We start from the raw sequence: 105,580 nt of genomic DNA on the forward strand, positions 1-105,580 counted from the left end.
TATTCACAGAAGAACGGACGTTAGGCGGCACGGGCGGACATCGATAGCAGCGCCTCTATCGGTCACTAGGGAAAGCTGAGCTCGGTAGGCGACGAAATACCGGCTGAGTTGTCACACGTTGAATAGGTTTATAGACATCCGTCTTGTGAAAAAGTTGAACTTTTGCCTTCAATATTTCTACAGGCAATTTTAGAAGTGTCTTCACATAGATTACAAAACCGTTTAGATTATTGTATTCACTTCAAGCCTTCCCTATTGTTCTTGACGATGATGCGGCCGAACTATTTCTAATTAGTGTTTCTAGCTTAGTAAAAGAACATATTGTGCAAACGATGAAAAAAACAAATGGAAGATTTTAAATGCAATTTTCTCTAGCAATTAATGGTAAAGTATCTACAAATCAAGGAAAACGTGCATGCTAACTGATAATTTAAAATTATTGGGGCCAGTTGTTTTCTTCTTTTCTTACGTCGCCCCAATGGCGGCGAATACACTTGTGATAACGCCTATCGAAGATCCTTCGCACACACCGTTGCCATTACGGCACATATTTTCCGTTGCCCTCTTATGGGACGCGACTACTAATTACCAATAGCCAGGACACAACACGTTTCCCCTCTACAAAGAGTTCGCCACGTCCTGGCCCAGCACAGCTACAACATCGCCTTCACAACGCCACCTATGACAGTAGTACTCCCGTGATCTTTCTCGGGCCATGCAGTGGCGCCCTCTACTGACCATAGTTAGCGCATACCTATGGAGCGTGCTGTCGCGCTCGTAAAGATATTTACACACTGTAGTACGCTTCTACTGGCGAGTCAATACGAACACATTGCGCATATGCATGTTCCGATCTTTACAGGTTGAGCTTTACTACTTAGAACTTCTTACGGCAACCCCTTCCCAACCGAGGTTCTGATGTTGTCGGAGTGGCTGGACGCGGAGCAGAGAAAGATGGAACAGAGGAAGGAGAGTTGCCAGTCTGCTGCGGCAGTTCCGTCTGCTCGGGATACCAGACCTCCTCGTCGTCTGCCGTCTCCGTCTTCCTTCTGTCGGCGCCCTTAGCCGCCGCCAACCGGCGAGCATGCACCTTCTGCCCGTCCGATAGGAGGAAGGTTACTGGCCCCAGCTGGCCTGTAACGCGCAGTGGGGGTTTTAAACCGCCGTTTCCAGCCGAATGGAGCTTTGACCCGTACCAGGTCACCAGTGTTAACCGGCGCCCCGTAGGGCTATCGGCGGACCCTACCACCCGGAGGGGGGGGGGGGCGTTTCGGCCCCCCTAAGATCTCGGAAAGTTACCGGCCGATTTTCAAAATTCAAACGGCCTTTGATAGCCCCACCCGGGAACTACCTTGTGACCAAATTTCATTGACCAAGATCAAACAGATGACGACACAGGTCAGGTCAAAGGTCAGATTTTCACCGTTCACAGGCATTTCAAGAAATGTGTTGTGAAATCGAGTAAATTGGTAATTTTTTGAAAACCATCGATGATACATTGTTCGTCAAACACATACTTTGCTATCTGAGGTCACTGATACCAGGTCAGGTCACAGCGAGGTCAGGTCACCGGGGGTCACAATATGAAAGTGTCGTGTGATGCATGTTTTATGGTCCATTTTACATGATAAATGCGATTAGTTGGGTTAGGCAGCCTTTGGGGCCAGCCTACGTCACGTTTTGGTGAAGGTCAGGTCAAGTTCAGGTCAAATTAGGTCAAAGTTCATAGTTGATATTTTGCATAAAATGGGTATTGATTCGATGCAGCTCGTCACGGGGAGTCTAATGGTGCTCTTTGTTTTGCTCTACGAGGTCTAGAATTGCCAAAAAAATGAGTTTGAAAATTTGACGTCATCATTTTTGAACAGTTTTTTTCGCTGTAACTTGGCCAAAAAACGAGGTATCGATCTGAAATTTGGTATGTAGATAGAACACGGTACGTGCTACCACATATATTCCGGTTTTTTGAAACTCAAAAAACTGTTTGGATTTTTTGGCTAATATATCCAAAAAAAGGCTTTTTGATTTTTGGGGGTCAAAACTCACAAACTTCAAAAATCCCAGATGGCACTTTTGTAGCCCTGTTAATTCTACACCTTTCATGTCTTGATCATTTTTCTGTATCTTCAAAGCTGTAGGCCTGACAGGTCTTCTCGCGAAGATCTTTTTTCGGTCGAAAATGACAGAACATGACGTCATTCTGACGTCATTTGTGGCCAACCAATCATAGCCTCTGGAAAAATGTTTAGTCACAATGTGTAAAATTGATGCCCGGAGGGGTCCTGAAAGTTTGGTGGCGATATCTCCAGCCGTTTAGGAGATATCGACCGAAAAGGACAGGGGGGCCGTTTCGGCCCCCCTACGGAGCGCTGGTTAAACTTCACCTCTCCAGCCCGCTCATTGTATCTGGCCACATATTTGTCTTGGTAGGACTTGAAGTGGCTCCTGAGGGCGCTGTCTCGGGTTTGGTTCCCCTGTTCTCTCTCGCCGGCCCCGGCCGCACTCAGTTTTGTGCGCATGTCACGCCCTCGCATCAGGTGGAATGGTGACTGACCGGTAGCTGGGTGGACTGTCGCCCTGTAGGTTTGGAGGAATGCCCGTACGTACGGAGCTCGGGACTGTCCCTCGAGCCGGGCGGACTCCACTGCGTCTTTAACCGTGCGGTTAAAACGCTCCACCAGACCGCAGGTCTGCGGCGAGTACGGGGTGCTGTGGATCAGCTTGATCCCCTGGGAGGTACAGTACCCCTGGAACTGACTGGAGGTGAATACTGATCTGTTATCGCAGAGCAGCTCCTGAGGGATGCCCTCCCTTGCGAAGACTGCTTGGAGGAACTCGATTACTGCGGAGGAGGTTACCTCCGACATGAACGCTACCTCCGACCAGCGACTGAACGCATCTACCAACACCAGTCCGAATCGCTCGGAGCTAGGTCCTTTCAGTGGCCCGATGGCGTCTAAGACCAGCTTGGACCATGGACCCGATGGCATTAATACCGTTTGCAGGGGCGACCTGCACGGCTTGGCTGACTTACTGTGCACAGTGCAGAGAGCACAGTTCTGTAGCAGAGCCTGTACGGCGCCGTCCATTCCCGGCCACCAGTACCGCTCTCTGAGACGCTGTTTCGTGCGGACGACACCAGGGTGCGTCTCATGTGCCAGCTCCAGGAGCCGTCTGCGCAGGTCCGCTGGCGCCATGCACCTCTCACCCTTGAATAGAAGGTCATCCTGGCACGACAGCTCTGACCTGACCTGGTAAAAAGGTCGGGTCAAGGGGTCGGTTTTCACCTGCCCGCTCCAGTTCCCTGCCTTCAAGCACGCGCGCACACGAGTCAGCACGTCATCAGACGCAGAAGCCTGAAGCAGCTCGGCTTTAGTCACTGCCTCTGTCTGGTTGGGCAGGCTGGCAGCGATCTCTACCGCATCATCATCATCCCACTGGTCATCTGTGCTGGGCCAGGACGTGGCGAACTTTTTGTAGAGGGGGAACGTGTTGTGTCCTGGCTATTGGTAATTAGTAGTCGTGTCCCATAAGAGGGCAACGGAAAATATGTGCCGTAACGGCAACGGTGTGTGCGAAGGATCTTCCGTTCTTCTGTGAATACACGCGAACAAGCGCGGTTGTGTCTACGATTCTCACCGAGCACAACATGTGTATATCACGCGCACCGACGGGGGCGGATATCCGCCTGAGATTTTTCGCGAATAGCGGGAAAACCGCGGCGCGTAGCGCCACGAAATTTGGTACGACTATTCTCTCATCAATTTTACACATGGTGTGCGAGTTTGAACCTCCTAACTTTAACCCTCGCCCGCACATGCCATTTTCCCATCCTAGAACGCACATGGGGGGTGGGGTGGTTGCCACCCCCCGCGCCATTTCGTTCCTGTTGGAGATAGAGCTTAGCGGTAAAGACCAAAAAGATTTTTTGGGAAGAGACGAATCCAATGATACCCAGTTTTACCTTATCAGGTCAGTCATTGACCTTCCAGGTCAGGTCTAACTAAAAAATGTTGCTGTTTTGGGTCACCGTTGGATATCAAGTGCGCTGCTTATCATATACCGATGACGATGCCGTTTTCTGGTGCCAAGCCAGCTAGAACCTCTTTGTCACACTACCCGACCAGATTTTTGCTGCTGAGGTCATTTCAGGTCAAGCTAGGTCAAGGTCAATTATATGTGTTTGTATGTTTGTGTGTGTCTGTGTGTATACTGGATGTGTGCACCGATTGTTTATGTGTCCATATTACATGAAATCATGATCTGAGAAGCTTTTACCAAAAATACAGTCAAAAAACTTGACAAAAAGTAAATTCAGCTTCCCTAAAACGCAATTATCTTAGATGACCTAGGTTGACCTTGACCCTGACCTTGACAACTGTACATCGTCGAACAACATGTTCCATAATAGGTGGGAGGTAAGACTGGCAAAAAAGGCCGAAATCAAGGTGGGCCAAAAGCTCACAAGGCCCATAGCAAACGCAAGATGCTGAGAATTGGCCATTTGGGTCATGACATGACCTGAAAAACAAGGTCATATCTCCGAAACCAAAAATCCCAGAAACTTAAATTTTCAGTGGACATCAAGAAAGGATTGAGGAGCAGCTATACGAAAAATCAGCCCTCTAGCTCTAAAATGTCGAGTGCAGAGAAGTGCAGGTCACCAGGTCACTTTGAATGACCCAACCTCAAGTTACTTTTTTGCAACTTTGACACTGTGCCAGAGCTACAGTAGATGTCGGAGGCCTTTGAATGTCGCAGGATGTTATAAGGTCAATAGTAGCTACAATTTGTTTATCTCGGAATTTTGATATCGTTTGACCTAAGGTCAGGTCAATTTTTCGACCTCCCCAATATAAGTCAATAAGGGAAAAATCAACTCCCTGTTTTTACCACTAAAACGGGTCGGAATGGCCCCATAAACCATACATGACCTCATATACGATCAACCTTCACTACCTAGAGGTCTGTTTTGCTGTTGGGCAGCTATAAGGTCATGTGACGTCATCAAAGGTCACCAGCGGTTTTTTGACAATAACTCCGTACAGGAACAAGATACCGCCGCGCGGGTGGTCTCATTGTGTTCAGCTCATCAAGGCGCATCGAATGATATACATGATGACCTGAGGTCAACCTTTGACCTTGACCTTTCGAGGTCAACATATATATCATTCGATGCGGATTGACGAGAGGATCACGATGCTGCCCTTAGTTTGTTCCTATATTGACTAGTTCGAAAGTTATTCGAGAAAAACTCTCAATACCTAGCGCCGCCATTTTGACTTTCTTGACCCCTGTGACGTCATCTTTGACCTGACCTGAAAATGACCTTTGTAAAAATTGTAGACCTTGTTCGTGGGTATCCCTTGCCGTTTACCGCTTGTCGCTATCTTGCTTCGTTCTCGAGATCTCAAGGGGGCGGTCATCCGCCCCCCCGTCGGTACGAAGTTGGCGCAGACCCCCGTCGGTGCGCGGGATAAAACGCCCCACTGGGGGGAGGCTATTCGTAGCCCCCTCCTAACTCCGAAACTACTGGGCCGATCGTCAAAATTGAAACGGTATCTGATAGTCCCGGAAAAACTGTCGAGCGAAACCTAATTTCATTGACCTCGAGGTTACCGATGACGTCACAGGTCAGGTCAAAGTAAAAATTATCGATATTTGGCTTGTTCACTTTTTGGGTTCTGGCTGCCGTCTTACAAGTCAGATCAGGCTGATTTTTGTTTTTTACACTCGTGAACAGATGCTTAAGGTACCCTGAGGGTACCAAACTTGAACTTTGATTATAAGGTCAGGGTCAGGTCATCATAGGTCACGGAAATCTTAAGTCATAAGTCGGTCGTGTGACACATGTTTTATGGTGCATTTAGGCCATAGATTTTGAATTCGGTGTCGCCTGTGTCATTTGAGGCCATTTTCATCTTAATATAGCTGAGGTCAGGTCACTTTCAGGTCAAAAGATCTAGCTAGATGGCAGTTTGATTGCTGCGTGTGGGATTGCGTCAAAACTGCCGCAGCTATGATCGGCGGCGATAGCGACTGATCGATTGTTTACAATTGTTACAATTGTTCATTGACGGCTGTATTGTTTTCGTTTTGTCCGAGTTGTTGTGACTCCAATGAACGACTTGTTTGTGATGCCAATGAGCACTCGTACATAGTTTTCTGTTGGGCCTCACGATTCGCCCCCTCCCCCGTTAGATATGCACTGTCGGTGAGTTGTATTGCCTACACATGTGTTCAGAAGTTATGTGCCCTGCTTATTGTGTTTTTGTTTTCTCAGGAAACCGCTAAATACAGACTGAGAGCGGAATAGCAGCTGTGTTGGTGAGTCAACCGAGCATACAGGGCTTCAGATGTCACAATATGACATATCGAGTTTTCTTTTCTTTTTTATTCTAGACACTCTCAAACATCGAAATGTAGGTAAAATTGACACACTGAACTGGAAAATGGCAACTGTGACCCCTCGTTATGCCCCCGAGGTCATCTCAGGTCACGAACAGAATCTAGAGCGCTGAAAACGCTTTAGATGTGTTCGGCTCGACGTTGCGGATCGACTGATATGCAACATGACCTTTTCCGTTCAGGTCATGACCTTGACCTGAGGTCAAATTTTCAAGTTGACCTTTCAAGGTCAGATTATAGTTCATTCGACGCGTCTCAACGAGAGGAACACGATGCTGGCAAAAGTAATGTCATAGCTCTTTTGAGTCAAAAGTTATTGCCGAAAAAACGTTTTTCGTAAAAACGGCTATTTTTGGAGTTTTTGCCCTCTGGGTGCTAAACCGTTGACCTGAGTGTAGTGTTCGCTATGGCAGTAGTTTAGTGCTTTTTACAAGACCTCACGTGACTCCGCCATTTTGGGAAACATACAGTCTACGTTCCACCTGGCCATTGTATACAACAGCTAACAGTTCGGGTTCCATAACACTACATTTTGGCGACTAGCACGAGGTAAGTGCAGACTTTAGTGAAATCGCGTGTCGCGAGTTTCAGTGTAACCTTTTTTTGTGTTTCGGCCCGCGGTACGGCCATGAGCGGCGACAGTGAACCGCCCCTACCCGTGCCGTTTTTGCCCCATCCCGGGACGCCGGCCGTCCCGTGGAGGAACTGGGAACAAAAATTCGAACTTTATCTGTTGGCCAGGTGCGGCACGAGCCCCCTGCCCCCCGAGCAGCGGCGCACTCTGCTTCTGTGCGCGATCGATGACGAGGCGTACCGGGTGTTCGACACCCTGCCGCCGGTTGCGAAACGTGACGGCGAGGACGACTACGACGTGACCCTCCGCCAGCTCCGGGAGTTCTACACTCCCAGGACCAACGTAATCGTGGAACGATTCCGATTCCGACAGCGAGCCCAGGCCCCCACAGAGTCCACAGCAGACTTCGTCGCTGCTCTGCGCGGCCTGGCTCGCATCTGCCAGTTCGGCCCAATGGAGTCGGAACTCATCCGGGACGTGGTGGTGGAGAAGACCCCCCACCAGCGCCTGAGGGAGCGGCTCCTTCAGGACCGGGACCTCACTCTGGACAAGGTCCTGAGCGTCGCAGAGACCTACGAGGACTCCCTGCGTGAGGCTGCAGCCATCTCCCAACCAGTTGCAGCCCCACCCGTCTCATCCGTGGCAAAGGTTACGAGGAAGCCACAACAGAAGGGAAAGCAGCAGCAGCAGCAGAGCGCCAGCAGCGACTTCTGCACCAACTGCGGACGTGATGATCACGCACCCAGGGATGCTGCCTGTCCAGCCCGCAGAGTGACGTGCCACTCCTGCGGAAAGAAGGGCCACTTCGCCAGCTGGTGCAGGGGCGGCAGTGGAGCAACCCCAGCAAGGCCAGCTCAACGACAGCACCACAAAGCAGTGAAGGAGCTGAACGTGCTCTCCTGTGCTGCCACCACTGGGTCACGCCTCACCTGTACCGTCCAGGTGACTGCAGGTGACGTCACACAGGAGGTACCCCTCCAGGTGGACACGGGTGCCACCTGCTCACTCCTGAGTGTGAACCGTGCCAAGGAGCTGTTCAGAGGCGTGGCGTTCAGCCCCTCCAGCTCACGGCTCTACGGCTTCGGCCAGCAACCACTCCCAGTCCTGGGAACGCTGCCTACCACGGTGACCTACAATAATCAGGCTGTGCCAACAAACTTCTACCTGGTGGACACCAAGAAGACGGAGGCCATCATGGGTATGGACCTGCTGCAGGCCCTGGGAGTCACCCTCCACCCAGCCTCGCACAGCGTCTACACGTTGGCAGGCTCAGCCCCGTCAGAGCTACCTACCATCGAGGGCTACGTCCACCGAATCAAGCTGAAGCCGGACGCAGTACCAACTGCCTACAAGCTGCGCCGGCTGCCCCTCTCCGTGCGAGAGGAGGTCTCAGCAGAGCTGAACAGTCTGCTGGAAGCAGGAGTCATCGAGAGGATCGAGTCCTCCCAGTGGATCAGCCCGCTGACCGTCTCAAGGAAGAAGGACGGCAGGATCAGGGTCTGTGTAGACCTGCGTGGGCCGAACAGCCAAATCGTGCCAGAGGTCCACCCACTGCCCACGATCGACGAGCTGGAGTCCAAGCTCTGTGGCACCCTCTACAGCAGGATCGACTTGAAGTCGGCCTACCACCAGCTGCGTCTGCACGAGGACTCGCGTGACATCACCGCCTTCCTCACGCCAGACGGCCTGATGCGCTACACCAGGGTCCCGTTCGGCCTGGTGTCTAGCGGCAGCGCGTTCCAGAAGCTGCTCAGTCATCTACTGCAGGGTATCGACGGCTGTGGACACTATCTGGATGACATCCTGGTCACCTGCCGCGATCAGTCCGAGCACGACAGGCGCCTCCGCACCGTGCTGGACCGCCTCAAGCAGGCAAATGTCACCATCAACACATATAAGTCCTCCTTCAGCCAGCCAGAGGTGGAGTTCTGCGGTCATCAGCTCTCCAGACACCCCTGTCGGTACCCCTGTCTACCACCAAGGCCGTGGCCGAGGCCCCGCCTCCCACCAACGTAAAGGAGCTGCGCAGTCTCCTGGGCTCAACCGGCTGGTTCAGCAGGTTCGTGCCTCAGTACTCCGCTGTGGTGAGACCCCTCGCCATCATGCTGAAGAAGGACGCCACATTCCAGTGGACCAAGGAGGCCAACGACGCCTTCAACGAGGTGAAATGGCTCATCTCAGCCAGGCCGGTGATGAAGCCCTTCAGCGCCCGCCTCCGGACGATCGTGACGACCGACGCCAGCGACCGCGGCGCCGGTGCCATGCTCACTCAGATCCAGCCGGACGGCGAGGAGCGGCCAGTGGCGTACTGGTCCCGCTCCTTCACCGACGCCGAGTCGCGGTACTCCGTCTCCGAGAAGGAAGCCCTCAGCGCGGTCAATGCTGTCGAGCATTGGCGGACGTACCTGTGGGGCCGTTCATTCATCCTGCGGACGGACCACTCTGCGCTCACCACTCTGCTCACGCCGAAGACGTCCAACCGCGCCGGCGCGCGCATCGCCAGGTGGCAGTCCCGCCTGCTGCCGTACTCGTACACAGTGGAGTACCGGCCCGGGCGCAGCATCCCAGTGGCTGACGCCCTGTCGCGGCTGCCGCTGCCGGACACCGGCGCCGCCGAGACGGACGGACGGCACCGATGACGTCAGTGAAGTCATCACTGATGACGACGTAATAATTCGTAATAATTCGTAATAATTCGTTTATTAGGGCTGATCCACAGGTGGCTATTACGGCCCAGTCAGTACAAGCAATATGAGAGTACCTAAGTCACAAAAATCATCATAGTAAAAGACACAAAATGTACAATGGTACTAAAAGAAAAACACTCAGGTGGCGACATATCTCTATCGGAAGAACCGCATCAGCTGTGCCCTGGAGGCGGTCCCTGTCACCTCTCGCGGCAGCCCGTTGTGCTACGTCGGCCGTATGTGCTACGTATGTGCCGCGTCGGCAGCCGATCCAGTCATGGAGCAGCTGCGGTCTGTCATCCGCACCGGCTGGCCCGACGCCGCGCGCCAGTGCACGCCGGAGACGCGGGACTACTTCGCCGTGCGGAACGAGCTGCAAGTCCGCCAGGACGGAGTCGTGCTGCGCGGCCCGGACCGCGCCGTCGTCCCGGCCGCGCTCCGCTCAAAGTACCTCCAACTGGCGCACCGAGCGCACGACGGTGTCGTGCGAACAAGGCAGCTCCTGCGCGACCTCGCCTGGTGGCCTGGAATGTCAAAGGACGCCGCTGCACTGGTCGCCGACTGCCCGTCCTGCCACGCAAAGGACGCCGTGCTGACGCAGCAGGCGCGCCCCGCGCCGCTGCAACCGGTCGAGCTTCCAGACCGGCCCTGGTCTAAGCTCGGACTGGACATCGTGGGCCCGATCCCCGGCGCCCCACCGTCTGCAAAGTACGCCATTACTATGACGGATTACCATAGTAAGTGGCCAGAGGTCGCTCTGACGTCATCCATCGAAACTGATGACGTCATTCAGTTCCTGAGCCAGGCCTGGTCCAGAGAGGGACTGTGTGACGAGCTGGTGACCGACAACGGACCCCAGTTCACCAGCGACAGGTTCCGACAGTATCTGGCCCAGCGCGGAATCAGACACCACACGTCTGTCGTCTACTGGCCGCGCAGAAACGGAGCAGTGGATCAGCTCAACCGAGAGGTGAAGATGTGGCTCAAGGAGGCCACACAGCTGCAGTCGCGGACGGCCGCCAGCTTCAGCGGACACATGCGACAGCGCCTCGCTCTGTACCGAGCGACCCCGCACTGCACCGAGTCCCCTCCACTTGGACTAGTGTCTGTTGGTCTAGTATCGTTTGGGCTAGTTCATTTGGTCTAGTGCTTTATTTGGTCTAGTGCCACTTGAGCTAGCTTCATTTGAGCTAGTGTCATATTTGGTCTAGTTCATTTGTGCTAGTTCCCGAAATTTATTTGAAATATATAGTTCCCTGAGATGCTCGTTGTCGTATATATTTCGTTCGTTCGATTATGTATAACACACTTCAGATTTCAGATGTTCGGATGTTGGTGTACTTAGTTCAGATGCCCTTTTGCCGGAACAAACATATATAGAGTTTCTTCAAACCTTAACCCTCGCCCCGTTGGGGGGGCCATTTTGGCCCCCCCCCTGTGGTTTTTCCTGAATAGCAAGAAAACGGCGGCGCGCAGCGCCGCCAAATTTTCAGCACCTTCCCGGGCATCAATTTGACACCTTCACACCGAATTTCAAGTCTTAGGTCACCTTAGGTCAGGAGTTATTGAGGTCAAACTGAGGTCATGTTCGCGCAAAAATGAGCAAAAAACATGCAATCTTGAAACGCTCACTAAATCTACAGTTATCAAGCAATTTCAAAGTTCTTTATATGGTCTAGTAGACAAAAAGCGGCGCTACAAAATTGCTATCTCGGATTTTCAAAATTTTGGGATTTTGACCCTGAAAAATTAAAAAAATTGATTTTTTTAGAAAAACTAAAAAAATCAAAAATTTTTCCGAATTTCGAAAAAAAACGGAATATATGTGATAGTCCCTGCGCTCTTCTATATACATACCAAATTTCAGATCGATATCTCGTTTTTTGGCCAAGTTATAGCGAAAAAAACTGTTCAAAAATGATGACGTCAAATTTTTGAACTCAATTTTTAGCGATTCTAGACCACGTACGGCAAAACAAAGACCACCATTGAACTCCCCGTGACGAGCTGCATCGAGTCAATACCCATTTTATGCAAAAATATTAACTTTGAAATTTGACCTAATTTGACCTGACCTTGACCTTACCTTGACCTGACCTTGACCAAAACGTGACCTAAGCTGGCCCCAAAGGCTGCCTGACCCACATAATCGCATTCGTCATGTAAAATGGACCATAAAACATGTATCACACGACACTTTCATATTGTGACCCCCCCGTGACCTGACCTCTGTGACCTGACCTGGTATCAGTGACCTCAAATAGCAAAATATGTGTTTGAAGAACATTTCCCCATCGATGATTTTCAATGAAATGCATTTTACTCGATTTTACAACGCATTTCTTGAAATGCCTGTAAACGGTGAAAATTGGACATTTGACCTGACCTGTGACGTCATCGGTTTGGCCTAGGTCAATAAAATTGGGTCACAAGGTAGTTCCCTGACAGGGCTATCCAACACCGTTTGCCGCTTGTCGCTAGGTTGCGTGGTTCTCGAGATCTTAGGGGGGGGGGGCAAAATGCCCCCTCCCCAACGGGGCGCGTTGCTCGGCAGAGCCCAACGGGGCGCGGGTTAAAGGCAACCCGCCCAAATCTTGATGTTTCGGATTTAAACGTTCAGTGTGATAGCATATCCCACGCCACGAAGGAATTCCGCCCGCTCTATGGTGCCTTCCGCTAGTCTGGTTATAAGTGTTGTCAGGCGTTTATTCATATTTTTAACAGTTTTCTTGGATTTTTGAACGTCATGACCCGCCTTAAACCTGAAAAGATCGTTAACTTGTAAATTTTCTTCACGCTGGAGCGCTGCGAAGCAACGGAAGATGGAGGAATGGGGGGGAATCCAGCATGGCCTGTATCCCCCGATGCCATCCCTCAAGCTTGTTGGTTGTTCGGGGTATGCCAGATATGGTCCTTTCCTTAACCCGCGCCGGGCCGAGGGGGGGGGGGGGTGTTTGAACACCCCCCCTGCGGTTTTTCGCAGATATCTCAAAAACGGCGGCGCGGAGCGCCGCCGTTTTTGGCACACCTGTTTGTACATCTTTTCCGCACATGTTGTGAAAATTTCAGACCCAGGTCGCCTTAGGTCAGGTCACCAGGTCACGCCAAGTGACCTCACCTCAGAAAAAATAAGAATGCTCGTCATAGCTACACCGATTGATCGATTGCCTTGAAACTTTCACCAATTGATAAGAGCAACAGTATCTATAAAATGTATATCTCGGAATTTTGATATCGTTGACCTAAGGTCAGGTCAATTTTGCGGCCTCTCCATTATAAGTCAATGGGAGAAAATTGAAAAGCGTCTGTTTTGCACGAACGCCATTCTAGACACTCTCAAACATCGAGATGTAAGTAAAATTGACACACTGAACTAGAAAATGGCAACTGTGACCCCTCGTTATGTCCCCGAGGTAATCTCAGGTCACGAACAGAATCTAACAGTTTTTCGCTAATAACTTCTGATAGAGGCGTCCTAGAGCGCTGAAAACGCCTTAGATGTGTTCGGCTCGACGTTGCGGATCGACTGATATGCAACATGACCTTTTCCGGTCAGGTCATGACCTTGACCTGAGGTCAAATTTTCAAGTTGACCTTTCAAGGTCAACTTATAGTTCATTCGACGCGTCTCGACGAGAGGAACACGATGCTGGCAAAAGTAATGTCATGGCTCTTTTGAGTCAAAAGTTATCGCCGAAAAACCGATTTTCGTAAAAACGGCTATTTTTGGAGTTTTTGTCCTCTGGAGGCTAAACCGTTGACCTGAGGTCAAATCTGAGAGCATTACTCAGAAAGGCCTGTAAAAGGACTATCGAATGCGCTTTTCCGCGGCGCTGTAGCTCTATCGGTTCCCGAGATAGCCGTTGGCAGTTTCCAAAATGTTGAAATAGTCAACATTTTACCTTTAGTGACCTCTGGTGACCTGACCTTTGACCTGACCCAAAAAATGACCGAAGTGTTTTCGTCCTTATTTTGGACGTTCTTTCGATTGCCGCTTACCGCGTTTCGCTACGTGGCCCAGGAGCCGAGTTAGAAGGGGGGGGGGTGTTCAGACACCCCCCCCCCCCGGCCCGGCGCGGAATCTCAGAGCACCGGCCCGGCGCGGGTTAACATTCCACATTTCTTTTGGAATTTGGGGGTTTCGGCGAACCCCTCTGCGCCCTTGCCTTCCTATATATGTGTCCTCAAAGTAATCATAAAGGTCTGTTAATCCCTCGATGGCAATTTGCTCGACATATTCTTGAAGTTGTTCAAAAGCTTCGTTCACATTTTCAACGTCAAGGAAGGCAAGAGCGCAGAGGGATTTCACCGCTTCTCGAACTTCCGGTTGATTAATGTAATTTTCCGTTAGGCCAGCTCCCTGAACTTTCCGCCAAACCGCTTGAGTTAAATGAAAGAAACAGCCTGCTACATTCACTTGAGGAAATTCAGTTAAAGGAAATAGTTCACTTTTAACATGGGATTTTGAGCTGGAATAGCAGTTTCGTAGCTTGAGCTGAGACTAGCACAAATCAGGAGCTTTTACGGCTCAACGATCACCCTAGACGAAGATATTCCATTTCTCGTTCCGAAAAGAGTGCCTTGTAGAGGAATGCGTGCCTTGCACAGGAATGCAGCCACGTCATCGTCAGCCAATCAGCGTGCTGCTTACAGCCAATGCAGTATGCGTAGGTTTGAGCTACGCAATATGATTGGTCAATGCGTAATAAGCTTCCGCGTCAAACATTATTTTACATATAATATAGTTCGTCCTATATTAAAATATAGAAAATAATTGTTTTTACAAAAAGGTTTTATTTTATTTCATGATTATTTTGAGCATAAAAATCATAAATCAATAGCAAAATACTGATTTCAGGAAAGTGGACTGTTTCCTTTAACAAAGCGCGCTTACTAGCTAACTCAAAATCCATGATGCAAAGATGAGGCGCAAGATTTGGGCGAGCATCCTTTAAAATTTGGATTTGGAAATGAGTCTGCTGAAAGCTAGACGAAATTACGGCACTAGACCAAAGGCACTAGCTCAAATGAATGGCACTTTGGCACTAGCTCAAACGAAACTAGCCAAACTGGCGCTAGACCAGCTGAAGCACTAGACCAATTGCACTAGCTGCCAGTCACCCTCGGCGCTCCTGCACGGCCGGCGCATGCGTCTGCACCTGCCGGTCACCACAGAGACTCCGCCGCGCGACAGCTCGCTACAGCACCGAGTCGCCACCCAGCAGCAGCGCAACAGCCGCGGGTACGACTCGCGACAGGCCACCCGGCCGTCAGATCTCCAGCCTGGCGACACGGTGCGCGTGCGGCGACAGGGGCACGTGCCCAAGAACCAGAGTCGGTTCTCCAGCCCGCGCCGAATCGCCAGACAGCTCGGCCCGGCGACCTTCATCCTGTCCGACGGGACAAAGAGGAACGCTGCACACCTCGCCCGCATCCCAGACGGGGCGCCGACCGGCTCAGCACCTCCGAGCACCGACGGGCCGGAACCGCCGCCGCCGCCGCCGCCGCCGCCGCCGCCGGCCGACCCGGCTCCTCCGAGCTCCGGCGAGCCCCAGCCGCCATCGCCGCAGCCGACAGCGTCCACCGCGCCACCTACAGCGCCGACAGAGAGCGCCCGCCCGTCAGATGTCGCTGACGTCGCGCTGCCGGCCGCCACCGGCGCTGCTCGTGACCGGTCCCCCGGTAGAACGCGCCCGCCTCAGAGGGCGCCCGTCGGCGGCACCCCGAGCCGTGAGTTGCCGGCCTCCTCCCGAGGACGCCGCCGATTCTTGCCGCGCCGATTTACGTGATCGGCGAGAAGTGTATCTTAAAGGGCCGGCGGGTGTAGTGTTCGCTATGGCAGTAGTTTAGTGCTTTTTACAAGACCTCACGTGACTCCGCCATTTTGGAAAAAATACAGTCTACGTTCCACCTGGCCATTGTATACAACAGCTGACAGTTCGGGTTCCATAACACCATGGATTAGAGATAACTGGATGGGGCACTCCGGCGACTTTAGCGTCACACGGCCGTTATGCGCATGCGCGAGGAACGTACACGACCGCGACCTTGGCGCCTGTTGTAAACTCAATGGTGGAGTGCTTTGCGGCGATCGTTATTTTGCTTTTACGTGTGATTACGTGTGTTTAAAGAAGAAGTTGGGGCGGCATATTTTATATTTAAAGGTGAGGAATGCAGTGAAGGTAAAAGTTTGGTCCCAATAGCTATAATTGATGAAATAACGCCATGCTCTGAAAACAACACCTTTTTGGCAAGAAGCATAAATCGGTGAATATCTCTTTGATACGGTAGGCTAAGTAGATGTGAGGTAGTGGGTTTTATTCAGAATCGTTCCGAGAATCGATGGCATGTAGAATTAAATGAATATTCATGTGTGGTAATAGGAGAATGGCCTTTGAAGTGGTGACTACAAATATGGCGCACATTGTTCATCACAGATTACACTGCTTTAACATTGGTTTGGAATAGTTTGCCTTATTATAAGAATAATGCAAAATAAATACATTTTAAAGATACTGGAATGCATTCTTATTTAGCCCCACATTCATTTCAGACCTTAACTACAAGTTACAACACTATAATGACTTATAATGCTGCATATCAAAATAGGTACTTCCACAGCGCAAAGTATTATATGTTTAGCTTGAAGTGTTGTCTGGATTGAACAGTTTATTTGTAAACCTTTTTTCATTAACTAACAAGATTTATAATAAATATACTATTAAAATATGGTCACAGAATTATTATCTTCCACCTACCAATAATTTTTCGTTACGAATTTACGCTTCTTCAAGGAGTTCTTGATTGCAATCATTTTATCATAAATAGTTAATACCTTTTTTTAGGAAAAATGGAAATTTATGTCTAGTAAGAAGCTAAATTCCTCCTATAAAAATGAAATGATTAATATTTTATCAAATATACAAGGAAGTGCATTCGTATTTCTACCTATCTTGTATTCAGGAACATTCCGTTCTTATAATACTTTCTAATGATATAACTCAATTAATATTACTATTATTTTATAAATATGCATTGAAATTGAGTTGATTCTTCATAATATCCACCTATTATATCTAATCACATTTGTACCTTTTCCACTTTCCAGTTTGACGAGCTACCAGCCATTGGTTCTGGATCAGTCTGTTTATGAGCACTGGACTGGAAGGATGGGGATTGGGGCTGGGGCAAGATCATGATGGCAATGCTTGTGTGGTGCCTCAAGTGTTAAGCATGTATGTGTATTGGGTGTTGTATACAGTGCCTTCGTGTTAATGTTTGTAAATGCCAGTGTTTGCTTAATTTAACTGTTTGATTGATGCTTAGGGATGACATTGGGCAATTATGTATTGCTAGGATGTTTGATATTGAAAGTAGTTTTGTGTATCACTTATGTTTATAAAGACCAATGGACACCTGAACCCTGATGCGTTAAGGCGTGGAGATCTACTGGTCATGTTTGTATCGATACGTCTCCACTTCCCTACTTGCCCCTTGTTCCATCAATGGCCTCCGTTACTGGAGGGCAGTGGGCACTGATCAGTGTTTTTTAGATGTCTGTGAACTTGTCCGTCCTTGGGAGTTGTTTTTGATGGGCTGTTGTTTTGAAGAAAGCTAATGCTGAGCGCTGTAGATCGGTGAGTTTTTGTTGCAAATAGAATCGTCTCATTCAGCATTCTGTTTACTCATGGCATTTGCTAACTTAATGTGCGGGTGTGTCGGTTCCTGTATAGCTTCTGGTGTATTATAATTCTTTGGGGCGTTAAATAAGAGAATAGGGGCATACATACAGTGGGCCGATTCGACCGTCGACAGGCGGAGCTGAGCTTCAGGCGAGACCGGCATGTCTCGGTAATGCAAGCACTGGAGGGAAATGGTTCTCCTCGTACTGCCCTAGTGCCCTCACCAGTCGCCAAGGAGCCGGGTGGGGTGGCTGGCTATCAGCTCAGAACAAATATGGGTGATCAGTGATGAGGTGAGTTGGTTGTGAGGATGTAGAGGACGAACATGCGCAGAAACTGCGGGCGGAATCCGCGATTCGATCGTCGTTAAGCGGGCTAACGTATCCGAGCGACCACGACTTTTATGAAATCGAGCACATTGCACACGTGTAGCATCGTGCTGACTACCCGTTGACACCCACCCACCCATCCAAAGGCCCCAATAGCGCAGCTTGAAACGGCGAGGAGCGTAAGATACGGCCGCCGCTAATGCTCTCAGCCGGCCCGGGCGCCCGGCGGTCGTGTACGTTGTTAGTTCCGGGTTCCGCCACCAGGCGGCCGCCGGCCGCGGCGGTGTGACGCGTAGATCAAAGGATACCGCCGAGAGTGCCCCATCCAGGTATCTCTTATCCATGATAACACTACACTGAGGTCAAATCTGAGAACATTACTCAGAAAGGTCTGTAAAAGGGCTATCGAATGCGCTTTTCTGCGGCGCTGTAGCTCTATCGGTTCCCGAGATAGCCGTTGGCAGTTTCCAAAATGTTGAAATAGTGAACATTTGACCTTTGGTGACCTCTGGTGACCTGACCCAAAAAATGACCGAAGTGTTTTCGTCCTTATTTTGGACGTTCTTTCGATTGCCGCTTACCGCGTGTCGCTACGTGGCCCAGGAGCCGAGTTAGAAGGGGGGTGTTCAGACACCCCCCCGGCCCGGCGCGGAATCTCAGAGCACCGGCCCGGCGCGGGTTAACACCTTCAATACAATGTCATAACTCTACCTCGTCTGCTATATCAAAAGTAATAGTCGAAAAACTGATGTTGAGCTTTTTTAAAAGCCTTTTGACCTAGGCCGACCCTTTGAGTGGCCGCTGGCCATCAATTGCACGCTGTCCATCATATATGAGCAGAATGGTCGTGTTTCTGTAAATATGCTGTTGTTTTTTACGTGCCTCTTCAGGTCAAGAGCTGTTTGTCCTTTTCCCCGATTTGGCTGGCAATGATGACAATGATCTGACCATTCGTTGTTGGTAAGGGGCCCCCATTTGGTTTAGGGGGGCCCACGTTGCTGGGGGGCCCATCGCGAACGTCTCTCATCCCCGTCGCCAGAGTTCTGGCTGCGCCACTGACCGTGGGCTACGAAACACCAAGAGTCTCACCGGATCACGATCACATTTATTGGCAAAAAAAAAAAAAAAAAACATGCGGGCGGTTGCGACACGGTAAAACACCTGACCTCAGTCTGCCGGAGGATGCCGGCTCCGACTTCTACTAATAACGACGCCCACACTCACGGCAACAGAACAAAGCGTTGCCAGACGCTGGCCGGCCGACCGCCACCTGACCAGACCATATCACCCGATAGTACTAACCAGCAGTCTCGCCAGCGGCAGCCGTCCCGGCCAGGGTACAGTCGCAGCCAGACCAGAGAGGCAGCACTGGCCGGCCAGCAGCGCTGCAGCGAGCAGCGCGGCCGAAGGCCAGCCACCGCCGCTGCTAACCGCGTCACTGGAAGGTACTCCGCCCCGCGCTAGAGCGGCCTCCACAGCCGACCGCAGCCGGGCCGGCTCACCAAACAATGTCGTTGGACTATCACTTCCGTGCCCTGATCGGCCACCGCGGCAACACTGCGCTGCTAGGCGGCCAGGCGTGGTCACTTTTCGTTTTGCAGGGCGTTGATGAACTCTTCCAGCCGCTCCTGCACCTGGCGGACCCGTTTCAGCTCCTCGGCCAGCGAGACGCGCCGTCCAGTCAGCAGCGAGCGCTTTTTCTCCTCGTCCACGCTCCAGTCCTCGAGCACCTGGCCGGCACGGCGAGACCGGTTGGTCACGGCCCTCATGGCCCATTGTGCAGGGCACTATTGGTCTCAAGGTATGGACTCCAGCGACCAGCAATTTGGTGAATACCCTCGCCGTCGCCACCACTGCTGGGTATTTTTACACCATCCCACTACAGCTGGTCCGTGGAAACCTTATCTTGAGACCAATAGTACGTACGGTAACAGCGTGTGTACACAATATACAATTATGGCGGCATAAACGCATATCAAAGAGCCCGTATCGAGCCATCGCCCACTGCACACAGCACCGGACGTCAGTTCCACACAGGACAGAGGTACTGCGCGCCAGCGAGGAAGGGGGACCCCAACGGAAGAGACTCCGTCTACCCAGATCGTGACGGGGAGGGGAGGGGGGCTGCCGCGGCACCTGCTCACCTCTTTGACGCGCTTCTCGAGTCTGCGCGCCTCCCGGTTGACGATCTGCTGTCGCAGCGTGTTGGCGGTGGCGCGCATCATCTGCTGGATGCGCCAGAACAGCACCACGTCGTTACAGTCGCACTCGGACTCGGAGACCGCCTGGTGGTACAGCCAGAACGCCTTGCGGCAGTCGTAGGCGCGCGCCAGCGCCCGGCGCAGGAAGAAGCGCCGGTACACTGGGCGCCACGTGTCTCGGATCAGCTCGCTGTCCACCTCCAGGCCGCAGCTGGTCTTCACGTTGTTTCGAATGGCCATTATCTCGTCGTAGCCCAGCTGCGGAGGGTGGTCCTGCGAGTGAAGGGGAGGGGGAGGGGTTCAGGGCGACTGCGGTGTACACGCACACACACGGACAGAACCTCTCTAAAACTGGTCGCCGCTGAGGACGGCCTCCACTCACAGCCGTCTGGCGGGCGCTCCCTTGCCTCCCCTCAGACATTCGGCGGGTGCTCTCGTCCCTCTCCCGTCCGTCAAAGCTGTGCGGGGTGGTGCGGTCCCCTACACCCGTCCCTCCCCACGCAGCCTTTTCTCACGTGGTCGGCGTGCAGCGTCCTCTCGAGCTCTGCGCGGACGGCGGCGCGCCGCCGGTGCTCCGGTGTGGCCGAGCGCCAGTGCAGCCACCTCTCCCAGAGGCCGGGCCCCGCCATCTCCGCCAGCATCTCGTCCGTAGTCTGGGCGGGCAGGGGCAGCGTCAGCGGGGTAGGATCGAACAGGGCCACGGTCACGGCCGGCACCGCTCACACGTGGACCTGGGCAGACCGCTGCCGCTCTCTGCGCCGTGGATGGCTGACCGTATACCGCGTGGTACATCGACCGGTCTCGATCACCGCGCCGGGCCGGGCCCGGGACGCACCTGCATTTTGTCTTTGATGCTCTGCTCGAGGAATGCCACGGCCGCGTCCCACTGGCGCTTGTCGTGCACGGCCCGGTCCTCGAGTGTGTTCAGCTGGATGACGCGCAGCTGCTCGACGGCGCGCTGCTCCCAGTCGTGGTCGCGCAGCGCCTCCTCCACCGCCGCGTGCTTCACCGGGTCAAACAGCGGCTCGTGGTCCTTGCGCCGCTCCGAGCGAGACATGAACTTCCTGGCACAAGAGGCGGGGCAACGGGTCGAATTTAGAACACATCAACGGAATTCGAAATGAACGCTTCGGGGCAGGTTAGGACAGGTTAGGACAATATCGTCACGTTAGGACTGTAACGACTAACGACGACGCCCAGCCGTCCACGAACGCCGAGCGGATGCGACTCGCGCACCCGCCGGCAGCTAGCACTCGCTAAGAGGCCCAGTCGAGAACGGGGCTCGGAGCAACGGACTGCCCCAACGACTCCACTGTGCACGCACTCACGCTCTACGCATGACCCAGTGGATCTTAGCATCCTGTATGGCCGGCGGCATGGTGCACACGTACTTGAACTCCTCCTCGAGGGTCTCCCAGCCAATCTGCACGCAGCGGCGCGGCAGACTGTCGTCCGCCCACTGCTTCAGCTTGATGTCCACAGTGGTGTTGAAGGTGCCTGTCGGCGGCGGCAGTCCATTCAGCGGCTGTGGGGAGCCGGCGAACCACAGGAGACCGGCCGAACACGGGGGACCAAAGCCTTATAACCCCTCCCCCCGCCCCACTGACCTGCGCTGCCGCTTTGGGCCGCCGGCAGGTAAACTTTCTCGAACACGTATGTGGCCATTTTTTCCCAGAGTTTCCTGTTGAGCGCCTCCTCCCACTGTTTGGGCGACACCATGGAGAGGTTGACCACCTCGTCGAGTACCTCTCCGCGGGCCTTCTCAAATAGCTCGTCACGGTCCAGCTCCCGCTGGCTGCCGGCGCAGACAGACACACACATACTAACCGGTCAGACACACAAACAGACACAACTGCCGACCGGTCATAGACACACAGCAGCGGCGCACTGTGCGCAGGGAGCACGACGTACTCTGAACTACCGCTAACAGTTCAACACGCACACGCACACCCGCCGTGTCTCCCGTGGTCCGCGCGCCTCACCCGGGGAAGTTGTTTTTCCACTCTGTCTCCAGGTTGAAGCGGGTGGCCTTGAAGGCGTCCGCCTGCTGCTCGACCGTCTCGCGGACCATCTTCCAGAACCGGTCGGACACGGCCAGACTCAGGTTACGGGTGGTGCACTGGGCAGAGCTCATCACGCCCGACCTGCCGAGCCAGTTACATAGTCAGTGCACTGGGCAGAGCTCATCACGCCCGACCTGCCGAGCCAGTTACACAGTCAGTGCACTGGGCAGAGCTCATCACGCCCGACCTGCCGAGCCAGTTACACAGTCAGTGCACTGGGCAGAGCTCATCACGTCCGACCTGCCGAGCCAGTTACACAGTCAGCACGGGTCGGGGTCCGCTGACCAGAGCTGTCCGCGGCCCACTCGGCCCCGCCAAGCCGCACCGGAGTGGGTAGCTCCTGACTCACCGGAACAGTTTGGACTTCTGGAAGAACTGCTCTTCGTAGTTGCGGATCTCGTCGATGCTGTCGTCCTTGTTGCCCCGGCCCGTAACGACCGCGAAGTAGCCGAGTGCCTTCATCGGGAACAGCTTTCCCGAGAGAATCTTGCGGATCTGTCGACATACGATTACATAGACGGCGTCGGTGGGGCGCGGCAGTCTACTCCGACGGAGGGACATGGAGACCGAGGGCTGGAGCAGCTCAAAGCCAGGGTGGCAGTAGCCGACTCGGTGGCACACGGCACAAGATCGGACCACCCGCGGCACAGTGGCGCACAGAAAACAGCACAGTAGCGAACACGACACAGTAACATACCGCCAAACACAAACTCCAGCAGCGGCCGCATCGGGCCGTATCTCGGCAGGGGCGGGGCCGCGTCGGCACGGACCATACGGAAGGAGGAAGGGAGGGGCGGTGTGGTGTGCAGGGTTCAGTCACTCACCCTGTCCGGGTTGGCGAGGTTCTCCTCCGCCAGGTCCACCTTGGTCAGCACGAAAATGGTCCGCTTCCCCGTCGGGTCCATGCGGGACACCAGCTCTGTCGAACAGACAGACAAACGGCGATACATTCTGCTCAGCCGCGACAGCCAGCTAATCGGGGGGACTGCGGCCGACCTGTCCGCGCACCGCACACTGGACGGACATGCCATTCTAGCGCGACAGGGCCTGAGTCTTCGAACGGACCATCTCGTTTTTTCGCTAATAACCCGCGTAAAAAGCGGCCTATCGCAACAAAACTTTCAGTACCCTCGTGTTAATTACTTTTACCCCTACCCTGAAAATTTCATGACCCTGACACTAATGACCTTTGACCTGTGACCTTCTTTTCGAGACCATGTTCGGCCGGAATCGCGATTCAGCGTACGCCGGCTCGCATTAGCCGCGCGTTTGCAGTCTTTTCGTGGTTTCAAGCGTTCAAACATGGGATATGATGTTGCTTCCATGCATTAAGGGTGGGTGTCAAGGTCACCAGGAGGTCAGGTCAGGTCACTGACCTTTGATGACCTCGGTTTATTTTTTCGATTTTTACATGATTATAGGCCAGTTTTTGGAGCTGATTTCGAATTTTGCAACCATTTGAACATTTACGATGCAGCTTTGGTGCCTTCGTAACATGTTAAGAAGCTGTCAGAGGCGGTTGCCACCTACTACGAATACCCGGCAAACCCCCTACTGGTTGACCTGACCTGACCTGACCCGACCTGGCCTAAATGCATGAAGACAATCTATGATCATAGCTAACATGATATTCGTGATCAGCACAAAAAGAAAACATGGCAGCCACCCTTTACGACGTTCTAAAAAGTCCCCATGTTCCCGACTTTTGGGTCATTGGCCTGACATGGAGGTTCAACCGCTGACCTAGGACCTTAAAATTGGATATCATCGGCTTCCTCTCGTTACGGGCAACACGCTCGTCTTTTCCGCAAAACTCTAGCTCGATCAGGGACGAAACGGCAGGGGGAGGGGGAAGGGTTACAACGGATCCCCTGTTTACGTTGGCGGCTGGAAAAACACCACTACGGGCGAGTGTTAAGCCAAATCTGAGGGCTTATTTCAGAAAGACCGCTAAAAGAGCTATTGAATGCACTTTTCCGCGACGATGTAGCTCTATTGGTCCCCGAGGTAAGGGCCGGTGTTTCGAGAAATGTTGAAATATGCAGCATTTTACCTTTGATGACCTCTGGTGACGTGACCTTTGACTTGACCTAGAAATGGCCTGGAATCTAGCTGACCTGAACACTAGCTGGAATTTTGGGCGCTCTTTCGAATGCCACTTACTACGTGTCGCTGTGTGGCCCAGGAGCCGAGTTAGAAGGGGAGTGTTCAATCAACAACTCCCGGCCCGGCGCGTTTGGCGCCGAGCACCGGCCCACCGCGGGCTGATGTTTGGCTGCTACACCCAGAGTCGCAAAAAGTCGCAAGAAATGAATGTTGGATCTTCTAGTGCAATGACTCAATGACATGCAGCGAGATTTTCGAAGCGGTACTTTGCGGTACTTTTTTAAAAGCATTTGTGTGTGACGTCAATTATGTGAAATTATATTTTCGTCTTTAAATCTTTGCGGTGCAAATATATCATAACCAAGTAGGAGTTCGCCATTTTCATGTGGTTAGGTGTTTTTCAGGCCCGGAGCTATCGTTTGATGTATATAAATGTGGAATTCCTCCTCAAATTGTGATTGTTTTCGTGGATCAAAGATACGTTGTCAAAGAGTGCGGGGGACGAGTTCGGTCCAAACGATTCCGAAGTTCGTGTTTAGGCTGAGTTCTCGCCATGAAATAGCAATTGTGTTGGAAAACAAAGACCACAGCAATGTAGTATGATCATTTTTGAACAAAATGGTATAGGTTTCATTGCACTTCCACAAATTTCGATTTTTTGACCCATGTCGTGCTAGAACTGGCGATCCGCCCAGTATGCGCCGGCTGGGTAGGGGCAGTGTCGGACAGTCGGTCGGACTCGCTCACCGGTGACGTTGCTGCGCTCGGCATCGATGCTGCCGTCCTGAATACAGAGGATGATGGCGTTGGGGTTGGCCATGTGGCTCTCGGACATGGTGCTGATGGCGCGCCGCGTGTCGGCCGCCATCTCCACGGTCTCGGTGCTGATGACGCCCGGCAGGTCGACCAGCACCATGCGCGGCAGGCCGGGGCCGCGCACAGTCATCGATATCACCTCCTGGCTGACCGTCTTACCGCCGCGCACCGAGTTCAGCATCCGCAGCTCCACCTGCGGGCCGGACAGCAGTCGGACACACCGGGCAGCAGTCAGACACACCGGACAGCAGTCAGACACACCGGACAGCAGTCAGACACACCGGACAGCAGTCAGACACACCGGGCAGACGGACTCCTGCTCCCGGCCCAGTCAAGGTTCGTGCTACCCGGGGGCGGACGGGCCGTGATCCGGCCAGTCCCAGTCCCAGTCCACCCTCCTAGGGGGGTGTCCGACCCGTACCCCAGTCGTCCGCCCACGCCGTCCGGCCATGACGCTGCCGGCGGTCAGCCGTTCCCCGGACTGCGGCCGGCGGGCGCGGCGCTATCGCCACACTATTTATAGACGCTGCGTAAACAACCAGCATAGGGTCTAGACAGATCTAAATAGCAGCATGGTGAGTGAACATCATTTTCGCCTGATAGGGATGACAAAATATTGAAGTGAGTTGAAGTGAGGCGCAACTGTTGCGACGGTTGTTCCACGACACGAGTGTTAACTATTTATCAACCATTACCATAGAAAATACACAACTCGACAGATTTCATTCCCGTGGGCCAGCTCCCTGCTGGCCGACAAGTGCCGCTCCCGCGCGCGCTCACCTCCTTCCTTAGCTCCTTCAGGTCTGCCTCACTGCCCAGGTCGAACTCGCGGCTCGAATCCTTGAACTGGGCGATGTGGTAGGGACCCTCCGACAGAGTCACCTTGACCGGCGCACGGGTCATCATCTCGCCGGCACCGCTGAGAGCACACACAGTTGGTGTCAGCGGGGAGACACAAGACCACAAAGTGACTTCCTACGAAACAATTTTGATGACATTTTCGAAACCCTGTTTCGCTAGGAATCTATTTACAAACCTATTCTAATATCAAAAAGACTGACAATCGATTAAATACATATAACCACGCGTGAGCTATAGCTCATTCCTCGCCGTCATTCGCTTATTTGCATCCTCCGACAGCACAAAAGGGGCCCTGTTTCACCGGTGATAGCAGCACGCTGCTATCAAATTGCGCGAGCTGACGTAATGTGATGACGTTATACTGCTGACGTAAGGTGCAATTCTGGCGCACGATTGCCGCAATATTGTTTGACGTCATGAACTAAATGTTCGAGGTTAACGTCCATTTTTTTCCGAAATCTAACTTGTTTTAAATACATCATATTCAAAAATCATAATTGATTCATAAATATGCTATTTTGCCTGCGTCAACTCTTACTTTAAAGCTAATAACGTCACTTAATGTCGCGGCCAAGGTCGCGGCAATCGTACGCCAGAAATGCCCATTACGTCAACAGTATGGCGTCATGACATTACGTCAGCTCGCGAAACGTGATAGCAGCGTGCTGCTATCAGCGGTGAAACAGGGCCAGGGTTTGTGTTACCCTCTCGCGTTGGCCATCAATTGTGATTTTTTCTTCAGAAAATCTCAATGGGATTTTCTGCGTTTAGCAGAGCAATTTCATCATTTTCATCAAGCGTTTAGCAGAAAAAAACGACTGCCTTACTTCCCGCAAGGGGCGCCGAGTGATACCCAATTTTAATGTCAATTGATCACAAATCGAGCAAAGTTAGTGACAAAAAAATCACACATTATTTTTTTGCAATTACCTTTCCAAGAAACTGCCCAACTAGCCTGATGAATTTATATCATGTTTCATTATGTGCACCGATCGGTGTTGCCGTAGTTAATGTACACAAATAGGGCTATACAGCCTTTCAGCGACCCTAGTCACGCTGTGGCGATCACGAGTCCTTATCGCCGGGACAGGACGGCGCGCCGACCGCCCGGAGCCGGCGACCTCATGGCCGGACCGGCTCCAGGCCCAGGAACCCGTCACCGCCGGGTCTCCCCGACGCGCACAGCAGAAGGCCAGTCCCCGGAGCCCGGGACAGCCAGGGGACTTACCGCCACACACCGAAATCCCAACTGGACCTCCACAAGGCGCAGACGATGGCCCATGTTCAAAACAAAATAACAGATGACTCATTTTAACTCTAGTAGCACAAAACGACAATACAGCATCGATATAGGTAGTTATATTTACCGCGAATGACTGTGGGGATGGGGGGCTCTACAGAGCGCCCCTCCCGTTTCTTCTGCAATATCTTTTAAACCACTTGACGCAGGGCAAGGAGAGGTAACTTCGTGAAAAAATACAAATCTTCCTCCAGAGCCAACATTTTGCGTTGGTATGCGAAGGCTGAAGCATGTCGAGACCAGGAAAGTGACACACTGATGCCTGAAATTTCTTTCAGACGAACAGATTAATGGTTAATGTATCTTTTGGCAGGGAAGACATAATTATAAAACGTGTTAATGATATCACAATGACCTATCAAAGATTCGAAGTTTGGGGAACAGTGCTGTCACCTACAGGCAGACATGTATCACTATTAGTTCGAAACTCGCCATCAGAGGCAAATTGACTCGAAGGGTGCGGATATTATTGAATGCTGTCGCCAAACCAATTGAGTGATATTGCTGGTTTTAGCGGCATTGTGACGCCAACAGACCATGTTTCAAGCTCATATAAACTTTTCAGCCTAAACACAACGCAGCTTTCGATTATGCAGTGAGACGTCGATATTTCCACTTTATCCAAAAACTTCAAGGACGTTCAGGGGTCAATTTTTTTAAACGAATTTTTCATTTTTTTCTCGACGGAATCGGAATCAGCATGAAAAAAAGCATCAGAATCGAGGCTTGGAGCGGTGATTCCGTGTACTTTGCAAAAAATGGCCACCCTATTGTACATCGTCATCGTCCATAACCAGTTGTTACACCGCGCAGTTCGGCCGTCCCTGCCGGTCTGCTCACCCGCCCGCTATCGCGGCGGCGTCCGGCAGCGGCTGGCCGGAGGTACTGCGCCCGCCGTCCGGCGCGCAGTCGGCCGCAGCCGCCGGACCGCTCCAGTCTGCGGCCATGTCGGGCCGCCTGCCCAGCGTGACGTCCGCGCGGAAGCCGCTGCCGGCGCCGCGCGCCTCGGTGGCCCGCCGAGCCGCCGTCGCCGTGGTCGTGACGGCCGAGGTGGGCGAGCGGGGCGCGCCGGACGGAGCCGCGCCCGCCGACCGGTCTGAGCTGCTCGGTGTTCGGGTGTGCGTCAGCCGGCGCGCCAGCCCCAGCCCCGTGCGCAGCGGCCACGCCCAGACGGCGCCTCGCAGGTGTCTGAGCCACACGCCGAGCCCGCCGCGCCGGCCGCCGCCCGACCGCAGCGCAGACCAGCTTCACTGCCAGCTCCACTGTAGCCAGCTGAACCAGCAGCAGTGGCACCAGCAGGGCCCGACCCCCAGCACTCAGTGGTACGTGGACCCGTGGGACTCCGAAGGGACACCGCCAGCACCTCGCTGCCGCCGCCGGCCGGCACGGTCCGACGCTGGCACCGCCTCCACCAGCCGACCAGTGTCGGCCGCTGGCGCGGAGCCCGGTCCTGTCTGCGGGCCGCCGGCCAGCCGTGCCGGCCGACCGGCGCCGACCGCTACGGACGAGCCGCGGCTCAGCGAGCGCCTGTCGACGGCCTGCCGACGCTTCAACGTGGCGCCCGAGCCGGCCGTCGAGGCGATGATCTCGAGCGGCGTGCTGCCGCGCTCGGCCCGTGCCGTGGCGCAGCTGCTGCTCGAGCGCAGAGACCTGGACAAGCGGGCCATCGGCGCGTACCTGGCCGCGCCCGGCCAATTTCCCAGCGCCGTACTAGAGGCCTTCATGGCCAGTTTCGACTTCTGCGAGCTGCCGCTGCTGGCGGCGCTGCGTAAGGTACTCTCAACGTTCCTGTTACACGGCGAGAACCAGCGGATATACCACGTGCTGACCAAGTTCGCTGCAGAGTACGGCCGGCAAAACGACTGTGGCCAGACGGCACACGACTGGTTCACACTTGCCTACGCACTCTTCCTCCTCAGCCAGCTGCTGCACGACCCCAAGGCGCGCGCCGACCGGCCGTCGCCGGAGCGGTTCGTAGACATGGTGCGCGGCTGTGGCCCGGACACGCCGCCGCCCGACGAGCTGCTGCGCCTATACCGGCAGGTGAGCGCCGAGCCGCTGCCCGCGCCCGCCACCGACACCACCGGCGAGCTCAGATACGCGCTCAGCGAGCCGCAACACCGCGGCTGGCTCTGCAAGCAGGGCGGACGCGTCAAGACGTGGAAAGACCGCTACTTCATACTTAAAAACAACTGTCTGTACTATTTCGTGGATCCGGCCGCCGCGGGACTCAAGGGGATGCTCATCCTGGAGGACGTCACCGTGCGCGCCGTGCTGGAACTGGAGAGGTACAACTGCTTCGAGCTGGTGCGGCTACCGGAGGGCGACGCCCAGCCGGCCCACCTGAAGAGCTGGAAGCAGCTGGCCGGCGCGCTGGGCGGCGCGGGGATGGCCCCCGGCCGGCACACCAGCTTCCGGCTGTCGGCGGCCACACAGAGTGACATGGCTGAGTGGATGCGGGCCATCCGGCGCAGTATCGTGCTGCGTCCCCTGCACAGCACAGTACGGGCGCCGCACAGCCCGTCCGAGGCCAGCCGACGACGGCAGCAGACGGAGCCGCCCGGCCCGGACTGAATCCAACCAACGCTGGGCCTGTGGCTGCCTCTAGATGTCTGCCACGGAGAGATCGAGCTGATGGATGCCCTTCACCGTAGACAAGTGGGCGCGTGGGACGTGTCGTGGCTGTCGCTCACCGTGGGAAGATGCGCGCCCTGGCGATCATCTCGAGGACGGATGTTTTGCCGGAGCTCTGGTCGCCGACGACTACGACGCGTGGCAGGTGGTCGGCTGTGCTGTAGGACGAGTCGTAGTCACTGAGCTCGTCCAGCACCTCGCTGTACATGTCGATCAGCGACTTCTGTCGGCAGCGGTGGCCGGCGGCCCGCGTCAGATGCCACGCACAGGGACCGCCCCGCTCGTAGGCGGGCTTCACGGCACTAGATAGGCTATAACTGTCAATGTCAGAATAAATCAAACACAACATCCACTTTATCTCCTGCCGTATGGCGACACGTGCGCGGCGTCACTCGGTTCAGAGCCTGTAGGCCTTTTGGCAGCAAGCCTCAGGTCGGTGAGGTGGGGAGGGGTGGCCATTGACCGTATAACGGCATCCACAGCATCGTGGCATTAAAGCTGCAGTGTTCTGGAAGTGAAAAATCCGGTTGCAGAGCAACATAAAGTCATTACTGATACTTCACTTTTCTGTTTTTCTTCCAAAAATTTACCATGCCTTTTTGCCTTTTTGGTGAAATCAAAATAAACTTTCAATATTAAATTTGATCAGTCAACTTCTTCAGTAGGTATTTTATGTTCTGGAGGCAGTCTGCGGTCAGCCGACGCCCGACCGGCCCGTGCCGCTACGCCCGGAGGCCTGGTACCTTGATCTTGCGGTGCGCCACCGTCTCGGTGGCCCGCAGCAGCAGTCGCTTCCTGAGCTCCTTGTTGTCGCGCTCGACGCGCTCCAGCTCGCGCTGGTACTTGAGCTGCACCTCTGCCAGCTCCCTCTGCAGGGCGTCCAGCTTCTGGCGCAGCGCCTCTGCCGGTCAGCGCGGGGCGCCGGAGAGGTCAGCGCGGGGCGCCGGAGAGGCCACGCGTCCACGGACCGCCGAGCGGAGAGCCATCATAGCACCATCCTACCATCATCATAGCCGTGTGGACAGACAGACGGACAGACAGAGCCTGCAGCCAAATCCGGACCCGGGGGTTATTCAGCTGTGACCCGACCCCATTGAGTGATATCACATGGCGTACAGCACTGCACCCCGCCCGCGACCCGTGGCGGCGGTCCCAGAGGCTCGCGGCGCGCCCGGCGTACCGTTCTCCTGTTTGGTCTTGTCGGTGTCCTCGGCCGTCGACTGGGGTCGTGTGAACGCCAGCGCCACGGCCGGCGCCGCCCCCAGTGCCGAGGAGTCGTCACCGGGCTCTGCGGCACACCGGCACGGGGTCAGAGAGTGACAGCTCCCCGAGACGGCCTGCTGATTCCCCACACCGACACCCAGTCACCTGGCCGCCGATCCAGCGAGCGGCTAGATCGCCACTCGGTGACACACACGGCAGCGGAGCCGACACTAGTGCCCGGCCCACACTCAATGAACAACGCAGCTTAACCCGCGCCCGGCTGGGGGTCCTGGATTTCCACGCCCTGCTGGGGGGGGGGGGGGTGTGTGCGTTTGAACACCCCCCCCCCTTCTAACTCGGCTCCTGGGCCACGTAGCGATACGCGGAAGGCGGCGTTCGAAAGAGCGTCAAAAATAATGAGGAAATCACTTTGGTCAATTTTTGGTCAGGTCAAAGGTCAGGTCACCAGAGGTCATTGAAGGCAAAATTTCGCCGATTTCCAGGTCGAATGTCGACAATTTCCAAGAAGCCAACGCATAACTCGGGAACCAATAGAGCTACAGCGCCGCGGAAAAGCGCATTCGATAGCCCTATTAACGCCCTTTCTGAGTAATTTTCTCAAATTTGACCTAACGTCAACGGTTTTGCCTGCAGGGGGTAAAAACTGCAAAAATAGCCGATTTTTTCGGTAACAGTTTTTCTGCAATATCTTTTGACCCAAGCCTTGTACGAGCTTACTTTTACCGGCATCGTGTTCCTCTCATCAAGACGCATCGAATGAACTATAACTTGACCTTGAAAGGTCAACTTGAAAATTTGACCTCAGGTCAAGGTCATGACCTGACCGGAAAGGGTCATGTTGCATATCAGTCGATCCGTATCGTCGAGCTGAACACATCTAAGGCGTTTTCATCGCTCTAGCATGCCTCTATCAAAAGTTATTTGCGAAAAACTGTTAGATACCATTCGTGACCTAAGATGACCTCAGGGCATAAACAGGGGTCACGGACACCATTTTCATGTTCAGTGTGTCTAAACCACTTGTAATTCAGTGTTTGGGAGTGTTTATAATGTCTTTCGTCCAAAAGAGGCGCATTTCAATTTTCTCCCATCGACTTATCATGGGGAGGTCGCAAAATTGACCTGACCTTTGGTCATCGATATCAAAATTCTGAGATATACATTTTGTATATGCTATTGCTCTTAGCAATCGCTGAAAGTTTCAAAGCGATCGGTCACTCGGTGTAGCTATGACAGACATTGAAACTTTTTATGAGGTGAGGTCACTTCAAGTGACCTGGTGACCTGACCTTGAATGACCTTGGTCTGAAATTTTCACAACATGTGTAGAATTGATGTATGATAAGGTGTACCAAAAACGGCGGCGCGGAGCGCCGCCGTTTTTGAGATATTCGCGAAAAACCACAAGGGGGGGGGGGGTGTTCAAACACCCCCCCCCCCCAGCAGGGCGCGGGTTAATAAAGCGCGAAACCAAGGGAGATAGTGCAGAGCCTACAGAAAACTTGAGTCCCACGCACCTGCTTGGAAATGTCCCGGGCCAAGCAAAAGCAAACCTAAAAGCAAAACAAGAGAACATGGGGTGAGTTCAATCAATGAAACGAAACGACACATGCCAAATAGTCCAACTGAAAAAGCATTAAGATGTCGAAAACATTATTACATAATAAGTTAAAGCAAAATTACAGTTAGGCGAAGGAGTCAAGTTTTCTGATTAGCATGGCAAGAAGAGGTAAAACGCTAATGTGCGTTCACACTGACAAACTGAGCCCAAGATTCCCGCTATATCAAACGTCCCTCAGAGGTCAGGTGCGGATGTCGCCGAGCTTCCCTATCGGACAAGACGGCCGGAACGGGGCGCAGGTGTTAGCTGCACTCTGCTCATGTGCCTGTGATCCGGACTCAGGTGCACCTGGTTTTGCCGCGGGTCCGTGTCCGCACCGCCCGCCCGTCGTCGCTACTGAGCGCCCTGCGCCCGTGGACACAGCACCGGTACGCGGCTTTGACCGGGTCTGTCGGCCCGCCCCTGTCCCGTCATGTGTGAGCGGTGCCGTGGGCCGCAGCTATACCCCAGCCCGTGGCCCCGCGCTGCGCAGCCTGCCGACCGGCCCCGTCTCACCTGGGTCTCCGGGCGCGCGGCCCGCCTCTGAGGCTTTGATGGCGTCGTCGAGTCGCTGCTGAAACCACTCGCGGAACTCGCCCATTTTGTCGCCGTACAGCTCCTTGGTTTTGGCATCTGGCGGACACACAGCAACGGCTCAGTGGATACCCATGACTGGCCACCACGACGGCACTAACCACCCAACAGCGTTTCTATCCAGACTTAAAATGGAATGGAGCTGCGCATCAACAGGGTATCAATCAGGGTGTAACTGTACCTCGAAATATTTGACGTCGATACTGTGCACAAAAAAAAAAAACAGCGATCACAACAAGACGAGCCCGTGCCCTAAGCTGGTGACTGTCACAAGCACCGGCCCACAACCACCTTCTGACGACCACCAGCCGACCCACCGAACTCGAACGCTGAGAAAGAGTCGCGGAACTTGTCCTTGAACTTGATCATGTTTCCGCGGAAAGCGTCGACCGCCTCCGTGGAGGGCAGAATGCCGTGCAGCCAGCCAACGTCCGGCAGGCCCTTCTTGAAATCCTCGTACGACTGAGAGAGTGAAAACGCTCACCACCGAGAGTCACAGACAGGCACGGCACAGCCACAGCAACGTAACTGGCTCCAAGTTTGTCCAGGCAAAAATGATAAGAGTTCAACTCCAGTACGCATGAAATGTGTACTATTGGTCTCAAGATAAGGGCCGAGGCGACCTGTAGTTCGGATGCGGTGAATACCCTCACCCTCGCCACAAATCGAGTAGGGGTGGGGCTGGATGGAAAGAAGGGTGCACTCGGCCCGATCTGTGGCGAGAGTAAGGGTATTTACTGCATCAAAACTACAGGTCGCCTGGGCCCTTATCTTGAGACCAAAAGTACCACCAGTTCACGTCACAGCTAGGAAGATAATGGGTCGCAACATGCCTAGTAAAGAAGCCTTATCTGCTGCCCAGCATATGCTCTACATTTCAGTGGATTAGATCAGCGTTTGATACAGCACCTTTTGTATGGAGTAGCCACCGGCCAGTGTGCCCCCGATCAGCAGATAGCGGATCTTAAGTAAGCCGCGCACAATCCGCGCCACCAGCATACCGACGCCGCGCGTGCCGGCCGGCGCGGCCGTCACCGGGGACACGAGGAGCCACTGCTGCCTGGGGGGCGAACACCAAGACACCGTGTGACAAATGACGGGCGGTACCCACATCACTGACTGTCTGGCACAGTTGTTACAGTAGGTAACCACAGCACCGTCCGAGACAAAACGGTCCAAGGAGGTGGAGGCCAAGTTGCACGCTACTGCATCCCCGCCGTCCACTTTGTTCAAGTGCCAGAGACTGGCACCTTCTGCTAGTATGTAGTACATACTACAACTTGATGGCATACCAGACTCTATTGGCTGGGACTCACCTGTGCCTGGCGAGCATGTGGTACTTGCTCTCGGGGCGCGTCAGGGCTGGCGGCTGCCTGTGCACCAGCAGAAGGCCCGCACGCTGTGCCTGCACCCCCAGGTAGCCCCAGACATGGGGGCAGCGGGAGTGTACCCGGCGCAGCATGGTCGACGCCTCAGGCTTCCTGCAGTTCAGTAACAAGTCACGAACCAAGTAGGTAACCACAATGTGCCAGTACTGTTACCTCATTTGTCAGATTAAAACCTTTATTCCATGTTGCCAAAACAGTAGTTTCTTCACTCAGCTGAGACAGAATGCCCTACTTTTCGCTTTTTTTTTAAAGGCCAACGTATGAAAAGTGAGTGGCCTAAAACCATGAGAAAACTAGATTTGGGGTACCCTAGGTTGATCTCTATTATGGTTTAGCCTGAGCCCAGTTGGGGAAACTATGAGGAGCCAAACAAAAATTGGATTAGCCAATCAACGGCTGGAGTGGGCGGGGCGATGACCTTATATGGTGATAAAATCAGACTTCATCTTTTCAATGAATCCTAGCATTCAAATGAAAAAAATAAGGCATAAAAATGTTTTTTAACCACACAAGGCCTACACTCACTCGGTGCCAAGGTATATAAAAACACTCGGTGCATAATTAACTGGCAGCTCTAAATCGCATAGTTACATTACAAGGCAAGGGGTGAGGCTAAACCCAATATACCCCAACATACCCTACAATAAACCCAATATACCCACAAATGCTTACTTCGAAATCTAAGCTGCGTTGCGGCATTGGCGGTTATGTGCGGCGTGTATGCCGCATTATAAGTAAGCGGCGACTACTAAATTAAAGACTTAAACTCTCCGACCTGTTTTCGAATAACACTGCATATCAAAAATGCCAATCGCTCTCGTCATAAGATTTAAATAACTAAGTTATCAACATCATCATTTTGAACCAAATTAATATTTTCAACTGCATTTTTGATCCTAATGACTCACATATGAGAAGCCTGCCCTCGTATTCAATCTTCCTAAACTCGGGATATATCGAACACTGCTTATTAGTTGGGGCATTTTTTGACTGTTTAGTCGCATCGACTTTTCACAGAAAGATGTTTCATTACAACAGATATAAGCCAAACTTACCGTATCGACTTGCACGTGGTGCAGAAAAGGCAGACGCTTTGGCGCAGCACATTCAGCTGATTATAAGCAAGTTGTAGTGACATCTAGCGATGATTTCCTTGCGGTCGTGCGTAAATAGGAGCAGTGCGTTATTGGGTCACTTTCCCCTATGGGGGGGGGGGGGCGGCACCCGCCCCCCCCCCTTTGGCCGGCGAGGGTTAAGACGCGTTTAGTTTGGAAGTATCCGTCCAACAGTTAGATGCCAAGTTAGACGCCAACTTGAACGTCTGCTCAGTTAGACGCCAGTGAAAGTATGCTCAGTTAGACGCCAGTGGAAGTCTCCATTCATTGTGTCCGAAATGTTAGGTAGGTACTATTCTCAACATCGGTATGAATGTTTCCCCTAAATTACCCAATCGTAAGCACGTAAGGGGCTTAGGCCTGTGCCATAAATGTCAATCACACCCTTTCTTAGCGCACTGCGCAAGCTCCGGCTCCACCCGTCAATCCCTTCAAAACACTTGAATTAAATTTCTAATGAAAAATATGTAGCCTCATTGGCCCTCATTCCATCGCCATATCGCAGCATTTCCTGACACACGTTCTCAGGCAGCACAGGTCTGTGCCCCGCAATAGTAGGTATATACATACAGTGCGGACGTCACGTTCCGTGAGAAATAGCGGCCGAATGGTTCCGACGCTCGCTTTCCTGATAGTTGGTCAGACGCCAACAGCGCACCAGTGGTTGCTAGGGTCAGCGCACGATGTTTACAGACATGTTCAAGGCGTTAGCTGGATGGGCACCGGTCACGCAGAAGGGGCGCAGGTGGGCCGAGCCGGTCAGGTCGCTCAGTGGGGGACCTGCGGCCGGTCCCTGAGGGAGGCCCGGCGCCGCGCCCTCGTCTAGCTGCGACTGCGGCGTACCTCTGCGGCCGCGGACGGCTCGGAGCGGCGGCCGCAGCTGCAGCTCCTCTCGGACCGTCTCCAGCCCGACCGACCGGTCAGTGTCCGCCGGACGGGCCGACAGAGCCGCGCCACCGCGCCGGCTGACTCACATACGCCGCGCTCGACTCCCCAATATGCTGCAGCGCTCACACATTCGCACCGACCTTTACGTGTAGTTTGTAAGAATCGACAAGTCAGATAGCAGTAATTAAACATAACATAGTTACGTTGTTGCATAGAAATTTATATTTTTGTTACTTAAAGTGGTTTGAATGGATATTCTAAATGGCATGGCGGTACAGCGGATGCAATCCAGATCGAGCAGAATGAAACTGATCTTATTGGCATTACGATGTAGGTACCTTTTTAGTTAAAGAATCAAACTGTGTTGATGCGTGACCCCGCCCTGGTGTTCAGCAAAAAAATAAGAATAAGCGCTGAAGATGAAATGATGAACGGTATCAACCCGCGCACCGACGGGGGGGGGGGCGGTTATCCGCCTCCCCTCCCCCCTGAGGTTTTTCGCGAATAGCGGAAAAACCGCGGCGCGTAGCGCCACGAAATTTAGTATGACTATTTTCTCATCAATTTTACACATGGTGTGCAAGTTTGAACCTCCTAAATTTTAACCCTCGCCCGCACATGGGGGAGGGTGGTTGTCACCCCCTTCCCCCCTCCAGATAGTTTTCCTGCTCTGCACTCAACTCTTTTAGAGCTAGAAGCCTGATTTTCTGTGTATCTGCTCCGCTATCCTTTCTTGATGTCCACTTTTAATTTCAAGTTTCTGTCGTTTTTGGTTTCAGAGATATGACCTTGTTTTTCAGGTCATGTCATGACCCAAATGACCAATTCTCAACATCTTGCGTTGGCTATGGGCCTTGCGAGCTTTTGACACCTTGATTTCGGCCTTTTTTGCCAGTCTTACCACCCACCTATCATGGAAGATGCTGTTCGACGATGTACAGATGTCAAGGTCAGGGTCAAGGTCAACCTAGGTCATCTAAAATAATTGCGTTTTAGGCAAGCTGAATTTACTTTTCGTGAAGTTTTTTTGACTGCATTTTTTTGTAAAAGCTTGTCAGACCATGATTTCATGTAATATGGACACATAAACAACGGTGCACACATCAGTATAGGTACACACAGACACACAGAGACATACAAACACACATCATTGAACTTGACCTAGCTTGACCTGAAATGACCTCAGCAGCAAAAACCTGGTCGAGTGGTGTGACAGAGGTTCTAGCTGGCTTGACACCAGAAAACGACATCGTCATCTGTAGGTATATGCTAAGCAGCGCACTTGATATCCAGCGATGGCCCAAAACAGCAACATTTTTTAGTTTGACCTGACCTGGAAGGTCAATGACTGACCTGAGAAGGTAAAACTGGGTATCATTGGATTCGTCTCTTCCCAAAGAATGTTTTTGGTTTTTACCGCGAAGCTCTATCTCCAACAGGAACGAAATGGTGTGGGGGTGGCACCCCCCCCCCATGTGCGTTCTAGGATGGGAAATTGCATGTGTGGGCGAGGGTTAGGGTCAGGTCACCAGGTCACTTTGAATGACCCAACCTCAAGTCACTTTTTTGCAACTTTGTCGCCGTGCCAGAGCTACAGTAGATGTCGGAGGCCTTTAAAAGTCGCAGGATGTTTTAAGGTCATTAGTAGCTACAACTTGTATATCTCGGAATTTTGATATCGATGACCTAAGGTCAGGTCAATTTCTCGACCTCCGCATTATAAGTCAATGGGGGAAAAATCAACTCCCTGTTTTTACCACTAAAACGGGTCGGAATGGCCCCATAAACCATACATGACCTCATATACGATCAACCTTCACTACCTTGAGGTCTGTTTTGCTGTTGGGCAGCTGTAAGGTCATGTGACGTCATCAAAGGTCACAAGCGGTTTTTTGACAATAACTCCGTACAGGAACAAGATACAGCCGCGCAGATGGTCTCATTGTGTTCAGCTTTTCAAGACGCATCGAATGATATACATGATGACCTCGAGGTCACGTGACCTGAGGTCAACATTTGACCTTGACCTTTCGAGGTCAACATATATATCATTCGATGCGGATTGACGAGAGGATCACGATGCTGCCCTTAGTTTGTTTCTATATTGACTAGTTCGAAAGTTATTCGAGAAAAACTCTCCATACCAAGCGCCGCCATTTTGACTTTTTTGACCCCTGTGACGTCATCTTTGACCTGACCTGAAAATGACCTTTGTAAAAATTGTAGACCTTGTCCGTGCGTATCCCTTGCCGTTTACCGCTTGTCGCTATCTTGCTTCGTTCTTGAGATCTCATGGGGGGCGGTCATACGCCCCTCCCCCCCGTCGGTACGAAGTTGGCGCAGACCCCCGTCGGTGCGAGTGTTAACTTACCATAATCTTCAACCCTAGGACCCGTGTGTGGTCGCTAATGCCAAGATTGCTCTCAAACCGTGTAGTGTCTAACGCCCAAAAACCAAAATCTGATGTACGTCGCCCGCCAGCTGAAGAAACAAAAGACGCTCTGGGCGGCATACAGCACCAACGGCATCGTAAAGATAAAAAAGACGGAAGAGGAGGCAGCAAAGCCCATCAAGTGCCTGGCTGATCTGGTGGATATCGTGGGAGCCGACGCGCTGCGCGAGTTCCAGCCGCGCAGGGCCCCGAACCACGTGGCCGGGACCAGCGCCGCCGGAACCAGCGCCGCCGGCCGGCCCGCACAACGGGCAGCCGCCGACCCCTCGTGGCGGACGACGGAGGCCATCGACGCGTGGGTGACGGAGCGCCGCCGCGGATCAAAGCGCATAGGGAGCGCCGCGCCGCCCAGCTAAGCGGAAGGGCCCGTCCAACGACAATCAGCGGACCGCCGACAGGTAACCACTCTCAGACCACCCACATCCTCGGTGCGTACCCTGGCACTGTGGTGAAGGGTGGCTAAGCGGATTAGCACTATCAATCAATGTCAGGCCCGGAATGTGTCAGCCATGGAAATGCCGTTGATAACTGAGCGTTTTATGCCAATGGATCTCAATGAACGTAGTTTGGTGTTATCAAGGTATCGTGTTCGATGTACTCAATGTTTCATTTTGTTTGTCTCATACTATTGTGACTAACTGTATCACAACCGTAACTTAAGCTGTATCACCCGCCGCCAGCCGGAGCGCCTTCCCCATGTCTACACAAGCCGAAGCTAGTCGCGTTCTCCCTTATAAAAATATCAGCATATCTGCGATCAATATTAACTCTATCACAGCCCCTGTCCGCCTACAAGAGTTGCAAAACTTTGTTGATATGAATGAGATAAGCATTCTTGCCCTCTCCGAAACTAAACTCGATGAGGCAGTTCACCCAAGTCTCTATTCCCTGTCTGGTTTCCACACACCGGTGTTAAAAAACAGAACGAGAAAGGGCGGGGGAGTAGCGATCTACGTAAGAAACACGTTGCCATTTTCACAAATACAGAGCCTTGAGTGTGAAAGCTTTGAAGCCACTTGGGTAAAAGTAAGAGTAAACAAAAGAAACATATTGCTATGCTCGGCTTATCTCCCGCCTCACACATGCTCCACCGAACAAGACGAGTTCCTAGATTATCTATCCGACAGTGTTCTAGAAGCTCAAAAATTTTGTCCAGACCTCATAGCTTTCGTTGGTGACTTAAACGCGGGTAACTGCTGGCTGCCTCCCAATGCGCCAAACCACTCCCCTATTACCTCATTCGAGACGAAACTGAAAACCACAGCTGACGCACTAAATCTAACGCAAATTATTCATTCTGCAACGCGCGTGCAAAACAACACTCATAACATCAGAGATTTAGCCTTTGTAGATCAACCCTATCTAGTAAAAGAATCAGGTGTCGCGCCGGCCTTCTCCAATATAGACCATCTGCCTCTGATCATCACCCTTGCTATTCAGACAACGCTTGAAGATCAGCACCCAACAATCACTGTCTGGGACTATGCAAAAACGAACACCGATGAATTTATTACAGCACTTGCAAATACCGATTGGAAAGCTATTACGGACGAAAACATCGACGATGCAGTCGAGATACTGACATCGACCATCATCCATATTGCTAAATCACATATACCAACGAAAACAATCAAAATCCGTAACAACAAACCCTGGTTCTCGGCGGAGCTGAGACGCGAAATGCGTAAGCGTGACCGACTTTTTAAGCGGGCTCAATACACAAGAACAGAGAGAGATTGGGCCAAGTGGCGGTCCCAGCGTAACCTAGTCACCAGCCTCAACAGAAAACTAAAAAATAAAACTATAAAAACTAATGTCAATTTACTACTGGAAAGTAGGAAAAGTCCACATAAATATCATAAAATTCTTAAAAGTATCACGGGTTTCAAGCAAAAGACGTCACTGGCTCCTCTAATAGACGGAGATGAGATTCTTAGCGAAGATCACGAAAAAGCCGAAGCTCTAAATTCATACTTCTGCTCCCAAACAAAGATAAACGTCAAAGACCATCACCTGCAGTCACTTGGGACCTATAAATCGAGTCACACCAGAACAACACTGGAATTTCACTTCACTCCTATCACGCCCAGATCGGTTTTGCATATAATAAACAGTTTGGATTCATCTAAAGCCTGCGGATCTGATGGACTTCCCGTAAAACTAATTAAAATGACCGCCGCGTATACTGCCGAGCCATTAGCTAACATCTTTAACAAATCACTTCGCGAAGGAAAATTTCCAACGCAGTGGAAGTTGGCAACTGTCAAACCTATCTATAAGGGAAGGGGCTCTCCATCAGAAGCTGCATCGCATCGGCCAATCAGTTTACTACCTTGTCTCTCAAAAATCTTCGAAAAGCTCGTATTCGCCCAAATATACGATCACATTCAAAACAATGCCCTCATAACACAAAAACAAAGTGGTTACCGCCCAGGCCACAACACGGAACTCCAGCTAACATACCTCACCGACAAACTTTACAAATCCATGGACTCCGGAAATGATTACACCATCATATACTTGGACATATCAAGATATTTCGAAAAGATATGGCACGAAGGATTAGTTGCAAAATGTGACGCTGAGTTTGGAATACGAGGCACAAATCTCGATTGGCTTAAATCTTACCTTCATGATAGGAAACAATCAGTTCAGGTAGGGGAGGCCATATCCACCCAGCGCACACTATTCGCAGGAGTGCCGCAAGGATCTGTTCTCGGCCCGCTTCTGGCCATCCTGTATTTAAACGGACTTAGTAGCATCACCGACAATGAAATGCTGTTTTTTGCTGATGACAGCTCACTGTATGCCAGTCACAATGCCGACAACGTTAACGAAGTTCAACGATCACTGCAACGTGACTTGGAACGCATCAGTCACTACGGAGATAATTGGATTGTAACTTTTAACGCAACGAAAACTACTCAGCAGACTTTCACGAAAAATAACGGTAAAATTCCCACCCTGGTTTTTGGTGGCGTAGGAATTCCCGTTCGAGATTCCCATAAGCATCTTGGCGTAACGATTTCTACCGACCTAAGGTTCAAGTCACATGTAGATAATGTCCTGTTAAAATTCAATCGCACGCTGAGTCCTCTATTTCCAATCGCACCCTTGATTCCCAGACTGATATTGTTGAATATATATCAAATGTACGTGCGTCCTCACCTCGACTACTGTGATACCATATATGATTGTCATATAACAATATTTGACAAATCACGACTGGAGAAGGCGCAGAACAGGGCAGCACGCCTCATCACTGCCACTCACCGCCGGACACCCACCTCCGGACTAAGGACTGAGCTTGGCTGGAGCACCTTACAAGATAGGCGCCGCACCCACAGGCTGAAACTCTATCATAAGATTATCGTCGACGAACGAGTGCCCATTTACATAAAAGATATAATACCAGCAACAAGAAATACGGCGGTAACACGACAATTACGCTGTACGCAATACAACAAACGCACTATCCCAGCGGCTCGCTCCGCGTCGTATGCAAGGTCTCTCGTCCCAGCTACGACCAGAACATGGAACGAACTGCCTGACACCATGCGGACAGAACACAGCATCAGACAGTTCAAGACCTCGTTGCACGCATATATAGGAATCACGCCACCGCGTTTTTTCTTTAATGTAGGGTCCAAAATAGGAAACATGTTACATACACGAATCAGACTGAGGGCCTCTGATCTACACGAGGATCAACATAAATTTGGAAAAAACAATACAACAGCTTGTAGATGTGGAGGCGCTAAAGAAAACGTGGAACACTTCTTACTCGTATGCCCACTATTTAATGTAGAACGAATGACATTATACGACAATTTATCAGCAGTGCTTGGAAACAACTTCAGAAATATCCCGCGGGAAGCCCAAATTGAAATTCTAACGAAGGGTCCATCTAAAACAAATAGGGACTCTGAAACTAACGTTGCGCTGGCTGTCCAGCGCTTCATTCTCCAGACGAAGAGATTTTCTCACTAGAATAGACATTAGATAAGCTGACGATCGAAGGGAGAACTGACTAACAAAAACATGCGAAGAAACTACTCTCTGCGCTAGCCGAGGGGCAGGGGGACAGGCGCTTCGGCTACAGGTTTAGGGTCGGCCACTTTTGCGAATGTGACATATAGTAATATGTAACAATGTGTAATGTCCATTGTAGGTACATTATACTATGTACACTGTATTGTGCTTGCAATTAGTAGTAGTAGTAGTAGTAGTAGTAGTAGTAGTAGTAGTAGTAGTAGTAGTAGTAGTAGTAGTAGTAGTAGTAGTAGTAGTAGTAGTAGTAGTAGTAGAAGTAGTAGGAGTCGTAGAAGTTAGTTATCGTCGTTAATTTAGTGTGGTGCGTTTCATATATCGATGCTTTTATAAGTGGTGCAGAGTACAAGTGGCGCGCATCCACGTTTGAACATTTACTGAGGAACATATGCAAATGTGTTGTGTGTGAGTAGTGATGTGTGTGAGGACACAAGAGTGTTTTAGATGCTGTACAAAACTTTTTCTCGAACGGCGTCTCGTATTAAGCGCCTCGGGCGCTTTTACGCCAATCGTGTATGTTATCTTTTTAATTTGTGTACATAGATCCAATAAATTGTCTCTCTCTCTCTCTCTCTCTCTCTCTCTCTCTCTCTCTCTCTCTCTCTCTCTCTCTCTCTCTCTCTCTCTCTCTCTCTCTCTCTCACTGCCTTCGACTGGCCTGCCACCAATCGCAACCATACCGTCACTAGGGCGTAGCCGTCAGGATGCTCATAAACACCGAGCGTCCGTCACGCTTCGAGCTCGGACTTTTGTAACCGGGATACGTGGGCAGTACTGGGCACCCATTTTAGTGTTTTGGTTCCAACGTTCAATTGTCTCTGTAAAGCTCGTACGAGGTGAGCAGTCATTTTTTGTAGCTATTTTGAGCTGAAAAGAAGAACAATGAAAAGCTGAAAACGCAACATTTAATCATAATGGCTTATGATATGGTTTGGATGTGGTGTGAAATTGCATAAGTCTAAGTAAAAAAAAAAATCACTTAAGAGAAAATCGCCTTTTCACTCATCGCCAACAATGTTATGAATGATACGATGTCAGATGCAACGCTCGTCCTTGAACAAACACAACATCCATTATTCCATTCCCATGGGTCAGAATAGGGGTTTGTTTATGATGACCGTTGACAATAAAGTGAGCATATGTCGTCTTTCCGACTATCGGTCGCCGATCGGGGTAACTTTTTCAAACATTATCCTCCCATGCATGACTTCATATAGGGGAAAATAGGGTAAGACGGGCACCTTAACTTTGGAGCTATTTTTTGGCCGGTTAGAAACATCATAGAAACGGGAAACTGAGTGAAAATCTTTTTGAGACATTTTACTTCCATTTGCCAAAAGATGAGACTTAGACCTGATTCAACAATTATACCGCAGCTATTTTTTCAAAACCTTGCAAAAACCCGTCTTACCCCACCCCATGGGGTAAGACGGTCACATGGGTAGGGCAAGACGGCCATCTTCTTTCAACGACCAGCACAGCTCGCAACAAAGTCCCGAGATAAGCCACATTGATACAGTCGCTCGTTGGTCTCAAGTGCTTCGGAAATGGCAGTATACGATACGAGATTCGTCCAGAAGGCGTATGCTCGTATATAGGCCCTAGTTCGGAAGCCGTGTAGAACCGTTTTTCACATTCATTATTCGAGAATAAACTGTGCCGAAGGAATATTGCTAACAGTCTGTGAGTATCGGAATGGAACATATTCTTATTAGAAATGCTTCTTTTTTCCTAGAGCAACAAAAAAAAATTTCACCATTAACAGACCCATTGGATTCATAGTTGCCCGTCTTACCCCAACCTCTTCCTGACTGAATGATTCTTTACGTGAGAAAAGTCACTTTAACATTTTAAAAAAAGTTGTTGGTGTGTTTTGTTGAGTTACTACTTACTATCCACATGCCAGATCTATTAGGTATATAGTATACATCATGTCCAGACTCATTTTGGAAACTTAAATTTCATTTTTATGACCGACTTCTGTCAATGTAAATTGGACTGATTTGACCTTGTTTGACCTCCCTGTGACGTCACAGGTCAAATATCAAGGTCATCGATATCCTATCTTGTGCGTCTCGATGACCTCTTTCGAATGCCGTTCGAATTTTTCCGATCCGGCTATTGGTTCCGGATATACGACGGGGGGCCCCTTGCGCCCGCGGGTTAACGTGGGCCCTTCCCTTGCGCCTCCCCCCAAACAGGACGTGGAGCCTGCCAGACCTCAAGGGGGAGCGGGTTAACCCTCGCCGGCACAGAGAGGGTTGATGTAACCCCCCTAAGGTTTTTCGCGAATAACTCGCGTAAAAAGCGGCCCATTGCGACGAAACTTTTAGTACCCTCGCATTGATCAATTTTACACCCACCCTGAAAGTTTCATGACCCTGACCCAAATGACCTTTGACCTGTGACCTCTTTTCCGAGACCATGTTTGGCCGGAATCGCGATTCCGCGTGTGTCGGCTCGCATTAGTTTTGCAAGCGTTTGCAAGCTTTTCGTGGTTTCAAGCGTTCAAACATGTGATTTGATGTTGCTCCCATGCATTAGGGTGGGTGTCAAGGTCACCTGAAGGTCAAGTCAGGTCATTGACCTTTGGTGACCTCGCTTCACTTTTTCGAGTTTTACATGTTTCTGGGCTATTTTTTGGAGCTGAATTCGAATTTAGCAACCATTTGAACATTTACGAAGTAGTTTTGGTGCCTTTGTAACATGTTACGAAGCTGTCAGAGGCGGATGACAGGTACTACGAATACCCGTCACGACCCCTACCGGTTGACCTAACCTGACCTGACCCGACCTGGTCTAAACGCTTAACGACATCATCTGTGATCAAAACTAACACGATATTGTGAAAAGCGATAATGTGAACACATATATTGCACACATTATCGCTTTTCACAAACGTCAAACTGTCATACCACATAACACGATATTCGTGATCAGCACCCCGGAAAACCCATTAGCAGCCACACTACGACTTTCTATCAGGTCCCGATATTCCCGATTTTTGGGTCATTGGCCTGACCTGGAAGGTCAACCGATGACCTAGGACCTTATTGGGTAGCATTGGCTTCCTCTTGTGACGGGCAGCACGCTCATTTTTCTGCGAAGCTCTAGCTCCATCAGGGGCCAAACGCGAGGGGGGTCGTACCCCCCCCCCCCTTGTGCCGTCGAAGGACTCAAAATGGCCTGTGCAGGCGAGGGTTAAGTAACTCAATAGAAAACTAGCCTGTACTTATATACCTCGAGTAAATACACGGATTAAGGTAGAGCTTCTTTCCGTTCGGCACATTTTTATGTCATTTTAGATGCTGCACGTGTCAAACGGCAGTTCACTTCAAAGCCTATAACTCACCGCTCGGATCTCGGTCAGTGTGGTTTTTCTGATGGCGGAGAAGAAGGAGAACATCATCTGGACAATCCGGATGGCGGCTCCGGCGGACGGCTCGGCGCGTCCGCAGCCGGCACGGCCGGCCTGGAGCGGCTACCGCGAGCGGCCCGGCCCGCCGCCGCCGCCCGCCTCCGACGTCGTCACTCAGCTGAGCATCACCGGCGTGTCGCTCGTCTGTAATCCCGGTAAGCAATCGTCTGTAACCCTGGTAAATTGTACGTAACCCTGGTAAGCAGCCGTCTGTAACCACGGTGAACAGCCGTCTGGAACCCTGGTAAATTATTTTCTGTAACCCCGGTGAGCTGGAAAGCATTCGGCTGCAGCCCCAGGCACCATTGAGTCTGCCAGTAATATGGCGAATTCATTGCCTGTTACCCCGAGAACCAGCCGTATGTTTGTTTTTTGCCGAGCACTGTTCACATTGAACACGCAAAGTAGTTTCACTATGGTGGCATCGACCACTCTTCTGTATATAGTTCCGACGTTACTAGGCTGGCCCTTCGTGATGAACAGAGAGCATGCACTGAGGCTTGTATCGTTTTAGCACAGGACTGAGTCTTCGACCGGTAAGCATCGGACGATATTGGTGATGACGATTGCCACTCTGCCCCCAGGGGCCTTTTGGCTGCGCCGTGCCGCCTGGTTCCTGGTGATCGCCGGCCTACTCGTCTGGCTGTGCTTCCAGCTGAAGGAGTGCATCACTCGCGTGCAGGCCGGCGGGACCACGCGCCAGTGGTCCCGCCAGATGCTCGACAACATCCCCGTACCGGCCATCACCGTCTGCCATGGCAACGTGTTCAAAAAGAACCGCGTGCTGCGGTACACGAACGAGGGCGTGACATGGACAGAGTTTCGCCACCGCAGCTTCGCCGCGCTTAACTGGAGCAGCTTCGACGACATCGGCGAGTTCTACAGCGACGCCGTGTACAATTGGAGCGACATGATGTTCTGGTGCGAGGTGCAGGGCAGGCTGTGCTCAGAGGTCGGCTCACTCACGCCCGTCGCAACCCTGGCCAACGGCATGTGCACGACATTCAAGACCAACGCGACGGTGAAAAAGCGCTCTTCCACGGGGCAGGTGATTCTCGCCTTCAACGAGACACAGCAGCTCGACAGCTATGAACACTCTGGATGGTGGATTCACATTCACTCGCACCAGATTCCCTTTGACGAGATATCCATATTCACGGGACTCACGATGTGGCTCAGAGTCGCAGTCAACAAATGGTACAACATTCGACTGACGCACATCAGAAAGTCGCTGCTGCAGTCCACAGGTCAGTGCAACGCAGCTGAACAGGCCGAACTGCGCTACAACGAATGCATAGGGTTCTGTCTGATGACGAGGCTAAACATGACTGTGAGCTGCCGTGTTCCCTGGTTCGAGAACCACGCGTACCCGCCCGAGGTGCCGCCGTGCCGCTCGCTGGCCGAGCTGGCCAGGAACAGCCCGGCACACCACCACCTGGACGAGGACTCCTTCCTGCAGATGTCGTCCGGCTGCGAGTGCGTCCAGCCGTGCGCCTCCGAGCGGTACGAGGTCCAGCAGCAGACCGTTTGGCAACTGGAGGACACCGTCGTCTACCAGGACTACCCGTCCATGATCGGAAAGAACGCGTCGCGGGTGGACCTGTCGCTGCCGCCGCTGGTGCAAGTTATCAACGAGCGCGAGGCCTACTCGTTCCAGACGTTCATCTCGGAGGTGGGCGGCAGCCTGGGCCTGATGCTCGGAGGTTCGCTGCTCACCCTCGTCGAGATCATCGACTGTGTCGTGACCGCCTGCTGCGCCAGACGGGCCAAGCGGTGGTGACCGCCACAGCCCGACATGGCAAACACCTTTTAGAGCCTAAACTGTCGCACTTGTTGTAGTTAGGGGGGGGGGGGGTCGCATGAACCCAGCTCGTTTTTTTTGCAAATAATTCGCGCAAAAAGCGACCGATCGCGACGAAAAATTTAGTAACATCTGTCCCCTAAAATAGTGGACAAATTTTCAAAATGCGATAGCTTAAAGGTCATGTCGATGCCATATTTATTTACCAAAACTTGCCTGGAATATGCACTCGTGCATCCTCTACTTGCTCGTGCCTACATTAGCGCATCGGCGCCCTCCCGACCAACGCGACGGAGGTCTCCGCGCTCGTGCTCCAGCAGAGTGCCTTACCCACGATCCTCAGCAACGCCGCCTCCCGCAGGCGTCCACCGGAAAAGGGCGGCAAATGAGCGAAGTTTAACCTTCGCCCCAGTGGGGGGGAGGGCATATGTTACCACCCTGTCGCGTTTTTTGCGTGTAAATAGCGCCGCGCCGCTTGGGGTAGCTTTTTGTACATCAATTTTGGACAATGTGTGAAATTTTTGACCCCAGGTCATGTCAGGTCAGGTCACCAGGTCAAGTTAACTGACCAAGCCTAAAAACAGTTTGCAATCATGTCCAGCCTGCAGTGTTTGTCAGAAAGGTTTCAAACTTGGTGGATTGCATGATGTTATGGGCGCCTACAATTTGTATATCTCGGATTTTTATATCCGTGACCTAAGGTCAGATCAGTGGCGTGACCTTACCATTACAAGGCAATGGAGAAAAATGAAAATGCCTCTAGATCCGTGTGTACGCAAAGGAACAGTCCAAATATTTCAGAATCACAATGATCTGGACCACCCGTGACGACCAAGGTGCGTTTTTTGCTGATAGCCTCTAGAAAGGTCATCCGAGGTCATTTGAGGCTACAAACAGATTTTTGCCAATAACTCTCGATTGGAAAGAGATAGGACGCTGGGGATGGCCTCATTGTGTTTGTCTTGTTGAGACGCATCGAATGATATGCAACATGACCTTTTCCGGTCAGGTCATGACCTTGACCTGAGGTCAAATTTTCAAGTTGACCTTTCAAGGTCAAATTATAGTTCATTCGACGCGCCTCGTCGAGAGGAACACGATTCTGGCAATATAAACGTTGTGGCTTTTTTAAGTCAAAAGTTATTGTCGAAAAACACAATTCGCAAAAACAGCTATTTTTGGAGTTTTTTACCTCTGGGGGCTAAACCGTTGACCTGAGGTCAATTTTGATGAGAGCCTTATCAAAAGAAGAGTTCAAAAGCTATCGATTGCTTTTCCATGCGTTTTTCTAGCTATCATAGTTCCTGAGATATGTGCATGTTGTCTGAGAAATATAATGACATTTGGCAAATTTTGACCTTTGATGACCTCCAGTGACCCCAATATTGCTCTAAGATGAAAATGACCTGAATACTTTCAAACGTACGCATTGAGAGCTATCGACTGCTTTTTACTGCGTCTTTCTAGCCCTCTTAGTTTTTGAGTTAGAGGTGGGTGGTAAGATATGCCCCCCCCCCCCCACTAGGGCGAAGTTGGCTGAGACCGCCACTGGGGCGCGGGTTAAATTGCCATTCCAGATAGCAACGCCTGATTAGAATAAAATGTACTTTCTCATATTGCCCCGGTATGTCCCACCTTCCCCTATTATTGGAAATTTTTTATTCGCGGCGCTTTTCTGTGTGTTATATTCCGTCACATTGTAATCCTGCCGACGCCCCTTCTCACGCCACCTGGTGGTGACCTGACTGTGGCGCGCCGACTGGCCGTGGTCTAGTCAAAGTCGCTGTGACAGACTGTTCGATGTGCCGACCAATCACATTGCCTTGTTTTTTTTTTACGCCTTGTGTGTTGGTCCCGTTTTTACTGGCGCCGCGTAAGCTTTCACTGGCAGAGAAGTTTACGCGTAAGTAAGAGAAAAACACTACAAATGGACCTCACTTTCAAGGTCGCCTGTATTCCGCCCTCGTGTACGACTTTTGTGCGCAACGGAAAATAATAGTTTTGGTCAGTGGTCTCATTTGATAGCCTGATCAATTTTGTCTGTGTTGAAAACCTAAAAATAAATGCGCATAGCGGTCTAATACCCGTTTAAAAACAGGCCGCAATGCGCCCTCCCCATAGACCCTAATGCTTACCGTCGGGAGTTTCCGTAAGGATCTTGGGAGTATCTCACTGTAAGAATCTTGGAGTTTCCATCAATGATGCTTACCGAACGCTAGGTCGCAGGTCGATCGTCCGGAACGCTGCCCCAAGATTACTTGACTACTCCGCTGCCCATTATGTTGACCCTCGCCGGACCTATTTGTTTTCTAAAGACGCGCCGGCGGGTGCGTATCATTTAGACCAGGATTCATAATTTCCAGGGCACGATGTGTCCAGCGTTTGAAATAGCCAGGGCCTTGAATTGGCGAGTGTTCATATTGTTCAGAGATTAAATGGTCCAAAGGTGGCCAACTGGCTGCAGATAGGGTAAAATCAAAGAGGCCAGGGTTCACAATGTTCAGGGCCGATGTGTCCAGGGTTCGAAATGGCCAGGGTTCATAATGCCCAGGGCACGTTGGTCCCCCTCCCCCCCCCCATTGGTCCAGTGTTCAAAATTGCCAGTGCCTTGAATGAGCCAGACTTCATAGTGTCCAGGGATTACATAGTCTATTCTACCCAACCAAATCTTACCTAACCTCACCTAACCCGCGCTCCGTAGGGGAGGGGGCAAAACGGTCCCCTATCCATTTCCGTCAATATCTCCTAAACAGCTGCAGATATCGCCGCCAAACTTTCAGGACCCCTCCGGGCATCAATTTTACACATTGTGACAAAAAAATTCCAGAGGCTTTGATAGTTTGGCCACAAATGACGTCAGAATGACATGTTCTGCCATTTTCGCCGAAAAAAGAGCTTCGCGAGAAAAGCTTTCAGGCCTACAGCTTTGAAGGTACAAAAAATGATTAAGACATTAAAGGTGTAAAATTAACAGGGCTACAAAACTGCTATCTCTGATTTTTAAAATATTTGAATTTTGACCCTAAAAAATCAAAAAAGTAATTTTTTGGATATATTAGCAAAGAAATAAAAAAATCAGTTTCGAAAAAACGGAACAGGTATGATAGTCACTACCGTCTTCTATCTACATACCAAAATTCAGATCGATATCTCTTCTTTTTGGCCAAGTTATGGCGAAAAAAAAACGTTAAAAAATGATGACGTCAAATTTCTAAGCTCAATTTTCGGCAATTCTAGACCACGTAGGGCAAAACAAAGATCACCATTAGACTCCCAATGACGAGCTGCATCGAATCAATTACTCATTTTAGGCAAAAATATCAACTTTGAAATTTGACCTAATTTGACCTAAACTTGACCTGAACTTCACCAGAACGTAGCCTAAATGGCCCCAAAGGCTGCCTGACCCACATAATCGCATTTGTCATGTAAAATGGACCATGAAACATGTATCACATGACACTTTCATATTGGGACCCCCAGTGACCTGACCTCTGTGAACTGACCTGGTATCAGTGACCTCAGATAGCAAAGTATGCGTTTGACGAGCAATGTACCATCGATGGTGTTCAATAGTCATCGGTTTGACCTAGGTCAATGAAATTTGGTCACAAGGTAGTTCCTCGATGTGGCTATCGAACGCCGTTTGAATTTTGAAAATCGGCCGGTAAATTTCCGAGATCTTAGGGGGGCCGAAACGCCAACCCCCCTACGGGTTGTAGGGTCCGCCGATAGCCCTTATGACTGAAACAGACTCTTTCCGCAGTCAGGAAATCGCATGCCAGAGCCTATTCAAATACATGGAAGCACGCTCGCATCAATCGCACGCACCTCCCTGATGCGATTGATGCGGGAAGAATTATAAATGTATTTGAACTTCAAATACATTATGAATCGAGTTAACGACCAATTAACATTTTAACGGGAAACGGCGGGGTCTTTCGATTTGGCTCAAATTAGTATACAGGGCCTCCTCGATGCGCTGATTCCGAAAATGCACCTTTCTGGGGTGGCATTTTGCACCGTTAACGAGTTAACGACCAATTAATATTTTAACGGGAAATGGCGGGGTCTTTCGATATGGCTGAAAATCGGTATCCAGGGCCTCCTCGATGCGCTGATTCCGAAAATGTACCTGTTTGGGGTGGTATTTTGCACCGTTAACGAGTTAACGACCAATTAACATTTTAACGGGTAACGGCGGGGTCTTTCGATTTGGCTGAAAACCGGTATACAGGGCCTCCTCGATGCGCTGATTTCGAAAATGTGCCTCTTTGGGGTGGTATTTTGCACCGTTAACGAGTTAACGATCCGTTTATATTTCAGCAGCATATATCGATTTCAGCAGCAAATTTTCGGGGTCTTTCGATTTGGCTTAAAATCGGTGTACAGGGTCTCCCCGATGCGCTGATTCCGAAAATGTACCTCTTTGGGGTGGTATTTCGCACTGCTAACGAGTTAACGACCAATTAACATTTAAACGGGAAACGGCGAGGTCTTTCGATTTGGCTGAAAATCAGTATACAGGGCCTCCTCGATGCGCTTATTTCGAAAATGTATCTCTTTGGGGTGGGCAAATTTTCGGGGTCATTCGATTTGGCCTAAAATCGGTGTACAGGGTCTCCTCGATGCGCTGATTCCGAAAATGTACCTCTTTCGGATGGTATTTTGCACCGTGAACGAGATAACGACCAATTAACATTTTAACGGGAAACGGTGGGTTCTTTCGATTTGGCTGAAAACCGGTATACAGGGCCTCCTCGATGCGCTGATTCCGAAAATGTACCTCTTTGGGGTGGTAATTTGCACCGTTAACGAGTTAACGATCTGTTTACATTTCAACAGCATATATCGATTTCAGCAGCAAATTTTCGGGGTCTTTCGATTTGGCTTAAAATCGTTGTACAGGGTCTCCTCGATGCGCTGATTCCGAAAATGTACCTCTTTCGGGTGGTATTTTGCACCGTTAACCCTCGCCCGCACATGGGGGGGGGGTGGTTGCCACCCCCCCCAGGTAGTCGTTCTGCTCTGCACTCAACATTTTTAGAGCTAGAAGGCTGATTTTTCGTATAGCTGCTCCTCTATCCTTTCTTGATGTCCACTAAAATTTCAAGTTTCTGTGGTTTTTGGTTTCGGAGATATGACCTTGGTTTTCAGGTCATGTCATGACCCAAATGGCCAATTCTCAACATCTTGCGTTGGCTATGGGCCTTGTGAGCTTTTGACACCTTGATTTCGGCCTTTTTTGCCAGTCTTACCTCCCACCTATCATGGAACATGTTGTTCGACGATGTACAGATGTCAAGGTCAAGGTCAAGGTCAACCTAGGTCATCTAAGATAATTGCGTTTTAGGCAAGCGAAATTTACTTTTTGTGAAGTTTTTTGACTGCATTTTTGGTAAAAGCTTCTCAGATCATGATTTCATGTAATATGGACACATAAACAATCGGTGCACACATCAGTATACACACAGACACACACAGACATACAAACACATATAATTGACCTTGACCTAACTTGACCTGAAATGACCTCAGCAGCAAAAAGCTGGTCGGGTAGTGTGACAAAGAGGTTCTAGCTGGCTTGGCACCAGAAAACGGCATCGTCATCGGTATATGATAAGCAGCGCACTTGATATCCAACGTTGACCAAAAACAGCAACATTTTTTAGTTTGACCTGACCTGGAAGGTCAATGACTGACCTGAGAAGGTAAAACTGGGTATCATTGGATTCGTCTCTTCCCAAAGAATCTTTTTGGTCTTTACCGCTAAGCTCTATCTCCAACAGGAACGAAATGGCGCGGGGGGGGGGTGGCAACCACCCCCCCCCCCATGTGCGTTCTAGGATGTGAAAATGGCATGTGCGGGCGAGGGTTAACGAGTTAATGGCCAATTAACATTTTAACGGGAAACGGTGCGGTCTTTCGATTTGGCTGAAAACCAGTATACTTGGCCTCCTCGATGCGCTGATTTCGAAAATGTACCTCTTTGGGATGGTATTTTGCACCGTTAACGAGTTAGCGATCCGTTAACATTTCAACAGCATATAGGGTAAGGGCGCGTAAGAGGACGCAGGCGACAAGAGTACGCAGCAGCTGTTTCGGTTGCTTAGCAACGCCTCATCAGCGTCATCTCGAGTCCTAAGGAAGCTGTCAGTCACGCGGCTTCGATGGTGGAAGGTGGGCGCGCTACGGGTTCACTTGTCTTTTTTAGAGGCTTAGACGTGTTTTTCACATCGCTTTTAGACTTCTTGGGGTGCAGGAAAAGGTGTGACCTTCCTCAGGGAGCGGCAATAGAGTTTTCGTTTTTTCCTATCAAGATACCACGGGGAATCTGGTGTGTGTGTCAAGTCCCAGTTGTTTACGCGACGACTGTGGCGCCAGCTCTCAGCCCGCTTTGTGTCTACCGTATGTGTCGGCCATGAGTACGCATTGCCGTGGCGGACAAGAGTACGCAGTTTTCCGAGTGCGTGGTTGTGTTGCATTAATCAACTTAGTGCATCAGGCGCGCAACCCCTCAGCAGATTCACGGGATTGGCCAACAAGGTGGATGACACTCGGGGGGACGCCGAGCAGTTGGGGAAACCACGAAGAGCATCACTAACCCGGTTTACATAGCATATTTGACGAGGCTCTAGCTCGTTAATTTGGCGATAATTTCGATGCAGTGGTTTTCAAATATTTAGAGGGGATCATTTTGTAAATTGTTCAGCACCATTGGCATCTTTTGCAACATCACGGACGGAGATATAAGCTTGCAACAAACCCTATGTAAACGCGTCTACTGTTTCTGGTAGACCAGGGGGCATTTGCACGATCACAGCGGGGCGCCTCGACTCTGTTAAGAGTGACCGTTTTAGTGGCTGCGGCAATAAAGATAACAATAGTTTAATTACTTGCATGAATGCATTGATTCCAGCGAGTAGGAATGCATACACGTAGTGCGTACTCCACCCGCACGTAGTGCGTACTCCACCCGCACGAAGTGCGTACTCTTGTAATGCCTATCGGGCAAGAGTACGCAAATACAGGGTGTTAGAAAATTGCTTACGGTCACGCTTTAAATTGGACGTAGGCCGCTGTGGTCATGACAGTTTGTGGACAAATGATCAGGCTTTATCGGAATATAGGTACTGATCGTAGCCGTAAACCAAAACCGAACGGCGTGAGACGACAAAATGCATTAGGTGCGTAGGTACTCTTGTACGGTCCTCCCCTATCGATTTCACCAGCAAATTTTCGGGGTCTATCGATTTGGCTGAAAACCGGTATACAGGGCCTCCGCGATGCGCTGATTTGGAAAATGTAACTCTTGGGGGTGGTATTTTGGGACGACGGTGAAAACAGGGCGCCTGGGGCGATTTCATCAAGGTTCGTGAAATTCACACGTGACGTTTAGTACATAGAAGGCCCACGGAGGGGGAGAACCATAGATACATGGGGAGAAGCTCCAAATGTCACGTGTCTAATATGCCCTCCGGCGCCCTGTTTTCACCGGCGTCCGTATTTTGCACCGTTAAAGGGACCCTCCCACCTTCAAAAAAGTTAATGAATTGGCATGAAAGTGATGTCGCTCGGTTCAGGAAGAGCGAAAACGAATATCTACCAAATTTCATCGAAAAATATTCACCGGTTTTCAAGATATTAGACTTTTACTATTGTTTACTTTTTGGGATCTCCGCTGTTCCTAGCGACTTTATTTGAAAGTGCGGCATTTGTTGCGCGCAAAGCAGCATATACCACCGCGTGCTACCAAACGTTTAAGTAAAAGATTTAAAAATCGTTAGACCTCCGCTGACGTCACAAATTCTAAGGGGGCATACCAATGCATTAGCCCCTTAGAATCCGAAAACTGCAAGTTTGAAATTCCATATCTCCGAATTAAAGCATTTTTCGATGTTGTGAGTGCCCAAACCGGTATTTTCAGGCCATGGCCACCAATTTGGCTATCTCAACTCAAAACTAATGTTAAGGTGGGATGGTCACTTTAACGAGTTAACCCGGCAGTTGCTGGGGCATACACGCCGGCATACACGCCGCACATAACCGCTAATGCCGCAACGCAGCTTAGATTTCGAAGTAAGCATTTAGTCTCACCCCAAAAATGCTTGCTGTTCACGTTTCTCGAGGTCATTTTTACCCAGGATGCGTCAGCTTTGTGATATGGAGAAAAAAGGAAGAGTGTGCGTGATTAGGAACCGTGTTCTCAAAAAACGCACAGTGGCGCGTTCTTAAAGGCGCACAGTCTCCATAAGTCTCCAATCTGTGTTGCGTACAATTGATATCAGATTCGAATCCAGTCCCTACCTACATAAAAACACAAGCAAACCAACCAACCAGCCAACAAACAAATAGATAAATGACGGAAAGGCGTCGAGGTTATCGGAGGTCACTGAGCTGATCTCGAAATCGGTTCAATTTCTTTTTTATCAGAAAAATGTAGGGATCACGCTTCCTTTGCCTGACTTGATGGTACCTTGGGTACTTTTTTCTTTTTGCCCTTCTGAAAACTCCCCCACCCTGTTTCGGAAAGCCATGTCCGTCGTTCGTGACTCTGCCCCCCTCCCCCTATCCGCATCACGAGGCTCATATTTCTTTGATGGAGCGCTCTTTTTCTACATTGGACCGGGCCGGGAATGGAATAGGTGATAATTTTCGAGAAGAGTGGCTAAGAGTTTCGCACTGGCATAAGCAGGCTTGTCAGTTCAGACGGATCAGTAACGAATCGACTGTAAAATTATAAGCATGCATGCATGGATTCTAACAAAGTACGACACCAAAGACTGAACAAGACAAACATGCCTCTTTTCTTAACCATGAGTGAGTTTAGACGTTAATGACTGAACGTGCTATGAAAAGTTGATATTTTAGTGCACGCCGTATCGCTGCATATACATTGAAAAATGTGCGTAATAAAGGGCTCTTGCTGTGCGTTTTTAGGAAGCCTGTTCCCAATAACGCACAAATGCAGACCTTTTTTAAAACAGTCGTCATAGCCATACTAAAAGCCCATCGGCCATCATGGTTCCGTCTCTGGGATTATAGAGACAATTGATTGCCCAACATACTGGCGTGAACTGATTACACCCCTATCGGCGCAGCCATTTGGCCGTAATTGCGATTGGAACCTTACGTGTGCGTTATTGGGTCACTCTCCCCTAGGGTTTTTTTTTCGCGATAGCTTCGAACACGCTGGCGATAGAGAGATGACACTTGGCATACCTGATTTTTTATTCAAGCCGGATCTTTTGACACCAACCGCATTTTCCGGTCAGGTCAGGTCACTGACCTATGACGTCATAAGTGAACCTCTGCAACTTGTCGCAACCACTGACAACCAAAACGATTCTCTATTCCCTTTGATCATGGTGTGTCATGCTCCTATAACTCTGCCGTTTTCCTGGCGGAATGCCCTTAAGATACTCAAATGATTCCTCAAATGATTCCTTTTAACTTAAGCATATCAGGGGTTTTGGTTTAAAACAACACCCTGACGAACATACCCAAACTATACCCCTATTCTTTAAAGACCTCCCTTGAATTCTTCTAATATACCCAAGTGTACAGTCTCCGCCGCTACTGTCAGATACCGTACCTGTGCCGCTCGGCGCCTCCGGCGGTGACCGGTCGGCGGGCCGGGACTGGCCGGCCGGGCGGGCGGGGAGGACGGGCAGTCGCTCCCTGGACGTGTTGCTGACCACTAAAAAAGCACCAAACGCGGTGCCGTCTTCGCTGAGTGCGTGTGGGCGGTGCGACGACATAACAGGCAGCTATAAGCTTGTTTTGACGCGCGGTATGGGCAGCTATAACCAGTCGCGGCGCAAGTGCGTTTGAGCCAGGTGATTCGCAACCGCCACCCAATCAGCATACTGCAATCCAGTGCCGGCAGTGACGTACATGACACGTGATCAGACAGCTGGGCCGAAAGCGCGCCAATTTTCAAAGGGTTTGAGCACGCCAGTTGAGTTTGAGCGTGCAGTGGAGAAGGACGGTTGTGCTCAGCGCGGGTGATAGCGGGTGTGTAGTGTGTGCATTGATCATTCGAGCAAAGGACGTCGTGGAGGACATCGAAAGCACAGCTGTGGAACCCAGAAAAGACGAAACCTGCACGACAACGACTTTTCGGCATGCCGGAAACCGGAAAATTCACCCAAGAGACCCTTGGTGGGCGTGTTTGCCCGCACCCGGTGTAGATCTGCATGACTATTTTACGGTCAGCGCCCGGACCCAAGCAGTGCGCAGTATTTGGTCCTATTATCCCTTTTACAGGGTCCGGCATATAAGTTTTGTCTTGTAAAAATGTGTCGTGTAAGCTGCTAGGTGAAAGTCAGCAATTGTTACAGGATATGCAATGCTCTAATGACATCTCTTTGGTAATGAACAGTTATTTAAAGGTAGTGTGCCAGCTTTCCTGGACCGTATGGAGTTAATGGCCCAGATAAGGAGAACCGGATTTTTAGAACTTATCCATACCTTCAAAACTGATGGAAACGTCTTAAATTCTTCAAATTTTGAGTACCCCAGTGCGAAATTCGCCCCGACGGGTTGTCGGTCGTACCCCAACCACATTTCACACCACTATGAACAATAAATGCACACACTGAAATCGCTATTACCGATATGCTCATCCAATCAAGTTTCGATAAACCCGTTCATCATCATCTCCTGCGGTTTCGAACACGCCTGTTAGGTGGTGCGGTAGACCGCGCCCAAAGCCAGGGCCCCGGTAACGTGAGGTAGCCGAGTCGGGGCAGCGTGCGCTGACCCAAGCCGGGGCCGCGCGTCCTCCCGGTGTCATGTGATAGCCCGGGGCTGCCCGCGGGGATGCGGTAGACCGCGCCCAAAGCTGCGGCCCCGGCTTGGGTCAGCGCACGCTGCCCCGACTCGGCTACCTCACGTTACCGGGGCCCTGGCTTTGGGCGCGGCTTCTGCTCATACTTTGTGGTGCGGTGGTGGTGCGTCGGGCCGCGCGCTCTGACTTCGGCCAAGAAAACTGCGTCAGCTGATCATTGTCATTTCTGCCACTTGCGTGTGGTGAAATGGGGTCATAACTTAAGAGACGGCTTTTTCATATCAATTATTTTACATAAAATCATATTTCAAACCATAAATAATGTTCGACAGCCAAATAAAAGAAACAATACCAATACAGGCTTACAATTTAAGGCTCGACATTGTGTTGTCTACGATTAGACAGCTGATAACTCATTCCCGTACGTCGTAACTCTATAATGACCTTTGCTTATTGTCACATGTGCGCCGCATTCGCGATTGTTGCCGACGCCTGTTTGCAGGTCAGCCCACTACAGTTGTTATACATATCGAAAAACCGATAAACTTTTAGGCGAAAAAGGCACTATTCCAGGCCCATTTTTGATTTTCTTTGCGATATTAGGTAAAAACAGAAGCTTCTTATCCTAGGAAAAATAAAATGGGAAATCTTTCAAAGGTGGCACACTACCTTTAACATACACGCCATTTTTGCGTAGCTGAAACCACCGTTGATTTTCGTGTTTTATAACCGAAATAGATATTAAATATCCATTCATGATGATCTCAGATTTACTTATCCCAAGTTGCGTCTTATCGGAAGAGAAACGGTGAAGGGGTATAGTTTGGGTATGTTCGAAAGAAATGATCAGGGTGTTGTTTTACACCAAAACCCCTGATATGCTGTTGTCCATGCTGTTGTCACTAATGTAAAACATGAATAATAATAAAAGACCAAATGTCTGTGAGTTTTGGATGTGTTACGATATATAAAGGGAAATCGGACGAGGGAGCTGAGAGTAATGAGACAGTTTCTGAGCAAGTTCTACGACGAATATACCTAGGGCATTATTATTTTCCCTTATGGTGGGTTTATGTGGGTTCTAATGCAAGAATACATTGAGATTAGTGATGGAAATCACAGAATAATACGGGAGTGTTAAGTGGTGTAATGCGAGTATAGTTTGCAAAATATTCCCCTTATACGCTTAGAAGGAATACTAGAGGTTTCGATGTAAGGGTATTTTGGTAGGTTAAAAGGAGTGTACTGTGGGTATGGCAGGGAATAGAACAGGAATCATATTCCTTTCCTCTTCGGGACTTACTAGGGTATATTGGAAGAATTCAAGGGAGCTATTTAGAGAACAAGGGTATAGTTTGGGAATATTCGAAGAAATGATCAGGATTCAGGGTGTTGTTTTAGACCAAAACCCCTAATATGCTTAAAAGAAATCAAAAAGGTTTTCAGTGTAGGGTATATTAGGAGAATTTCAGAGCGATATTCAAAGAAAGTGTATTTGGGGTATATTCGGAGAAATGATCAGGGTGTTGTTTTAGACCAATTCCCCTAATATGCTTAAAAGGAATCAAAAAAGCTCTCAGTGACTTCGCAACGCCCTCACTGCCAGAGGAGCTTTCACAGGGAAATGAAACTTGCAGGATCTAATATTCATTACGAGTGTCACAACTTGTATGTCTCATATTCTTTTCTAAAGGTCATATGAGGTCAGGACCTCACTATTATAAGTCAATGGGGAAAAATGAAAACTACTATTCTGGCGCCGGGAACGATCTCCAACTATCTCAAGCACACAGAATCGTGATTTGATGCACTCCTTGCAAGGTGAGATGCGTCACTTTTGCAATGTTGACCTTCCGTGACGTCATTTATGACGTCATTAGGGTCATATTAGTTTTTCGTCAATAACTCCCGATCAAATTGAGCTAGCGAGTCGGGAAAGCCACCAATGGACCCAGGAAGACCTGCCGAATCGAATGATATGCGACATGACCTACTTCGACCAATTTGTGACCTGGGGGTGCAGACCTGACCGTGACCAGAGGTCAACACCCTAAGCTGACCTCACCCAAACAAAAAGTATATAATTCGACGCGCCTGAGCGAGGCCAACAAGATGCTGCCAAAATCGCGGCTCTGCGGCCGTTATTTGCAAAGTTATTCACCAAAAACTGAACCGTACCTTGGGGCACTTGACCTGACTTCAGAGGTCACCGGTTGACTTAGGACCTTAAAATCGGGTACCAATCTCTACGTCTCGTAACGGCGCACACGCTCGTTTTTTCCTCGACGCGCTAGCTCCACCAGGGGCGAAACGGCGAGGGGGGTCGTACCCGCACCCCTCCCCCCCCCCCTCGGCCGGCGCGTATGTAGAAAACCAGTAGGTCCGGCGAGGGCTAATACGCTTATCGCTTAGTCAGTCTGGCCGTGTTTGACTGGTAGATACACTCTGTCCATCCGATTGTTAGCGTTTTCGACCACCGTCTCTGGCTGCGTCTCGTTGTCCTCGGCAGTCCAGCTATGCCACGGGATGCCCAGAACCAGCGCGGGCTGGCGGCTCCTGGCGGCTACCCAGCACTGCAGTCCTGGCGATCCGGCTGCCGACGTTTCTTACCGACCACATTGTATATCCGACCGACAGAACTGTGTCTCAATCGTGAGTTTATCAGACTGGCTACTCAGCATTGCAGTCCTGGCGAATCGGCTGCCGACTTTTCCTACCGACCACACCATTTTCCGACCGAAAGAACTGCGCCTCAATCGTGAGTATCAGACTGGCTACCCAGCATTGAGTCGTGGCGAACCGACTGCTGATGTTCCCGATCGAACACATTGCGTACGACTGGCCGCACTGTGTGTCAATTAGTACCGTCAGCCTGTTGGGGTGGTGGCTGTCTTGCAAGCCGTTATGATCGACCGTAGACGGTCGTGTGTTGGCTCCTGTAACCGCATTTGGCTCAGACCTCCATCGTTCATCTTCCCGATGGACCGGCGGCACCACACTGCCAGCTTTCCATAATTCTGGTCGAACGGGGTGGTCCAGTCAGCTGCGCTGCAGTGACTGCGATAGATCGTGGCCCGTCCCCACATGCGGTAATCAGTAGAGCCGGTAGCGGCGACATCACTAAGATCAGTATGACACCGCAAGGCGTTCCGACCGCCTGCCCCTCACATACTTAACCCGCGCCCCAGTGGCGGTCTCAGCCAACTTCGCCCTAGTGGGGGGAGGGGGGGGGGGGCATATGTTACCACCCACCTCTAACTCAAAAACTAAGAGGGCTAGAAAGATGCAGTAAAAAGCAATCGATAGCTCTCAATGCGTACGTTTGAAAGTATTTAGGTCATTTTCATCTTAGAGCAATATTGGGGTCACTGGAGGTCATCAAAGGTCAAAATTTGCCATGTCATTATATTTCTCAGAAAACATGCATTTATCTCAGGAACTATGATAGCTAGAAAAACGCATAAAAAAGCAATCGATAACTTTTGAACTCTTCTTTTGATAGAGTCATCATCAAAATTGACCTCAGGTCAACGGTTTAGCCTCCAGAGGGCAAAAACTCCAAAAATAGCTGTTTTTACGAAATGTGTTTTTCGACAATAACTTTTGACTAAAAAAAACCACAACATTTCTATTGCCAGAATCGTGTTCCTCTCGACGAGACGCGTCGAATGAACTATAATTTGACCTTGAAAGGTCAACTTGAAAATTTGACTTCAGGTCAAGGTCATGACCTGACCGGAAAAGGTCATGCTGCATATCATCCGATGCGTCTCAACAAGACAAACACAATGAGGCCATCCCCAGCGTCATATCTCTTTCCAATCGAGAGTTATTGGCAAAAATCTGTTTGTAGCCTCAAATGACCTCGGATGACCTTTCTAGAGGCTATCAGCAAAAAATACACCTTGGTCGTCACGGGTGGTCCAAATCATTGTGATTCTGAAATATTTGGACTGTTCCTATGCGTACACACGGATTTAGAGGCATTTTCATTTTTCTCCACTGCCTTATAATGGTAAGGTCACGCCACTGACCTGACCTTAGGTCACGGATATAAAAAAAATCCGAGATATACAAATTATAGGCGCCCATAACATCATGCAATCCACCAAGTTTGAAACCTTTCTGACAAACACTGCAGGCTGGACATGATTGCAAACTTTTTTAGGCTTGGTCAGTTAACTTGACCTGATGACCTGACCTGACATGACCTGGGGTCAAAAATTTCACACATTGTCCAAAATTGATGTACAAAAAGCTACCCCAAGCGGCGCGGCGCTGCGCGCCGCGGTTTTTTATTTACACGCAAAAAAACGCGACAGGGTGGTAACATATGCCCCCCCCCCCCACTGGGGCGAAGGTCGCTCTCTAGTCTGGCTAGGGGGCATTCATTCTGGCTAAGGCTCATAATGTCTAGGGTACGGTATGCCCAGTGTCGAAATGGCCAGTGCCTTTAATGGGCCAGAGTTCATAATGTCCAGGGATTGCATGGTCCAAATGCGGCCAACTGGCTGCAGATAGGGTATTTTCAAAGAGGCCAGGGTTCATAATGTCCAGGGCACTATGTGTCCAGTGCTCGAAATGGCCAGGGTTCATAATGTCCGGGTCACGATGTGTTCAGTGTTCGAAATGGCCGGGGCTCATAATGTCCAGGGCACGATGTGTCCAGTGCTCAAAATGGCCAGTGCCTTGAATGGGCCAGAGTTCATAGTGTCCAGGAATTACACAGTCACTGAAAATGACGTCTTTATTTATTTGTATTTTTTGTATTTATTCAACAGACCGTCAACAGGCACTTGACCCACTAAAAGAGAGTCACAAGATTAAAAACAATAAATATGGCACACACAGGCAGCATACACACGCCCGGATAAAAAACGCAGATACACATGTAAATAAACTAGAAAACAATGAACAATACAAGGAAGTAGGCGATGAAGCGAAAATATAAAGAAAAACAATGTAAACGACCATGAGCAAGAGTTTTAAAATCCCATGTAAGGTGGGAAAGAAATCATGATACAAGGTAAACCAGAATAACTGAACAAACAGTGTATATGAACACTGAGAGACAAACGATGTGTAGGTACTTTAAAAACACGTAAAAATGTATAAAGTGAAATGAAAAATATAAGAAAACATTAAATAGACATATTTAAAATCATAAAAAAAAAATCAATAAGAATCACTACCAACAGTGACTAGCATGGGCGCGGGAACCGGGGGGGGGGGGCAGTGGGGGCAGCTTGCCCCCCTAACTTTAGGGCCGTGGGGGCGGTGCCCCCACAACTTTAAGACGGAATACCGCACTTTTTTGCAAATGTTTTCTTTTTTGTTGAAAAAGCCAAGGGATGAAAAATAAGTGGCCTAAAACCGGCGAGAAAACTAAATTTGGGGGTACCCTAGGTTGATCTCTATCATGATGTGCCCCCCTAGTCTGAAAGTAGTTCTTGCGCCCCTGGTGACTAGTAAGTAGTAGCCCGAAGGTGGTGGTAAGTTCGTAACGTATTTGATGACATAAGCTTTGTACGCAAAAAAGCTGGTCGTGAAAAAGTCGTCTTTGAAATGAGCGAGGAATGAGTTTGTCTCTCTCGCGACACGACAAACCAACCCGTTCTGGACCGTGCTGATTCGGGCGCGACTCTCAGCAAACAGTGTTGCAGTGCGCGTCGGTCGGATAGGCACGCGTAAGGGGAATCGGGATAGTAGTATCTCAGAGTTCAGTTTCTCAGAGAACAGGCCCTTTAGGAACAGGAGGTCGTGTTGGGCTCTTCAAGAGGAAAGGAACGGGACACGGAAATGCTTGGATAAGTCTGGATAGGTAAGTGACGGGCAAGCATTGTTGGAGTGGTGGTTTAACCAGAGGAGAAACTTGTGCTGAATCTGATCGACGCGAACTGTGTGGGAAATGGGAATTATGTAAAAGACACGGAACCAGCTCAATGTGAAGCAGTGCAGTGCCGAAGGCAATGCCTTAGGAGAGATTACAGGCAATAGTAAATCAAATATTTTTAGGTTAAGGTTAAGTATCTGGCTTTCGTTAACAGCAGGTCACTTGGTGCTTCTTTGTTTGGTGTACTTATCCATGGGTCAGGTCAAATGAGGTCAACTGAGGTCAAATAACGTTTTTGCCAATAACTTGGCACACAATGACGCTAGAGCTTAAAACTCGCCCGCACATGGGGGAGGTTGCCACCCCCCCCCCCAGGTAGTCTTTCTGCTCTGCACTCAACATTTTTAGAGCTGGAAGGCTGATTTTTCGTATAGCTGCTCCTCTATCCTTTCTTGATGTCCACTGAAAATTTCAAGTTTCTGTGATTTTTTTGTTTCGGAAATATGACCTTGTTTTTCAGTTCATGTCATGACCCAAATGACCAATTCTCAACATCTTGCGTTGGCTATGGGCCTAGTGAGCTTTTGACACCTTGTTTTCGGCCTTTTTTGCCAGTCTAACCTCCCACCTATCATGGAACATGTTGTTCGACGATGTGCAGATGTCAAGGTCAAGGTCAAGGTCAACCTAGGTCATGTAAAGTAATTGCATTTTAGGCAAGCTGAATTTACTTTTCGTGAAGTTTTTTGACTGCATTTTTGGTAAAGGCTTCTCAGATCATGATTTCATGTAGCATGGACACATAAACAATCAGTGCACACATCAGTATACATGTTACAGGCAAAGTGAAAACTCGGGCATTTTGCAAAATGCCTAGGCAATTTGCAAAATGCCTGACCCGCCAGGCATTTTGCAAAATGCCCAGGCAGTTTGCAAACTGCCTGACCCACCAGGCATTTTGCAAACTACCTAGGCATTTTACAAAATGCCTGACCTACCAGGCATTTTGCAAAATGCCTGGGTTTCCATATATTCCACCGTTTTTGTTGACTACAGGCACCGTTGGATATCAAGTGCGCTGCTTATCATATACCGATGACGATGCCGTTTTCTGGTGCAAAGCCAGCTAGAACCTCTTTGTCACACTACCCGACCAGGTTTTTGCTACTGAGGTCATTTCAGGTCAAGTTAGGTCAAGGTCAAATATATGTGTTTGTATGTCTGTGTGTGTCTGTGTGTATACTGATGTGTGCACCGATTGTTTATGTGTCTATATTACATGAAATCATGATCTGAGAAGCTTTTACCAAAAATGCAGGCAAAAAACTTCACAAAAAGTAAATTCTGCTTGCCTGAAACTCAATTATCTTAGATGACCTTGGATGACCTTTACCTTGACCTTGACATCTGTACATCGTCGAACAACATGTTCCATGATAGGTGGGAGGGAAGGCTGGCAAAAAAGGCCGAAATCAAGGTGTCAAAAGCTCACAAGGCCCATAGCCAACGCAAGATGTTGAGAATTGGCCATTTGGGTCATGACATGACCTGAAAAACAAGGTCATATCTCCGAAACCAAAAACCACAGAAACTTGAAATTTTCAGTGGACATCAAGAAAGGATAGAGGAGCACTATACGACAAATCAGCCTTCTAGCTCTAAAAATGTTGAGGAGAGAGCAGAAGGACTACCTGGGGGGGGGGGGAGGTGGCAACCTCCCCCCATGTGCTGGCGAGGGGTAATAGCCGTTTTCACGACGGGCTATCCGGCGAGTGCACCTAATTTGACCAAATCTGCACCTAACCTCTTTTACAGCAAATATCTTTATCTTATGAATTTATTTCAGTGTTTTAACCGATGATGCTCTCTGATAATATGGCAAAGGAGGCATATAAGCAATTAGTACAACCCTAGCTGATGGTTACTAATAGAGATGTCAATCGGATTCCAACTTTTGGTATACCGATACCAAACCAATACCAACTCGGTATTTGGTATTTCAATCCTAATGTGTTTGGTATTTTGTTGGTATCATGAACCCTCGCTAATGTTTAAGTTAATGTTAAGTTAATGTTAAGAGTCTAAGAAATCGGTGAAAAGTTGGTATATTCCTCATGTTCCCAAGTTGGTTTGGTTTCGGCATAGGCGCGGGAGCCGGGGGGGCAGTGGGGGCAGCTTGCCCCCCCAACTCTGGGGCCGTGGGGGCGGTGCCCCCACAGCTTTGAGACGGAATACCACACTTTTTTTGCAAATGTTTTCTTTTTTGTTGAAAAGGCCGAGGGATGGAAAACAAGTGGCCTAAAACCGGTGAGAAAACTAGATTTGGGGGTACCCTAGGTTGATCTCTATTATGGTGTGCCCCCCCAGTCGGAAAGTAGTTCCCGCGCCCCTGGGTTTCGGTATTTCTCCACGGTTTTGGTTGGTATTTGGTTTGGTATCGGTATTCCGATTTTCCGTAATTGACATCACTAGTTACTAAGAGACACACTGAACCTAATTTGACCAAATATGCACCTAATCTGCACCAGATGTGAACCAAATGTGTACCAGATGGCCGTCGTGAAAACGGCTTATATCGCCTCACGGCCTCATCATTGAAAAGTCTGATACTCTAGTCCTGAATGGTCTAGATTTGGTTGGTTTTGTCGAAATCCAGCTGCATCACTTATGGATGACGGTAAGTCAGGGTTGCAGCCTGAGGTTGAGCGGCTTCAGCTTCAGGGTAAAATCTTCAGATATCGGGGGATGGCCGATTTAGATGCCGAGTGCCCTGGTCCAGATGCCCTGGTGCCGGACCCGTTCAAATTACATCCATTCAGCACTCAGGAGGGACATGGAGGGACAAGACCGCGTCAACCGCGCATCAAGTTCGTGACACTCTGTGTACCTACGTCTTGCGTCAATTCTGTCGAGATGGAGCCAACGCTGAATGGACTTGAGCCACCGTCTCCGTACCTTTCGTATATACGGAGTTGTAGCCGTGTGTATAAAAGCTGCGATGTCCAGTATTCTGCCCTGGTGGGCAACTGTTCCGGCAGAGACGATTGATAATGTACCTAAACGTGTAACAATCAAATTTTCGTAAATTGGAAGAGTATTCTTTTCTGATAAATATCTACCTATAGTATTTTCAAAAAGCCACCAAGAGCTCCTAAAAACAGTACAATCATTGTACCGAGCGCATGTTTACCCACGAAACCACGCCCGGTGCTCGGCACCCGACGGACGCTGGGGCTCAGTGACCTGAACTCGGCGGCGCTACCCGGAGAACGCAGTGTCCCCTCACTTGGTGCGCATTGACAGCGATTAACTTTTGTAAGCGGCAGTTACAAATGATGCTTACCTATACATCGTCGCTAGTGCGAGTTTGATGTCAGGCATTTTGCAAAATGCCTAGGAAAATCAATCTTATCAAAATCTTATCAAAAGAAGAGTTCAAAAGCTATCGATTGCCGTTCCATGCGTTTTTCTAGCTACCATAGTTCCTGAGATAATGGCATGTTTTCTGAAAAATATAATGACCATTGGCAAATTTTGACCTTTGATGACCTCTGGTGACCCCAATATTGCTCTAAGATGAAAAATGACTGAACTACTTTCAAACGTACGCATTGAGAACTATCGACTGCTTTTTACCGCGTCTTTCTATCCCTCTTAGTTTTTGCGTTAGAGGTGGGTGGTAACATAGGCCCCCCCCCCCACTAGGGCGAAGTTGGCTGAGACCGCCACTGGGGCGTGGGTTAATTAACCCGCGCCCCAGTGGCGAAAAGAAAAGAAGAGTTCAAAAGCTATCGATTGCTTTTCCACGGGTTAATTAACGGGTTAATTAGCCCGCGCCCCAGTGGTGGTCTCAGCCAACTTCGCCCTAGTGGGGGGGGGGGGGGCATAGGGGAGGACCGTACAAGAGTACGCACCTTATGCATTTTGTCGTCTCACGCCGTTCGGTTTTGGTTTACGGCTACGATCAGTATATTCCGATAAAGCCTGATCATTTGTCCACAAACTGTCATGACCACAGCGGCCTACGTCCAATTTAAAGCGTGACCGTAAGCAATTTTCTAACACCCTGCATTTGCGTACTCTTGCCCGATAGGCAGTAAAAGAGTACGCACTTCGTGCGGGTGGAGTACGCACTACGTGTATGCATTCCTACTCGCTGGAATCAATGCATTCATGCAAGTAATTAAACTATTGTTATCTTTATTGCCGCAGCCACTAAAACGGTCACTCTTAACAGAGTCGAGGCGCCCCGCTGTGGTCGTGCAAATGCCCCCTGGTCTACCAGAAACAGTGATGCTCTTCGTGGTTTCCCCAACTGCTCGGCGTCCCCCCGAGTGTCATCCACCTTGTTGGCCAATCCCGTGAATCTGCTGAGGGGTTGCGCGCCTGATGCACTAAGTTGATTAATGCAACACAACCACGCACTCGGAAAACTGCGTACTCTTGTCCGCCACGGCAATGCGTACTCATGGCCGACACATACGGTAGACACAAAGCGGGCTGAGAGCTGGCGCCACAGTCGTCGCGTAAACGATTGGGACTTGACACACACACCAGATTCCCCGTGGTATCTTGATAGGAAAAAATGAAAATTCTATTGCCGCTCCCTGAGGAAGGTCACACCTTTTCCTGCACCCCAAAAGTCTAAAAGCGATGTGAAAAACACGTCTAATCCTCTAAAAAGACAAATGAACCCGTAGCGCGCCCACCTTGCACCATCGAAGCCGCGTGAGAGACAGCTTCCTTAGGACTCGAGATGACGCTGATGAGGCGTTGCTAAGCAACCGAAACAGCTGCTGCGTACTCTTGTCGCCTGCGTCCTCTTACCCGCCCTTACCCTACCTACCTACCAAATTTGGTGTTTAGGTGCCATAGGAGCCAATCGCGAAGGGGGGGGTGCATCAACCCCCTCCCCCTGCCAGAATGTGTTATGAAAAATGCCCTGCCAGGGCGAGGGTTAAAAAAACTGGCTTACACCTCAGCGATGACCAGCTGTCTTCGTGGCTTAGTAGTTAGTGTGCCAAGTGTACCGACCTCGTAATCTATACCTCATCATAACCAAGTTTATTTAACAAAAATACGGGCTGAATTTGTACAAAATATAAGACAGGCGCAAAGGCAAAAGCTTAACTCAAAGCGCCTTGTCTGAATGACATAGGTACATAAACAAATGTAAACACGGCTGCGGCCGCCGCCACGGCACAGCTCACCAGCAGGTGAGCTGTGCCACCTAGGTCGGTGGCTCGCGGCCGGTCAGGACGAAATGTTTTAACCCTCGCCCGCACATGCCTTTTTCCATCCTAGAACGCACATGGGGGGGGGGGGGGTTGCCACCCCCCTCGCCATTTCGTTCCTGTTGGAGATAGAGCTTAGCGGAAGAGACCAAAAAGATTCTTTGGGAAGAGACGAATCCAATGATACCCAGTTTTATCTTCTCAGGTCAGTCATCGACCTTCCAGGTCAGGTCAAACTAAAAAATGTTGCTGTTTTGGGTCACCGTTGGATATCAAGTGCGCTGCTTATATCATATACCGATGACGATGCTGTTTTCTGGTGCCAAGCCAGCTAGAACCTCTTTTACCGGGGTTACATGAGCAGGGGCGTCGCCACGGGTCCCCAACTTGTACGGACACATTCTGTCAGCCGTAATACTCGTCAGATGCGTTAACCCACGCGGACCCAGGGAGGGTGTTTTTCGTCCTCCCCCATACACACAAACACACACACCTCGGACGAATAGTTGCGATAGCCCCCGAATGCCTAGTGGTTTTGGGGAAAAAAATACAAACACATTTTTGATACCAACCTACATTAGGTCAAAGGGTTAGCGACATTAGGTCAAAGGTTAGGTTAGCGACCCCGAGCTGCGGCTTTTTTTGCAGATTTCTTCACCAAAAAAGGTCCTAGGCCTGGAGACAGCCTAAGAAACAAGACAGCCTGAGGTTTTCCTTTTGATGAAGATATCGCCAGCTTTCATAAGATTTAGAAATGCCTGGAACATTCCAGCTACTGGGTTTTCAAGAAGTGGGTTTGATGTGGACAGACGCCGTGTATGTGCTCACATACAGTTGGGCGGTCCTGGTGCCGGGTGTCCCCTTATTCACCTCCCGCTGGACAAACATCCTTAAGATCTCTATGAAATCAGGATGACAATTGACAACCATTTCCAAGTCGTAGCCCGTTAGTCCAGAACGATAAGAGCTTCTCCCGGCGTCACTTCTCATTCTCCTATACGGACTTAAATGTAGCGCTCCAGCCTGCACGAAGGCAGCGTGGCTTGAATCAAAATCAATGCGCTTTTAGAAATCGAGCCCTCCCGTGCCGTCCGGTTGAGCGGCTCCAATTATTTGTTTGCCAGGATGCTGCTTCGGTAATACTCGTCACTGAAGGTGGTCTTCTGTGACACAATGCACAGCTGGAACATCGCGCATAAGCTGAACATGTCCCAGATCTGGATCTTGGCCGGATGTTTGACGCCGGTGACGGCCGGCACGTTTGAGTTATTAGCAGCCAACACAAGGCCGCTTTGACGGTTCAAAGGACAATACAGCGCGAATAGCTGCCCACTCCACCAAACGCTCATGTCTTCCTTCGACCAGTGCAGTGGATGTGTCTTGGCGTGAGGCCAAAGGTGGTGCACTAGCTATTTTCCCGTCCATTGCGTTGTCTTTTTCAGTTTGATAGGCAGAAGAACCAAGTTAAGGGGTGGATAGTGTTGGCCTGGTGGGTCATGATGTGGGCCTTCTTATTATCTGCCTTGCCAAGAATAAAAGTCAATCTGCAGATTGATTGTTGTCGTATCCTTGTCGCCATCTTGACAACGCTCCTAACCACTTGGCAAAGCGCGGCTTTAGCGGTCGCGGCCGGGCTGAGTTCTAATAAATAAAAAAATAGATGTCCGAATAATTTCGTTGCACCCTATATACCTACTCTTGCGTGACATTGACTTTGGGGCGGCCTTCGATCGTAACTTTAACCACAAATAGGGGCCTGATAAACTTTAACCTGCTTCAAACATGTGCGAAGACTGCATTTGCGGTCGACGAAACTTGTACGGACATTCCGTACAAGTTTCCGGGCCTTCCAAAACTTGTACGGACACTGTCCGTAGTGTCCGTAGTGGTGGCGACGCCCATGTACATGAGCGATCCGTTCCAAATACATACTACGGTAATGCGCATCAGCTCCCCAAAAACGTATCTACGGCACCGGTTACATGAGACTAATTCGTTTTATCTACGTCAAACGGATCTTGTTTGGCTCACCCGGGCTCACTCCTCGACGGTCGGTTATTCGCATCACAAACGGAATAGGATTAGCGTACAGTCATGGCGCAGTTGCGGCATTTACCGGGACGACTGAACTAAATTTTGAATATTTATATCATTTGATAGGCTCAAAAACATTTAAAACTAACATGAAATAAAAAATGAAAACAAAGTGTTCTTGTTTTAAGTCACTGGGCACTGATTCGCCATGCAGCGACAGCAGGGTGGTCAGAAAAAATTATCTATCAAAATATTTCATTCATTTTATTTTTGATCGTTATCAAATTCACCTTCAAAGACCAAACCAAAATACCAACATTTTTTTTGCTATTTTCTACGAGGCAGCCAATAAAAAAATGCTTAGTATTTTGCATTTTGACGCTTCCATTCAGCAAAGAATAGTACTTGTGAAATACGGCCCGAATCGTGTGCCTCGGTTACATGAGCGATCCGTTCCAAATACGTACCTACTACGCTAATTCGCATCAGTTCCCCAAGAACGCATTCAGTGCACCGACTAGGTACATGAGCAAATTCGTATCAGTGACGTCAAACGGATCTAGTTTGGCTCTCGGCCTGACGGAAGGTAATGGGTAATGCGCACTACAAACGGAATAGCATACAAATGTGGCGCATTTCCGTAGCAATAGAGGTGACTGAATTAAAAACTTAATATCTTATGTCTTTTTTGCATTTAATCTGCTCAGAACATTCTCAATTAACTTAACAAAAAAAGTTAAACATAAAGTTGTCTTGCTTTGACTCATTGAGCACTTGCCTCTTTTGATTCGTCTGTAGTGCTGTCAGAAAAATGTTTCAACTGAAAGTACTTTGATATTTTCTTTTTGGTTTTCACTATATTTATTTTTGAAAATTTGACAAAATACCGACATGTTTTTTTAATTATTATTTCAAAAGAAGCAAATGAAAAAAATACTTATTATTTTGCATTTTAATGTTTCTTTTCGGAAAGAAATAGTTCCTGTAATACGTATCTTGGTCCTATTCGCTTCTAAACCTCCTTTCCCAGCGGATTTTGTTCGGACCGCCGATTCGTATTAGCAGGTGGATACATGAGTCGGCAGTACGCTCCTGATTCGCATTAGCGGTAAATCCGATCGTGATACGTATTTGCTTTGCTCATGTAACCGCGGATCGGATCGCCGATTCGTACTAGCAGGTGGCTACATGAGTCGGTAATGCGTTCCTAATTTGAATTAGCGGCTATACGTATTTACTGTGCTCATGTAACCCCGATAATTGTCACACTACCCGACCAGATTTTTGCTGCTGAGGTCAATTCAGGTCAAGTTAGGTCAAGGTCAATTATATGTGTTTGTATGCCTGTGTGTGTCTGTGTGTATACTGATGTGTGCACCGATTGTTTTTGTGTCCATATTACATGAAATCATGATCTGAGAAGCTTTTACCAAAAATGCATTCAAAAAACTTCACAAAAATTAAACTTCAGCTTGCCTAAAACGCAATTATCTTAGATGACCTAGGTTGACCTTGACCCTGACCTTGACACCTGTACATCGTCGAACAACATGTTCCATGATAGGTGGGAGGTAAGACTGGCAAAATAGACCGAATCAAGGTGTCAAAAGCTCACAAGGCCCATGGCAAACGCAAGATGTTGAGAATTGGCCATTTGGGTCATGACATGACCTGAAAAACAAGGTCATATCTCCGAAATAAAAAAATCACAGAAACTTGAAATTTTCAGTGGGCATCAAGAAAGGATAGAGGAGCAGCTATACGAAAAATCAGCCTTCTAGCTCTAAAAATGTTGAGTGCAGAGCAGAAAGACTACCTGGGGGGGGGGGTGGCAACCACCCCCCATTTGCGGGCGAGGGTTAACACGCATTTGTTTTTTGAGTAGCATCTGGTCACCCAGCAACTGTCGTAAGGGCTAATGTTCTAATTAGCATTTGGCCAGCCGGCAACTACCGTGAGGGCTATACATATTTACGCGTGTTAGATTAGGTCAGGTCAGGTCAGGTTAGGTTTCCTTTTGTTTTCAGGTAGAAAGAAGCATCTCCGGGTAGCGCCTCTCCTTGGTTACTGAAACGAAACGCGCGAGTGCCAGATATTACGAGTGCGTCTAGCGGCTGGTAGGGACAATTATGAGTCAGTGGTTGCGCGCTATATACAAACTGAATTATCGCAAGGCTACTAAATCAAATTGTATTTACGCATTGGTATCTTCGGTCTTTGTTATTGTTTGGGCTGGCTGGCTGCCAACAGGTGTGCGTTTGTTATTTATTTTTGTTTTCGACCGGAAGAGACAACTCACAATTGCGAAGATATTACCTTTTTGACATTGACACACTCAGGAGATTGGTGGAAAATGTGATGAGATTGAGATATTTAAAGATTGAGATGAGGAATGAGTGACCGTTGGTTTTTTATTGTTTGTTTTCATCAGAAGATGGATTGAAATGTGTGATAAATAGGTATTCCAGAGATGATTGTACCTAAATGAAGATCCGAGTTGAAATGGAAAAAAGCAAGAGAAAACAGGGATTATTATTGCTACAGTAGTTTGGTTATGATTCCGCAAGCACCTTTGTCATAACCACAAGTACTTATTGGGTTTGCCAAGCAGTTTATCAAGGTGTTCATGGATAGGCTTATTTTCAAAGAATAACAGTAGACTCCTGATACGTGTGGTATCATGTGTTTGACGAGCTGATGTTATCTGTTCTGTCATGTGCATTGATAGTAAATACGTGCATGCTTGGACCCTGGCAAGATGAATAAAAGCATTCATATTTCGTAATAATGAATAATGTTGCTCTCTTTTCATGACTCATGATATGATATGGAAGTGTAATGGGGTCTGAATGAAGTCAACCATAGCTCATTTTGTCTTTGAAATGCATTTCCTGCTGGCTGGAAGATGCACACAGCACATGTAAAACTGAGATTCATTCATTGGTTTTGGCATAAAAATAACGAAGATTATGACAATCAAGTTTTGGAGCCTGGAAGGAGTGTTCAGTGTTAGAATTCACTAGTGCTGATAATGGTCTTCCAGAGTCTCAATTCCAATTCCTATTCTGGTTGCAATGCACAAACTCTGATCCACCTTGACACATTCTCACAGACAACTTTCAGTTCTCACAGATATATTGAAACACTGCACCATTTTCAATGCATGACAGGCAAGTAGGCACTATCATTGATTGAAGCAGGGCCTTCCACAGCAGACATTAGACCAGGAACTACAAGCTAGCCCCTTCATATTGATATTCAATTATGGTACACCTCACAAACATCAGAAGATAGGTCACTATGTTTTTTGCTTTAATCCTAGAATATTGACATTAAATATTGATATTGAATAATAATATTTCACTTCCATTTTAGATGACGTTTCATTGGCTAAATATTGATATAGAAATAAATTATCATTATGAGCGTGGGCACAACATCAGACTTGGTGCCCAAAGCAGAAAGCTCGCCACTCAGCATGCAAGTCAAACTTTAATTTCTGATTAATCCAACAAAACACATGGTTGCAAATATCAATAACATGTTACACTGAAGATGAACCAGTTACATATACTGTATTATTATGTGAACATAACTAAATTAGAACATGGTAAATCCAGCATGAATCTGATTCAATCAAACACAGTCTACAATGATCCATCTGGGAGTTGGGAAACCAATAAACCACCAATAAACTCAGTTGGTATTCAATCATTGGCGATATGATTTATATAGATGCACTTCCATACCTATCTATTTCAATTTATACTTGCGACAACAACCTCTTGCTACTTGACTTTCACTTCATCTTTGAATATTTTCGTCTCGTCACATTTTCAATCAATCTTCTGAGCGTGACAATAGCAAAAAAGTAATCTCTTCGAAATTATGAGATGTCTCTTCCTGCCGAAAACAAAAATAAATAACAACCGCGACAGCAGCCAGCCAGCCCAAACAATAACAAAGACCGAAGATACTAATGCGCAAATACAATTTGATTTAGTAGCCTTGCGATAATTCAGTTTGTATAAAGCGCGCAAGGACTGTCTCATAATTGTCCCTACCAGCCGCTAGACGCACTCGATATTACGAAGTCCAAAAGACAGTTACGCAGACGTCGGCCCATTCCGGATTTTTTATTTGATGTAGCTAATGTATAGGAGAATAAAATATGTAAAAATCAGCAAAATTGAAGGTTACCCATTTTTCAGAAATTCAAAATTATTATTTGTTTAGCTTTAATTAAGTTCACTAATTAGTAAATGACGCCAATATTGTTATCCTCAAATAAAAGCCTGATCGATTCCCTCTATTTCAAACTTTGTCGCGTGGTGATATGTACATAACTGCAAAAGTTATGACGGTATAAAAAAAAACAAACTGTATAGGTAACTTTGTATACCAGTAAAACGCCTTTTGGGCGAAGAACGAGCGAGCGAGATAGTGGGCCCTGCACGTGCGCAAGGGCGAGAGGGTACTTCCAACGGGCTTGTGCAAAGCACCCTTCTAACCGGTCGCTAGCGGTGTGCCAAATTTGAACGCAATCGGCCCAGCCATTCCTGAGATCTGGAAGCGGCATTCTGCACGTGCGCACGTGCAAGCGGGGTCCAAACTGACTTTTGCACGGCACCCTACTAACTGGTCCCCAACCATGTACCAAATTTGAGCGCAATCGGCCCAGCCGTTCTCGAGATCTGGGAGCGCCCCTGCACGTGCGCACGTGCTGTAGCACCCCAACCTTAACACATGCAGATGAATTATCTGATGGAGACCTAACTGTGTACCGAGTTTCAATTCAATCGGCCCAACCGTTGTGCCGTTATTGAGGTTGCAATTTTGGGGGTTCTTAAAAAAATGTCCAACTTTACCACGCGCCACGTGCGGTGGTTGGCAAGAACGCATGGTGGCCATCACACCACAGAACTTTTACGTCCAAGTGACATTCAGTAAAGAAGACCGCTTGTCAATCGGATGTCCCGTTCCTAAGATATTAGCTTTTGAAGAGCGTCCCCACGACCGGCCGGCCGGCCGGCCGCTCATACTCAGGATTTTCCCTTAATTCAGTAGGAACTCGCTCGCTCGGTACGCTCGCTCGCTCGTAAAAACTGCAAAGGTTATGACGGTTTAACCCGCGAGCTGGTGGGGGGGGGGGCTATTTTTTGCCCCCCTCCAGACTTTTCAATATATCTCCAGAACCGCCGCGCCGATCGTCACCAAAGTTTCAGTGCCCTCCCGCACATCAATTTTACACATTGTGACTAAAAATTTTTCCAAAGACTATAATGGGTTGGCCGGAAATGACGTCAGAGTGACGTCATGTTCTGCCGTTTTCGACCCAAAAAAGGGTTCCACGGGAAGAGCTGTCAGGCCTATAGCTTTGCAAATACAGAAAAATGATAAATACATAAAAGCTGTAGAATTAACAGGGCTACAAAACTGCTATCTTAGATTTTTGAAATTTTTGGATTTTGACCCCCAAAAATCAAAAATAATTTTTTTGGATATAATAATCGAAAAATCCAAAAAGTTTTTTGAATTTCGCAAAAAACGGAATATATGTGATAGTCCTTACCGCCTTGCATCCACATACAAAATTTAAGATTGATACCTCTGTTTTTGGCGAAGTTATAGCGAGAAAACTGTTCAAAATTGATGACGTCAAATTTTCAAACTCAATTTTTAGCAATTCTAAACCACGTAGCGCAAAACAAAGACCACCATTCGACTCCCCGTGACGAGCTGCATCGAATCAATACCCATTTTATGCAAAACTATCAACTTTAAGATTTGACCTTTTTTGGCCTGACCTTGACCTGACCTTGACCTGACCTGCACCAGAAAGTGACCTAAGCCGTACCTGATAGTCTTATAACCAACACCATTGAGTTGGAAATAAAAAATTGGCCATAAAACATGCAAACATAAAACATCACACCACCTTAGTAAAGTTGGGCTCATGTGACCTGACCTGTGACCCTTAGTGACCTGACCTGTGACCTGACCTGGTATTGTCAGTGACGTCTAATAGCAATATATCTACTAGGCAACTGACGCCCATGTGCCTAGCATAAGTCAATGTTTGATGATGTGTATCTTGGATTTTGGAAACGTGACGTTATATCTTGACAAAAAATGTCTCCTTTCTTTTCACATAGGTACCTACTACCTATATATGAGTAGTTTCACAAAGTTTCGCAAAAATCGGAGGAGGTGAGGTTCAAAATGGTCATTGTTTGTCCCACTTGACGTGGAATGCCCCAGAAAGGAAAAAAGGACTTAAAAATTAAGTGAAATATTTACAAAGCCAGTCGGGCTCACCGTCATATTTTAGGCCACCAGACCACCGGGCCACTAGGTATGTACCCCACCGCGCCTCCGAAGGTAAAGCTCGGCCGGCAATGCCGCCACCAGCGGGATTTGCCCGCGGCAGGGGGCGGGGGCGGGGTGGGAAGTACAGACAGCGGTCCGGCCGCCGCCGGCGGAGCCGAGCTCGGCGCGGCCGGCACGGCGGGAGGAGGGGCGAGACGCGCAGCAGCTGACTGCGGGCCACGTCAGCTGAGAGCGGCCGCGCCGGGAGGCCAGACTGCGCCGCCGCCGCCGCCGCCGCCGCCTTTCACCTGCGGACCGGGCCGTTCCGGACCGGCGGCGGGCGCGGCGGGCAGTGCGCGCGGAATGGCGGCCGGCCGCGGAGCGCCGACAGCTGCCATGCTGCGAGTCGCTGCCGTCTGGTGTGTGGTGGCTCTCGTCAGTGGACAGGGGCAGCAGCAGCAGCAGCCCCCGGCGCAGCAACAACAGCCCCCAGTGCAACAACAACCCCCAGTGCAACAACAACCCCCAGTGCAACAACAACCCCCAGTGCAACAACAACCCCCAGTGCAACAACAACCCCCAGTGCAACAGCAGCCCCCAATGCAACAGCAGCCCCCAGTGCAACAGCAGCCTCCGGTGCAGCAACAACCCCCGGTGCAACAGCAGCCCCCAGTGCAACAGCAGCCCCCAGTGCAACAGCAGCCCCCAGTGCAACAGCAGCAGCCCCCTCCCGCTCCTCCACCACAGCAGCTGCAGGGTCAGCAGCAGCTCACGCCGGAGCAGCACGCCCAACTCCTGCATCAGCAGCAGCAGCAGCATGCCCAGATGCAGGCCCAGCAACACGCCCAGATGCAGGCGCAGCACCATGCCCAGATGCAGGCGCAGCAGCAGCTGAGCCCGCAGCAGCAGGCGCAGATGCAGGCTCAGATGCAGGCTCAGATGCAGGCTCAGATGCAGGCCGGGCAGCGAATGCCGCCGGGCGTGCCACCGCCGCAGCAGCACATGGCGCCGCCGCCGCCCGGCGGCCAGGGCCAGCGGCTGCCGCCGGCACCGGCGCCCGGCCAGCCGCAGCCCACGCTGCCCGGCGGCGCCAAGCTGCCCGTCGCACACCACCAGCCCATGGGTGAGTGCAGTGGCGGCGCGCGGCACCCGAGCCGACCTGCCGCGGATGTGCAGCCGGCCCGTCCACTGTTTAGTGTCCGCTTCTATAGGAGCTGACCCACCCCAGCTGCGGTTCACTACCAACCGACCCGTTCCAGGCCAGGTCACAGGGTCGGGGATGGGGGTGGTCCCGAAAGTTGTCTTGGGGTGGTCAGCGATCACCTCATTCCACCCTCAGTCGTGGGTACGCCTAACGGCCCGACCGCTACTAGCCCGAGCTGCCAGCTCTGAGGTCAGAGGCTCGGCCAGTCCTGCAGAGTAGTGCGCCATGTGCGCGGCACGAGCTTCTCCAGTGATGACGTCACGCACTCTCTCTCCCTGTGCGGCCCGCGCCCTGGACGCCGGTGAAAACAGGGCACCGGAGGGCATATTTGGTCACGTGGCTATTACGGAGTTCCCCCCTCTCAACGCCTTCAACACGGTGGTTGTCACGTGGTTTGTGCGAGTGAATTTCAAGAGCCTTGATCAAATCGCCCCAGGCGCCCTGTTTTCACCGTCGTCCCGTGCCCTGCGGTCAACCCTGTCCTGTTGGCTATGGGTCTGTTCCAGTCGCACTTCTTAAGGGTGCGTTAACTTCGGAGGTGGCTCCGCTCAGCGTTGGTGTCCGAGCACTACTACTCCGATTCTCAGCCAGTAGATGTCACCAGGGTAGAGCGCTTTTTTCCCACGTTAATGACCTTCTCCCCCTCCTCATTTCACGGCCCTTACGATAACGACGTTTGGTTACTGCGCCGGCGCGGCGGGCGGCGCCGACTGAGGGAGATCATGGTGTGTAAACACCGCGCGGAAGGAACACGTTTCTCGACAAGCCTTCCCGGCGCCGTCCTTAGCCTGGTGTAGGTACGTCCTACCCAGTTAGAACGAAACTGATTATTTGATATGGATACATGTTATCGAATATTGAGTCTGCCGCAGCTCTAGTCACAAGAATGCGTTTGATATCCTCACATGATTGACCTGACGGCATTGTTTTAGTGAAATGCAGTGCTAGATTCACATTGCTACACAGTATACATACTACCAGTAAAACGCCTTACCTATAGGACGACAAACGGAGCGAGCGAGAGGGTGGGCCTTGCACGTGGGAAATTGTGAGGGGGTACCTCCAACTGACTTGTGCACGGTACCCTACTAACCGGTCTCTAGCAATGTGCCATATTTGACCGCTGTGCCGCAGCAGCTTTAGCCTTCCAGTCCGGCAGCCAGATGCACATCGATGTTTTCAAACAAAAATATCAAAAAAGTCCAACAAAGATCATGAAAAAATATGTCAATGTCGCTCAAAAGAAACGTCTCCAACGTCCCAACGATCCGGCCAAAAGGGTTAGCAGATACGTCCGGCGTTCTCTCGCGGGGACAGATGGGGACTACGGACCCGGCTGTGCAGCACCCGACTTAGAGGACCGCGATATTCAGCAATATTAGCTCAAAACAAAGGAGTTCTTAGACAGCCTTGGAAGCACTGCTGTGGAGCGTGCCCAAATCGCTGAGAACACTGCTGAGTGCTGATGACAAGGAAGAGTGGCACCGCGAGCGACGCAAACGCGTCACTGCGACAACCTTTCACCAAATAGCGAATATGCGAGACTCAACGTCAAACAAAAACATCATGAACAGACTTCTTTACGATACAACAACAGATTTAGACACACCTGCTCTGCAGTATGGCCGCGTCAACGAGGAGCTAGCTATACAAGCATATGAAAAGCAAACAAACACTGAAGTGAAAAGATCAGTTGGGCTGGTAGTGCACCCGAAGCATCCATTTTTGGCCGCCACTCCTGATGGAATCGTTTCTGATGACATCATAGTAGAAGTGAAATGTCCCAAAAGTGCAGAGAACACTTCACTGGAAAGACTGGCTGCGTCTTCTAGTGGACTAACTAGTTTTTTTCTTGACGACAAACTTGAGCTAAAAAAGAGTCACCAATATTACACCAAGTTCAGTGCCAGTTGGCTTGCACTGGTGCAAAGTTCTGTGACTTTTTTGTCTGGACACCAAACGAAACGTCATGTCAGCGCATAGCTGCTGACGAAACGTTCATCGCAAACAGACTGGAAAAAGTGAAGGCATTTTATGATGAGTGCATCGTGCCTGAAATGATAGATCCCCGCAAAGCACGACACATGCCGTTCCGTGAGCGGTCAAGGTATAGGGAGCCCAAGGGCAAAGACGTGAAGAAAAAAAAGCATACAGGATGAGGCGACTAGCCCTGCCTGCCACACATCTAACAAGCTGAAACTTTTTTTTGTCGCTCATCCCATCATGGCAAAAAGGGTAAAAAAGGGAGCGACTCACAACAGTGAATGAGACTTCGATGTAACATATCATTGGCTCAGATGTCGACCACGCATCAGCTAAGGTAATTTCAGCAATCGTGTCAAAACTGAAGCATTCGCTCAGCATCATGCCGATCTCATTTTGTGCTCCCTGTTCTGTGTCAGTTTCGTGTCATGTACGAATGCAATATGTCAATGCATGCCATGGATGCAATATTATGTACCGGTTATTACGAGCGAGCGAGCGAGCGCAGCGAGCGAAGCGAAGTCTTTTCAATATAAGGGGAAAATCTCAGTATGAGCGGCCCGGCCCGGCCCGGCCCGGCCTGTAACGCTTTTGAGAGGCTTATATCTCAGCAACCGCTGGACCGATTGGCCTGTGGTCTTTTTTGCTGGGTAGCCCCATCCCTTCTACCCCGTAATTGACTACTTTTGATACACCTCAGTGACCGTCGTGGCACGTGTCACGTGAAAAGCCAAGGGTGTTGAAGCTGTTTTGCAAAAGTAGTGATTTTGATAGGCTCATATCTCAGCAGCCGCTTGGGCGATTGACTTGCGGTAATTTTTGTAGGGTAGCAGCATCCCTTATACCAAAAATAGGATACTCTCGATGCATGTGGGTCACCCCCAGTGCACGTGCAAAATACAACAATAAGAGGTGTCAAATTTGTTCCCATTTTAATAACTCGGTAAGTACTGGGGCGATTTCGCTGAAACTTGGCATACAGGTAGGCACCCACCAGGCAATGCATTCCCATGTGTTGCGGTTAAGGTGCTACTGCACGTGCGCACGTGCATGGGGCGCTTCCAGATCTCGAGAACGGCTGGGCCGATTGCGCTCAAATTTGGTACACGGTTGTTGACCAGTTAGTAGGGTGCCGTGCAAAAGTCAGTTTGGACCCCGTTTGCACGTGCGCACGTGCAGAGGCCGCTTCCAGATCTCAGGAACGGCTGGGCCGATTGCGTTCAAATTTGGTACACCGCTAGCGACCGGTTAGAAGGGTGCTTTGCGCTAGCCCGTTGAAAGTACCCTCTCGCCCTTCCGCACGTGCAGGGCTCACTATCTCGCTCGCTCGTTCTTCGCCTAAAAGACGTTTTACTGGTACTGGTATGTTTTCATTGGCTTCGCCTCTGCACTGTGTCAGCAGAGCAGACGCCATACTGGGGATTTATGTGTGATGCATCGCTGATATATAACTACTGATGCACTGTTTTATTACTTTCCGTGAGTATTACAATACATAGTAGTACTGGTTCTTCCTTCTTGGTCTTGAGCTTCACCATGTGGTTGCTATATACCGATACCACATTATTTGCCGACGTGTTGTGAATTGTGATCGCTATACAAATGCAGCTTCAGAGTAGGTACTATCGATTGTAATATTACTGACGTATAGACAGACTGGCCACAATCAAATTCAAGCATGCCATCACAGTTCACATGCAATACCCATGTTTATTTAGGGGAGAAGGTAAAGTATAGGCGCCAAGGTTGGTAGTTGGTAACCTGTGTATCGATATACTACTTATATAAAATCCACTAATCTCATTCAACCCACCCACCATCCGTATTTTCCTCCGACAACCCCGAGTTCGCTTCTGTTCCGGCAGAGTTTCACGGCCACCGGCACACGCGGGAACCCCAGACCGTAAGTCACCGTGTGTTGACAGTCCCTCCCCGCTGGTCGGCGCGACTCGCGGGTTTTATTACATGGGGGAACGGCAGGGACCGAGGCGGAGACCCATGCGACATCTAGCGGCACTCCCTTGAACCAACAAAACCGTCAAAAAGTGGATATGAATCGGGCTTAATTCCAGTCACAGTTCAGATATTTCTGAAAAGTAAACTTCATTTTCGTGTGAAGAAGTGTTCTGTGCACATTTCTATGTAGCCGGTTTTTTATTTTATGCCTCACACAAAAATGAAAGATGAGCAAAGTTTTACTTTCATTTTTTGCAACATTGCAAAAAGAAAATGGAAAATCGGAGTACATAGAATTGTTGTCCACTTTGAGGAGATGCGGGTGCCATTCATTTTTTGCGCCTAGTTTGAATGACATTCAATGAATTTCGGCTCAAACTTTTCAACTTTTCCACCTTTATCGTGCAATATCAACGTGAATATTGCACGGAATCAAACAACTTGTCCAAAGTAGGCTTTGTATACCCATGGAGCAGGTACATGCCAAATTTGAGGCTAATATCTCCATCGGTTTTCAAGATATTGCGGTTTTTCACCTCCCATTGACTTAACATTAACATCGCACCCTTAACACCTCTAAACTCCTCCAAGATTGCTTTCCTGTTACAGTGGCAGCTCTAGCCCCTACAAAGCCAAGGAGGGCCCTGCTCCAACCTCCTCTATCTTGCTCTTGGAGGAGTTTAGAGGTGTTAAGAAGTGCGACTGGAACAGACCCTATGAGAGTCAAGTCCAAGAGTAGACAGGCCTCCAATATCAGTGGGGGAAACTGTGGTCAAATCTTCCATTTTTGGAAGCCTTTCATTTTTGGAAGGACCTTTCATAAATGGGTATGCATTTTCCAAAAATGGAAGGCTTCCAAAATTGGAAGGCCTAATCTCAGTGTTCCCAGCTGTGATTCCCATCCTTTGATTTAAGTTCGGCCTTTTTAAATGTGAACATTAACCCGCGAGTTCCTGGTGGGGGGGGGGGCGTTAAACGCCCCCACTTTTTTCGCCGGGCCATAGCACATAAAAACGGCGAGCCGCAGGCTCGCCAAATTTTGGGTACATGTAGGAAATTGATTGAAGTTTATTGTGACAAAGTTTCAAAAAATCGATCGGAAAATTTTTAAGATATCGAGGTTTTAGTGACGTCATGATTTTTGAGTTTTCGACCAAAAACGGCATATGTTAAAAAAATCATATAAAATCACAGAATAGACATACAGACATGCCGTAAACGCCATTAGACTGCCAATACCATGAACAATCAAATGGCTATCTTCGATTATTGATTATCGTTCCGCATTTTCCAAAATCTTGAACTGAATTTCGGCAATTTCTCGTGACTACTTCACGACCATGATACATGCATTTCTTAAATTGAACTTTTTGAGCCAAACACGTACACATATGATAAAATGAATGTCACCATCGTGTTCTACGCCCCAAATTACCCATAAAACATGTGTCACAGGCTGCGAATATCAGTTTTGATTTTCCGGGATATGTGCCTACCCGGTTGACCTGACCTTGACCCTGACCTATGCTTGACTGACCCCTACATGGAGCTGACACTCTTGTAGGCCTTATATGATGGATTGTGCACCGTTTTGACAGAGTTTATGACGAGAGGCGCCCATTGCGAAGTCCTGAAGTCCATGCTACTGAAAGCCCGATTTCAGGTGTTTGACCTGACCTTGATCCGACCTCTGACCTCAAAATTCAACTTTAACCCGCGCCCGGCTGGGGGTCCTGGATTTCCACGCCCTGCTGGGGGGGTGTTTGAACACCCCCCCCCTTCTAACTCGGCTCCTGGGCCACGTAGCGATACGCGGAAGGCGGCGTTCGAAAGAGCGTCAAAAATAATGAGGAAATCATTTTGGTCAATTTTTTGGTCAGGTCAAAGGTCAGGTCACCAGAGGTCATTGAAGGCAAAATTTCGCCGATTTCCAGGTCGAATGTCGACAATTTCCAAGAAGCCAACACATAACTCGGGAACCAATAGAGCTACAGCGCCGCGGAAAAGCGCATTCCATAGCCCTATTAACGCCCTTTCTGAGTAATTCTCTCAGATTTGACCTAACGTCAACGGTTTTGCCTGCAGGGGGCAAAAACTGCAAAAATAGCCGTTTTTTTTCGGAAACAGTTTTTTTGCAATAAATTTTGACCCAAGCCTTGTACGAGCTTACTTTTACCGGCATCGTGTTCCTCTCGTCAAGACGGGTCAACTTGAAAATTTGACCTCAGGTCAAGGTCATGACCTGACCGGAAAGGGTCATGTTGCATATCAGTCGATCCGTATCGTCGAGCTGAACACATCTAAGGCGTTTTCATCGCTCTAGCATGCCTGTATCAAAAGTTATTTGCGAAAAACTGTTAGATACCATTCGTGACCTAAGATGACCTCAGGGCATAAACAGGGGTCACGGACACCATTTTCATGTTCAGTGTGTCTAAACCACTTGTAATTCAGTGTTTGGGAGTGTTTGTAATGTCTTTCGTCCAAAAGAGGCGCATTTCAATTTTCTCCCATTGACTTATTAATGGGGAGGTCGCAAAATTGACCTGACCTTAGGTCATCGATATCAAAATTCTGAGATATACATTTTGTACATGCTATTGCTCTTAGCAATCGCTGAAAGTTTCAAAGCGATCGGTCACTCGGTGTAGCTATGACAGACGTTGAAACTTTTTATGAGGTGAAGTCACTTCAAGTGACCTGGTGACCTGACCTTGAATGACCTTGGTCTGAAATTTTAACATGTGTAGAATTGATGTATGATAAGGTGTACCAAAAACGGCGGCGCTCCGCGCCGCCGTTTTTGAGATATTCGCGAAAAACCACAAGGGGGATGTTCAAACACCCCCCAGCAGGGCGCGGGTTAAAGTACTCATCTGAAGCGTCTCGTCGCGTTCTTTCGTTTCCCGCCTCGTGCGTTTCGCTGCGCCTATTGGTTCTCGAGTTATCGGCTGGGGGCGTTTAACGCCCCCCCCCCCCAGCAAACGGTGGGTAGCGAAATACCCCAGCAACTGCCGGGCTAACCCGCGCCCTGGTGGGGGGGGGGGGCTATTTTTTGCCCCCCCCTCCAGACTTTTCGATATATCTCCAGAACCGCTGCGCCGATCGTCACCAAACTTTTAGTACCCTCCTGGACATCAATTTTACACATTGTGACCAAAACTTTTTCCAAAGGCTATGATAGGTTGGCCAGAAATGACGTCAGAGTGACGTCATGTTCTGCCGTTTTTGACCCAAAAAAGGGTTTCGCGGGAAGAGCTGTCAGGCCTATAGCTTTGCAAATACAGAAAAAGGATAAAGACATATAAAAGCTGTAGAATTAACAGGGCTACAAAACTGTTATCTCGGATTTTTTAAATGTTTGGATTTTGACCCCCAAAAATCAAAAATAATTTTTTTGGATATAATAATCGAAAAATCCAAAAAGTTTTTTGAATTTCGCAAAAACCGGAACATATGTGATAGTTCTTACCGCCTTCTATCCACATACCAAATTTCATATTGATACCTCTTTTTTTGGCGAAGTTATAGCGAAAAACTGTTCAAAATTGATGACGTCAAATTTTCAAACTCAATTTTTAGCAATTCTAGACCCCGTAGCGCAAAACAAAGACCACCATTAGACTCCCCGTGACGAGCTGCATCGAATCAATACCCATTTTATGCAAAACTATCAACTTTAAAATTTGACCTTTTTTTACCTGACCTTGACCTGACCTGCACCAGAAAGTGACCTAAGCCGTACCTGATAGTCTTATAACCAACACCATTGAGTTGGAAATGAAAAATTGGCCATAAAACATGCATAGCACAACTATAGTACCTAAAGTTAAGTTCATGTGACCTGACCTGTGACCCTTGGTGACCTGACCTGTGACCTGACCTGGTATTGTCAGTGACCTCTTATAGCAACATATGTACTAGGCACCTGACGCCCTATCGCTGATTCTCGACAAAATGCGTTTTCTTCGGTGTTACATATAGCGCATTCCCTAGAAGACCCGTGAACGGTGAAACATTTCATCTTTGACCTGACCTGTGACGTCATTGGTGACCCCGAGGTCAATGAAATTTGGTTTCCCTCGAAAAATTTGACAGGGCTTTCGAACACCGTTTGAATTTTCCGGATCCGTCTAGTAGTTTCGGAGATACGGGGGGGGGGGGGGCAAAAAATAGCCCCCCCACCAGGTCGCGTTATAAACAGACCCCACCAGGGCGCGGGTTAATAGTTGATTTTGCCATTTATGATCATTGATATAAGGAGAAGCAGCAGTGCTAGTGTTGGTAATACAAGCATGCTATGTCTATGTACATAGTGATATAATAGCATGGTGTCCTGGTGCACTGCTCTCTTTTTCTACTTCTAGAGGACACATGGAAATTCAGAAGAGAAAACAGCTGGTCAATAACCAACCAGTGGGAAAATCATTCCGGCCTAAGTGTGGTATTTATTTTACCATATGGTGCACGTAGTTGCAAAATGAGCCTTCTCAAAACCACGCTTCTCACCAGTTTCTTAGGATTTGACTTTGGTGATGACAATTAAGATTGTATTGAGTTTTGTTATTAAAAAATAAAAAGTAGGGAAACGTTAAGAAAAGAAGTGAACAATGCGTGAAGAAGTTGAAACCTTACTTCGAAATATCAGTTTCCCGCTCCCCTTATATCGTGTTCAACATCAGTAACCGTAGAATCATGAACACCAAAATGAAATAAGAAGCACGGCACGCTAACACCCGGAGCTGTCAACACTGCCCTGTCGACTAGTCCAAAATGACGTGTACCTGAATACAAATTTGATTATTGGCGTTTATTTGCGTTTCGTACCCACGGATAGATATCGCCACATGACCCACAAAGTTATCCCGTCTTCTGGGCAACGCAAAGATAAAAGAAGCATAGCTAGAAATGAGCTTTGTAAGCAATGTTGAAAGGCGGGTCAATGACCTCAAAACAATCTGCTGGTATACGAAAAATGACCACGGTCCAAAACCGTTTCCCAGATACCTAATGCATTAACGGCCTTGATGCATTACAGTCTGAGCGGGCCGAAAGCATATACCAACATTTTTCGAACGCTCGTGCCAATACTAAAGAGATACTCCACCATATGGTAATACAGCTATAGTCCTGACAAAAAATGGTTTAACCCTCGCATGTGTGCGGCGTTTGCCAGCTTCTAATGTGTAGGGGGGGGGGGGGGGTCGGTTCCCCTTTTGCCGTTTGGCCCCTGATCGAGCTACAGCTTCGCGGAAAAAACGAGCGTGTTGCGCGTGACGAGAGGAAGCCGCTGATACCCAATTTTAAGGTTCTAGGTCATTGGTTGACCTTCCAGGTCATGTCAATAACCCAAAGTCGGGAAAATCGGGACCTGTTAGAAACTCGTAAAGTGTGGCTGCTAAGGGGTTTTTCGGGGTGCTGATCACGAATATCGTGTTAGTTTTGATCACAGATGATGTTTTTAAGCATTTAGACCAGGTCGGGTCAGGTCAGGTCAGGTCAACCAGTAGGCGTCGTGACGGGTATTCGTAGTACGTGTCAACCGCCTCTGACAGAATCGTAACATGTTACGAAGGTGCCAAAACTACTTCGTAAATGTTCATATGGTTGCTAAATTCGAATTCAGCTAAAAAAACTGGCCTAGAAACGTGTAAAACTCGAAAAAGTGAACCGAGGTCATCAAAGGTCAGTGACCTGACCTGACCTTCCGGTGACCTTGACACCCACCCTAATGCATGGGAGCAGCATCATATCACATGTTTGAACGCTTAAAACCACGAAAAGACTGCAAACGCGCGGCTAATGCGAGCCGACATACGCCGAATCGCGATTCCGGCCAAACATGGTCTCGAAAAGTAGGTCACAGGTCAAAGGTCATTAGGGTCAGGGTCATGAAAATTTCAGGGTAGGTGTAAAATTGATTAACGCGAGGGTACTGAAAGTTTCGTCGCGATCGCCCGCTCTTTACGCGAGTTATTCGCGAAAAACCGAGGGGGGGGGGTCCGTTCAACCCCCCCCCCCCTATACGGGCGAGGGTTAAGCCTCAGCGTCGCAAGAATAATTATGAATCGCGATTCCATATGCCTGAGATATGACTGGTGCATTTTTCACATGTAAAACATGCCTGCGGTCATGTCTGCACCGCATGATAACAATTGCTCGAAAGATATCAGAAATGATGACTTGTTCATGAACGTTCGTGAACGTTCACGAACTGTTCATAAACAAAGAATCGTTGGTGAACATGTGACCTTGAATGCCAAAATTCGTAAACTATCAAATAAACAAACAAACAAACATTGTTCAAAAACTGTTCATGAACAAATATACAAACACCAAACCCTGAAATTAACAGAGTTGCAATGAGCTCTCGATCACATTTGACCGTTCTCAGTTCGGACCAGTTCACAGTTATTGTTATTTTACCACTGTACGACGAAATTCAATGCTGTATAGCGACCATAAGAGGAAAAACACCTTTTTAATATTTTCATCATTCAAATGACAATGCGTTGAGAAGACTTTTACTGCAAAAATAAATTGCAAAAAATGATGGCCACATTCTCAAAGTTTGATTTTTAGAAATGAATTATATCCCTCGCCCGTAAACGGTGTTTTGCCACCTTCGCCCATGCAGGGGGCAGGGGGGGTTGGAGCGACCCCCCTGGCGTTTGAAAACGGAGCGTCGTAGAGCTTAGCGGAAAAGATCAACGGATTGCTCTCAACGAGATCTCGCGATTGGTGGTGTATTTTTTGGTACTAGGTCATTTGACCTACTTATGACCGGTAAAAGGTCAAGTTTTCGGAAAAATCTAACTTTTTCAGCCGATTGCGGCAAAACGGTAAGAGATATCGACTTGAAACCTTCACTTTCGTGATCCTTGATCAATTCTCTATCGTTTGGTGTGTATTTCGATGTCATAACTCTAAAGATGATGCGTTGGGAGCATCGGAAGAGTGCAAGGTCATTTGTGCATTGGGTCACGTCAGGCGTATGACGTCACTGACCTGACCCTGACCCAAAATGAACTACAAGAAACAACCGACGATGCCTGAAATGGATAGCAAATTCGAATTCAGGGCATCAAAATACCCCGAAAAGGCATACAAGTGCAAGAAGTCATTACAGGTCAACCGAGGTCACTGACCTTACCTTGACCTTTAGTAACCTTCAAAATGTCAACGGACATTGTGCCAATGTCAAATCAGCCAGTTGTGATTCTAAAACAATCCATTAGTGTGTCAGGTCAGTCGGCATTTATACCAATGTGAAGCAGTCTCCAATTTAGCGTAAATCTGGCCGGAGGTTGTTCGCTTTATGACGTCATAACTCCGTGACCTGACATGACCTTGACAAAATAAAAATATCAAAAGTTGCGCAAAGGATGCCCCAAAGGGTACTGAAAATTTGAGCAGGCTATCTGAAACGGTTCGGCGTGTAGCTAAGAAAAACCTCAGGGGGGGGGGGGGTTGCACCAACCCCCCCCCTACATGGGCGAGGGATATGTAAAAAATCAAAAATCGATAATTTTCCAAAATAATTGATATCACAAAAATCTTTGTCCATTTTTTAATTCCAATTGTGGGGATATGCAGTTTTATATGAATCTAATGAGTATTTAGCTGAATATCCGCGGGTGAAATTTATTGTTTTTATGCTAGTCATTAGGTTGCCTGGGGCAATATCTCCCAAAGTATTCGACGGATGTGATTGAAAATGTCACAACACGAATCGCCGGGCTAGATAACCCCATAGCCGAATTTTCATTAAAATTGGAGAGGTAGGGTGTTATTTCGCGATTTTTTTGGTCGATTTGTCGTGGGAATGCCCCAGTTTTACATAAAAGTTGCGGGTAGGTGCCGTATTTTTGCATGCATATTTAGACATTCAAAGTGGATAGGTTTGGCGAGGGTCATTTCTTTCAAACAAAATGGTCAAAGCCTCTCAAATAAAGGTCACGAATCCTTATCGTGTTAGAGTTCATGACCTAGTGCTCATTGCCCCATGCCCCTAGCAATAATACAGTCGGCCTGAGCCATAACACAGCTGAGCGTTTATTACATCCATTAGCCTCTCAATGGGGGTAGATTTAACGTGCCTTATGCTTACAAGGAACACATTGGCGGGTGTGGCTAGCGTCGCCATGACTAATGTATAGGCGCCGCCCGCAGGTGTGCGCCGTTACTGGCGGTGGACAGGTGTGCCACTGAGGCTGACGGGACACAGCCGTACACTATTGGCTCATATCGCACAGTGGATCGATCGCTCGACGGCAATCCAATGGCACTGCCGTCAGCCGGGTGCAGGTATCGCCGCATACCCGGTCAGTGGCCCGAGGCTTTGAAACAGGTGTCAGTAGCCCTTTTTACGACGGAACATTGAATGCCTGTTTGAATAAATTTGAACGCAAAGAGGCCCAGGTAATCGACATTTCGTCCGAAAGGTGGAAAAGTTTAACAATTAACTTCTAAAATTTAGCAGGGATCAAACGGATCAAACCCTTCAAAGGGCGGTTGGTTACATACTTGATGGGCAAGTTGGACAGTATTTCAGACTACATGTATGATATAGATACGATGTACTACTTAGCTAATAAATGTAGACAATGACCGTTAGGTGACCGACGGCCCATGACCATTTGCGATCGCCGGTCTCTAGCCGTTGTTGTTCGCCGTTTCCCAACCAATGCCCGTAGTTTTTTCCCCGACCAGTAGTTTTCTTACTCGATACGGCCATCGAGTACCAAAATCTACTTTGGTTATCTTTCAAGTTTTTTTTTAATTCGCCCAGCAGATGTTGAAGCCATTGACCGTGGTAACTGTCAGGAAAACACACACACATACGCAGGGCACCCCGTCAGGTGCATGCTTCAACCAGGTCGCATTTCAACAACACCCAAGGGGTTGCAGTACAACTCGGTCAGTAACACGGCGGTTCAGGTATAATACTGCTCGTGAATGCAATTCAAAACACGTCCGATGTGTAAAAATACAAAAAGTCTCAAATTTGCAGTTCAAAATTGACAAAGGGAAAACAGAAGCATGTTCATGGCTAGACCGGAAACTCAGCTCACTCTTGTCCAGGGCCTGGGAGAAGGTTCTACCAGTACCTATACAGCGTTGATTCGCAAGGGTGCACACGAGGGGAGGAGGGTCACACGGACCGTGCCCTCCCCATTCGAATTTAGGGGGCCCATTGGAGGCGGGCAAAACATGGGCCCCTATTCTCTTAAAACGCCGAAGACCGTCTAAATACGAGCTGAAATGATGATTGAAAAAAACCAGGAGGGCCCATCTCAAGCCCCAGCAGGCCCAATGAGCCCATATATAGGGCACGGCCTGGACCTGGAGTTCCTTCAGCATGGGGCCCCAGTTTGTTTATTGTTTACTGTGTATTACGCACGAAACAACCACAGGCTCCGGGCCCACTTACGGCTGCAGTCACATAACAATTAACATACATGGAGCACAGAAAAGAAGCACGATCATAAAAGGTATATGACTAGACAGCGTAGTTTAAGAATGTGTAGATAGCACCGCTGCCCCAACAATGGACATCAGTAGGAACCCTCACTTTTTGCGAACTTAAAAACCTGAGATTTAAAACAAGATGGCGAGTAAAAGAAATCAGTCCCTGGCGCTTTTTTTAATAGCGCGTTGCATGTTTTTGGTAACCGCGACAGGAAGCCGTTACGCACATATTTCACTCGCCCGCCCGGCACATGGAACATGCCAGTGTGACGGGTACGTCGTGAGGGAACAGCCAGCGAGAACACGGAGACAAGATGCTGGCAGTCCAGGCGGTCATGCATGACAGACTGCAAGAACCTCATGTCGGTTTGAATCAGACGAGCCTCGATGGACTGGATTTTAACCCTCGCCCGTATAGGGGGGGGGGGGGGTCGAACGGACCCCTCCTCTACTTTTCGCGAATAACTCGCAAAAAACGCGGCCGACTGCGACGAAAGTTTCAGTACCTTCGAGGAGATCAATTTTACACCTACCCTGAAAATATGATGACCCTGACCCAAATGACCTTTGACCTGTGACCTACTTTTTGAGACCATGTTTGGCCGGAATCGCGATTCGACGTATGTCGGCTCGCATTAGCCGCGCGTTTGCAGTCTTTTCGTGGTTTCAAGCGTTCAAACATGTGAAATGATGTTGGTCACATGCATTAGGGTTGGTGTCGAGGTCACCTGAAGATCTGGTTAGGTCATTGACCTTTGATGACCTCGATTCACTTTTTCGAGTTTTACATGTTTCTAGGCTAGTTTTTGGAGCTGAATTCGAATTTAGCAACCATATGAACATTTACGAAGTAGTTTTGGTGCCCTCGTAACATGTTACGAAGCAGTCAGAGGCGGTTGACAACTACTACGAATGCCCGGCAGGACCCCTACTGGTTAACCTAACCTGACCTGACCCGACCTGGCCTAGATGCATTAAGACATCATCTGTGATCAAAACTAACATAATATTCGTGATCAACACCCCGAAAAACCCCATAGCAGCCACACTTTTTGACGTTCTAACAGATCCCGATTTTCCCGACTTTTGAGTCATTGACCTGACCAGGAAGGTGAACCAATGACCTAGGACCTTAAGATTGGGTAGCATCGGCTTCCTCTCGTCACGGGCAACACGCTCGTTTTTCTGCGAAGCTCTAGCTCGATCAGAGGCTTAACGGCAGGGGGGGGGGGGGTCCAACGGATCCCCCTCCTTATACGTTCACGGCCGGAAAAACACCAATACGGGCGAGGGTTAAAATGGTTCAGGAGTGAGGTGTAGTCCATGGAATGGCAGCGTGTTTGCAGGGCGTGCACCCTCCATTCGAAATTCTGTGTGCTCGCCTGATCATGCGTTGAGGCAGACGACACTCATGGACGAGCCTGGTTTATCAACAAACAAACAACAAAATTGAGCCTCCTTGCCGTCTCATTCCTGACAGAACACGAAATTGGTCACTCGTGGGACATACATAGGACCCCAAACAAAGCGCACACAATTCCCACATGTAGAGCGTTAACAGTGACCGCTGGTCCCTGACCGATGCTGACCGCTGGTCCCTGACCGATGCTGACCGCTGGTCCCTGACCGATGCTGACCGCTGATCCCTGACCGATGCTGACCGCTGGTCCCTGACCGATGCTGACCGCTGGTCCCTGACCGATGCTGACCGCTGGTCGCTGACCAGTTGTGATCGCCAGTCTCTGACCAGTTGTGATCGCCAGTCTCTGACCGATGGGTGACCTCTGACCTGGCAGGCAATCAGCCGATCGACCCCGAATTCGACATCATGGCTCCGGGCCTGGCGATGGACTACCGGATCTGGGTGGAGGCCGGCAAGGAGGAGTGCTTCTACCAGTACGTCCAGCCAGGCGCTCAGTTCTACGTCAGCTTCCACGTGAGTCTCTGACAGCGATACTCAGTTTTACGGAGCGGTAGAGATCGCCGACGAGTGGCTATGTTATTTAACACGCACAGTGGAAGGAGGAGGGCGAATTTCGCCCACCCCAGTGCTGTTTTTCGCCAATAACTCACGCCGTTATCATAATAGCAACGTGAATTTTTCGGTACCTACCTGTCCAGAATGGAATTGCGGATCTTCTCGTTCAAGCAATAAATAAATTGGTTGACAACTTTTCTTGTACACCTTTTTGCATTTGAATTCAACCATTCGCCATAACTGTTTGAGGAGCCATTTTGACAATCGGCATTGAGCATAACTATTCCGACGTTGTCATAGTAGGCGGCGGAGGGAGGGGGGGGGGGGGGGAGCACCGGGGCACCGTGTCCCTTGATTTTGGAAAAGCGGCGCCAATAGCGAAGTGCCCCCATTACATTTTGTACATGAGTAAGATGTTTGCTCAAAGAAGTAGGAACAGAAGCAAATGACTTCCTTGTCACTTTCTTTATTCACTATATTTAGTTTTATTGTCATTAACCCGGCAGGCGACTTTCCCCGCGGTAGGGGGGCATTTTTTGCCCCCCCCCGTATCTCCGAAACTACTAGACGGATCCGGAAAATTCAAACGGTGTTCGAAAGCCCTGTCAAATTTGTTGAAAGAAACCAAATTTAAGTTACCTCAGGGTCACCAGTGACGTCACAGGTCAGGTCAAATATAAAAATTTTCACCGTTCACGGGTCTTCTAGGGAATGCGCTATAACACCGAGGAAAACGCATTTTCTCGAAAATCAGCGATAGGGCGTCAGTTGCCTAGTACATATGTTGCTATTAGAGGTCGCTGACAATGCCAGGTTAGGTCACAGGTCAGGTCACCAAGAATTATCAGCACAGGAACCCAACTTTACTAAGGTTGTGCGATGCATGTTTTATGGCCAATTTTTCATTTCCAGCTCAATGGTGTTGGTTATAAGACCATCAGGCACGGTTTAGGTCTCTTTCTGGTGGAGGTCAGGTCAAGGTCAGATAAAAAAGGTCGAATTTCAAAGTTGATAGTTTTGCATAAAATGGGCATTGATTCGATGCAGCTCGTCATGGGGAGTCTAATGGCAGTCTTTTTTTGCGCTATGAGGTCTAGAATTGCTAAAAATTGAGTTTGAAATTTTGACGTCACCATTTCTGAACAGTTTTTTCGCTATAACTTGGCAAAAAAGAGGTATCGATCTCAAATTTGGTATGTATATAGTAGTGATGTCAATTTCAGAAAACATATGTCCAATGTCCGTCCAATGTCCAATACTGACGTCGACTGTCCGTCCAAAAATGTCCAAGCCAGCCATTTGTCCAAAGATGTCCGACATCTACGCAGATAGTTTACACTCAACACCGTTAATTAAGTTGCTTTTAATGTATCGTTACCAGCTCAAAAGTGGTAGGTAATCATATCGAAAGCTGAGCTTTGTAATAGCCAATCAATGTTAAACACGATTAGTGTTTAAGTGTTTAACCCAAAAATCTTGCTTTGGTTTTCTGAATTTCACATTAAAGTGAATAGTCGTAAAGAAGTGAAAGTTTGCATGTGCTTTCCAAATTTATTCAGCTAGCATGTGACCAAATTTGGTGCAAATTCATTGATTAGCTTGGCCGCTAAGTGCAGAAAACTCAAAAGTGTAACGCATAGCCCCACTCTCCCCTACTTTATAAAAATGTTGAGGTGTAGCAAGCGGTTGTCCAAAGTTGTCCAAAGTCTGCTGTCATTGTCCAACCGAATTCCGAATTGGACATTGGACAAAATCGGAAGTCCGAAGATTCGAGTTCCGATTGACACCACTATATATAGAAGGCGGTAAGGACTATCACATATATTCCGTTTTTTTCGAAATTCAAAAAAACTTTGGATTTTCGGCTAATATATTCAATTTTTTTTTTAATTTTTGGGGGTCAAAATCCAAAAATTTCACAAATCCGAGGCAGCAGTTTTGTAGCCTAGTTAATTCTGCACCTTTTATGTCGAAGCATTTTCCTGTACCTCCAAAGCTGTAGGCCTGACAGCTCTTCCCGCGAAATCTTTTTTGGGTCGAAAATGGCAGAAATGACGTCACTCCGACGTCATTAGCGGCCAACCTATCATAGCCTTTGTAAAAATTTTGGTCACAAATCACAATGTGCAATAGCTATTCACGGGAGGGTACTGAAAGTTTGGTGACGATCGGCGCAGCGGTTCTAGAGATATATCGAAAAACTAAATGGGGGGGGGGGCAAAAAATCCCCCCTCGCCGCCTGGAAGGTTAAATAATGGTTACAAAAATACCTATTTGTGTACCAATTTCCAATGCTTTATAGACAGACAAAGTGAACACTCAGGCCGCGTCGCGCTAGAATGGCAAATCCGCCCAGTGTGCAGTGTGTGCAGCGCAGAGACAGTCGTAGCGGCTATGCATCCCTGCTCAGGGGAGCGTGAGGCTGACCAGCTGACTTTTCCGCTCAGACGCTGCGCGGCGGAGACGGCATGACGGGGTTCGCGGTGCGCGACCCCACCGGCCAGCTGGTCCACCCGTACCAGTGGAAAAAGCAGTCCGAGTACGAGACCACCTCCGAGACGGGCGGCTACTTCACCTCCTGCATCGACAACCAGTTCTCCCGCTTCGCCGGCAAACTGGTCAACATGTACCTGACCACCTTCAGGTAACTGCTGCTTTTAATACCTATAGGCTACACCTGTCACCTACCAGTCATTCTTACTGTTCAACATCAGAGAGCTTATGGTTATGTTACAATGATGAAACAATTCGAAGGACTCATCACTCAGGTTCAACTAAGACTTACTTCAAGCGACACCCATGGTCCTTTACGGAGGGTTTCGATAAGTCCTGTAGGTACGCACCTATAAGGTCTCTGTCAGTTATCCTTCAGGATCTGCTGTCAGCTATCCATAGGCACGGGAACCGGGGGGGGGGGCAGTGGGGGCAGGTTGCCCCTACAACTCTGGGGCGGTGCCCGCACAACTTTGAGACGGAATGTCGCACTTTTTATGCAAATGTTTTTCTTTTTTGTTGAAAAAGTCAAGGGATGACAAATAATTGGCCTAAAACCGGTGAGAAAACTAGATTTGAGGCACCCTAGGTTGACCTTTATTATGCTGTGCCCCCCAATCTGAAAGTAGCTCCCACGCCCCTGCAGCTATCCATTGGCCTCTGTTAGTTATCCGCCACGGGCGCAGTGACGTACCCAAGGGGGGGGGGCACGGGGGCCATGGCCCCCTCCTGAGCGCCGAAGGCGCTCAGGGGGCCCCTCAGGCGCCGGTATATTTTTTCAAGCACTGGATAAAACGTCTTTTACTACGAAGAAAAAATGATATCAAAGTTTCATTTATGTGCCCCTGGTTACCCGAGGGGCCCCTGATGACCCGATGGGCCCCTGCAGTCATCCGAGGGCCCCGGTTTCTTGGGCCCCTGGTCGCCTAGGGGGCCCCTGGTAGCCGGGGCCTGGTCGCATGGGGCCCCTGATTGCCTGGGGTCCCTAGTCGCCTAGGGGCCCTGGTAGCCGGGGGGCCTGGTCGCATGGGGGCCTCTGGTCGCATGGGGCCCCTGATCACCTGGGGCCCCTAGTCGCCAAGGGGGCCCCTGGTAGCGGGGGCCTGGCACTGGCGGATCCAGGGGGGGGCACGGGGGCCATGGCCCCCCAAAGGCCTTAAGTGGTTGTTTGGCCACCCCCAAAACGTCAAAAAAATTGCTAAGAAAATATACCTTGATAGAGGTTTTTAGCCACTTGGTGAAGTAAATTTTTCCACAGCATAATATGGAAGCAATATGGTAGCAGTGAGGGTCAGTCAAAAGTTGCGCGAGCAGAGTCGACCTTCAAAACAAAAGACTGTTGTTGGCACGTGTTTATGGCGCAGCAGCTGGTAGTTGGCTGTGTTTCGCGTGGTGTGGCATCACTGGCGGATCCGGGGGGAGAGCACGGGAGCCTGAGGTGCCCCCGACAGGCCCGTGGTGCCCTTGCTAGGCCTGTGGTGCCCCTGGACCCTGGCAGGCCTGTGGTGCCTCTGGCGGGCCTAGGGTGCCCCTGCTAGGCTGCTGATGCCCCTGAGACCTGACAGGACTGTGGTGCCCCTGACAAGCCTAAAATGCCCCCAACAGGCCCGTGATGCCCCCGACAGGCCCAAGGTGCCCCTGCGTGATGCCGTGATGCCTGCGAGGCCGGTGGGGCCCCTGACAGGCCCATGGTGCCCCTGCGAGGCCGGTGGTGCCCCTGCTAGACCGGTGGTGCCCCTGGCAGGCCTGTGGTGCCCCTGCTAGGCCGCTGGTGCCCCTGGACCCTGACAAGACTGTGGTGCCCCTGACAGGCCCAAGGTGCCCCTGCAAGGCCGGTGGTGCCCCTGTAAGGCCTGTGGTACCCCTGCTAGGCCTCTGGTGCCCTTGACTGGCCCATGGTGCCCCTACGAGGCCGTCGGCGCCCCTGGCAGGTCTCTGGTGTCTCTGACAGACCTGGGGTGCCCCTGACAAGCCTGTGGGGCCCCTCACAGGCCCGTGGTGCCCCTGCTAGGCCGGTGGTGCCCCTGACAGGCTTGTGGTTCCCCCGGGCGTACCAAGGGGGGTCATGACCCATGTGGCCCCCTTGGATCTGCCACTGATACATAATATATATTGATTTGTAAAGGCGTTATGGCTTATGCAATATGCAATTGCAGGCACTTGGTATCCCTCACTTATCCCTCATTGGGGGCTTTGGCGGGCTCCTGAGGGCCCACGTCTATCTCTGGGAGCCCTAGACAGGCTCCTTTGGGTCCTTTCAGTCCACTATAGCATAAGAGGTCTCCATGCGAGTCCTATACATCTGAGGGCGTACCCTGACGTCTGAGGTACCCAACTGCAGCTCCAATGGTCTCTTACACTGGCGGATCCAGGGAGGGGGCATTTAGGGCCATGCCCCCTTCCCAGAGGCCTAAAGTGGCCCGTTTGCCCCCTCCCCCAAACGATAATGAAACATAGTTCAATCAGTGCGTGGCCCAGGAGCCGAGTTAGACAGGGGGTGTTTTACCACCTCCCGGCCCGCAAAGGGACCCAATCACTGACTCGAAGCGGGTTAACTGGTCGACAAAAGCAATGGTTAGTGTTTACAAAGTAATATAAAGGCATGGGTCGGGTGGGCTACCATTTATATATTTTTCTTTTTAGTCAAAAAAAAAAAAAAATATTCATAGTGTCAGGGCTGTGACGAAAAATAAGTGGCCTAAATCCGATGAGAAAACAGGATTTGGGGGTACCCTAGGTTTAGCTCCTGCATGAGTTGCCCCCCCCCCCAAAAAAAAAAACGCAAGCCTGGATCCGCCAGTGGGGCCTGGTCGCATGGGGGCCCCTGGTTGCCTGGGGGCCCCTGGTCGCCTGGGCGGCCTGGGGGGCCCCGGGTGACCTAAGGGCCCCTTCGGAAGCAGGTGGCCCCCTCCTGGGCAAAATCCTGGGTACGTGCCTGCACGGGCGTCACCTTCCGAAATGTATTGTTAGGGCTCTACCTAATGGTTAGTTCTATCATACCAAAACCGGTCTTCGTCAGTTATCCACCGGCCTTTGTCAGGTATCCACGTTTGCTATCAATTCTGTCATCTAGGTATGTCCATCGGTTTCTGTCAGTAATTCACCGGTCTGTGTCGGTTTTCCACCAGCCTCTGTCAGTTATACATTAGTTTCGGACTCGGTCAGTTATCCTCTAATTTCTGTCAGCTTTTGACTGGTCTCTGTCAGTTATCCACCGGCGTCTATCAGTTATCCGCCGGCCTGTCAGTTATATACCGGTCTCCGTCAATTAGCCACCTGCATCTGTCAGTTATCCGTCGGCCTCTCTCAGCTATCCGTATGTTATCCGGCCTGCGATGCGCCGCCGACTGCACCGCGCTGCACACGTCTGGCTGTATTCCGGCACAGCATACTTACCTACCCACAGAAGACGGCGGCGCGCGCCGAATTCTGTTGCTGACGTAACGTGATATTTGACGACTTTTTAAATATCATACTCACGCCTGTTTCAGATACGATGAGTGGGAGCAACATTCGGACGAGCTGGAACAGTACGATATTGTCGCAACAAACTTCACGGTAAGCCTCGCTGCACGCTAACCTAACTAATCCGAGGAACAGTAAATATAGGTAGGTAGGTACCTATCGGCATTAGATAACATCAGCTACCAGATTTCTCCTTTAGCAATAAAGAACCGCGTGACACCCCCGGCGCACGTTTCTCAGCCGATAGTTGCGCCCCTGTCGCGTCCCTCCGACACCACGTTGCCTCCGTCTGAGCTCCGGAGACGTCGCCCGCCGTGGGCACCGGTCGGCTCCCAGCTGACCGCTGTGCTCCTTCCCCGCCGGCAGAATGGGCTCGGTCTGGTGGACCACAAGGTGCAGATCGCCAAACAGTACCTGAGCCACTCCAAGTCGCGCGCCGCCAACGACTGGGAGCTGCTCATCTCCAACAACGCGTACGTGCTGCGCTGGTCGCTGATCCAGGTGGTGGTGGTGGTGGCCACCGGCTGCCTCCAGGTGTTCTTCGTGCGCAAACTGTTCGACACGCAGGCCAAGCCCCGCGGACGGATATGAGACGGACATGTGGGTCCGCCCAGTGCTGGCCACGGCTGTGTCCGGTGAGCCCCGCGGAGGCCGCGGCTATGTCCGGTGAACCCCGGTGAACCCCAGAGACCGAGTGTGTTAGAGGAGCGACCGCCGCGGTGGACCGTGTACAGTGTCGTGTGACGGACGTATGATCACGTTAACGGCAGCTGCCGGGGAGTGTCGGCGAGTGACTGTGTGCTATCCGCGCATTGATGGCTGCTCTCCGGGTGCGCCGCTGTGTGTCAGAGGGCCGGCTTCCCCGGTGTGTCGGCATGTCAGACGGGCGCGGCGCGGCCGTGTCAGCCGACTGCGGCTCGATGCCGGCGAGATATGCAGGTGGGACGGTGAGCGGACGCGGCTCGGGAACTCGGGCAGGGCTGGTGGAGGTTACCGTGGCCACATCAACAACGTGGTCCACATGATCTGACACACGTACCTACTTTTTACATTCCTGTTTTACTATGCAACTTCGTATTTTAACGAATGAGCATACCTACCAAACGCGTGCATGTTTGCTCATTTTACATGCTTGTGATTCAAGGGAAGGTAACTCGGCAGTCGGCGGTGGGTAGGTACCTACATTATGTCAGTTATTTTATCTGGCTTCTCTGGTGCAATGTATGTATTTGTTGCTCTTTCCCCTGAATCTCCCATTCATTATCGGCGCCTTTGTTGGATACTTCATAAAATCAAAATAAATATGACATGTTTGAAGCTGTTTTAGGTGCATAGGCAGTGCCTAAATGGTAAGTACAGTTATCGACCCACTAGCTTGGTATTCTGCAAGTGATAACGCATGCCCCAGTTCCCTCTATTCCATGTTGCATTGCTAGCATGTCGGCTGCCAAACGAGGTCTGCGTAGATATAGCGTGCAGAGACGGTGTAATGTTTTCCAATTGTAAACGACACTGACGTCTTATGGCGAACAATGATCGGCGGGACTCGCCTAATGCAAACTTTTAGCGCTGATTGATGCTCCGCCGTCACGGCCGACTGTATAGCCCGTGAGCGGCGACGGAGCGTCCCCGGCAATAATACCCACGAATACGCAGCGCTGGAGTTCACAGAGGCGATTGAATGTCTGACGAACACGCACACGAATTCCGATACATATGCACACTACACTGTATGTCAGTCGTCCGAGTTTGAGCCCGAATGTAAATCGCCTTCCTATAGTGCACGAAATGGCTGTTCTGTTGATACTATTTCATGTTTCATAATATTTTCCCTCCCATGCATGCGGGGGAAGCTGCCATAGCCCGCGCACCGACGGGGGTCTGCGCCAACTTACAACCCACGACAAGCGGTAAACGGCATGGGGTACACACGGACAAGGCCTACCATTTTTACCAAGGTCATTTTCAGGTCAGGTCAAAGATGACGTCACAGGGGTCAAAAAAGTCAAAATGGCGGCGCTAGATATGGAGAGTTTTTATCGAAAAACGTTTGAAATAGTCAAGCTAGGAACAAACTAAGGGCATCATCGTAATCCTCTCGTCAATCCGCATTGAATCATATATATATATATATATATATATATATATATATATATATATATATTTTATTTTTTTATTATAAATTTAGTCCGAACCTTTTAATAGGAAGGATTTACAAGGACAGAGCCACCGCTAAGCGAAGCTTATTGCGGTGACCCTGCCCTCTACCCTCCGATCACGCAATTCCAGTTCTATGGCAGAATTTAGAGTCCAAAGTTTAACGTGCGCACATTGACGCGCACGGCCGGTCCCCTCACTGACTTCGCCTGGCTACGGCCTGCCACCAACCGCAACCATACCTGTCAGGAGGCCCATAAATGTCGAGCGCCCGTCGCGCTTCGAACCCGGACTGTTATAACCGGGAACGCGTGCTCTCACCACGCGGAGTCCAACGCTCTACCAACTGAGCTACGGGACCGGCTATATATATATATATATATATATATATATATATATATATATATATATATATATGGTATAATATATATATATATATATATATATATATATATATATATATATATATATATATATATATATATAGGCCACATGTCCTTGTCCCAGAACCCAGGCATGTGGGTCTTGCACCACTGTTGAGTGAAGTTGGCCGTGTGAGACGACGCCATATATATATATAATATATATATATATATATATATATATATATATATATATATATATATATATATATATATATATATATATTCAACAAAACTTGTCTTAAAGAAAATGTTCTGCCAAAATAGGTACACTGATATATATATATATATATATATATATATATATATATATATATATATATATATATATATATATATATATATACATACAGGGTGGGGCAGAAAGATTTACCTCTTGATTTTTTAAAATATTTCGGTCCCGAACAAAGATATTCAATTGATTTTTGGTCACGTATTCAGTAGCATGTACACATCTCAGCAACGGTAGGGTAGCCTGGGGCAAGACGCCCCAGATAATTTATTTTGCTACATAAATTTTGTCCCACATCACCTGGAAGGCCAAATTTGTACTCAATGCGTTCTTTGGACATTTTACTTTAAATTGCACCCCTCAAACTCATTCACTTATGATCGGACTCCAAGCTAGGAAGTGATTTGTGAAGCAACTGCAAATGGGGCATTTTGCCCCAACCCCAGGGCAAAACGCCCCACGGCCTGGGGCAAGTAGCCCCATACTTAAGATTAAAGATTTAACATGGTAGTTGGCTAAATCTTATGTGAGAGGTCCGTTAGACCTCTGGAGGCACGGCACTGAAGTTAGCACATTCCATCCTGTCAGGTGTTCAGCTATGACACTATTGTATGAGCAGGTTTTTCACCTACCTCATAAGACCAAATAATAAATTATTGCAATGCAAATGTTAACAAAATACTTCCTTTGCCATCCAGTTGCTGAGAAAAATACACATAAAGGCATAGAAACGTACTGTTCGCCAGCTATCGAACATTAGAAAGTGGGTAGCCCGAACAACACATGAGGTAAAACGCCCCAGGGGCTTTTTGCCCCGCGACCTACTGGGGCGTTTTACCCCATCACGTAGTTCGGTCAGAGAACAACGCCTTGCACTCCAGCAAGACATAATTTAACACGAACGAACCCGGCATGATAAGCGTTAGACAATAGTTGTTCAAAACATATAAAAGTCGTTAACCTGATGTGGACCATAAAAGAACGCCATGATACATAATCTGACAACAAAACATAAAAATCACTCAAAAAACACATTTTTGGCTATATCTCCCGAAAGAGTCATCACAATTTCTTCCCAGTCTGCTCATATAATGATCATATAGTGCACGTTTTATAGAAGAGATGATGTTTCCCCAGAACTCTGCCAGTTCCGAGAAACATCGGTGAGGCGTTTTACCTCGGCGGGGCGACTTGCCCCGGTCTACCCTACTATGAACCAATATGGCCCCCTTTGGTCTTCACCCCTGCCCCGAAACCTCTCCCTGCGGAGTGGCACGAGCGCCGCAATGTGTCCTTGTCGAAAATCGACCATGCTGTGTCGAGGGCCAGCTTCAGAGCAGCGATGCTGCTGTGTGGTGTTGCACACATCTCCCTCTCCAGGATGGCCCAGGTGGTGAAGTCCATCGGGCTCAGGCCTGGACTTGATGGTGGCCACATGTCCTTGTCCCAGAACCCAGGCATGTGGGTCTTGCACCACTGTTGAGTGAAGTTGGCCGTGTGAGACGACGCAACGTCCTGGACGACGACGTATCCGTCTCGAAACGACTGAGTAACCCAAGGCAGAGCATATTCCTCCAGCAGATGGGCATAAACGTGTGAGTTGACTTTCACACCCGCCTCTATGAAGATCAAGGGTCCTTTTGAGTCGTCGGATGCGACGGCAGCTCAAACCATGACACCATCAGGGTTGTGGTGACCAAAACTGGTCCGGATAGCAGGATTAATACTGGATGTACCATCTGCCAAGAATAACTATGTCGCTTTGGGAGTTCATCTGGGGCTCAACCGTGGGAATCTCTTCATCGGATCAGAGGAAGACCTTGTTA

At 49.5% G+C, this 105,580-nt stretch overlaps 4 protein-coding genes across 7 annotated transcripts; 3 read left to right on the forward strand and 1 right to left on the reverse strand.

Annotated features, from left to right (window-relative positions):
• Positions 1 to 7,180: 7,180 nt before the first annotated feature.
• Positions 7,181 to 18,739, forward strand: LOC122385539 (uncharacterized protein K02A2.6-like; the record flags this gene model as incomplete). Its single annotated transcript, XM_043373882.1, has 5 exons — positions 7,181 to 8,854; positions 8,965 to 9,524; positions 9,886 to 10,725; positions 14,780 to 15,003; positions 18,720 to 18,739. Coding segments are annotated over 5 exons (3,318 nt in total), but the record flags the coding sequence as incomplete, so codon positions are not given.
• Positions 18,740 to 19,079: 340 nt separating this feature from the next.
• Positions 19,080 to 34,675, reverse strand: LOC122385509 (dynamin-like 120 kDa protein, mitochondrial). Of its 4 annotated transcripts, none has more exons than XM_043373837.1 (19): positions 34,396 to 34,675; positions 33,989 to 34,139; positions 33,397 to 33,541; positions 33,002 to 33,118; positions 32,403 to 32,438; positions 30,842 to 30,949; positions 30,405 to 30,562; positions 29,721 to 29,884; positions 25,647 to 25,785; positions 24,798 to 25,059; positions 22,769 to 22,863; positions 22,294 to 22,439; positions 21,864 to 22,025; positions 21,489 to 21,676; positions 21,273 to 21,378; positions 20,717 to 20,945; positions 20,397 to 20,534; positions 19,825 to 20,154; positions 19,080 to 19,410 (listed from the first exon to the last, which is right to left on the reverse strand). In XM_043373837.1, the coding sequence occupies exons 1-19, from the start codon at positions 34,539 to 34,541 to the stop codon at positions 19,264 to 19,266; spliced, it is 2,967 nt and encodes a 988-aa protein (XP_043229772.1). In that variant the 5' UTR covers positions 34,542 to 34,675; the 3' UTR covers positions 19,080 to 19,263. The 4 variants fall into 4 exon arrangements, with proteins under 4 accessions (XP_043229772.1, XP_043229770.1, XP_043229773.1 ...); XM_043373835.1 differs by having other exon boundaries at positions 21,210 to 21,378; XM_043373838.1 differs by lacking the exon at positions 32,403 to 32,438 and having other exon boundaries at positions 34,396 to 34,669.
• An 11,680-nt stretch (positions 34,676 to 46,355) lies between these two features.
• LOC122385504 (acid-sensing ion channel 4-like) lies at positions 46,356 to 48,170 on the forward strand. Its single transcript, XM_043373830.1, has 2 exons — positions 46,356 to 46,545; positions 46,975 to 48,170. The coding sequence occupies exons 1-2, from the start codon at positions 46,356 to 46,358 to the stop codon at positions 48,168 to 48,170; spliced, it is 1,386 nt and encodes a 461-aa protein (XP_043229765.1).
• A 30,482-nt stretch (positions 48,171 to 78,652) lies between these two features.
• Positions 78,653 to 102,260, forward strand: LOC122385511 (mediator of RNA polymerase II transcription subunit 15-like). The gene is made up of 5 exons (XM_043373839.1): positions 78,653 to 79,516; positions 94,804 to 94,943; positions 97,433 to 97,629; positions 100,970 to 101,036; positions 101,310 to 102,260. Exons 1-5 carry the CDS (start codon positions 78,757 to 78,759, stop codon positions 101,532 to 101,534), a joined length of 1,389 nt encoding a protein of 462 aa, XP_043229774.1. The 5' UTR covers positions 78,653 to 78,756; the 3' UTR covers positions 101,535 to 102,260.
• The last annotated feature ends 3,320 nt before the right edge of the window (positions 102,261 to 105,580 follow it).

This window comes from Amphibalanus amphitrite, unplaced genomic scaffold (genome assembly GCF_019059575.1).
Source record: "Amphibalanus amphitrite isolate SeventyFive unplaced genomic scaffold, NRLGWU_Aamphi_draft 000221F_arrow, whole genome shotgun sequence".
Lineage (NCBI taxonomy): Eukaryota > Metazoa > Arthropoda > Thecostraca > Balanomorpha > Balanidae > Amphibalanus > Amphibalanus amphitrite.

Excerpts from the sequence above, each read along its gene's own strand:
- LOC122385509 (XM_043373835.1), bottom strand. The coding sequence starts at position 34,541 with ATGCTGCGCCGGGTACACTCCCGCTGCCCCCATGTCTGGGGCTACCTG. Across the intron at positions 30,950-32,402 it reads CCCGGGACATTTCCAAGCAG|AGCCCGGTGACGACTCCTCG; the intron begins GTGCGTGGGACT and ends GGTGTGCCGCAG. Across the intron at positions 19,411-19,824 it reads TCGAGAAGCGCGTCAAAGAG|GTGCTCGAGGACTGGAGCGT; the intron begins GTGAGCAGGTGC and ends CGTGCCGGCCAG.
- LOC122385504 (XM_043373830.1), top strand. The coding sequence starts at position 46,356 with ATGGCGGAGAAGAAGGAGAACATCATCTGGACAATCCGGATGGCGGCT. Across the intron at positions 46,546-46,974 it reads GTCGCTCGTCTGTAATCCCG|GGGCCTTTTGGCTGCGCCGT; the intron begins GTAAGCAATCGT and ends CTCTGCCCCCAG.
- LOC122385511 (XM_043373839.1), top strand. The coding sequence starts at position 78,757 with ATGGCGGCCGGCCGCGGAGCGCCGACAGCTGCCATGCTGCGAGTCGCT. Across the intron at positions 94,944-97,432 it reads AGTTCTACGTCAGCTTCCAC|ACGCTGCGCGGCGGAGACGG; the intron begins GTGAGTCTCTGA and ends TTTTCCGCTCAG. Across the intron at positions 101,037-101,309 it reads TTGTCGCAACAAACTTCACG|AATGGGCTCGGTCTGGTGGA; the intron begins GTAAGCCTCGCT and ends CCCCGCCGGCAG.